This window comes from Panthera onca, chromosome D4 (assembly GCF_046562875.1).
Source record: "Panthera onca isolate mPanOnc1 chromosome D4, mPanOnc1 haplotype 2, whole genome shotgun sequence".
NCBI classification, from domain to species: domain Eukaryota; kingdom Metazoa; phylum Chordata; class Mammalia; order Carnivora; family Felidae; genus Panthera; species Panthera onca.
Window position 1 is genome coordinate 13,185,471 of NC_138351.1, and position 113,924 is coordinate 13,299,394.

Sequence of the window (113,924 nt, forward strand, 5' to 3'; positions counted from 1 at the left end):
GCTCAAACTGGAATCAGTCAGGGCCTTTTCATCCTCAGACTTTTTAGCTGATTTGCTGAATGATTCCGCTCCTCCTTCTTCTCAGAAAATCTGAATATAAATGACATATTTTAGAGTTTGAGGGGTGGGTTCCCTTGCTCCCTTTTGGTTAAACTTTACATGTTTGTAAGTTGAAGGTGTGCTGGCAACAGATGATGGATGGTAAAAAAGAACTTCTGCAAGTACAGCAGGAGCAGACCTGCTCTGGGCTCAAGTCCCCTTAGCCCCTAACTGACCCACGGATCCCCCTTAACTCCACCGGCCACTCTGAGAAATAGGCTGGTGGGCGGGCGAAACTCCAGATCCCAGAATGCCGAGGACGTGCCTCCCAACCCCTCTGTAGCCGGTTCGCTCCTCATTGCGTTCCGGGAAATGTAGTTTCTTTCTAATCAGTAACCCACACTCTCTGGGAAACCAGGGCTGTTAGGTTTAAGGGATCCGCCCCTCCAATGGCCCCGCCCTCTCCATTGACCCCGCCCCAGGTTGCCCAGGAGATGAGAGACGCCGAATCTTGGTCCGTGCTGCTGGCTTGGGGAGCATGATAGGTGCAGAAAGAAATCCTCCTAGGTCTGAATGTGGAGGTCATCCATGGAGAGTTCTGACAGCTTCTGCCAGGACTATTGCAGCAGTAGGCAATACGGGTTTGAGCTCGGACCCACGGACTTGCTGGAGCGCAAGGGCTCCCTGACCCTCCGCTCCCATCACAAGAAGTACTCGAAGCCCGTGTTGGTGTATTCTTGGTGAGCGAGCTCTCTGCAGTCCCCGGTCGCTGGGCGAAGGGATGGGGGAGGAGAGGAAAGGACAGCAATAGAGGGCAAGGGTGGAGAGGCTGGAATAAACAGAGAAGAGAATAAAAGGGGGAAAAAGAAGAGAAGAGAAAGGAAAAGATGAGACAGGTGAAAAAACTGGGAGAGGTGACAAGGGAGACCAAAGAAAGGGAAACAGATCTTCGAAGTGGGGATGGGAGGAGGGCATTGGGAGTTGGGGCAGCAGGAGGAGATAGGAAAGCCTCCAAAAGCAGCTCCCCAGACACACTGAGACCTGCTGCAGCCAGCTCCTGTCTACCAGAGGTCGTAGATTGCCCACACGGAGGATGGAGGTGAGGCTGTTTGCGGAGGCCTGGAAATCACGTTTCTGAGATAACTACTTATAAAAGGAAGGGTCCATTAGGACACCAGGGGACAGCAGGAGGGAGATGGCTGTCCAGAGGATGGCCTCCAGGGCTGCCATTTCTTGGGGGCAGTGAAGCATACGGGGTGATTTGAAAGAGGTCCCTAGATATTCCCTAGGCCACTAAGACTCTACTGGCCAGAGATTACAAACTGGCATCTCCCAGTGGCTAAGGCCAATGGACATAGTTTTTGTTTTTGTTTTTGTTTTTGTTTTTTTTGCATGCACTGTATTTATTTTTTTTAATTAATTGCCCACATTTAAAATTAAGAAATAGTACATAAACCTTCAAGATTGTGTCTTCTCTTGAAAAGTTGAAGGGCCTGGCAGCAGAGGATTTATTCCTTCTTGCAGTTACTGGAACTGAGCACTGTCTACCGTATAAGATGGGAGTTCCTTCTCTGGGAATTTCACTCATAGAGGTTCTCACCTGACTCCAGGAGGCATTTGATTTACTTCATCTGCTTTGGGTTTGGGAATTCAAATTCACCTAGAGATTCTCTTGCTTTATTAAATATTGCAGTGACTAATAGCAAAACCATGACAACTGGGAAAAAATTAGACATTAGGGCATTTAGAACTTTGTCTTTTGGGTCATTTTCCTGTATTATTGACAATAATTACTTTCAGAGTATTTGGGATATTCTGAGGCAGAGGGTGGAGACAAGGGAAAAGATTGTCTCCCTTATACTTGTCTTTGAACAAAGATGACTGATTTGACTTGACTCTAGCCCTAAGGCTAAGCCCTCCTTGATCCCATTCATTCCTGTAATGTATGTGAGCCCTGCAGTTTGTGTCGTGCAAACTTTCTACAGCCTACCCACTTTTCTATAAGTCCACTCCCCTAATTTGACTTCTTATCCCTAAAACTGACTCTCTGCCTATTTTGAACTCAATGTTAGAAGCTGGATAGATTTGGAACCCAACGCTATATAGGGAAATAGAAAATCCTCTCTTAGCTTCATACTGGGCTTACCTCACAGACCTCAAGTAAAACACTTAGCTCTTGCGTGATTTTGTTACTCCGTGAAGATGAGGTCATAATATAAATCACTATTAGAAATGATTGTTAAAGAGAAAGAACTTTGTTAAAGACAAAGAAGAACTGCTTCTCTCTTATACACTACCATGACTTGTGGACATCATAGATATCAATAGCAGAACTACAGAAGAACATAAATGAGAAGGAGATGAGGAGTTTGGTGGGGGAGAAGTGTGGTGCGACATGGATGTCATCTGGTCACTACTGAAAACGTAGAGTTCTCATGCTGTTGGTTTTAGAAAGAACATTTGGGAGCAGAAGGAAATAAATTCAATTCAAGAAACATTCATGTGTCACGCACTTTGCTATGTGTTCGAGACACAGAGGTAAAGTAGATTCAATGAGTTAATTTGGCAAAAGCATTTAACACCATGCCTGGACATAGTAAGTGGTCAGTACTACATGGCAGCTAATACTAACTTTTTAAGATAATATAATAGTTAAACACTTGGACTCTAAGTTTCAATACCATTTCTGCAACATGTGATATGGCAAGTGACATGATTGCTCTGGGCCTCTGTTTCTAGCACTGTAAAATGGGGATGATAGGATTATTGTAAGATTAAACACAATATTGTATGTGAAGCACTTTTTAACATATGGCCTGGCACATCATAAGCACAGTAAAGCTTATATACATGTATTAGGACATGGTCATGGACCTCAATGAATTTCATAGATCAGTTAAGAAGAATACCAATAAATTCAGTGTAATTGATTTGTGCTAAATAGAGATGAGTATAAGAGGCAAATGTAACAGGAAGCGGAGGTTTGTGTGTGTGTGTGTGTGGCGTGGGGGAGGTGGGGGCGGGAGGGTGGTTCCTGAGCAGGGTTTAGAAGGAAGAATAGGAGTTCCATAGGTGCACAAAAGAAAAAAGGCAAGTGCAATGGAATAGTCAGAAGCAACATCATAGGGAAATAGAAATAATTCTCTACAGTGGGTAAGTATAGTGGATCCTCATTATTTGCAGATTCTGTATTTGTGAATTTTCCAGCTTGCTAAAATTTATTTATAACCCCAAATCAATACTAAAGGCATTTTCATGGTCATTTATGGACATGCACAGAGAGACAAAATTTTTGAGTCACTCTTCCTCCCCTCTCCCGCACTCCCTCAATGGTCCCAGGTGAGATCAGACAAAGTGGACATTCTGCATTCTTATTTCAGCTATCGACTGTAAACAAGTGGGTTTTTTTCCCCACCACGGTCTATTGAGCATTTTTGTGCTTTTTATGGGTGATTTCATTGTTAATATGGCCCCCATATTACTGAAGTGCTGTCTAGTGTTCTTAAGTGCAAAAAGGCTGTGATGTGCAGGATGCAGAAAATATGTGTTAAATAAACTTCATTCAGTCATGAGTTGTAGTGCAGTTGGCAGTGAGTTCAATGTTAATGAGTCAGCAAAATATATTAAATAAAGTATATTTAAACAGAAACATACATAAAACCAGGTTATATATTGATTGGTTGATGAAAATGTGACCAGAGGCTCACAGGAACCTACTCCTTTATTTCCCCTAGGAGCAATGGTTCACTATTTGCTGATTATTTGTGACAACTTTATGAAACATAGCATCCTCAAATAATGAGAACTGATCATAAAATGTGAGAAACATTTACATTTCTCTGTCTGGGCTGTGCCGCTGGCATCCCTATTTTCCTTCTGTAGCCAACTAGTCACCAAGATCTGTCTTAAAAAAAAACAAAACTGTGTAAAGTTCAAATTGTATCAACTTCCAAATGCATAATCTAATCAACCATTATCTTTTTATGCATTCCAGTCATAATTGTTTGCTTTCTATTAACTTGTTATATATTAAAACTTTTATTAAATTTTAATCTTTTATGAAGGACTTTAATTGATGAATACTTACTATCTATGATATACCATTTGGATGGCCTCTCGACTGAGTATTTGATCAGTTAAGTTACTGTACCTCTAGGCTTCCAAAGTAGAATCTGTAACTGGGAAAAATTCTGCTTTACCTCTTATATAGCTTAAACATTTGCATGATTCCTGTGTTTCTGTTTTTTGTCGCTTGTAATACAAGTCTGTCTGAAAACCATCTGTATACACTAGACCTGGCGAAGTGATATACCCAGCATGGTTGTTAAAAGAATCTATGGTCCGTTACTAGAATAAGACATTGCCTCGGCACCGTATCCTCCTTGGAGCTGGAGTGATGGACACAGCATATCACCTGCATCACACTGATGCTTCTGTGTCACAGAGACCTTTCCTAGAAATTATTTTTCTCTATTCATTCATGTAGCATATGTGGAGCTGTATCATCAGATGGCTCCATGAGAATTCCGAGCTGAGGGGAAATCTTCTCTTGGGATATCTTCCCACTCATTGGAATGATGGAATACTAAGAGCCAGAACAACTAGATTTGCCCTTAATGAAAATTCTCTGGTGTGAGGCTGCTTCTTATATTGTTATGTATTTTAACCCATCTCTTCATTGCCCAAATCGACATCAGGTAATAAGTGATGATAATTTAAAGTCTAAAAAATCATTTGAGTCTCCATGGAGACAGTTCATGCTCTGGTCTCCATGGTGACACCTAGAGTTTTAAGACCTCAGGTTAATTTTATGTATATGTAATTTCAATTACTTTTCTCCCCTGCCTAAGCCCTAGGTAAAGAGCCTGTGCAGTTTACTCTTCCATTTCCTCACCTCCCTCCCCATAGTAGGAAGAAAACAGAAAGAGAAAGGAAAAGAAGGATGAAAAATAAAATGAAGTGATAATTGTGGGGTAGGGAACTTCATAGTTTTACAGATTTCTATGGAAAATCATTTGGATTGGGGAAAGAAAGAGCCTTCTGTGATGCTCTTCAGACTCACACTCTATTGTGTCGTCTGAACAGGGTACAGTTAAGGTACTCCACAATCAGGGGAGAACCTAGTTTCAAGGCAGCTAGATATCATTAGTGTCCTTCTGAAGAAAATAGAGCTGTTTTTTCTAATTTGCTGTATCATTCCACCTGTACTTAACCAGTGACTTTCTTAGGGACTAACCTGGAAGTATTTGGAGTTCTTCACATGACTCAGGGCCATGCTAGAGTTACACAGACCTCCTCTAGCCAGCATCCCCCTCCTCCCTCCAGCATAGACTTTGGAGAGAAGAGAGAAGAGCCTTTAGAGAGGCTTTTTTTTTTTTTTTTTTTTTTGGCCAATAATGAGAGGTGAGAAGAGCAAACCTCAGGACAAGGCGTAAAGACACCGCAGATGCTCAGTTAACATTCATCAAAGAAATGAACAAATGAGCGGGCAGAATGAACACACACAGAAACCCAAAAGGCACTGGGATGGGACCCTCTATTTTATGCTGTAAAAATGCCTGGAGGTAAACAGTCTACAGGATAGCACAAACTCATAATAAAGCCAGAATCCATTTTCACAGCCACGATCCTGATGTAATAGGATGACACTGAAGTATGTTTGGTCACCTCTATGTAAGTGAGCTTCGAGGGATATAATGTACTCCTCTTCTGATTTGAATGGTGAAGAATTTAAAATAGAGCTCAACTTGTACTCTTACTAGTTGCGGTGCTTAACTTATCAGGGACTGACAGGTACTAAGAAGAAATTGAGTTTATATAGAGACAAACGAATTCACACTTTAAAGAGATATTTTTATTTCTTAACTCCTGCTTAAAAAAACAATTCTAAATTATAATATCATGTGACCATTTGAGATGGCATTATAGTAGACCAATGACATGAAATATATTCACCATCAAGTAGATAGCAGAACTAGAAATTTGCACACAACTCAGATGCATATATAAAATTTATTTTCAAAAATTGATCCTGATGGCTTTTCAATTGTTAGTTACTAGGAAAAAATTCAAACTTGCCAACTAAAGAGCATCTCGGTCTCTTCAAGTTTAAACAGCTTGTTTTAAGTTAAAATTGTCTCTTTCAGAACAGTGCCCACCATTTCTGAGTCCTTCGTCCTCTCCTCTCCTTTCCCCAGTGGATCTGTGTGTGTGAGGGACTGAGATGGTGTGTTATTTTGGAGGTGGGGAGAGGGGCCCCCAGATCTATGTGTGGGTCCTTGTTGTTGCTCACATCCTCCTTTGTTCAACTTCTGACCCTGCTCCTGGTGAGTTTGTGGCCAATAGACTTTGTGGAGGACTGGATGTCTCTGCTTACAGTCTTAGTTCCACTTTGGCTCCTGCTGGCTCTACGGATCCCCCTGTCATGCTTCTCCTTCCCAAGCCCCTGACTTAGGCTGGTCACCCCATAGCCACTGTGCTAGGGGCATGTCATCCCTCAACATGGCTCCCCGCAGCTGGCGCTCTGACAGCTTCCGTCAAATGCCCCTTGGAGACGGTGTGTGCGTGCTGTGCTCTGCCCAGGAGAGTTTATTCCCATTGGCCTGAGAATTATTAAAAGTGTTTTTCTTCACTTTCTCAAATGATCTGCTTTAAAACCTAAATTAGAAGGTCACCCTATCTGAGCCATGTTTGGGAGCTCCTGGGTCATGTTAATAGAAGCTTGAGACATGTAGACCTTTTATTTCTCCACAGTGACTGACTTTCAAGAAAAATAATACCTCACTTATGACTCAAAAATTCCATTTGGTTATTCAGAAGTTAATCAGCATGCTTCATTTTCCTTCATATTCCTGCCAAAACAATCCTAAATCTTCCCAAGACAAATGTGGATGCCTTTAATTTATTAGAGCAAAGGTATTTTACAGAGGTAAACAAAGAAAAGTGAAAAGATGAATATTTGAAAATATAATCCCGCTATGAGTAAGTGAAAAAAAAACAGGATGTAATGAATTCCTTTGTTAAAAGTGTAGGTCTATATGCTTTGAAAAGAGATTGAAAGAACATTCACCATAGAACACAAAATACTTATTGCTGGATGGTAGGTACATTTATGGATTATTTGTCTTTTTCTTTTTTCCTCTTTGCCACTTCTACATTTCCCACAATGAACATGTATTATCTGCATAATAAGAATAAAGTAAAATTACTTTTAAAATTTTGATGTCATTTGCTGCAGCTTTTCCCTGAAGCAGACATTCTCTAAATGATCAGAATGTAGACACAGTGTTTCATCTCTTTTAGAGTCTGAGTCACTCTTCATGGTTTATTATGAGTCTTTTTAAAATATCTTTTTAATTGCTAGTTTTATGTTGGGTAAAAAGGATGATGTTATTCACATTCATTCGGTTTAACCAGCCTTTCATTCTTGTCTCTGTTCTATAATGGTAGCTCCTACGCCACAGTTATTTTTAATCTAGTCCTACATTCTTATTCCTCAACATACGCACATACCCACAAATGATCTTCAATGTAGTAGTTTTGGGGAGAAGCACCTTATTTTCTATTTTTAAGATGAAATCTAGGACACACTGTATCCTTTTGCCCTGACTGAATTTTTCTTTCAGTGCTGCTCTCTTTCATGAAATTCCAATCGAGTTCTCTTCCTGAACACCGGTGGTTGTAGGATTGTTGTGCCTTGACCTTTATGTGAGGTTTTGCTTAACTTAATTGGCGGCCAAAGTAAAATGTCTTGCAAGTTTTGCTTACAAGATGGATCCTTGTAAGGCAGAGTATGATGGAATGGGCATTTCCACATATGGGTGCACTTAGATTAGGAAAGATCATTGCTGTAGACAAGTCCCTCTGAACCAACCTTCTACTTACTCTCGGGACCATCTCCCACCTGGGCCACAGGAGCCACCAAAGGCCACTCTACATCATAATGCTGCTGAAGTCTTTCCTCTCACAGACAGTCACAAATACTTTTCCACTAAACTTTCTTTCTCTTACTGATGATCCCTTTCTAGGTAAGGGTGTGGGGAATGAGGGAGGAAGTAAGAAGAATTTGGGGTCCAGTAACATTTTGATAAGGTGAGATTCAGTCTATGGACACTGTGATACTCAGGCTCAGGGTTCAAGGTTTTTAACAGCACTAGAACTAGTATTATTAGATAAACTTCTCTGAGTTGGCCAGGGAAGTCACGTGTCAGTACTATTGTCTGTGTGTACTGCTTAGACTTCTTTTGGTTGCAAGTGACAAATACTCAGCTTGCGCTAGCCTAAGGAAGCAAGAGAATGAATCGGCTGGTTACAGTCATGAAATGGTTGATTACCAGGTAAGGAGGACAAGGGTGCAGCTCCACCTTAAGAACAACTGTAATAAAAGATGCAAATGCAACCAGGTCTCATTTAGTTTCTCCTCTCTCCTCCTCTTTGTGTACTTGCTTCATCTTATCATTGAAAACTATGGAAAACATGGCTGCCGCAGTTCTGGAATTTATATCTGATGTATCTTTATCCTACAATAAAAAGTTGATTTTAATGTGTTTTCAGTATTGAATACAAAAATGCCAGGTTAGATATCCTGTCTTGGACCACATATCTCTGTGGGGTCATCTGAATAGGCAAGGTTAGGTGGAAATATGGCAGCTCTCCAGTAACAATGGAACAAGATGAATATACTAGGAGAAAGGAGTGCTGAGCTGAAAATTCCATAAGTATCTACTATATCCCATTCTATCCTAAGATATCTACTGTATCTACTATATCCTATAGAGAGGTACTGTAGTGGAGAATGAATTCCATGTTCCAAACACCCCATTTTATAGCAAAAGTTTAGAAAATATGCACTAATATATTAGGGATTTCCTACATTAGCTGTTATTTTGACTTTAAACTTTCCACCACCCTACTCAACCAGCACCTACACAATACGCTTTTAAAAACTTGATCTTAGATGTAATGTGAAAAGATGTAATGTAAAAAGAAATATTGTGAAGACATTAGATAAATATATTTTTACAATGCTTTGAAAACTTTACTCTGAATAGATTTGAATATTATATTACTGGGTTTTTTTAGATACTAATATTTTCTACTGTTTTCTTTATTTAATTTTCAAATAAAATTACATTTTAATTATTAGTCACATATTACATTTCTTTATTTTGACTTAACTAAGTTTTGATGCATTAACCATTAATTGGCAGAAGAATTATAATATGTTTCTTTGGTAAGATGTTAGATCCCCAATCAGATTGTTCTAGGTTCAATCAAACGGAAGAATTAACATAATATCACTTACTTATTGCAAAGAATTTAGCTTTCTTTTATAGAAAGTGGTAGGAAGAAGATTTTGAAATTAAAATGTATGAATGACTTGTCAGAATTTTTTAAACATTTGGAAAAATACTGAGATGCTCAACCAGGAACCAGAAGCGTTAAATGAGCTTTTGAAAAAAAAAAAAAAATCACTTAAAAAATGTTTTTATTTCTAAATAGCTCTGTTTTTGTTTAAAATATCATTTGTTTTAAAAATATATTTATTAAACCACTGCTATGTTGCAGGCACTCTGCTGGGTCTGAGATTTGGCAGTTAGGTCAAGATTACTATGTGACAGGAGTGGGCAAGGCTGACCAGGCAAGTACTATGCACTGTGTTATGTGCTAGGAGTAGGGTAAGCAGAGTGTTCTGGGAACATTCGAGAGGAGCACTTAGGTCTTTTGGACCAGGTAGAGCTTTCTAGAGGAGGTCATCCTAACTCCTAGGGGCTCACATGGAAAACTAAAGGTGGCATGTTAGCTAGTTTTCAGTGGAGAGCATTACTACCCCTTCCACTAGAGTGTTTGGTAATAGGTGTGGACATTTTTTATTGTGTAATTATCAGTATCTAGTAATGTAAACTGTGTGATTACAAGAATTATGACTCTTAAATTTTTTTTAATGTTTATTTATTTTTGAATCAGAGACAGAGAAAGACAGAGTGTGAGCAGGGGAGGGACAAAGAGAGAGGGAGACACAAAATCCGAAGCAGGCTCCAGTCTCTGAGCTGTCAGCACAGAGCCTGACGTGGAGCTCAAACTCGTGAACTGTGAGATCATGACCTGAGCCGAAGTTGGACGCTCAACCGACAGAGCCACCCAGGTGCTCCAAGAATTGTGACTCTTAGTTTTAGGAATGGTCATAGCATCTTAATAGCATTTAACCATCTATTTATGTGATGCCTAAGTTACATATCCATACTTACAGCCAGATGAGTGGGGACAACAGAGCTAATATATATCTACGGCCAACACATTCAGGTCAGCTAATTTACATATGGCCATTCATAACAAGGGTATGAACAGAAAAACTCCATGGTGTGTGACCATCACAGAAAAGGAATCCTCTACTCATTACTGTCTAAGAATCCTGAACTTTCAGAACTTAGTGGCACCTACTCTCAGTGTAGAGGTGCATGCCAGCAAAGCAACCAAAATTTCATGCAGGCAATCTAGAGATGAACATATTGTGGCCTTCTATCTAGACCTCAATAGAAGTATATGTATTGTGTGATTTATTAGAGAGATCTAATGTGATCTAACCTAATATATTGCACGGGTTTTTTAAATTGTATTTGTGTGTGTTAAACCATCTTATAATAAGTATAAATAATTTGGAAAGGCTGCCTGTGGTTGTTTTACACTTATGTCAAAGTGAGTGTAGTGAATGTAAGTAGCATGATCCACTGTAGGTCCTATTGACCTTATCCATACCTTTGTACCTCTGACACTTGAGGACATCAAGGCAAGTCAAACATTCTTCTAGACATTAAGATACAGATAAGAAATTTCCTTCTATAATAAAATCATCCAAGCCTGGTCCTGTTTGGCAGACAACTCTTTTTTTCTTTGACAGCATTCTCTATTCTTTATTTGAGAATTGTCTATTTAGACTTTCTGTCTCTACTGAGGACAATTTTGGTAAATTGCTTTTCTTAGAAAGTTACGAGTGCTATCTAGCTTTCCAAATATATTTGCATAGAGTTATGGAAAGTAGTCTTTAATGCTTTAAAATTTTTTCTTCTATTTTGATGGCTATATCCTATTTTAACAACCTTATTAAGATATAACTCACACACTATACATATCAACCTTTTAAATTGTGTAATTCAGTGACCTTTAGTATATTCACCTAGTTGAACATCTATCAAAGCAATTGACTTGAGAACATTTTGATTAACATCAAAAGAAATCTTGTTCCTTTTATCTGTTACTCCTGAATCCACTCCCCCTGCCCTCACCAATCCTCAAGCCCTAGAAACCACTAATCTACTTTCTGTCTGTATAGATTTGCCAATTCTGAACATTTGATATGAATGGAATAAAATAATATACGGTTCTATGTGACTGGCTTTCTTTTTTTTTACTTGGCATAATGTTTTCAAGTTTTATCCATGTTGTAGCATGCATCAATACTCCATTTCTTTTTATTGCCTAATAATATTCCATAATGTGGATATTATATCACTCTATTTTGTTTATATCTCCCCTACCCTTTTTCTTGATTATTAGATGTTTGTCCATTTTGCTTACTTGTTTATTCTGTTTTCTAAAATATTTAATTCTGCTTTTATCTGCTTTTTTTATCTTGAATTATTGTACGTTCTGGTTTCTTTTGGCTTGCTTGTTCTATTTCTATGTTTTTGAATTAGATGTTTTACTTATATTCATTTCATTTTTCTTGATATAAGTACTTAAAGCTTAGAAATTTTTTCTGTCTACTGGTATAGCTATATCCTATGGCTTCTTGTAAGTGATATTTCAATTTATTGGTATTTTTTAGAAATTCAGCAATTTAAGTTTGTATTGATCTTTGATTCAAGAGTAGTTTGATAAAGTGTTTAAATATTTTCGGATTGAAGAAGGATCTCTTTTAAAATGTGTTACTCAGGGTCTTTTGTAATTCCATGCAAATTTTAGGATTGTTTGTTCTAGCTTTGAGAATAGCCAAAGTAATTTTGAAAAAGAAAACCAAAGCGGGAGGCATCACAATCCCAGACTTTAGCCTCTACTACAAAGCTGTAATCATCAAGACAGTATGGTATTGGCAGAAAAACAGACACATAGACCAGTGGGATAGAATGGAAAACCCAGAATTGGACACACAAATGTATGGCCAACTAATCTTTGACAAAGCAGGAAAGAATATCCAATGGAAAAAAGACAGTCTCTTTAGCAAATGGTGCTGGGAGAATTGGACAGCAACATGCAGAAGAATGAAACTAGACCACCTTCTTACACCATGCCAAAAATAAACTCAAAATGGATGAAAGACCTAAATGTGAGACAGGAAATTGAGGAGAAAACAGGCAACAACCTCTTTGCCTCAACCGAAGCAATTTCTTACTCAACACATCTCCAAAGTTAAGGGAATTAAAAGCAAAAATGAACTGTTGGGGCCTCACCAAGATAAAAAGTTTCTGCACTGCAAAGGAAACAATCAACAAAACTAAAAGGCAACCGATGGAATGGAAGAAGATACTTGCAAATAACATATCAGATAAAGTGTTAGTATCAAAAATCTGTAAAGGACTTATCAAACTCAACACCTGAAAAACATATAATCCAGTGAAGAAATGGGCAGAGGACATGAATAGACCCTTTTCCAAAGAAGACACCCAGATGGCCAACAGACATACGAAAAGATGCTCAACATCACTCATCATCAGGGAAATACAAATCAAAACCACACTGAGATACCACCTCACACCAATCAGAGTGGCTAAAATTAACAACTCAGGAAACAACAGATGCTGGTGTCGATGTGGAGAAATGGGAATCCACTTGCACTGTTGGTGGGAATGCAAACTGGTGCAGCCATTCTGGAAAACACTATGGAGGTTCCTTTTAAAAATTAAAAATAGAAATACCCTATGACCCAGCAATAGCGCTGCTAGGAATTTGTCCAAAGGATACAGGAGTGCTGATTCATAGGGACACATGTACCCTAATGTTTATAGCAGCCCTTTCAACAATAGCCAAATTGTGGAAAGAGCCTAAATGTCTATCAGCTGATGAATGGATAAAGAAGATGTGGTTTATATATACAATGGAATACTACTTGGCAATGAGAAAGAATGAAATCATGCCATTTGCAGCAACGTGGATGGAACTGGAGAGTGTTATGCTAAGTGAAATAAGTCATACGGAGAAAGACGATACCATATGTTTTCACTTATATGTGGATCTTGGGAAACTTAACAGAAGACCATGGGGGAGGGGAAGGAAAAAAAAAAGTTAGAGAGGGAGAGAGCCAAACCATAAGAGACTTTTAGAAACTGAGAATAAACTGAGGGTTGATGGGGGGTGGGAGGGAGGGGAGGGTGGGTGATGGGTATTGAGGAGGGCACCTGTTGGGATGAGCACTGGGTGTTGTATGTAAGCGATGAATCACGGGAATCTACCCCCAAAACCAAGAGCATGCTGTACACACTGTGTGTTTTATTGCATTGTCATTTATATCTTTCAAACATAAAAATATTTGTTCTTGATTTTTGTAAAAGTTACATGTGTTGTGTTCAGGCAGGACACCAAAAATTGGCTTCACTCTTTCCATATACAGTATTCAGTTATTTATGCAAGGATAATGACCCAAACTCTACCCAGTTGCAGGTCAAAAGTTCAAGATCTCCACATGTTATGCTATTGTCTCTCCATGAAATCTAGCTGTAGCTCTACTTGCTTCAAAAACCTATAAAGCAAAAAGACAAATTTTTTCTCCCAATACATAATGGCAGGACATGGACAGATAACTGGAATAAGCACTCTTGGTCAGAAAGAGGAAGGACAGAAGTGACAGAAATGTCATTTGTCCACAGTCATTCTTAAATCCTGTCAGGTACGCATTGTTTGAGAGCCCATTGGTGCCAGGAATGTTCTTTGTTAGATTCTGATTCTGTTAGATCCAATTCTGCTTTCTGAAAGCAGGTTCCCTTTCCCATTGTTCTCTGTGGTCTTTGGCTGTGCTCAGTGTGTGATCTTTTCTATTATTCTCCTTGACCGCACCTGCAATGGATGTTGTAAACTATGCTCTTCTGTGAGCTGTTTGCCTTTCTCCGTTCATTTCCTATTTCCAAAAGTTTGGGAGCCTAAGGATATTTTAAAGGATTTTAAGTGCAGACTCCTGGCTTATTTGGAAGAACAATTTTTAAGAACTTCACCAGTATTTTTGTTTGAATCCAGATAGTTCCAACTGCTAATAACCTCACAATTCTTTCTAGTCAGAATTCTGCTATATTTCCGTATTTTTTCTCCTCATAATATCTCGATTATCACTTTGAGACTGCTGTAGTTACAGAAATCAGAAGCCCTGGGAATTTCTGCATGGCTATCTCCTTAGGCAGATGTTTGTTTAAATACAACTTAATTCATTGGGAGTGTCTAACAATGGGGTGAACATTGCTGTGAAACTCAGCTTTGATAGAACTTTGTCTCGAAAAGATCTTTCTCAGTTTTCTCTCTTACTGTTTGAAATCTAAAAGTTGCTGACTCTTCCAACTTTTCAGGTCCCAAATTTTGGGAATCTCTCATTTCCCTTATCTTCTTGTAAATCAGCCAACTTTCTGAATTTACCTCTCTCTCTTTTATAAATACCTTGGCAAAAAGCAATCACAGTTCACACACAGAATTAACAAACTTTATCCCAATCTCTTTCTCTGGCTGTTCTAGGTACATGAGTTGACTCTTTATCTACTGGGGCTTTGAATTGTTTTGCCTTTCCAGCCTGCAATATCAGTTACCTATTGTCTTTGCCTGGCTTTTCCAATGCCATATATTTTAGATTTTTGTTACAATAACACCCACCCACTTTTGGTACTGATTTCTGTGTTAGAATAGGCTAAACTTAATCCGTGATAACAGCCCTGCAAATCTCAGTAGCTTAAGCACATAAAGGTTTACTTCTTGCTCTCACAAAGTTGACTGTAGGTTGTTGGTGGGGAGTAGGCGCTCCTCCACATAGATACTCTGCAATTCAGGATGATTTAGGCTCTATCATCTAGGAAGTCATGGACTGCTCCGGCAGGGGAAGAAAGAGTTGAGAATTGTTAAAAGAGCCTTCACTGTCAAAGAAATGACATCTGTTACTTCAGCTAAAATTTATTTTATTATCCAGTACTAATCAAATGGCGCCACTAACTGCAAGAGAGCTGAGAATTTTAACCTCTTGTGTTCCCAGGAAAGAAAGAGAAATTATACTAGCAAGCACAATGTCTATCACATATGAAAGACTTTCTTATAAAACTCCCCTCCTAGGTGGGCTCTAGGGCCAGAGTTTTGTCCTTCCAAACCTGAGATTGTTGCTCATGTGCAGTGTTGGCAAACACCTCAAGGGCATCAGCAGATTTAGTGTTTTGAAATTCTACTTAACCCTTTGGTTACAGGCTTTCATCCAAAAATTGGCCTGGAAATTCCCCCACTGGATTTTCAGCTCTTAAATCCGTTTAATGTGTTGAAATTTAAAAACTATGTATTTTATCTAGCATTTGCCATTGTTTCCATTGTGAATTTGTTTGCATAACTATGGAAATATCATTTGGCTGTCACTCCAAGAGTTCCCACCTCTGGCCAATCTCATTACTGAGATTTCTCACTACAGTCTCTTGTCTCTACTTCTTCCACTTGTCTTTGACACATTCTTTGCTTCCACTTGTCTTTGACTGGATCTTGGCTGCTTATGAGAGTCCTTGCACACAATGTGATCTGGGGATTATAACTTCTGACTTTGCCAAAAATTTAGTTTGCTTTTAATTTTTCCACTTCCTTGGCTGCTTTTGAATGATTTCTGGGAAGACATGGGGAAAATGCTTATTTGTATAACTATGTTCATAATGGAAGAATAAACTTTAGATTCTATTTATGAAGAAAGGCTTATTCATTTGTTTCTCATGTAAATGAAATGAATTGCTTTGAAACCAAAGAACCTTGTAATACCAAGGCAATATGCCTTGCTCATGGGTTCACAGAAGTGTGCATTAAAATGGGCTGTAAGCTCACATAATATAACCTTTTGATGTTATTCTAGAACAGTTAACTCAAATTATTTAAACCAGCAATATTAAGACTGTAGGGAAGGAGCTTACACAGGTGATCAGGTGTTTGCTTTTTGTTTTGCAGGGAAGCAAACTGGTCTTCATGCCATTCGTGTAAGATATATAGTCAAGGTTCTCTTTGGACTATTGTAATTACCAGTCTATAGTACACTTGAAAAACTCTGTCTCTCTTTAGTCTTACTCTTCCACCTTCCAGAGTGTCTTTATTCAGTCAATATAAGTTGATTCTGGAGGTCAGGATCAAAGAAACCCCGAAAAGCATCCTAGGATTTGAAGATCATTGAGATCTGATTGTCGAAACATGGAGTAATGGAATGTCCTGATCCTGGTTTGACCGGGAAAGACCTGGTTTCCACCCCTCCCTGTGGACTTAGTACCTCATTTCCCTCTGAAAGTGTTCCAGGTGGGATCATCAATTACAGTGTCACTCTGTCTACTACATGTCCTTTCATCTGTTTTCAAAGTCATTGTTTGGCAGTTAGTCAGACTGACAACATTTATTTAACATTTAAACTGTTTAGACACAGGCTCCCACTACTAGACTCCTTTTTGTTTCCTCTCAATATTCTCCATAGGGCCTCCTGTTTCTGAAGATTTTATGAAAGAAAATTCATAATAATGAAGGGTCTTATTTACATGCCACTCAATATATGTCGAGTGAAGAAAATGACTTCACTTATCTGCCTTTATCAAGTCATTGTCTTTTGAGTGCAGTTTAGGCTTCAAATTCTGGTTTCAGGTTATAGATGCACAAATCACATATGGCATGAGACACACTGAAAACCAGAATCCCTCTTCATAAGTTTGAAATGTCATCATTTCTCCCAAGGACACAAGATTTCCTTTATGACTCTGCAGATATATCTAAAAGTCTTCATTTGTCAGTTTGATGAGTGTGCTACCAAATAACACTACCTTGGCACGTAAATCATTTTCCCATGAAATCTTTAAAGAGCATTGTCAAATGTTTCTTTGTAGCCTTTGATTCTGCTGGTTTTACGCTTTTAAGGTGTCAGGAAATATAGCTGACTCTCTGGGGTAATTTTCTTTTAAAGTTCTAGATAGCAGATGTTTATAAAACCTAATAGAAAAGGTCTTTCTCTTCTCTTGTGGGTTAGATTTAAATCAGAAAATACAATAACTGACAGCATAGTTGTGAACTACATTAATAATTCTAAAATTTAAAATTAATATATTCTACCATCTGGAGTCTTAACTAAACATTTTTAACATCTTTGAAATTCACAAAGAAAAGGTGTCTCTTGTCAAGTAACGAGAAGCTAGAACAGCTAGGACTTTCATTGTTCTCAGGTCAGATATCGCTTAGATTCACACCCCCATTGCAATCAGAGTTATGCATATGTATGTTGAGAGCTTTCCCATTCAGCAAGGAGATTTATAATTCCTCTAGAGACAAGTTTTTGTTGCAAAGGACTAGCATCTCTATATGCATAATCACTCCTTTCTGTGTGCTTTTGCAGAGTGAGCCAGGATGCTCTTTATTTTTATGGACACATTTGAAAGCCTCTGCTTTCAACATTTATATTAAGGTGACAGTAGCACAATGTAAGAACATTCAATCAATCAATCATGTAAGATTTAATGAGCATTTATAATGTATTAGACTATGCTAGGTACTGAGATTATGAAAATGAACAAAGAATAATCCCTGCCATTTAAAATACTCTTAGTGTAATGAGAAGGCAGATTCATTAATGAACAGTTATAAAGAAAAAATGCGAAAGGTGGAGCAGTGATAAAGGTTTTATTGCATACCCCACATAGACATGGGACCCCAGAAAGTGAGAGTAAACTTCAGTATAACTTGAATGTCATTTGGTCCACTAGAGTATGGGTTGGTTTCCTTTCCTGCATGGAGAATCCTATGGCCTAACCCCACCCTGTCCTCCACTGGGAGCTGAACCACTCTGGCTTGGAGCAGCCTGAGAACTGCAGGTCCTTGCCTGAGTGTTCTCCGACTTGAGTCTTTTCTACAACTCACGGGAGGAGTTGTATGTGTTTACTCAGGGGACGCTAACAGATCTGATTTGATGTGGAATCATGCAACTTTTGTGGTAGGAAACCCAAGCTCCCAAAGGACCCCAGAAGCAGACCCGGAAAGTTCTTTTGACAAGGCATTACTTGGGACCACGTTAGGCCAGAGAAGATAGAAAGTTCAGGATCTAGAGGGCTCCAGTGATTGTAGGATTGGTGGTAGGAAGTTATGTACCAACTGGATATGTTGGGCATTTGTCCATAACAGGACCTGCTCGTGCTAGCTTTGACTTACTAGATTCCATTGACCTTAATCCCCTCTGAATCAGTTCTGGCATTTTTGACAACAGGGTCATGGTTCCAAGCTCCTTTTCATACAGTTGGCAACTCTGATCCTGTCCTGTCAGTTCTTTCTCCATTCCCAATTCTATTCATATTCATGCTATCTCTCCCACAACAAGGTAGAGAATGCAAGTTTCATCTCTTATTATTAAGGATATCTTACATAAAGATTACTCATGTAACGAAATAGCCATAGCACTCAGCTCTGGGCTTGATGGAGCAGGGTCCTAAGCAGAAGGAAGGCTGCTTGTCAAGGAAGATGTTGGCAGAGAGCCCTGTGGACCAGCAAGAATGTCAGCAGTATTTGCGTGCTTGGCATGGAAGACACAGCTCTTCCTTCAGTCAGCAGCATGGAGTATCTGTATTCAAGCAGCTTTGACCTTGAACTGACTGCTGACCAGCTGCTGTCAAATTCATGTCTGGACAAATTAATGTCTGGAGAAGCCAGTCAGTAGACTAGACCTTATTACCAATCCAAGGTGATAATACAAACTGTAAAGACAATGTAGCAAGTTTTGCATATAGCTAACAGTATTTGGTTTAAAGGAATCTGAGATGGTTTTTACGTATCTTTAGTGTTAGGAGTCTTCCTATTAAAGGCAATAGATGGCTATTTTATTTTATTTTATTTTATTTTATTAAAAAACTTTTTTAAACATTTATTTTTGAGAGACAGAGAGGGGCAGAGAGAGAGGAAGGCACAGAATCCGAAGCAGGCTCCAGGCCCCAAGCTGTCAGCACAGAGCCTGATGCGGGCTCGAACTCACAAACCGCGAAATCATGATCTGAGCCGAAATCGGACGCTTAACCGACTGAGCCACCCAGGCGCCCCAATGGCTATTTTATTTTCTGTCAAAATAATGTTTCTGTCAAAACAAAAGTTGGGGGGCGCCTGGGTGGCGCAGTCGGTTAAGCATCCGACTTCAGCCAGGTCACGATCTCGCGGTCCGTGAGTTCGGTCCGTGAGTTCGAGCCCCGCGTCAGGCTCTGGGCTGATGGCTCGGAGCCTGGAGCCTGTTTCCGATTCTGTGTCTCCTTCTCTCTCTGCCCCTCCCCCGTTCATGCTCTGTCTCTCTCTGTCCCAAAAAAATAAATAAAAAACGTTGAAAAAAAAACAAAAAAAAAAAAACAAAAACAAAAGTTGGCAGTTTTATGTTGGTTCTACAGATTTTAGGGGATTGTTTTGTTATTTCTTCCATGAAACATTCAGGTTTTGGGAACCACTGATATAAGAGTCTGGTATACAACTGTTCCCTAAAGCTTTCTTAACCCTGACACTTTTGGCATTTTGAGCCAGGTAATTCCTTGTTGGACAGGGAGTTGTTCTGTGCAGGGTAGGATGTTTTCCAGCATCATGGCCTCTAGCCACTCGACGCCAGTAACAACCCTCCACATCTGGACATAGCAACTAAAAATGCCTTCAGGCATTAAGTGGGTTGGGGTGGGTTGAGTGGGGCTGTGCTCAAAAAGTTTGAAAGGTACTACTCCAGAGACATTGTAAATTTTATTTTATTGTTATTTGTTTATTTTATTATTTTCTCTTAAAGAATTTCTGTTGCAATAAACAACATGTTATGGTCACTTGTATGGTGACCATTAATAAATGCAGGTAGCAAGGAGAACAAAGCTATTAAAATACAGTAAAGTCTTCATTTGAGAGCACAGTTTGTTCCGGAAACATACTTGTAATCCAAAGCACTTGTATGTCAAAGCCAATTTCCCCATAAGAAATAATGGGAACTCAGATGATTCGTTCACAACCTAAAAATATGCATATAAAAATGATTACAATATTGTAATATAATACAACATAATAAAGAAAATACAAAATATAAAGACAAATAAACAAATTAACCTGCACTTGCTTTTGAAAACCTTTGTGGCCGGTGTGAGGGAGACAAGAGAGAGGAGGGTTGTTATGTAGGACGACTTTCACTGTCACTAATGGAATCACTGCTATCTGTTGGCTCAATGGAGTCTTTTGCTTTTCATGCAACTTTAACAAGGAACCTATCCAATGACACTTTTTTTTGCCTCCTTTTGAGGATTTCACGGAAATGTGACATAGTGTTGTTGTTAAACAGATTCATCATTCACTCTGCTACAGCCTTGTTTGGGTGGTGATTTTCTACAAAACTTTGTGGTGTTTCCCATATTTTACACATCTTCCTGATCTCATTTGAAGTGAGGGATTTCTCCACCTTTTTCTCCTCTTCCTCTGCAGACGAGCTCACCTCCATAATCTCTTGCTATTGCTTGAGATCAAACAGTTTGATGCAATAGTCAGATGCCAGTTGTGGGCACCTTCCAATGTTCTGAAAAAATCACTGATTTCTGTCCAACACCACAGCCTGAGACCAAGCATCTGAGCATGGGAGATGACCCACAATTGTGCAGAGAGAGAGACAGCGAGAGAGAGAGAGAGAGAGAGAGAGAGAAGAACCATTGGTTCATTTGTGATTATGTGACATTCTACCTCATGTACTACTCATATTGCAAGACATTGCTCGTTTATCAAGTTAAAGTTTGTTAGAAATGTTTGCTCATCTTTTGGAACACTTGCAGAACAAGTTACTCACAATCCAGGATTTTAACGTGTGTGTGTGTGTGTGTGTGTATTCCTTTATTATCTATTATACCTTGACATATGTCTCATAAAGATGCTGTAAGGCTTAGTTGGCATTAACAAAGTATTGAAAACTCTCAACTAAAGCATAGTGTAGAAAGACAAAGTATTATTACATATAATAGTATTTTGCATTGACATGTCACTTTTCACTTAAGACTCTCAATCTATTGGTTCAGTTGTTTCCTCAGTGTATTATTCTCAGTTCATGTCAGAGAAACTGAGGCACAAGCCAATATTCACCTGACAAAATAATCAGGGAATTAATTAAGTCTCTCATTTCCTTTATAATACCCTAATCACTTTTACTGTATATATTTTATAGTATGGTATAATACCATACTGTATATACTATAGTATATAGTATATATAGTATATAGTACATATAGTATAGTATTATATATATTATATAATATATTTAGTATGTAGTAAATATATATTTTATATTTATATTCTATTCTATATTCTTTATAATTTTTAAACACCCATATTTCTCTTCGCTCGGCTGGCAGCCTCTGAGAAGTAGGGGCAGGTCTTCTTTAGTTGTCTATCTCTCATAACTTACGGGGGGGCTGTGGGTACCACATTCACGGGCAGCTGGCAGACCCTAGGAAATGCCAGTTGCATTAGCGCAGTCCTCCCCAGAAACATTTTCATTATAGATTCGTGTTTTCAGTGCTGGACTTTTAGTACTGAGATTGCTGTTAAGTAAACGTATCTGCATCTTTTGTAATAATCTAGTTATAATACAACTTAAAATATATGGTGGTATAATCAGGATTGCATTCTAATTTTCATGGACATTAACTATCTTTGCCTTCATGGGCTCCTTTCCTCCATTTAAAAAAAAAGTTAAAAATGATAGTTTATGATTACATTGGTAGAAAGATGGCTACAATCTAAGATGGATTATATTCTTATTTTATGATTAAAAAATTATTAAAACACTCTTGTGGGACCCTAAAGGTACCGTGTACCCTGGGCACTGTGCCTGTGGTAACCAGTAAAGAAGTGAGCACTGAGGGTCACACAATGAAATGTTAACTATCTTTTTCCCCTTCATTCTCATGCTCCCCGGCAAATAGTCTGGTTTTATTGCCTCAGGGAAGAAAGACATGGAAAGCAATAAAAACACCAAGTTCTTGGCTTCTGGGTTCAAAAGCATGGGTTTTAAGATGGGTTTTAGGATGATGCCCTAGATTTGGAAGAGGAGATGAAGGGCCGGGGTGCCCCGTCCCTTGGGAGATGAAGAGTTCATGGACTGAAGATGGAGGGCACCAGAGAAGCCGAGAGCATGTGGGTTTCTCTGGGACCCCCAAATTGGAATTAAGACCTTATAGAAATCCCTGAGCAGGTGGGCCCTGTCACTGCCTAGCCCTCTATTCCCAGGTAATGATTTTGGAGGTGTTGAACTGTGGGGCTTCTGTGTGCCTCCCAAGCCCAGTGTGGTGGGACCATGAAACCTTGATGGGCCAGGCAAACAGCTTAGGGATGGCATTTGGCTTCCAGGAACCCTGGGTGGAAAGGGACACAAGAAGGTTCTTGGTGGCCTAAAAATGGCATGCTTGTGGCAGAGTGCCAGTCTACACAGAGTCCATGTGGCAGGACCAGGAGGGCAGAGCAGAGATCTGTGTGGATCCATACTAGAAGACCACAGGAGAATGAGGAGGTTTCCACGGATGTCAGCAGGGAGAGATGATGACAACAGAAATGGATTCTTGGCATTGCAGCATCACACAAGCTCTTGAGAGTTAGAAGGGATCCATAATTGACCAAGATTAAGGTTTTTCCATCTTGGCAATATGAGCATTTGGAAAAGAAATTAAGTACAATTATGGAAAAACTAAAGTTGCAATTCTTGTACACCAAAAATTTGGTGGATTAGTATTCACTATACATAGGTGTTTATGGTGCTTGACAGTAATAAAGGATCTTCTGCTTTTATTTTTTTCATTTTGCAAAAATCTCATGGGTATTACGTCTGTCCTCATTTTACACTGTGGAAATGAAAGCACAGAAACATTAAGTGACTTGCCCAACGTCACACAGCTAGGACCTGAGCAATGACTCAAACCCATGGCCCCATTCATTCTCTCACTCCTGGTTTTTGATGTTCAATATTCCCCCCTAAGGATTTAAGTGAGAGTTTCCTGTGAGGCTCTCTAAAAATGCTGATATGGTACCAAAATGCTTTTAGTGTTTTGCAATTTAATGCTCAGATGTTAGGAGGGCAGAGAGTTCACATGCCTGAGCTCTGCTGCTCTACCCTGGGCTCTCTCTCTGCTGTGTTCTATGCAGTTCTCTGCTCTCCTCTCAGAGGTGGGGAAGCAAGGGTATAGTTTGAATGCAGTGTAGGGGCCCAGTCCCAAAACAGTGGGATGAGGTGGGCCTAGGGCCTCCTGACTTGGATTCTCGGTGCCCCATCCAGGTGAGTGGATGCTGTTCTGCTTCCACAACCCTGTGCCCATTGTAGAATTTTCTTGTTTGTCTGTGTTTCTTGCTTGGCTGTAAGCAACTGAAGGCAAGGACTGCATTAGGGTTGTTTCCCATGGCATCCCCTCCTGGCATGTAGTAGGTACTTAAAATATTTCCTGAATGAATAGACAATTGAATGGATGGATGGGTGGATGGGTGGATGGATGGATGGATGGATGAATGGATGAATTCTTGAGTACCTCAGTGTCCCTTACATAATCTTAGCCCTGTATTCCCTCAATAACAAGGCCTCTTCTGAGGGATGTTTGGGTTCAGCTTCCTTTATGTCACCTAAGAAAGCTTTGCAAAAATAGATACTTCTTCTGTAGGCCATTTCACTTCCTTTTTCCTTTCCTATTCCCCAATCCCTCCATTATTATTATTTCTATCCACCCTTGTAGTCAAGATGTTTGGAATATTTTTCCCTCTTCCATCCACATGTTTTTTCAGCTTATGTTTGTCAGCCTTCTTTAAACTCTCTTTAAAAGCCAGAAGCACATGTTATGAATCCATATAACAGATACTTTGCTCTTTCTCATTTTGAAAAAAAGAAATTGATGGTAGAAAAAATTTCTAATGTGACAAATTGCCTTTTTAATTTATTACTATGTCTTATTTTTTAATTTACTTTTGGTAAATAATTACATTATTGAATAAGTTTCAGTTCATTGGAGTCACTGAGTAATTGCTGTGTTGGATAAGTATTGTGCTTGTGATATTATTAGTTTTATCATATGTGCTAAGTTGTTTTTAGAAAATAGCCTCAGCATTACTTGAAAAGAGGTGAAAAATACTTTATATATCCCACATCTAGTGAATTTGTAATTAAAGCAATATCATAAATATGGTAAATTTGCATTGGATCATTAAAAAATTCTTTTAAAGCAATACATGATAAATAAGATTTATCTCTTAACAGATTCTAATTTATTTTCTCAGGCACCATGACAGAGAAGCCTATCCCAAAGATTATGATATAGAAGGTCCGGAGGAAATAAAAAAACTGTGTAATTCAACATATTGGCGACTTGGAACCAATGAACCCCCAGTAAGTAATTGCTACTGATTTCTTCTATTTAAAAATTTTTTTTAAATGTTTATTTATTTATTTTGAGAGAGAAAGAGAGAGCACGAGCAGGGGAAGGGCAGAGACAGAGGGAGAGAGAATCCCAAGTAGTCTTTGTGCTGCCAGCACAGAACCCAATGTGGGGCTCCAACTCACAAACTGTGAGATCATGACCTGAGTCTAAGTCAAGAGTCTGACGCTTAACCGACTGAGCCACCCAGGTGCCCCTGATTTCCTTTAAGTGGAATCTTCTTCCAGGTGAAACATGGAAAAGTAAAGGTGCAAGCACTTTGTGCCACCCTCCTAAGCTATGTTGGTTACTTAGGCAGGTGACTTAGTCACTGTGTGCTTCAGTGACCTTACCTGTAAATGTGCACAGTTCATAAAGTTATTATTGGGAAAATTCAATGAGATAAAGCAAATAAAGTGCTTATCTCAGTACCTAGCATATAGTGAGCACTCAAGAAATTATTAGTGCTCTTATGATGCTGTTGCTGTAGCCACAGCATTTTGTTCAATGTCTCCTTTAACCTTCACAATAACCCTGTGCAGTAGGTATTATTGTTTCTATTTTGTGGATGGGGAGAAACTCCTAGAAGTTAAGGGACTTACTCAAAGTCAAACGGCTGGGAGTGGCAGAGTGAGAGTTTGAATCCAGTTCTTTGATTTCAAGTCTTTTGTATTTGTCTTAAGGTGGTGGAGTTGTGACTTATTAAAACATGCTGGTATTATTCTCCTAACGTTTGTATGATCCAATTCCTAAAGGAATATTCACTGCAAAAGTACTTCCTATTTGAATTGCCGTGAGTGGCTTACTCCTTGGCTATTTTGGTGCCTGCCCAATCAGTGTAAGGCAGGAGCTCACCTCTCCAGAGACTCCCAAATTGTGTCCTACCATGTTAAGAGCTTTAGGACTGCCTAAAGACTCAATTCAGGCTTATAGGATGGCTTTGGGGCCTGAAGAGCTGGTAATTTGACTAGGACACATGTGACTGTGTTCAGAAGACTGGGTTTGCATCACATTCTGCCCCCAAAGTCAGGGCTAGCTTGAAATAAGGCAAGCCCAGTAAGATGAGTAATTCCATATTGGAAATGGAGCTAGAAGATTCTCAGTTCTCCAGGGTCATGGGAACGAATTAGCCTATCAGGGCCCATGCTTGTTACCTTCTTGCCTTTTATACTTGCAATGGACAGAGAATGATAAGGACAGCCTGAAAAATGGGGACTTACTACAAAGATGCAGGTATCTGGCTATGGAATCAAGGACAGTCACAGGAACAAAGACAGGTCTAAAGCAAGACATCCTCCCCCTCCCCTTTCACACACGCACACACACACACACACACACACACACACTGTCTCATTGGCATCCTTATTTTGTTTTGCTGCTCATTGCCTTCTTGCCCCTATAGCTCCAATCTCAAGGGCATTCTGATAGTTTCCTCAGTTCCCACATTGCCCTTCTACCTTGCACCAAGCCGCCTTTTGGTCACTAGCCAGTACATGGAGGGGTTCCCAAGTTTGATGCTCAACTCTGTCAATAGCCACTCTGCCCTGTTCCACCGGAGCCAGCTTTGCCTTGCTTTCTTGAGCACGGGGCTACATGGTCAGGACAAGAGCAAGTTGGGCAAAGCAGGCATTACCTGGCGTGCATTTAGCATCTTTGACTCTTTTTTTTTTTTTTTTTTTTGAGAGGGTGGGGTGGGGCATGAGCAGAGGAGGGGCAGAGAGAGAGAGGGAGACACAGAATCCGAAGCAGGCTCCAGGCTCTGAGCTGTCAGCACAGAGCCCGACACAGGGCTCGAACTCATGAACTGCAAGACCGTGACCTGAGCCGAAGTCGGATGCTTAACCTACTGAGTCACCTAGGCGCCCCTAGCATGTTTGACTCTTAAAAACCATTTATTTTTGATTTCTCAATGAAAATGTTCTTGGCCTCTGGGTTGTGGGAGGATGTGAGATGAGGTGAACTATGAGATGTGGGAACCTCAAACATTCATTCTGTTCCATCTACACATCATAGCAATCAAGACTCAGGTTTACTAGAGGATGTATAAATTAGATAATATTTTATTTTGTTCATGGTCATTGAAACTGTGTGCTTCTTCTTCCAGGTTTATAGGTATATTGATAGGAATGAAAATAGATCAATGGGTCAACTATTTCTGATGCTATTCTCATATCTTAATAGTAAGGTACATTTTTGTGTATTTTTGTGTATAAAGCACTGGTTCATCCATCTTGTTTCTTGCTCTTCTCAACAAAGTTATAAAGTGGACAAGAAAGATATTATTATTCCAGTTCTAAACCTAGACTCCCTGATATTCAGTGATTCCCCCCAAGGTCCCAGGTGTAAAAAGGAGACGGATACAGGCACAGAACCTTCGTATTTTCATATGTCGGGTGTGATGCTGGATATAGCAGGAGTATGGAGGAGTTCTTCCTCTTGCCACAGAGTTTTGATAGAGGCCTAAACACTAGGATACTCTCAATAGTTGGTGAAAACCACACATCCTAAAGCAGGATCCTAGACCATCTAGGCACCTGCTAAGATATTCTAAACCAGGTTAGGCCAGTATGAGTGATTATGTCCTTGAAGACTAGAGTCTAGAGTTCAGGAAGGATTTATTTAGTTGTGGGTTGCATGCCCTTTCTTCCTCAATTGAGAGGTTTTCCTTCCTCAGTTTTCAAGGGAATGAGACAGATTAATATTTGTGTCCTGGAATTTAGATGACTTGGGTTCCAGGTATATGACACATGTGAAACAGCAAGGCCCACCTGCTGCAGGATTCTACGTCTAAAGCACCCCCCAGTTGGAAAAGTGAGAAGTTTAAATCTAATACAGTTAGAAGTTTTGATTATGTCACCGGACTGGAAAATTTCATAACTAAAATGAGATCCTTCTTGAGATTGAGGGACCTAGAAGCGTTATGGGACTTGCTTAAAATTTCCATTAAGCGAAAGGAAAGAACTAGCCATCCATGGGGGCTGGAAGAGGCAGTATGATTAAAATGAAGTTGCTTCATGAATTGCATCCTACTGATGCAACAGGATCAATTCAATTCAACAGGATCAATTCAACAGGATCAATTCAGACTTTATCTCAGAGTCTGGACCAATCTTCAGGTTGGCCCTCTGAGTGGCCCACGTTGTATAAATGAGAAGACTGAGGTCAAGTGAAGCTAAATGACTTGTTCAAAGTCAAACAGCTATAAAGTTGTATTAAAATTTAAAATCTATTTTTCCCCTCTGATTACAGAATCTAAGATCTTAAATACTTCTCCAACTGCCTCTTGGAGCACTAAGTTGTTCCACCCCTAGCCCAGTGGTCTTTTTAACCCCCAACACTGCATCCTCCCTGCAGAAAATGAACCTGATTGGCTTTCGTCCTCTGACTTGGGCATTATGTACATCTCACTGCATATGTGTTGGGGCATCGGTTTCTTACATCTTATCTATAACCTCTATCCTGTTTGCTGAATTACGTCTACACACATGCCAGCTAGCCCTATTCCCATATGTCTCTTTTCCTAAATGTCTTCTTAGCAGTTTTGGATTTTTGCAGTATTGCTGCTGAGTGGTTGCTTTTTATGTCCACCAGCGTCTCTCTTCTGCTGCATGAAGTTCTCCTTGCCCATATATGCTGTAGCTGGGGCTATTGTGAGCATTGTTTGTTTGTACTGGGCTTTTAAATTAGCCTTTCTTTGGGGCGCCTGGGTGGCTCAGTCGGTTAAGCCGCCGACTTCGGCTCAGGTCATGATCTCGCGGTCCGTGAGTTCGAGCCCCGCGTCGGGTCGGGCTCTGTGCTGACAGCTCAGAGCCTGGAGCCTGTTTCAGATTCTGTGTCTCCCTCTCTCTCTGCCCCTCCCCTGTTCATGCTCTGTCTCTCTCTGTCTCAAAAATAAATAAACGTTAAAAAAAAATTTAAATTAGCCTTTCTTTGTGTCTACATTTTGGCTGAAACTCCAAAAGGCCACAAACAAAAACATAGTCCCATGTGCCAAAGTGAAATATTAGGCCACTTGAGTGGGGCCCCCGAAGATGGTGCCCTTAGGCCAGCACTCACATGAAGGATATAAGAGGATTGAAATCCAAGAAGCCAAAAGTAGAGTTTGAGAGAAGAAACAGGGTTTTGGAAAAGGTGTACTGTGAGTCTCATCTGCCTGTGAAGTTACAGATACGAGGTTCGGGTGATCTGTCTGAAACAGCAGAGCAGAAAGAGAGGAACTAGCTACCTGTACATTATTGGTGGGACAAAGATAAATGAGTACTTAGGCCCAGAGGTGGCTTTTGGGGATCAGATGTGGGCCATGTAGAAGAGAAAGATGACAGGGAGTCATCTCAGAACCTGCCCAAGAGCCCCTCATGCAGGGATTTAAGGGACATTGCCTGGGTTCCCAGGGGCTGAGGAAGGACAGTTAAGTCCAGACAGTGGCAGCCTGTGTCATGGAACATAACCACTGAATATTTCCAGAAGGGATCTTAATATCCAACAGAATATCTCAAGGAGGTCTGTTTCGAACATCAGTCAATGCTGGAGAGGGTCAGACTTCAGACATGCCCAGAGGAAAATGAAACAAGATGATACTTCCATTTTTCTTGCATTTACCTCTCTCTTCCTCATATCCCCACTCACTCATCTTAAACCCTCCAGAAGCCAGAGGGAGTTGAGGAGTAGGAAAGAAGTTTAAGGGGGACAATTGAGAAGAAGCTAAATGTGCCCCCTTTTCCTACTGAGTTATGCCAAGCTAAAGCTGACCCAAGGTACAGGAATTTTAAATGAAACTTTCATTTTAAATGGAGTTTTGGCCAGTACTTGGGACTGGGTATTTTACTTACCTCAATTAGATTCCTCCTGGGACAGAAGGAGCCAGAAGATGTTTATATTAGCTGAGAGTGACCATAAAGTGGTGGCAACTGTTCTATATTTCATCAAGGAGCATAAGAAAGAATCCACCTCTCCAAAGGACTATGGATGAGCAGTGAGGGAGGAAGAATAGATTTGTTTATTGATTGTACCTACTTACAAGTCCCACCTACTCAGTGAACTAGTTGTCCATTTGTGTATAAAAGAGCAGGCCACATCACCCCTCTCTATCCCCTTCCCTTCTTTTAGTTTTCTTCGTGGAATTTAAATTACTTGACTAGAACACATGCTCCATAAGAGAAAAGACTGGTCTGTTTTGTTCTCTGCTGTATCTCCAGTTCCTAGAATGGTGCCTGGTATAGAGTGGGTGCTTAATAAACATCTGTGGAAGGAAGGAATGAAGGAAGAAAAGAAGGAAAAAGGCAAAAGAAGAAGAAGAAGGAGGAGGAAGAGGAGGAGGAAGGCAAGAAGGAATGAAGGGAAGAAAAAAGGGAAGGAGGGAGGGAGGGAGGAACGAAGATATTCCACAAATATGTATTAAGGCCCTATTATTTTGCTAAGTGCTGGGGTAAGAAACATAATTCGGAACAAGGTCACTGTACATCGGGAATTCACAGGCTTGTGAGACGATGCAGGTTTACAACCACAGTGGCTAAGTGTACGACGGATGCTATGATAGGGAGAAGATCAGGATGTTGACAGGGACACCTGAACTGAAATGGGCTGAGGGGAGGATCATGGATGGCTTCCTAGTGGAGGAGGCCACAGTGAAGCTCTTGAACTGAATCTAAAGAACCATTTGTTGGTGAAATCTGGAAACATGCCAGTCAGGTTTCAGTGGTGGCATAATCAAATTCCTACCGTGGTGGTCCTTCAGGCTTGGGGAGACTCAGTGGGGCCATGGGGCTGCAGATTCACAGGGGAGCAGTCATTCGAGCCACTGGAGTTTCTCTGATTATTTTACTCGTCTAAGAAATTATGGGAAATTGTATTTTAAACTGTAGTGTTTTGTCTTGGTATTTTATTTAAACTTTATTCAGGTGCTGCTTAGCTGCACCAGAATGAGTGCATGAGTGCATGAGACTCACCAGAGTGAGTCCCATGTAAACTAAAATGCTCAGGAGTCCTTCTATCATTGCTTCTTCACTTGCAAAGCCCCTCACCTAAGGATTCTCACACCACTTCTAAAGGCTGTGTCACAATCGGTATGTAAGACTGCTTCTGAGGAAGTAAACTCAGAAGAATTAAGTACAACATACATTTGATGCTGTGTCATAGAGCTGAGAACTTATCAGACATAAAAGAACAAGGAAAACCATGAGTGATTTTACTAAACAGATTTTCTTATACAGCTAATGGATCAATGCCAAGGCATTTTTGGAACTAAAAGGACAACATGGATGAGCAAATTAAGCTAATATTACTATTAATAGCATTACAGTCATTTTGGACTTTAAAATGGAAAATAAGTGAATAGTACAAAAGTGTGCTATCATTCATTTTATGAAGTGATAGAGAACAGCCAAGTAGGTCTCAAATATGAACTGTTTTAGTGGATGGAAGTATGACATTTAAAAACTGATGACCTAAAAGGGATATAAAGGCATATAATTCTACCAGATCTGAGAAAATCAATTATAATTTACTTAATTGGTTCAGGTATTTTTTTTCTTGCTTGACATAGTAGAATAGTGTTTTGGCCTCTATAGTCTTACAGATGTTTCTTGCACTCAGCTCTAAGTACCTGAAAGAGGCATATGGATCAAATTTTTGTAAATGGAATAATTTTAAATACCATTGGAGGAGAACCACTTAAACCAGGAAAAAGGAAGATGTTTGGGGATAGCGGGCTGTGGAGTGAGGGCGTCCTCCTGCTTCATGTTTCCATAATCTTTGGGCTTAGAGCTGATGCCACCAGTTCCAGCGTCCTCTCGAGGGTCTACTCTGGAGTGTCTTTTCCAATATCAGCACATGATATTGTGGGCCTATTTATTCTAGCATATATCTTCTCCGCCATTTCTAGGGATTTGGGACAAAATGAACATAGGCGTCTGCCATTTTGATCCATCACTCTCCTGCACGATTCTTTTTCAGTATCAACAATCATGCCTAATTTAACTTTTAGAGAAACTAGATTTTACTTTTTCAGTATATTAGTTTGCTTAAGCACATGCCACTGTTATGTTGAACAAATGGGACTCAAAAAATGCAATCACAACCCCCCCCCCCCCCACACACACATATTCTTTGTCCCCACTGTCTATTCACCCTACTTTGTGGAGTTACTTCTTTCTGGTGTCCCAGGATAAAATGTTGTACATATTTTATAATTTTTGTGCTCACTCTCAGATTATAGAAAGTCTATTGGTCACATTTCAGTAATTAAAGTATCTCATCAAAATGATAAATTTCATTGAAGGCAAAAGATTTTCTCCTCCTCCAGTTAGAGTGTGCTCCAGGCCAGGGAAGTCCATAGAGGGAAGTGTGTCCACATGGGGAGGTTTGGCTGATTTTCTATTTCTTCACTTGCTCTGTTTTTTCCTTCCCTCAGACAACAACTAAAATGCCCTCTTGTGATTATTCTACTAATATTAATTACTTAACTGAGACTGTTTTTGTTAAAAGAAACAGTTTTGTTATCTGACAGTGATCATAAGAAAAGATTGAACAAGTAGTGGAAAAAAAGAGTGAAATCATTTTTCTGATTGTACCCCATGAGTCCCAGTTGTTCAAAATAATGATGGGAAGGGGGCCTCTCTGCTTCTCTCGAGATCCTTTAAATAATCTGTATGTGGAGCTGCTGAGTTCTCCTAGACATGAAAACAGAGCCAGAATTTACAAGAGCAAAACTACTGCTGAGAAATAAGAATCATCCTTTTTTTTAAGATAAAGACTTTTTAAAAGTTAATTTATTAATTTTCGAGAGAGGGAGAGTGCACACGAGTGGGGCAGAGAGAGAGGGAGACAGAGAATCCCAAGCATCCTCTTCTGAGCCACCCAGGTACCCGTAAAGGTAAAGACTTTTAACAAAGTCTCAATATTATTTGTTGATGATAATGATTTTTTGGCAATAGTACAAGAAAGCTACAGTTGACAGGGGAAGTGCTGTTTTACAGGGTAAAACTAAACTCTTCAGTTATGACTGAAGATCTGTGATAATAGATGCCAACTTAAATATTCCAGAGTGAGGTGCCAAATCTGTCACATAGAACATGCGAAGCATTTGGGGGCAATAACTGGTTTTGAGCCTCTTGGTCCCTTATCCACCTTGAAGATTAAAAAAAGAAAGAAAGAAAAGGCTGAAATTAAAGAGACCTGGCTGAGAGTATTTGGAATTTGGAGAGAATTTCTGTGCTGAGTTCGACCCCTCCTATCCCCATAGGATAAGCTACTTCATTCTGGGCAGGGAATTTGATTAAGTATTACCCTGAAGCTGGGAAACTTGGTTGACTGAGGTCTGACTTATTCCCAAAGCAGCCTGTGACATCAGAGAGGGAACTTGACTTGAAAAGTATCTGCAGGGGCACCTGGGTGTTTGTTGGTTAAGTGTCTGACTCTGGCTCAGGTCGTGATCTCACGGTTCACGAGTTCGAGACCTGCGTCAGGCTTTGTGTTGACAGCTCAAAGCCTGGAGCCTGCTTCTGATTCTGTGTCTCCCTCTTTCTCTGCCCCTCCCCTGATCATGCTCTGTCTCTCTCTCAAAAATAAATAAACATTTAAAAATTTTTTATAAAAAAGGAAAATATCTGCATTTCCTTCAGTATGAGTCAGAGGAGTCTGCTTTCTGGGGACCCGATAAGCAACATAAGAAAGAAATGTCAATTAGTGATCATCTAAAATGAATCTTCCCAAGAGAGATTCTTCTGTAAGTAAGTCATCCACAGCAGAAAGAGTCTGTTTACCCTCAAATGTGGAACTTGAGGGGCAGTCATAAATGACTTTCTCTTTCCCTGTACCCAGTTAGTTACCCAGGTTACATGTCTACTGGGATTTCTTAAATGCTGTACATACAGGAAGAGTTCATCTTAGAAGATTACAAGTTGGGACTTCAAGAAAAATTGATAGGAAAATGGGGAATAAGAATAACGTTATGAAGCAAACTTCCTATACACACATTAGATATTTTTTAGATTATCATTTGACTCAAGCTAGATTTTATTATGCAAATTTAATGGAAATTTTAGTGATTATCCTGTGAGTTTGTGCTCTGTTAACTTAGCTATCTCACACACCAAATTGCCAATCTCCAGTTTGTGATATATATATGTATATAGAGAGCCCAAAAGACTTTTAAACATATGGTAGTGCTTTTATAAATTATGCACCCTTATGTCAGGTTATGAACATTTCTAGGCCAAAGTGATTTTTCACATTAAAATGGTGTAGGATCGGGTTTGCCCACATGCAACAGAAACCACAGATCAACAGTGGCTGTTCACATAAGGTTTTATTCTTTCCCGTAAAGAGTCTGGAGGATAGCAGGTCAGGACTGGCGTGGAAGTCGTGCAGATTGTCAGAGACCTCTTCCTTCCAGCTTTCTACTCTGCCATCCTTTGTGCAGAGTCCAACATGGTGGCTAGAAGCCTGTCATTATGTCCACATTTCAGACAGCAGGAAGAGAAAAACAGAAGCAGGACCTTTCCTGGAGGTTGTAGAAATTACTTCCATTTATGTCTCGTTGTTCAGAACCAGTCACTAGTTCTATTTACGTATAAAGGAGACTAGAAGTTTACGTGTTACGTTGAGCACCAGGTGTCGTATGGATGTGTTAAATCACTATATTGTACACCTGAAGCTAATATGACACTGTAAGTTAGCTAACTGGAATTTAAATTAAAACTTTAAAAACTTTTTTTTTTTTAAATAAAGGACACTAGAAAATGTAGTTTGAAACACCATATGCCCACCTAAAATTTTGATGTTCTATTACTGATGAAATTGGGGGACAACATTTGCCCCTGATACAGGAAACAAAGGTTCGCACTGGGCTCTGGAGGCAGATGGCTTCTCTTGGACCTTTGGCTCCACCACTTACTAGGTTGTAACTTTGATCAAGAGTCTAAAACTTTTCGTGTCTTTATTTTTTCCAGTGTAAAGTGGGGATATTAGAGTTTTCATGAACACTTAACGTGAAGACATTTAGAATAGCGTCTGACATGTGCTGTTGTTATTACCATTATCCCCAGGCTTTACTGCAACTCACTAAGCTACAGTCAGTAGAGACTCTGGAGTTAGTTTACTATTCTAGCCTGGAATTTCATAGATATGGATTGATCAATGAATGAGTCAGATTGGATGTTTTGAATTGTGTAACTTCTACCTTCTCACTGGTTTACCTAGGTGTTACTTAATCTGTTTCAGCCTCAGTTTTCCCTTCCCTAAAATGAAGAAAAACTATGCCAAGTGTTCTTCTTTTCTCCCTTCAGATCTACTTTCCACCCTTCTCAACCTTGCTCTGTGCCCAGAAGCTGACCTTTATGGTTGGCTTTGATGAGCTTCCTTGTCCTCTGGCTTTCTGTTCAGATTAGCCTGTGGAAGGCACTCACAGATGATCAGAGGTGGTGGGCGAGTTAGCTTGGACCTTTATTCTGTGATTTTCTCCCTGCAGGGCCATGGTTTGGCAGTGGCTGTGTGCTATAGACTGAATGTTTATGTGCCCTCAAAACTCAAATGTTGAAATCCTAACGCCCAGGGTGATGAAATTAGGAGGTAGGTCCTTGGGAGATGATCAGGTCATGAGGATGGAATCAGAAATGGGATTAGTGCCCTAATAAAAGAGACCCCAGAGAGTTCCTTCCCTCCTTCTGCTGTGTGAGGGTACGGTGAAAAGATGGCTGTCCATCAACCAGGAAGTAGGCTCTCACCAGACACTGCTGGTGCCTTGATCTTGGAGTTCCCAGCCTCCAGAACTGTGAGAAATAAATTTCTGTTGTTTATAAGTCACTCAATTTATGGCATTTATAAGGGCAATCCAAATGGACTAAGATACCGTATGTCTGTTCTGAAACCCACAAGTACCAAGTGACCTCCTCTTTACAGCTATAGGCCTTACTAGTTTCCAGTAACTGCTCTACCCTATGGCTCTCCACAATTGCTACCCTCAGGGTGCTTCAACATTTTCTGAATGCTGGCCACACTTTTATAAACTGATCTTCCATTAAACTCTACTCAGTTACCCATTTGATTGTTCTTTTCTTTCTGTGACTATGATTGATACACAAGACTCATAGGATTGCTTTCAGTATTTAATGAAATCATGCCTATGAAGTGCTTACTATTCAGTCAATAAACTTAAATCCACTAATGCTATCATCTGTTTTTCTTTTAACTCCTCATTATTTCATGTTTGCAAATATCTTCATTTCATATAATTTTCAAAGGTGTTGATTGATTGAAAATGTTGAAATATTTTACTGCTGAATATGACCAGAGCATTATCTAAGGTTAATTTTTGGGCCAACCTTACTCATTAAAACAAAATTGTGCATAGTAATTTTTTTCCCAAAGTAAATGTCTTATTTTTTTGTTCAAGTATATAATATGAAGCTCAATAATACAGTGTCTTTTACCATGGACTTGTGAACCTGGGAATCTATGAGGAAGAGTAGTTGAGCAAAGGGTATAAGGAGTCAGAGCTGAGAAATTGGGCTGGGTGGCTGGTGATTCAGGAGGTTGAGGCCTTAGAGAACATTGGTCAGAGAAGCCAAGGATCTATAGAGCTTTGGAGTAGACCAGGGAACCAGGACCAGAGACTATAAAACTGCTTTGAGTAGGGTAGGCTCCCAGTTACAGCAGAACCTTATTCTACTGACCCAAAGTGGGCCATGGGTATTTGACTATAGCTAAGATACTCTTGCAGTTGAAGTCTCCAAATATCTAAACAGAGATTTTTCTCTCTCTTTAAAAAAAAAAAAAAAAAAAAAAAAAATATATATATATATATATATATATATATATATTTATAGATGTAGATAGATCTAGATCTATATATATATATAGATATAGATTATATTTTATAATATATATATATAGATGTGTGTATATATATATGTGTATATATACATTATATATATGGGATTAATGTGATCTAGGACTTCATTGGATGTCTTAGGGAGGTTAGTCTTCAGGTTTGGGGAAAGTAATGGGTTCTCTTGGTTGTGGTGAGTTCTGCTTCTCTGCTGTGAACCTCCACATTCATGATCTTCTAGAGTTTGGAATGGAAGAAATATTGAATACTCAATGCCAATTTTTGTTCGTAAGATCCCCTAGATGTTACCCCTGATGCTTCTTCAATTGGTTTGAGGACATCTTACAATTTGCAGGTTTTTCTCATAGGAGTAATTGCTTGATAGCTTGTTGAGTCATCCTTGATAGAGAATGGATGATGATGGTGCTGCTGCTGCTGGTGCTCATTGCTGGTGCTGGTATCTGAAGTCCCATGTGATTTACAAAGCAATTGCCACAAACATTTTCTTACTTAGAGAAATTAACATATATGATCCTTGAGAAGAAAGGAGAAAGCAGTATTTAGTTGAAGGCATTTCATAGAAACAACCAATTTGATTTTTTTATTTTCCAGTAACATAGTAAGGAATTGGCATTTTCACATATTTACAATGAAATCGTTGACTGCTAAGAGGTATTTGCTTAAGTTTTTTTTATTTTTAAGAGAGAGAGACAGAGACAGAGACAGAGTGTGCACAAGTGGGGAAGGGGTAGAGAGAGGGCGAGAGAGAGAATCCCAAGCAGACTCCAGACTCTGAGCTGTCTGTGCAGAGCCTGGCTTGGGGCTCAAATCCACAAACTGTGAGATCATGACCTGAGCTGAAGCTGGACACTTAACCAACTAAGCCACCCAGGCGCCCAAAGATATTACTTATTTTTTAATGTCAACAGCGTCAACAATTACAATCAATATATACTTTGGGGCACCTGGGTGGCTCAGTCAGTTAAGCATCTGACTCTTCATTTCAACTCACGTCATGATCCCAGAGTTGTTGGGTCAAGCCCCAAGTGGGGCTCCTCACTGAGTATGGAGCCTGCTTGAGATTCTCTCTCTCCCCCTTTCCTTGTACCCCTCCTCCTGCTCACACACACGCGCACTCCCTTTCTGTCTCTCTCTCTCTTAAAAAAAAATCAGTAATGTGCTTCAACAAAAATATTTTAGTAACTGACCATTTTTGGCAATGTATTTACTTTTCTCATATGTAGCTTCTATTTTTCCAGATTTGGATATCAGAAACACATGAACAAATGGCACAGGTTTATTTAAACAGAGAATTGGCTACAATAAAGAGAAAGGCTTTACTGAATGAAGAAACAATGAGCTCTGGGATTATTGAAAGGTATTCTTAATACTTTCCTTCACTTACAGAACATATATGTGCAGGAAAGGGTCTGGATGAGCAGTGAGGAGGTGCAGTGGCCCTGGCTACCCATTACAGGAACACATCAAGCACAGTGAACACATCTCAATCTCCTGTGCTTTCCGTTCATGCTGTTCCCCCTGTCTAGAATTCCCTTTCCTTCAAGTGTTTGCCAATCAGCATTACCCATTCTGGGTCCTCTTTACACATTTTTTTTTTCTGGTCAGTGTCCTGACTATTTAGGTTTGAACACCAGCTCCACCATTTACTTGTGAAAGTAAACAGTATCTATAATCATCAGTTTTTCAACCTGTAAAATGGGAATTAAAATCAGTATCTACTTCATAAGGTTGTTGGGAAGTTTAGGTGTAAAGAAGTATGAAATGTTCATAGAAATATTGCCTGACAAGCAGTAAAAATTAGGTGAGCTGTCGATCAGGATTAATTGCTCTTATATTCTTGCCCTCTGAGCATTTTGTTAATGCTCTACATAACAGTTGGACTTACATTCTACTTATTTATATGTATGTGTGTTTCCCTTGAAATCGTTCCTTGAAAGTAGGAACTATTTCTTTTTTTAAAATTTTTTTAACGTTTATTTATTTTTGAGAGAGACAGAGTGTGAGCAGGGGAGGGGCAGAGAGAGAAGGAGAGAGAGGGAAAGAATCCCAAGCAGGGGTGCTGCCAGCACAGAGCCTGATGTGGGGCTCGAACTCACAAACTGTGAGATCATGACTTGAGCTGAAGTCAGGAGTTGGACACTTAACCAACTGGGCCACCCAGGCACCCCACAGAACTGTTTCTTATCTGTTCATATCTGTAGTCCTGAAACTTGGTATAGTGCCTTTCCATGGAAAACTCTATCCATAGACTTTGTCTTATCTTGTAACTATTGGAAAATGCAGTGAAACAATGACAAAATGCTGAATTTTTAATTTACTTGTTGGGACATTTTATTTTGCAAAGTGCATGAAAGGTGCAGACATGAAAATCTTTTAAAAATCTATCATAAAAATTCCTCCCCAGCTATACCACCCATGCATTTGTAATAATTTTCTTCAGGGTTATACAAGTTATAATTGAAAGGAGGATTCAGAAACTGACCAGTCCCATTAATAACTGGAGCTCCTGATAGAGTATTTTCTCAGGTAAAAATTTTGTCTACTGCCCCCATCACTGTGTCCCTTGCTCACAAAATCAATAGTTGAAGCAGGTACTGGAGCAAGTTGCACTGTGTGCCCACCTCCAGCCAGCTGGTAATCCTGTTCATCCAGGAGCTTCTGTTGACCTAACTATCCTTTCCCTACATTTAACAAGTATATCCCAAATTATAGGTTCTATCAATTTTATTACTATAATTAATACAAAACCACAAGCCTTATCTCAATACCAAGCACCCTTATTTGCTTGATCAGGCCTACTTACAGCCATACTTTTACTACTATCACTCTCCATTTTTTTTAATTTCAATACGTTTTATTTAACGTAACACGTACCAAATATTATCATTTCAGCATGTAATCAATACACACATTATTTTTTTTAATATATGAAATTTATTGTCAAATTGGTTTCCATACAACACCCAGTGCTCATCCCAAAACATGCCCTCTTCAATGCCCTCACCTACCCTTCCCTCCTTCCCTCTCCCCCATCAACCCTCAGTTTGTTCTCAGTTTTTAAGAGTCTCTGATGCTTTGGCTCTCTCCCACTCTAACCTCATTTTTTTTTCCTTTCCCTCCCCCATGGGTTTCTGTTAAGTTTCTCAGGATCCACATAAGAGTGAAAACATATGGTATCTGTCTTTCTCTGTATGGCTTATTTCACTTAGCATCACACTCTCCAGTTCCATCCATGTTGCTACAAAGGGCCATATTTCATTCTTTCTCATTGCCACGTAGTACTCCATTGTGTGTATAAACCACAATTTCTTTATCCATTCATCAGTTGATGGACATTTAGGCTTTTTCCACAATTTGGCTATTGTTGTATCACTCTCCATTTTAGCAGCTTGAATAACTAGATTATTAGCCAACTGCAATCAAAATACTACTTTCTTTGTATGGAACTGTGGGATCACTATATTGACTCCTGACTCTAACGTGACACTGTATGTTAACTACACTAGAATTAAAATAAAAAATAAAAAGGATTTAAAAAATCCAGCCCCAAATAAGTTTTGTATAGCTCTGAAAGTTTATAAAAGTTTATAAATGTCAGTCTGACATATTCTCTAAAAATTATTGTTTTGTTTCCAGGGACACTGGATTGCCTGCTACTGGCTTTGGAGCTCTCTTTACTAGACACCCACCAGATCATCGCAAAATGTTAGTAGTCCCTAAACCTGCTGCAGATTGCACAAAATACTTCTTAATTAATCAGGAGGTTTGTTTGCGGAGGTGAGGGGATGAGGAGTCTACATAGTCAACAAAATACCCTTTACATAGCATTTCACAGACTCCTTTAACAAAAGTATTGTTTTCCCATCAATATGCAAGCACTAGTAATAATAATAATATAGTCAATCCTCATTATTTGCAGATTCTGTATTTGCAAATTCTCCTACTTGCTATAATTTATTCGTAACCCCCAAATCAATCAATGCTCAGGGTGCTGTTGCAGTCATTCACGGATCTGCACAGAAAGGCAAAAAAAAATTGAGCCAACCAGTGTGCACGTTCCCAGCTGACCTGGAGGAAAGTAGAACTGTATCTTCCCATTTTGGCTCTTGTACTGTACCCGAGTGTCCTTCTCACAGTCTTTTACTGCAGTTACTTTTGCCTTTTTGCGTGTGCCTTTTGTTGGTGATTTTGCTATTTGAAATGGCTTGCAAGTGCAATGTTAAAGTGCTGTCTTGTGTTCCAAGCACAAGAGGACTGTGATGTGACTTATGGAGAAAACATGTGCATTAGGTAAGTTTCCTTCAGGCATGAGTTATGGTGCTGTTGGCCATGTTCAATGTTAATGAATTAACAGTGCATATTAAATAAAGTGACTTTAAATAGAAACACAGATAAAACCAGGACATGTACTAATTGGGTGATGAAAATATTGTGGCCAGAGGCTCTCAGGAACCTAACCCTGTGTTTCCCCTAGAGCAACAGTTCAGGGTTTGCTAATTCAGTGTTTGCGGTGACTTTATAGAACATTACTATGAGTTATGAGCTTGGACTATAGAGCAAGAGACTGCTAATTTTTACTGATAAAAGAAATATATTTATTTTGGGGAGGCATGACTTGTTACTACAGAAAATGAATTTATCTTCCACTCATCTTTGTAAACAAGACAAACTTTCATAATTTCTGTAATGACGTATAGATAAGTGATACGGAAATATAGGTACTTACAAGCTCTATAAAATTCTAAGTATTGAATTGTGCGCTGTGTGGACATGGGGACATGTCATCATTACCAGCAATTTAGATGTTTTTGCTTCCTGTGACAACTGTCTGGCATTAGAACTAAGCTACTTTGCAGTCTGTCTGGGCTTGAGGTGGGAAATGTCCTAAATGACAATGCCCCACACCCCATTTCACAGTCACTTGAAATTCTGGCCAGGTGTTCTACCATGCAGGTTCTAACCTTGATTGCTGCAGTGGGGCTGGCCTGGCCTGTGTCTCCCACAGGCTGCTGTAGCATATCTAAGTGAGCTGGAAGGCCCACAGGGAGTATTTCCAAATGATCCCTGAGGAGGGTGGACTTCTGGCTTCCATGACGATGATGAGCTAAAAAAAAAAATCCCACTGGCTCCCTTCCTTGCACTGAAATCTGGAAATTCTAGCAACAACATGGAAAGGCAGAATGAATCCAGAGGCAGACTTTGACAACTGTATCAAAACGTTGAGAAACTCTAAAGAAAATGATGGGTTAGAGGAAGAGAGGGCTGGGAGATGGAGTAGGGGAGGAGGAGAAGAGAGAAGGCAAAGGCTGAAGTCTCTAGATGGAGTCTTGAGCCAGACCAGGATGCAAGCAGTGTTCTCGGTGGGCCAGGCTTATGCAGGAGCTCAAAGAGTCTTGTCTATTGTGTTTGCAAACCTGGAGTATAAGCTCAAAGTTGGATTTTTCTGCACTGGCTTTGTCTACTATTTTTAGTCCAGGACAGAAAAGGAGACACCAGGGCTCTACATACTAGATGATTTGATACCAACAATCTACCTCCCTGAAATCACTCTGATCTCAGCATTGAAATCTGTAATTCCAGCCACAGATGGCCAGTAGACCCCTGAGTTGTCTCCTCCAACTCCAGTTCGAGAAAGCAATCTTGGATATGGAGGAACGAGGCAGTGCATGTAAAGGAGGAAGAAATGCCAGGGAGAAAAAGCACCGTTAAGCCCAGAGAGCGGTAGCAGTGGTGCTCAACCCACATCACCCTCACTCACAGTGAAGACACGAGCTAGGCCTCCCTTTTCAATGGGCCACCTTTGTGGTCATCAAAGCAGAGGCATCTGGTAGTCTCAGGAATAATACAGACAAAGTTCTAGTTAAAAAATATCATGACACATCTAAAGAATAAAAAGCATCATGAAGAATGACAAGACATAGGTGACTTATACCAGAGGAAGCAGACCTGGTGGAACAAATGGAACGGGAATTTAAAGCTTTATTACTTGGGGAAATAAACAGTTGCAAACATAAGACAAAATAATAAAAATCAATTTGACGTTAACTTTCCAACAGCAACACTGGATGCAAACCCATAACATTGAAATGTTGAAGGAAAAGAATTTTGAACCTAGAACTATTTTTTTTTTATTTTTCATTTTTTTTAACGTTTATTTATTTTTGAGACAGAGAGAGACAGAGCATGAACGGGGGAGGGGCAGAGAGAGAGGGAGACACAGAATTGGAAACAGGCTCCAGGCTCTGAGCCATCTGCCCAGAGCCTGACGCGGGGCTCGAACTCACAGACCACGAGATCGTGACCTGAGCCGAAGTCGGACGCTTAACCGACTGAGCCACCCAGGCACCCCGAACCTAGAACTATTTAAATGGGAGGGTCAGACAAAGATATCTTCAGACACAAGGACTGGTTGCAGACTTACCATCCTGCCATGAGTAACTATAGAACCGGGCAAAATATAGTAGGCAACTGTCATCAAGTGTTGGGTAGCAACTGTGTGTCTCTGTGCTCCTTGAGATGGGGGTGAGGGCGTCTCATTCTCCCTGACTTACTCTCTGAGGACATGTCTTCCAGCTGTGATGCAGGCAGGTGAGCCCAACTGCAGAGCAATATTCCTGTTGAGTTAGGAAGCAGGAATAGGATTTTAGAGCTTCTGAATGTGACTCAAATTTGTAGGACCAGGGTGTCAGAGAGAAGGAAGTTGTGTGTGGAGGTGGGAACAGGAGTCCACATCGGGTTCCCTTGGGTCTCAGTCAAGTATGCGGCCCTGCACGCACTATGGAAATAATAGACACCCCTGGTGTTAAAAAATCAAATAGAACTGTCTGTAGTGTATTCTGAAATTTTACAGTGATGCTTCATCCTACCTGGTAATCTCATGCAGCGGGTTCCACCGCTACATCACCTGCCTTCAAATCTTGGCCCTGCCCACTTACTAGCTGTGTGATCTTGGGCAAGTTGCTTAGCTATTTCAGTTTCTTCATTTGTAAAATGAGGATGATAATTATAAAGGTGTCCATGTTCTAGGGTTGCAGTGATGATTAAACAAGTTAATATACATAAGATAATTAGAAAAGTAATTGATGTGTATGTGGTAAGTGCTGTGCAAGTCTGCTGGGCTAGACACGCAGCAACCTGAGTCTAGAAACTCTATCAATTCAGGGAAATGTTCTTAATTTATTTCATTGATGATTTATACCTTCCATTTTCTCTGTTCTTTCTTTTTGGAAATCCTTTATTTGGGTGTTGAATTGCTTGGCCTGGTCCTCTACTTTTCTTGTCTTTCTGTTTTATTTTTTTCTTTACTATCTTCTCTCTGTTTCTTCGACCCTACTATTGAGTTGTTTTTTGTTTGTTTGTTTAAATCCTTCTGTTTTTATTGGATCCTTTTTTTTTTATTTCATGACTATAATATCTTATCTATCTGGGGATGTTAATGATATAGTTTGTTTTTCTTAAATTTTCTTCTCCATGCATAGTCTCTATTTCATGTAAAATGCTTTTTTTGTTTCTGTTTGGGTTTTGTTTGTATGGTATCTATCTATGCTGGAGGCTTTCTTGAGGGGTCTGGTAATCAATCCTTGCTTTTCTGCTCATGATTAAGAGCCTGTGAGTGAAACTTACTGTCTTGGAGTTTTACTGGAAGGATCTAGGTGGGTCTTCCCTCCCCCCCACCCCCCAGAAGCCCTGGTGTCAGTATTTTAGTCTTTCCTCTTGGGCTGGTCAGATTCCCAGAGAAATCTCCCTTATTTGACCCTCTGAAGGGTGAAGGGTTGGCACCTGTGTTCTTGGAGTGAGCAGAGCGTTTTGCTGGGACATCAATATTAATCCTTCATTATGTATGGTCACTGAACCATGTTGTTGATCAATGACTTTCTCTTTCACCCTTTAAAAATGTATTTTTTTAATCTTTATTCACCTTTGAGAGAGAGAGAGAGAGAGAGAGAGAGAGAGAGAGAGAGAGAGAGACAGACAGACAGACAGCACAAGCAGGGGAGGGGCAGAGAGAGAGGGAGACACAGAATCCGAAGCAGACTCCAGGTTCCGAGCTGTCAGCACAGAGCTGATCACGGGACTCGAATCCATGAACCGTGAGATCATGACCTGAGCCTGAAGTCGGACGCTGAACTGACCAAGGCCCCCAGGCATCCCTCTTTTACCTTTTCTAGTGAATAAATTTCTAGTTCCTGCTGGAAGAGAGAAGGGGCAGTACCCAGCAGTGGAGAGTGACAGAGACCTGCGGCTCTAGCTGCTTCTCCAGCAGCTCCAGCCCAATTGTCCTTTGCTGCTTCGGGACTTACTCAGCTTTCTGTTAAGTCACACACCACTTGTTTGTTCCTCTTCTCCAAGCTTCCAAAACTTGTTTCTCAGGTCCTTTTTCCTGTTCTTCATATCCTTGTGGGTTTATTTTTTTTAAAGTCTCTTTCATATGATTTTAGTGCAGCTTTTTGGAGAAGCAAAATGCAATGTGTACAGTTAATCTTAACTCTGAAGTTGTAAAGTCTCATCTGAAATGTCACCTCCTCCAAAGGACCCTCCCTTCCTACTGTCACCCCAGCCCCCACGACTTGGTAGGTCCCTTGTGGGTGTCCATGGCACTGTGTGCTGCTTTTATCCTAACACTATACTCATCTTAGTTGCAATTACTTGCATCCCTGTTTGTCTTTCTTGCTAAACTTGCTCTAAAGGGCAAGACCATGACAACTCCATCCCCCGTGGCTACCAGAGAGCTTGACCTATAGCAGCTGCATAGTAATCATTTCTTGAATGAATAGATTATTTCTGGTGTTGAACAGAAAATTCTTACAGAGGAGAGGTATTGCTCTTTCCTATCTTATTTGATTTAGGGCTTCAAGGCTTGTAGAACCAAAAGTTCTCAGTTCTATTTTGGTAAATGCATTGGAAGACATAGTCTTTTAGAAAAATCGGTCCTTCTTAGTTGGAATTGCTGAATTACTTGTTTGTCTTATTTGATTATCAGCAAGGAAATAAATACATGAGTACCTTCAACTGTCCTTCACTAATTCCATATGTAATTCCTTCTATCGGTTAATGTACGCTAATTATACGATATTCCATACCATAGGATGCTGTGGTTTTTTAGAGTCTGCTTTCTTTAATATTAAATATTCTTTTGCTTCTTACCAACTGTACAGCTGTGGAAGTTAAATGTCAACTTTAAAAGGCAATGAATAAGAATGAGTTTGCTCAATGGACCAAAGTAATGTGCTTCAACTTATAAAAGAAAGGCTGTAATCATAATGTAAATTTAAACTTCCAGTTACCTCTTAACAAAAATCAGAATGTAGGTATAGTTTTGTTGTTAAGGGGACATTAGCTAGATGCATTTATTTTAATTTTTAGATAACATTCATTATATTTTGATGGCACTTGACAGTCCTTTCTTTTCTTAAAAAATGTTGGGGTGCCTGGGTGGCTCAGTCAGTTAAGCATCCGACTTCAGCTCAGGTCATAATCTCACAGTCCGTGAGTTCAAGCCCCGCGTCGGGCTCTGTGCTGACAGCTCAGAGCCTGGAGCCTGCTTCTGATTCTGTGTCTCCCTCTCTCTCTGCCCTTCTCCTGCTCATGCTCTGTCTCTCTCTGTCTCAAAAATAAATAAAAACATTAAAAAAAATTAAAAAAATGTTTATTTATTTATTTTGAGCGAGAGAGAGAGAGAGAGAGAGAGAGAGAAGGCATGTGCACGGGGCTGGGGGGGTACAGGCAGAGAGAGAGAGAGAGAGAGAGAGAGAGAGAATCCCAAGCAGGCTCCCCACTGTAGCAAAGAGCCTGGTGTGGGGCTCAATCCCACGTATGGTGAGATCATGACCTGAGGGAGACCAAGAGTCAAACACTTAACTGACTGGGCCACCTGGGCACCCAACAGTCTGTTTCTTTTCTCACAACTCAACTGATAGCCAACCTACTTTATTTTGGACTAATATCAAGAAGACACAACACTTTTCCTCCTTAAACTGGCAGCAAACATCTCTGGAACATATTGGAAATCAGAAGGACTACAGTGTTTGGACACCACTTATCACTCCTGGCCTTACCTAGAGAAAAGGACTCTGTGGATAACTCCTCCCACATATGTCACAGACTGAGATAAATTTTTAAAAATTATAATGTAGGGGGAAGTAAGGTTGAGACTAAAAGCAATATCAATGACTTAACTTTAAAAGTGAGGATTTATATACATTGAGGCTGGATTGAGCTTGTCTAGAAGTAGAGTTATTGTTTCTCTTGAAAGCTGGTTACATTTCTATCAGTGAGTTTCCAAGGAATTCACCCTGACCAGTAACAGCAGGGGTGAGAGTCAGGGAGGCCCAAAGACCACAGCCACCGACAGTGCTCTTCTGATCTCAGATGGGCACAGTTGCATGGCTAGGAGGTCTCTGACACATACTCCTTTTACTACATGGGTAGAGACATTAAAGGCATAGCAAAGTAATGAGAGACACATTTCCTTCAAGGCAGATAGGAAAAGTGGATAAGAACCTGAATATAATTAGTAAACTAAGATATTCTTTGCCCTCCCATCTTGTTCTCACGAATTCAAGTTCTCGAGAACTTATACGTAATTTGGAAGCTCTTCATGAGGCATGGAAAGCTAGTTCACTGATTATCAGAAGGCCCTTAGATATGTGATGATCTATACAAAATCATTTTATTATTTGTCTGTTGTAACAGATAGTTGTAGCTGACTCATTCTAAGAAGTAAGGTTTTCCATGTATAATATTTGGACGGCATCTGTGACCAGTAAGCAAGCAACCAACCAGAAACCAAAACAACAGAACAAATGAAACAAACAACAACAAAAGCTGTATCAAGCAGATTCAATTTTGCAAATGAGATTTAGTATAAATATAGTTTTAAGATCTTTTTCTCAGAAGCCCTTAACTTAAATATGCATATTAACCATGCATGGTCCTGGGATAATGGTTCACAGGAGGAGCTAATTTTTTTTGACAGTGAAAGCCAACTCTGGCATAGAATATGCACTGGGTGAGAAGCATACGCATGGGAGCCTGTGTCAGTTTGAGGGCAGCCCAGAAGTACTGACTATCTGCTGGAGGATGGAGAAGTATGAAAGGTAGACCTCTTACAAGGACAGCAGTTACTACTGCATCCTGCCATTTTTACCAAATTTCATTGTATCCCGGTGCTAGTGATTAGTGTATATTGTCAAAATTTTATAATAAATGTGTCTTGTTTCCAGAAGTCATCCAAACACTATGTGATCCACATGACTGGAGAAGAAAGAAATTAATAATGTTTTGGATCACTGGGTAGCTTTTTGGAGATAGTTGTTTTTCAGAAAAGGCATGGTATGGAGAGATAGGAGACATGGTTCTACTTCTGGGCCTGCACTAAACCTGCTGTATGACCTTGTGCTGGCTAATAAGCCTCTCTGGGTTCCAGTTGTTTCCATCTATAAAATGAAGAGATTGAACCAAATGATCTGTAAAGTCCTTTCCTGTTCTAAAATTTTATGGTTCTAAGGAGAAAGGCATCTGTAGTCTCATAAATGGACAAGTTAAATCAGGCCAAAAAGTAGTTCAGGCAGTTAAGTGCTCATTGTTGGCATAGAGCACTTATCCATATGTGTGTGGAGCGATTACTTCCCAGTAACCATAGTGAGCTTAGGCCGCAGCTTAAACTCTTTCAATTTATTTCTCTCACTGGGGCATTTAGCATCTGTAAAACCTTTGGCACTCTTCAGAAGAAAGGGACTGAATATGAATAGTAAGAGGTGTTATTTTGTTTCTTCCTTTTCTCAAACTCCAAGGCAAGGCATTTGCTTTTTTTTTCCTACTCAGGCATTTATGTGGTGGCTTGTCTCTTGGTAAAATGCCACCCAGTTGGTGAACATTTTTCCAGAAGGAAAAAAAGTTTTAAAAAATGCCTGTGATGAAGGTGATGAGGGTAACAACAAAAAATGTGAAGAGGAGAATGATGTTGTGGAATGACCATACAGTAGGAGTGAGACAGACCAGAATCCCATTCTTGATTCCCCATCTTACTCATTGGAGGACCTTTTGCTTCCCATGCAATGTAATGTGGCCAGGCTGTGTGCTAATGGGGTGATTTTCCTCCCTGCTCCCACCTCCCTCAAGCCCATGTGTTGGTCATATGACCCGTATGGCCAATCAGAAAGCATTCTAGGATTATAATTGAAGTTTTGGGCAAGATGCCCTAACATTTTCCAGGTAGCAAGTTACAGAGGGCATCTTGCTGTGGGGCGAGCATCTCTCTGTAAATGAAGCTAAGCAGAGGTGTGGAAAAAGACTGTTCTGATGGTATTCTTTTTATATGTGCTGGTATTTTCCTTCTTTTTTTTTTTTTCTTGAGTTTGAGCTAGGTTTCTATAACTTATAACTTTAAGTAATACAACTGATAGCAAATACTTATATGGTATGTATTATGTGTCAGGCACCATTCTGATGTTGCTAACTCATTTACTTCCTACAAAACTCATACGACTTGGTTCCATCTACATTATCTGCATTCTATGGTGGGAAAAACAAAAGCAAAGAGAAGTCAAGTAACATGTTCAAACTTTCAGAGCAATCAAGTGATGAGTCAGGATTTGGACTGAGATTGTCTAAGGCCAAAGCTCATGGTCTTAGCCACTCTTCTCTTCTGCCTCTTTGAATGCTAGGCCAACTAAGAGAACTCTGAACATGGAGATGTTATTTGCTCCACTTAGGCAAGGCCCAGGTCTTGAGCACCAAGCCATTTAAAGGAAATACTGGTGAAAGGTTCTTTATCTCTTGAAATTTCTAGATTCAGTTTTTTCATTTTTCAAATAATATGGCTACTGGTTCCTAAGACATACCTTGGATTTGGTTTGGAAGTTTCCCCCTGTGAAGCAGAAACCTGCCTGAGCTCATCTCACTCACCTGGGATGCCTGGAATGGTGGCTTGGCTAGTGCTGAATGGTAATGGCTTTTATAGTTGGTCAAATTTGCTGAAATGATTTCAGAGTCAACCTAAATGCTATTGCTCTTTGTGCTACTCCTGCATATAGGGTATCTGCCGTTACCTGACATACATTGAAACCAAACAGCTAAGTAGGTGGGACACTTCCCCATTTGTTAATATTTGGGGGTATGGCTCAGGTCCTGACGTGGCTTGTGTGCCTTGGCACAGGAGTGTTTTAATGGTGGATAGCAATGACCTACTTTATTGCTATCCTTTCAGGGTAATTCATAAAATTTGATAAGAAAATTTATGTGAAAGCACCCGGTATAGTGCTTGTTAGATCCAAAGTTTTGGCATCATAGTGGATTCATGGCTGACTCAGACCATACCTGTCTGTATTGTATCTAACTTCATTAGAATAGCCATTTACACTACACTACACCTACCAAATTAAAGTTCAAGTTTATTTGCATACCCAGGTGTGCTCAGTGAGGCCCTCAAGATAAAATTATGAAGACAGCTTTATTCAATTTACTTATTTGGTCTCTAGTCCCCAGAAACAATCCCTTCCCTCTCTGTGCATGCATGCCACAGCTCCCATCAAGAGACAGAGGTCATTTTCCTGTCTTATGAATCTGGGCTGGCCTTGTGACTCATTTTGATCAATGGAATGTAGCAGAAGTGATGCTCTGGGACATCAAAGAGCAGACCTTATGAGACTGGTAGTTTCTACTTTCTGATTCTTGGCCTCTAGCCAACATGCTGTGAGAAGCCCAAGACACATGGAAGAGAACCAAGGCATCTGTTGACAGCTCCAACTAAGCTCCCAGACAACAGACAAAACCAACTGCCAGGCATGAGAATGAGCTATCTTGGATCTTTCCATCCATTCAAGTACCTGGATGACTGTAGGTCTCATTAACATCACATGGACCAAAACACTACACAGCTGAGCCCAGTCATCCCACAGAATAATCAGAGATAATAAAATAGTTGTTATTTTAAGCCGCTAACTTATATGCCATAGTAGTAGATAACTGAAGTAAGCTTCATGTCTCTAACTACCATGATTATATGGCTGCTTCTACCTTTATTTGGCCTACAGGTGAATTTGTGCCATTGCTAGTCCATTGGGAATACAAGCAGTTCAAATTTTGGGATTGATGAGGTCATGAAACAAATGAGTGGCAAAGATTTTCAAAATGTTAATATTATGGAATTTATATTTAATCCTGACATTTCCTTTTATTCCACATAATGGTGAGACTGCATTACTAGTATTTCTCTTTATAATATTGGAAATTTATGTGGTTGTCATAATGCTATAATTACTTGAAGTCTTCAGTGAGTCTCAGTGGATAGTACTATACTATGCATCTTTGAGCCATAGAAGTGGTTTCATAGGAACAAGAATTTTACAGCATTATGGAAATCTTTGCTGCTATCTGTGTTTAATTTGATTCTATATTTAGCACTTTCATAGTTAAATTATTACCTTAATAGATAAGGCTTACATTGCCCTTCAAAATGGCTTGCAAAAATTATTAGTCCTGAGGAAATTATGTTTGTTCCACATATCTGAATTCATCCTTTCGACATAATGAGTGGCTACCATGAATTAGGAACAATTAGGTATTAGGAATATAGAGACAAAAGACACCCATTCCTGAAGTAGCTCACTGTCTAATACATGAGACAGAAAAATCACCAATCAGTACTCATGTATCAGTAAGGAATACCCTTGGCTGAAAGTAACAGAAAACCTCACTAGTATTAACTTGAATAATTAAGGAATTTGGCCATGAAATATAAGGGAGTTAAGACTGGAATGTCACCGGGGCACCTGGGTGGCTCAGTCGGTTAAGCATGGTCTCACAGTTTGTGGGATCGAGCCCCACGATGGGCTGAGCATGGAGTCTGCTTGGAATTTTCTCTCTGCCTCTCCCCCACATGCATGCTCTCTCTGTCCCTCCCTCTCTCTCGAAAATAAATTAACTTAAAAGAAAAGACTGGTATAGCAGCTACATGATGTCATCAATGATGCAGGGCATTTTTGTCTTTCTTCTCTACAAGTTTTGCAGGAAGCTTTCATCCTCATAGTATCAGGAGGGTTGCTGTGCCTCCCAACATCATCAATCTGTTCTAGAAAGGAAGAAATGGGAAAGTGAAGAGGTAAAGGGAAACCCCCTCAGAGCCATCATTCTTCATCTACTAGATGGCCACCCTTGGCTACAAGAGTCTTCTAAGTAGGGAAAGACACACAAGAAGGGAGGCTGGAATAATTGTTGAATAACCAACCTACACATTGCAACATGCTAGGGTGAACAGACAATGCAAGAGGAGAACATAACTCAGATTTGGAAGGTTAGAAAAGGCTTCCAGGTAGATGTGAAACCTAAGCTGAGTCATGAAGTTTGAGCTAGAGTCAGCCAGATCAACAGGAGAGAAGGGCACCCTAGACAGGGATTTAGGGCAGGGGATAATGGTACCTGTGATGGGCATGTCTTGGTTCATAGAGTACAAGTTTTCAGTGATAGCATCCAAAGTTGGAGAAAGATGTTGGGGACAAAGTAGGTAGGGCCTGAAAGCTATGTTAAAGAATTTGAACTTTGGGGCGCCTGGGTGGCTCGGTCGGTTAAGCGTCCGACTTTGGCTCGGGTCATGATCTCACAGTCCGTGAGTTCGAGCCCCACGTCGGGCTCTGTGCTGACAGCTCAGAGCCTGGAGCCTGTTTCAGTTCTGTGTCTCCCTCTCTCTCTGCCCCTCTCCTGTTCATGCTCTGTCTCTCTCTGTCTCAAAAATAAATAAACATTTAAAAAAATTTTAAAAAAAGAATTTGAACTTTATCATGAAGGCAAGAGTGAAAGGTTTTCAAGTATGGGTAGAAATGATCAGATTTGTGTTTAAAAAGCAGAAGACAGATTGTAGGTGACTGGACTGCATTGAGAAGGCTATTGAACTAACCAAGGCAAAAGATGATAAGGTCCTGACCTCTAGTAATAGTGGTGTGGAGGATAAGATTTCATATTTTAGATATATTAAGAGAGAGGAATAGACATTTACTTGGTAACTGATTAGTTATAAGGGTAGAGAAGACTCAAGGTTGATTCCCAGGCTTCTGGCTTAGGCACCTGGGGGTTAATGGGGCCATTCACTGAGGCAGTGAAGGTAAGAGGAAGAGAAAATGCCAGATAGCAGGTGGATAGTTGACACTGGAGCATGATCGAGGTCAGTGACCCAGATTCAGTTGCAAATATAAGTGTCCTAACTAGTTCCTCTGCCTCCAGTCTTGTCCCTTTCAATCCATTCAGCAGCTTGAATATTTCAAATAAAATGCAAAGAGAACCATGTTCTTCCACTCTCTAATTAGTATCCTTGCAGTATCGCTTTTTCTTCTTGTGTCAATGAGCACATATTGTGTGTCTGGCACTGAGCTGAGGGCTTTATATGCCTTATTTCATTTAATTCTCATTATTTGAGATAGACACTGCAGCTATCTCCATTAAAAAAGGGGCTCAGAGAGGTAAAATAACTTCCCCAAATTTCCTTAACCTAGGAAGCACCAGAGCTGGGTTTTAAACTCAGGTCTGGTCTGTCTGACTGCAGAGTTTGTGTCCTTAACCACTATAGTACATTGCTTTTCATGCTTAATTGTGTAGAGTGCTCCATTTCCTTCAAAGTATTTCACATGCATTATCCACTGCTAACATTTATACAAGGTCATATGAGTCTGTATTTTCTTAATTGTATAAACAAGGAAATCAAAGCACAGAGATAATCAAAGAATCCAATTTTCCATTAATTAATCTATCTGTCTAGTCTCTAAGTATTTATGGAAGAGATACTAATGGGGGTAAATAAGATGTAGAGGGTTTAAATGGCTTGCTCAAGACCCCAAGACCACTTGATAGTCAAGAAGACACTAGAATCTCTGGGTTTATAAGTCTGTGTTCTTGACAGAAGGAGAGAACTGCTTCCAAACTGCTAGGAAACTTAGCAAGGGCTTGGCTTGGATCAGGAATAAAAGCAGATTCAAATTGTCTGCCATTTCATCTGTTCTTTCCACCTCTTGCCCTCTAGCTTCTTTGAGATTGATTTGTAGGATGGACCTAGAGAGTATAATGCTAAGTGAAGTAAGTCAGAGAAGGACAAATATGGTATGATTTCATTCATAGGTGGAATTTAAGAAACAAAACAAATGAATAAACAAAGAAAAAAGAGACTAACAAAAAAACCCAGCTCTTAAATACAAAGAACTAACGAGTGGTTGCCATAGGGGAGGTGGGTGGGAGGATGAGTGAAATAGATAAACAGGATTAAGAGCACACTTACCTTGATGAGCACTGAGTAATGTATGGAATCGTTGAATCATTATATCGGACACCTGAAACTAACATAACACTATGCTAATGATTTAAAAAAAGAGGGAGTAAACAAAGGTAGAAAAAGATAAGGGCCCCCTAAAATAGAAAATCCTTCAATGAGAGCAGAGGCAGTTATCTCCAGGACTAAGGCTCGCCAATGAGCCAGCTGTGTCACAGGTTGGGCGAAGAATCTCCTGAGACCAGAGCAGAACAGAAGTCTCCAAGAGAAATTTTTGCAAGAAGTAAAATTAACTGAACATATTGAGATGAGAATTACACAGCTGGGGAAGTTTGAGAGTAAATAAGTGGTAGATTAAAAAAGGGGGAGGGCAGCATTCAGCAGATGTGGAAGAACTATCAGATTTGCTCTGTGTAGCTTCACTCCTTAGGTAGATCCGAGATTAAAAAAGAATGATGATTTCTGTTAAGAATGAGACAGAACTTCCCAGAGTGGTTGTAACCTCCCCTTCCATCCTAGCACATGGAGTCTAGTAGAATCCATTGCCATGGGCCTCTCCTTGTCCTAAATAACAGATGCTGCTTCTAATGCTGCCGGAAATGGGATTAATTCCAAATTAATTCTCTGCTTTTTTGAGTCACTTACTCAGATTCAGACTCTTAGGTGGGACTGTCTGATTTGCTGAGTAGATAGATGTCACATGCTCTTGTTCTGGTTGCTGGGAAGCTGGGTAAAATATCTGCTTGTCCTCCAGACAAAACAGAAAAGAAGTGGTTGACCTTTAAATTTCTTCCAGGTTTAAGAAATTGTGATTCCCTGGGTTTTGGTATTTCATCTTGTCAGATTTACACATGTTACCATAGAGGTTGGTGTAGTTGTAGGCATTTTAACTAATATCATGGCTTTAATAAAAACTTCAATATCAGACTTCTTTTCCTTTTTCATCTTGCAGAACACCTTTAGCAGTTCTCTACCTTACAACCATTAAAGGTTGAAGAGGGCTTGTGTGGCAAACTGTGGGTGGTGCTGGGTGAAAGCCAGCTGTCCACTTTCCAAACGTTCTTACAGCATGGCATTATGTTGGTAAATTTATCAGCATCTTGTCTTCAGTTTTACATGTCCAGAAAGACAATTTTATCTGTGCTTCAGAATTTATCTGACTCATGAAGATTGACTTATGCTCATTAAACTCACAAGAAAAGCCATTATTCTAATTAGTTAATTTATAATGGGAAATAAAATGTTCAAGCATACCAGTCATGTCAGCCTTAACAAAAGGATTCTCTTGGAAAAAAAAAAAGATAGGAAGGCAACGTATAATCAGAGTGTTGTTCAGAGTGTGTGAGTTATAAGATTACAATAATCAATGGCCTCAGATTCTGACTACCGGATTATAGTGGGACTCTTTCAGTTGTAAGTAAAAATTGCACAACTAAAATGACCTTGAGTCAAAAGGAGAGTTTATTATAGGAGTTTGAATTACCAGATGGAACTCTGGGAAAGTCCTTGGAAGAGTTGGGCTTCCAAGACTACTGGAATTAGAACCAGGATTCTCTCCCTGTTGGCTTCCTTTTCTCCTTCTGAGGGGAGGTACTTTACATCCCATGGTTCTTATCACAGAAGAGGGACTGACTCTTTCCCATTCATCTCTAGTAAGAAATTCCATGGCAGAGCCCTGATGGAATCTGAACTAGGAGCTGATGTTTAGACCTATCAGTTGTGGGTAGTTATGGAGTGGTAGAGCAGGGACATGTGGCACAAGGCTGGCTTGAGGTGATTCCAGACAATGAGCTAAAGTCACTGTTAGCTGTCATAATCAGACTGGAACACTGACATTAATGTATTGCAGCTCTGCTCCCAGAACCTTCCAGAGAGGTCTATTTATGAGCCAGGACACCTCTTCCTTGTGCCCAGAACACATGCCTCCCTTAGTTTCCTCATCTCTTGCTTTCTTGAGTTTCTCTGAAGACCATTTCTCTTCTAAGGGATTTATTCTTTCATTATATTCTTTATTTGGCTATAGCCTTCAGCTGATATCGAAGAGGAAGATCTATGGTTTTATTTTCAAACGACCATCTTGTTTCAAATTGGACAAAATATATCACTTCAAGATTGTTGCCCTGTTTTTCAGATTGAAATGCTTGGGGGAGGTGGGTGATCACAAAGAGTTTATAGCTGACTGACTGAAATTCATCATTCACTATTATAAAAGTTTCCATTTTGTTGAGCCACATTGCATTTTCAAAAGATAACTGAATATTTTAACCCTCCACCTTTATTTACTTTGAGTTTTGTAGTAAATCTCTATCTTTTTATATTCTAATTTTATTTTAATTGCTTTATTCATTTAATTCATATTTCTCAGTGCCTACCTTGTATCAGACTCTGTGCTGGGAGGTGATAATAAAGAAAGAGAGAAGGACCTGAGCTTGGTAGAATGGGTTTCTGCCCATTAAGTGCTTTAAGTGGGTTGAGAGATGCGCAAAGCTGCTTTGCGAGGTTGGCCTGCCCAAAGCATCACTCTATTTGACTGATAATTGTATCATTTGAGTTGTAACTTTGGATGAGGATGGGGTAGAGAAATAAGTTCACCATCATCTATTAACACTTAAACATTTTAAGATTATGTAATATTTCCATTTAAATACTCTTCAGACATCCATCTACTTATTTCCTAGTTATAATGTAAGTTGATATCTTTGCCATGTTTGCTTCTTATTTTTTTAAAAAAGACCATTTATCATGACTTATAGAGTAACTCAATATATTCACCATATTGATGGACATTAGCTTCCAGTTTTTCACTGTTACAAATAAGGCTGCATTGAATATTATGTATGTCTTCTTGAGTATATGTGCAAGGATTTCTTAATACTTAGAAATATAATTGCTAGTTAAGATATATGCACCTTCATTTCTGTAAGATATTGCCACTAGTAATGTATGAACATGCTCGTACTTTCATATCCTTACAAACAATGTAGAGATTTTTTAATTTTTACCAAATGGATATTAAATGGTAACTTACTGTTTTACTTTGCATTTCACTGCTGAATTTAAGACTGAATATTAAGCCTGAATTTGTTTTCAAATATTAATAGCCATTTTGTTTTCCTCTACTGTGAAGAATTTATAGTCTTAGTCCATTTTTCTATAGGATACTGTCTTTTATTGATTTCTAAGATTTTTTTATTTATTCTGGATATTGATATTATTTGAGTTAATTTTTCAGTAAATATCTTCTTGTCTATGAATTCTCTTGTAACACTGTTTATGGTGTCTTTTGAGTGATAGAAAATTCAAATTATAATTTAATCAAGAATTATATATAAAATGTCAGATTGTAAACCTTTTAGAAATTATACATACACACATATGTATATGTAACATATATTGAATAGTCACCTATAAATAAAGGGGTTGTTTTATGTCCTTCAGCAGATTTAAAAATTTTTGTCATAAATGTTTTTTAAATCTGTTAGATGCATTCCTATAGGAAAATTAGAGATTTTATTGCAGTTATAAATGAGATATTTCGACTTTAATTATGCTTTCTAATTTCTTGTTGTTGGTGTATGGGTATGCTATTTTTGTATATTGATCTTGTATCCAACAACCTCCCTGAAACTTGCCTGTTGTTATGATTTGTAGATTCTCTTGGATTTTTAAAATGTACATAATCTTATATGTGGAAAATAAGAATTTTGTTTCTTTTATTCCAGTTATTATACTCACACTTCTTTTCCTTGCTTTGCTGTGTTTTCTAGAATCTCCAATTCATAGAATAGAATCCAGAATTTGTGCCTATTTGGGAATGTTTATAGAAAAGGGTTTCATCGGCTTAGTCTTTATTTTGATTTACTGTTTTCTTCTCATAGTGATGTTGCACTACTCTGTTTATCATATGTTGAATTTTCCTGGAAGATCAGCAATCGGGTAATTCTAAGGAGGAGTGAGAAGGCTGGGCAGTTTTCTTAATCTCTTAGTTCAAGAGTGCCCTCTACTGTTGGAATAGTGAAGTGATCTATATTTTATTGAAGCCATCTTTTTTGAAAGTGGTGATTCTAGGACCTTTCATTTCTGAGCTTGAATTCTTGTTTTTCTTTACCTTGCTAGTTGCTTCCCAATTTCCCAGAGGCAGGTCCTTCCCAAGACTGCCACTGTGGTCTTAAATACTTTCCAAGCCTCTTTCTTGGAAAGCCAATCTTCAGATCCTCTAGTCACAGACTTGTTCTCAGTATTTCCCATCAGTGAAGGATGCTTTCTTTTCTGGGGGTGATGTCTTCTGTGTTCCATCCCCATTAGGTACTTGCCACTCTCTCCTCTCTTCCATGTAATACCCACCTGATATTGCTCCAGTATGGGCTTTGGATATGGCTCTACTGATTTTGGATTTTTCTCCCACATACACATGCACTGAAGTTTGTAGTTTTCTCTAGCCACTGTTATGCACTAGGCATGGGTGATTGTGTGATTTTATTTGCTTTTGCAGATCGGGGTTGGGACACACTTGTTTGTATTCCTAGCAGGTTTCCGGGTAATGCAAATACTACTACTCTGGAAACCACACCATGAAAGCCCTGAAGAAACTGGTGGTTATCACCAGATTTTGGAGGATATATGTAGATATTTGGGTTTAAGGAAACAAAGAATCTAGGAATGTGTAACAATCTTGTCCTGACTGTGGATTGGTCATTTTATCTTTGTGATTCTGTCATTTTTTGACTTACACATTCTGTGTTGTTAGGTTTCTTGACTTAGGATCTTCCTGGTGTTTGTTCCTTTAATCAGTATGTAATGATCTTTATTACTAATAACTTTTGACTCAAAGTCGATTACATGTGATATTAATATAAGAATACTAACTTGGTTTTGGTTAATATTTTCTGGATATACCTTTTTATATCCTTTTATTTTCAAACTTCCTTTGAAAATAATTTATTCTAGGTATAGACACATAGAGTTGTACTATATAATACAACATGATGTTCAGTTTAAGTCTAAGAGAATATTTTCACTGATGAGTTTAACCCTTTTACTTTCATTGTATTTGCAAAGGCATTTAATTTTATTTTTATGATTTTAATTTGTCTTATAAGCAAAAATGATTTTCATTTCTTCCTTTTATTCTTTTCTTCTTATTAGATTGGTCTTTAAAAAAATTACTTGCAACAGTATGGAGGTTCCTCAAAAAATTAAAAATTGAACTACCCTACAACCCAGCAATCACACTACTAAGTATTTATCCAAAGGATGCAAAAATGCTGACTCAAAAGGGCACATGCACCCCAATGGTTATACCAGCACTATCAACAATAGCCAAAGTATGGAAAGAGCCCAAATGTCCATTGACTGATAAATGGATATAGAAGATGTGTTATTATACACAATGAATCTTACTCAGTGATCAAAAAGAATGAAATCTTGCCATTTGCAACAACATGGATGGAACTAGAGTGTATTATGCTAAGTGAAATAAGTCAGTCAGAGAAAAATAAATATCATATGATTTCACTCATTATGTGGAATTTAAAAAACAAAACAGATGAACATAGCGGAAGGGAAGGAAAAATAAGATAAAAATAGAGAAAGAGGCAAACCATAAGAGACTCTTAAATACAGGGAACAAACTAAGGGTTGATGAAGGAGTGTTGGGTGGGAGGATGGGCAAAGTGGATAATAGTAAGGAGGGCACTTGTTGGGATGAGCACCGGGTGTTATATGTAAGTGATGAATCACTAAATTCTACTCCTGGAACCATTACTACACTATATGTTAACTAACTTAGATTTAAAAAAATAATAAAAATTTAAAAATTTACTTGCTAGTTTGAAAATTACATTTCTAATATTTGTTCTTTTAACTGCCAGTATTCAAACTTGAGTGTGCGTCAGCATCAGTTAGAGGGCTTGTTAACACAGGCCACAGGGCCCTACCCCCAGCTTTCTAACTCAGCAGATTGGGGTTGGGACCCACTTGTTTGTATTCCTAGCAGGTTTCTGGGTAATGCTAATACTACTACTCTGGAAACCACACCATGAAAGCCCTGAAGGAACTGGTGGTTATCACCAAGTAAAATATTAGCACCTGTACCCAATAACCATTCTGAGTTTGACTTCCTTGTTATTTTGGAATTCTTTTACTTACTGAATTCTCTTTCTCACCAGCATAGCCAAGCATTAAAATGTTTAAATTTCCTTGTGCCCAATATTTTTAGGTGTGCAATTCTCAGAAGAGTTTCTTTGACTGTCTAGTCCCATAATACTGCCAGAAACAGAAGTAGGGCTTTATTTATTTATTTTATTTTATTTTATTTTATTTTATTTTATTTTATTTTATTTTATTTTATTTTATTTTATTTTATTATATCTCATTGGAGAATAATTTTTGTCCCACGCTGAGTTCTAAACAGAGAAGCTTTCTTGCAAGTTTCCCTAAACTGGTGGCTGGAATTTCTTTGATTTCTTTTATTTGAGGTTACAGATTTTACAGACTCCTGGCTGTGAGTAGGACAGCCTTCTGTGCCTTCTGTGACCCCAAAGCCATGTCTCCGGCCCTTCATATGCAGCCCACACTCTACCTTCTAGTCTTGGGATATCATCTTACGGCTTGCCATTCTAGTGAGCACCGTCCTCATTTCGGGCACCTCAGGGTTTCCCCTTGGAGCTTGGCTGTGCTTGTAGACTTGGGGAAGGGAGGATATATTTATTCAGCATTGCTCTGTGTTTAATTGGGTGGAGGTTAGGGAAGCTATATAATCTCGGTCCACCTGGTTGTCTTCTATTATCTCTTTCAGCTGTCATCTAGCAGCGAACATGGGGCATAGAGTCAAAAGAGTTTGAGATGCAGAAAGCAGATGGTAAAGAGAATCCCAAAAGTCTGGAATGTACCTAAGCTCAGGGACTTGGGCTTGATAGCATATCATTAGTACAGGAGAGTAGTAAGTGGTACTGAATTGGAAGTAATTGAAGGAAGAGCATCCTATAGTGGTAGATAATGCTATAAACAAGGTCTGGGATAGTTGTAGGGTTTTTTTTTTTTAATGTTTAGTTTTGAGAGAGGGAGACAGAGAGAGAAAGAGCACAAGCGGAAGAGGGGCAGAGAGAGAGAGGGAGACAGAGACTCACAAGCAGGCTCCCTGCTGTCAGCACAAAGCCTGATGTGGGGCTGGAACCCACAAACCGTGAGTTCATGACCTGAGCCAAAGTCGGAAGCTCAACCAACTGAGCCACCCAGGTGCTCCAGTTGTAGGTTTTAACATTTTTATTAGGACCAATCCTCCTTGAAATGTTTTTATTTCATGTAAAGCAGATAGCACTAAACATCTTAAATATCATTCTTTTTGGGGTTGTTCTTTTCTCACGTATTGACTTATCCCTCTTAGGTGTGCATTGACAACATATGCTGAAGACTATGCTCCACCATATGATTATCAGCCATTTGTGAGTATAAGATGGCTGAAAAGCCCTATTCTAATACTTATTTATTTATGTACTTAAAATGATTCTTTATTTCTAGTATAAATAGTCAAGCTTGGGAAGAAAGGACAAATTGCAGAAATTTATGATGTTTTATATTTATTTAGAGATATTAGCTATTTGTGGGAGTCAATGGAATGTTTTATGGCTATGATTTCTTTTTGGAAGTTTATAGATATCAGGAAGAAAATATTGCAGTGTCCAAAATATATTAGTTGTTTTCTTCCTCATCTTGTTTTATTGGCCCCTTCCCTGAATTCAATTTATGTGAAATAAAAACCTACCTTTCTATTCATTTGTATTGCATTGACACATAAAAATAAGTAGTTTAATTTAGCTCTGGGAGATGTGTATGTTGATAAAATATGTCCAGTGTATAACTTCAATATACTTGTACTTAAAAAATTATGCAACAGAAACCAAACAAGGATGCCTCCAATTAGTCTTGTTATGAAAGTCGTGACTGGTACAATAGATAGTATTTAACTATTGAAAAAGAGAAAAAAGACATCTTTATTTTCAGAGAGTATGATTATCTTCTTAGGAGAACTAAAATATTAAACTGAGGAGTAATTAGAATAAATAAGACCATCTAGTAAGGCAATTGAATACAAAATAAGTATATCAAAAAACAAGATCTGTCCTTCATATCAGTCCTAACTGCTTAGTAAACTATGAGAAAAAAATGTACAAATTACTATAGCAACACAAATTTCAAATACTTTTGTGAAGAAAATTCTAGACCAAATAAAGATCAATAAAGAAAGTGTGGTTGGTAGTTTGTCTCCAAAGGTGGACTTTGCACAGGCCACTTCTCCAGGACAAGGTGAATGATACTCCACCTTCTGAATCGAAGCTGTCAGGTAACAGATTTGATCAATAGAACATGGCAAGTGACACTATGCCAGATCTGGACTAGCCTGAAGAAGACTGCCTCCAACTCTTGGAGCTCGGTGTTACCATGTAAGAAATCGAGGTACTTTGCTGGAAGGAGGGGCCATGAGGAGGAACACTGATGAGCTTGACTGATGAGTGAGGAAGCCATATTGGACATACAGCCCCATTGAGTCTGGACGGCAGCTCCAGATGCCATCTGACTGCAGCCCATGAAAGATTCCAAGAAGATAATAATAAATTGTTGTTTGAAGCCATTAAGTTTATTTAAAAAAAAATACATCCAAAGATAAGTGAGACAGAAATCTTGAATACAAGGGAATAAGAACCATTTTAGGAGAGTGGAAAGCTAAGTTATTTATGAATTAAATTCATACATTTAATTATATTGAAAATCCCAATGGATTTTGTTTTCTGTTAGAACTGTAAGATTGTAAGAATTTTTTGAAAGAATAAACAGATGAGAATAATCAAAAGTTTTTGAAACAGTGATATAGCCAATTTAGGGAAGTACAGGATTCATGATACTAACTTTATTATATGTCGTATTCTCATTTATTTTTTCTCATTAAAAAAGAGCATTCAAACCATAAAAAAATAAAATATGATATCTATGGATTAATGCCTAATACATAAAGAACTTATACATATTGGAAGGAAAAATGTTGAGAACCTAGAAGAATGACTAACGGACATATATAGACAATTTACAAAGCAGGAAATATAAGCAACTAGCTAATAAATGTAGCTATTTGTAAATATATTATTTACAAATAATAAAAGATCTGAAATAAAGAATAAAAATATTTGCTAATAAAATTGGCAATATTTTTAGAAATAATAATACTTAATGGGCTGAAGATGGGGTAAAATGGATACTTTTATCTGTTACCAGGAAGTTGTTTTAATCTTACTGGAAAAGAATTTGGCAATATATATCAAGATACTATTTGATCTAATAATTTTCCTTCTAAGAAACTTCCTCAGATAAAAATAACTCAACTAGGGATAAAACTCATATCCAAGGAACTCATCACTGAATTATTTGTAATGACAAAACTTGAAAAGTACCTAATATCTTAGTATTAGGAGTATTACTAATTAAATATGTTATAATCATATGAGGAGATATTTTGCAGCCTATATAATGTCCATAGATGGTTCTTAGTGTCTTGATAAATCTTGATTTAAGGTTAAGAGAAACATTAACATACAAAATTGTACACATATTACAGTTTATTATATGGATATAGTGTATTCATATAAACACTATGTAAAAATATCGAGGACAAAAAACCCTGAAGGAACTGTCAAAATGCTAGTAAATTTGGACATTGGATGGTGAGATTCTAGGTGATTTCTTCATCTTTACACATTTTAGAATTTTCCAATGCAACAAGCATGGTGGCTTTTCTGATTAGAAAAACCACAAGGCAATAAATATATTATTTAAAAATGCAGTTCAGGTCCATTTCCTTATATACATGGGATCTGACTGCATCTCTAAACAAAAGGCAGTCGCAAGACACATAATTAAAAACTCACAAAATTCAAAGGACTAATTTCTCCATAGGCATAAATATTAAGAATGTGAGCTGTATTCTTGGGGTGCATAAATCTTTAGCCATTGTGTTGTATGTTTGTGCTTTTAATATTTCAGCATTATTTCTAATGTTTCTCATGTTGCTTGTGTCCACATTAACAGTGTGCCATGGCAGTTCCGTGGTTTTATTTAGAATTTTGTTCATTCCCTTCTAAGTTCCATGCCAAAGTAATTGACGTGGAGGCATATTTTTAGCACTGCTCCCAGCGCCCCCATTTAATGAATGCTTACCTTGTTACATTGTTATAGGATATAAAAATATTTTTTAATAGTAATGACAGCAAATGGTTAAATAACAGTAAAATAGTGACTAAACTCTGACATAGAAGTTACTGTGCATATAAACAAGTGTATGATTCATAAAATACTGACAAAAGAAAGGGAATATTTTTTCTTGCTAGAGTCTAAACCATGCGGACCTAGCATAAACACAGCACACCATTCTCAGGCTATTGCCTTTGCAATTATGCAATTCCTGAAGAAATCTTAAAATATTTGGATTCATGTTTCAAATTTTGTGCATGAACTGAGCCTTAATTTTTATATTATCATTTTTTTATATTTGTTTAATTGATATTTGCATAAAGTGGGATAGCATTATAGGAGTTCTACAGTGAAGCAAATTATCATCCTATAGCTCTAGGTATGAGTAAATTAACACAGAATATTAGGAAGCTATGAAATCATTTTTAAGGAGAGAAATGGAAGAAAATTGGAAAGTACTTCCTCAAAACTCCACCTTTTATGTTAGGTATTCATTATGGCTATTATGGCTCATCCCAATTTCAATGAAAGATACTTTCTCTTAAAAGCTTCCCCCTCCTTCTCCCAAAGAACCAAAATAGAGGAAAACTTACAGAGAAGGTACATTAGAGGATTGGTCCAAGACTGGCTGTTTATGGGGTACATGAGCTTTTAGGATAAAGGACAAGTGAGCTAAGTATAATGATGGAGAGTTTACTGAACACACTCAGAATGAGTAAGGAAAAGAATTAGTCCAGGCAGAGAGAAAACTCAGAAAGTTGAAGGGTCAAAGGAATGAGAATGTTGAGAACAAAAACCAATCATGGCAGTAGTGAAGAAGTGAAAGAGCTGGAAGAATTGGAGGTAATGAGCAAAGGGGGATATACTGGAATTTATTGGAATTTCACATTGTACTTTCACACTGTTATTAGATTTATCTTGAAAACGCTGATTTTAAAAGGAATGGCAACATTTTTGTGAGCCTCCAAAAGATGTAGAACAATTCTCAGGAATGACAGAGCCCAGTATGTGGCCATGGGGCTGAGTTTCTATAATGGAATCCAAACCATTGACTTGAGAGGGTGAAAAAATGGTAAGCCAGAGTGTTGGCTAGATTCTAAATATGGGTGTTGGAAATCAACCTACAGGACAGCAGGAAAGAAAGGTAGTGCCAATGACTAAGTCAAATGACCAAACCCTCAGTGGGAGCTCTTTGGAGGTTAACAGCTCCTCCCAGGCATGCAGCTGCCATTTGGGTGCATCTAGTTGGTCATTATCAAGTGTGAAGTACCATTTTGTTTTCCTAAATAGAGCTGCCTATTGAATTATCTTTCCAGGCATATGTGTATCTTGAACCCCCGAAATGTTGAATATCCCTGCCATGGTGCACAGTAGGTATAAAAAGAGACTGCATCGGTTTAGCATTATTCCCGACAACAGCAGGATTGACCTGTTCTACCACTGGGGCTTTATGCACTGGCACAGATATCTCATTGTTAAAATATTGACATTTCTGTGCTGATTAGAAATTTGCTGTCACCTTGAATTCCCCACAACCTTGCCCTGTGAGTAGCTCCAGCCCTTTCCCTAGACTCCCAGGACCCAGGACTGCATTATGGACCCTTTCCTGGACCCTAGGACTTTGGCTGTCATGGGTTCCTTCTTCCATTAAAAATTTTAAACAATATATATTGTATAACTGCATTGGTATAAAGACAAATATAATCCAAGTTGGATCATATTCACTTTTGGTGGGGGGCAGGATTTAAAAGCTTATTAAAGAAATACGTTTCTTACGCTATATTTCTTATTGGCGTTTTGTAAAGATTACGCATCTTATCCCCCTTATACTGTCTTCATGCCTATTTATGACTATATTATTGTATTTTATGGCCATGTTATATGACCATGTTATTGTTAACCCTCTTGAAGTTATTACCAATGTACCAGTGGGTGTTATTACACAAAACTAAAGCGTACAATACTTATTTTTTTTTTCTGAGAAGTACTCTTGTACCCTATTTTAAACAAAACTTTGTGTATAATAGCTATCATCAGTTTCTACCCTAAAATGTTTATGAATATTAAATGGCCAGCAACATTTCCTGGCTTAGCTAAGAGTTTCTACCATTTAATACAGTTAGTTTTGCAAAATGGCATCTGCATTTTTTATTGTGGTAAAATATATGTAATATAAAATTTACTATATGACCCTTGTTTAATGTAGAATTAGTGGCACTAAGTACCTTCACATTGTTACTAGATTCATCTTAAAAATTCTGATTTTAAAATAAATGACAACATTTTTGTGAGTCCCCAAAAGTACTGTGGGCTCTAGGTACTGGGCTTCCTGTGCTTCATGGTTGAGTGGGCCCAGCCTGGACCTTCTGGAAGTTTAATACTTGTCTTACCAGGGGCCTCTAGGACATGCTCAGTCTGAGTGATTGTATAGATTGATAAATACTCTGAGTATCATCCCAGATCAAAATGTACCTTGGCTAGCAGTCAGAGGTGGACAGCATCATTAAGAGCCCTCTGTTGTTCAGTTGGGATTATTCACATGCAAGAAACTCCCCAAAGGCTAGACTTACCTTTAGTTTTCTGCCTCTCAGGAAGGGATGCCTACCAGGGCCCTTAAAAAGAAGAGGAGGGAAAGAATGATCTGCAGAAAATACCAAAAGCTGAGACAGAAAATGAATCTAGAACAGGTTAGGAGTGCTATAGGAAGCATCTGAAGGAAATTAGCTTTGGTTCTCACTTCTTTTTAAAACCCTCTCTTTGTATTTTTGTTCCATTCTGTACTCCCATGATCTTCCATAATTTCGTTTCAGCATATAGTCCTTTTCTTTTTCTGTTTCTCTTTTAAAAACATATAGTTTGCAAAGTTGTACCATTGAATTGGCCACATTGAAAAATCATGTATAAGCCTTATACTCCAGAATGAAGTGTAGTTTTTAACTAGGTAATGTTCCAGGTTCCATGATGTGTTTTCATGACTTTTATTTTAGTACTACTTTTCTTTGCCTTGAATCTTAATATATCTACTATTTAATTTTCTCTTTTGTGTCCTGTTAATGTTCTAATTCAATATTTACTGACAAAAGAATAATGGGCATTTGCTGCATATCCTTGTTTTTCTTATTACATTGACTATTGACTAAAATGAAAAAGAGTTTTAGATTCATCTGCAAATGAGATAGGGTTGGAAGGTGAAATTGGAGAAGAGGGAAGGGGTCATGTGGTTGTACCTATTATCTTTTGATTGACGTCAAGGTTTTCCAAAATACTGCTGTTAGCTAACCACAGGAACGACCCTCTATTACTTGGGTTCAGAAGGAAATGGTAGCCTTCCTCAGTCTAAAACAATGCCTGAAAGATCTCATTGTGTGTTACACGTTTGTGCTAAGATTATATGTATACACATATATGTATATGCATAGATATGTATACACATGATTTTGTACTTTGAGGCAAATGGTTCTAGTTCTGAGTCTCATGGGATTCTGACAGCATTAAGGGACCACATTTCCTAGACCCCAGTTTCAACTTTAGGATCTGCTGGCATTTGTTCACATAGCTCATTCCACAGCCTCCCCATTGGAATACAAAAAGATTTGACTTGTTGGGGGGAATATATAGTTGCTAATAGGTGAGAAGAAGGAAGGAAGGAAGGAAGGAAGGAAGGAAGGAAGGAAGGAAGGAAGGATCTCTCATTATATATATACACAGCTGACCCTTAAATAATGTGGGAGTTAGGGGCACTGACACCGCCCCCCAACCACAAATCATTTTTGACTGATGCACAAATCCACAAATAATTTTTGACTCACCAAAAACTTAACTGCTAATAGCCTACTGTTGACCAGAAGCCTTACTGATAACATAAACAACATAAATAGTTGATTGATACACATTATGTATGTTATGTGTATTATATACTGTATTATTACAATAAAGTAAGCTAGAGAAAAAAATATTAAGAAAATCATAAGGAAGAGAAAGTGAATTTATAGTACTGCACTATATTTATTTTTAAAAATCTGTGTATAAATGGACCTGCACATTTCAAACCCATATTGTTCAAGGGTCACCTTTTGTCCCATACATATAGAAGAAATAGAAGATAGATATGGTGGATAGATAAGTAGACATTTTTCCTTTCTATGTATGTATGTATGTATGTATGTATGTATCTATCTATCTATCTATCTATCTATCTATCTATCTTCTATTGTTTCTATTTCTCTGGAGGACTTTCACTAACGTATATAGCTCTCGGGCTCTCAAATTTTACTATTTATGTATTCGAGATGATATGATTCTCTCTCATTGATCCTGTCCCATCCTAATAGTATTTATTTATGACCAAGTAATCTTTTTGATGAGGACCTTGGCAAACATTTAATTCAAGTCTACTTAAAAATTAGGAAGTTAATATTTTAACTCATTCTCATCTCGTGTATCACCAACAGTTGAGAAATTGTGGTCTTAATTTTCAGGAAACTCAGATTTTTCAAGCAGTTTTTGTGTTGTCTCTTTTTAGAGGAAAGAACCCTGTGTTCTCTAAAACTACACCTTCACTTTATATTGCCTTTTGAAGTGACGTAGCTATGATCTTCTTTTGTTTCTGGGTTAAGTCAGAAGAGTTTAGTTCTAATTTCTTTCTTTTAATTATGTTTAACTTCTACATTGAACATATTTGACTTTTGTAAAGGAAGAAAAAAAATTTTAATTGAAAACACTGGGCCTCAAATTTATAACTAACCATGCCATTATAAGTATAAAATAGTGGCAGGTGTCCTCACATAATACAGACTGAGGAATAAAAAAAAATTATATTTATTTTTTCTATGATAGGACCAATCAAAGTTTGTGCATTAAAAATGTATCAATAGCTGGGGCGCCTGGGTGGCTTGGTTGGTTGAGCGTCTGACTTCGGCTCAGGTCATGATCTCACGGTCCGTGAGTTCGAGCCCCACGTCGGGCTCTGTGCTGACAGCTCAGAGCCTGGAGCCTGTTTCCAATTCTGTGTCTCCCTCTCTCTCTGCCCCTCCCCTGTTCATGCTCTGTCTCTCTCTGTCTCAAAAATAAATAAACGTTAAAAAAAATTTTTTTTTTAAATAAAAATGTATCAATAGCTAAGGTTTAATGTGGCATTGCTTAGTTTTTGATGCTAGACATTACTAAAGTTTATGATATTGTTTAAAGTCAGCTTATTTTGTAAAGTGATTATTCATGCAGGTCTCCATATTTTTCTTCGTGATGATCAGACTCTTTAATGATATTAATATTTATATTTATATGCATAGCCTAAGCTTCCTTGTGCCTCCCATGACTATTTTCCTTTAGATGCATCACTCTATTGGTTATAAGTGTTTTTCGTTTGTAAAATTTTATCAAATAAAAAGAGTAGTAAATGTTTGTCAAATATATAACAAAAATATATCCAATTAGTAACATGTTTGTTGTAGCTGTATTTGCCAATTACTCTTGTGTCTGTGATACAATCACTGGGAGAAGAAAATATCCAATAGCAATGAAGTCATTTTTAAAGCAGTGAGGAAATGGATGAAGGAGTCTGTCTGGGATGCCTATCCTCCATCATCCCTAGGGTTGATAAAGTAGACTTGGCTGTGTGGAAATTGTTCTTTTGCTCTCGCATCACTCCGCATGTGTATACAGAAGACAATCTTATTAGAGGACGACAGGTCTTCAGTCAAGTGCGTATAACAGCTAAGGAATTTTATACATTATGTATATTGAAAGTAATGAAACAAAATATCACGGTAATCTACCTGTATATTTACTTTCACTCCATCCACTGTGATATTCACATAAATAAGCTTGCTGCCTCAAATGCCTTTTTAAGAGTAAAGGGAGTACCCCAAATGACCATACTTACAGGCATGCTAGGGAAGAATGGTCTTTGCTGTATGAGTGCCAGGTGGCTAATAGCTATCTGTAATGGTGGACACAAGGTTAGTTCACAGTGACTGATTTGGTCAGGAAACATAACACATTATGCATTTTTATGGATGATCTGGATGAAGGAATTGAGACTATGCTTTCAAATTATTGTATAATATTAAATTAGGCAGAGTTACTCATGTTCCAGAAGATAGTCTTCCAACTGAAAATGACCTTGAAAAATTAAGCTATGAAAAATAAAAGATCCTAAAGAAAAAAGGTGAAGTCAAATACGACTAAGTACAGCCAGAACTTGGTCAAGACTGAGTGCACAGCGACCAAGAAATGGTAAGGTCATTTTATTCTAAAGAAGGTTCAGGAGATAATGGTGTTCAGAGTAAGAATATAGCACCCAAGGGTCAGTGGAGATGAGGGTGGTGAGGGATTGGGGATCTGAGCAGGATACCTGTCACTTAAAGATACTGATACATTTTATTGACATAGGTGGTAAAACTATATTGTTTCCTTCACAATGAGAGAATGTCAAGTGGGGGGGCCCCTCACCCAGAGGACCGTCCTGTAACATCCTAACCTGTCTTTCCAAGATTTGTTTCAAAGGAGGAAGAGAACGAGAAGAAAAGGAAGAAAGCTTTCTTAACCTTAAGGCAGATTCTCCCCATAGTGATTCTGTTGCTGCATCTTTAGTGCTTCCTCTTTCTATGGCCTGTTTGTCCTGGCCATAGATGTATCTTTCTCTGGCACTCTTTCTTTTCCACCTTTTATCAGGAAGGCCACCATGCTCACCACTATACCACCAATGCCTGCTTCCACCTCTGATCAGGATGTTTCATTAGACTTCCTCTCTGTTTCTCTGTAACAGCACTGTTGGTTATATTTTGTCAGGTCTTGCTCTCTATGATGTTTCTTTGGGAGTGAGCACCTGTTGGCTCCCACTGCATTCTTCCACCTCCCTCTACCTTCAGAGCTGATGACCCTGCAGCACTTCATACCTCTCCTCCTTTGTCCTTCATGGCTTCTTTATGGACCCAACCATGAGTGTCCATAAGACTTGGGATCCAGAACTCTGTGCTTCTCGTTTTATGCAATCTCAGAGAATTCATCCACACCCAAGGCTTCCAACCATTACTTTTTTTGGGGGGGTGAGATAATATATTTTATACAATTACAAACTTATAGGAAAGTTGCAAGAATGGCACAGGGAACTCCCATATAATCTTTACCCCAAGTGACCAATTGTTTACTATTTGAGGGTAGGCTGTGCCCCTTTACCTATAAATAGTTCCATGTGATTTTCCTAAGAACAAGGACACATATCTATGGTAATATTTTTAAACTTAGGAATAATTGATGCAGTGTAATTATGTAATTCACAGCCTGTATTCAAATATCGTCCATGGTTCCAATACTGTTCTTTATTTTTCCCCAGCCAATATCTACTACTGTGCACAGGGCACTGACCTCTTTCCCAGCCGTCTATCCCACAGCACCACATTTCAAATAAAGATTTTGTATTGATGTCATCTCACATTGAAAATGTCTTAAAATGTGACTCATCATTTAGCTCCTAAAACAATTCCTCCCTCCATCTCCATGTCTTTCATATTCCTTTTACTGGTTTTAGAACTCTCCCACCATCCAGATTTGACGCTATAGTTCATCTTTGATTCTTTAGCCCCATTGGCCTGGTGAGTCCTCTAAATTCTTGCCGTGAAATGTGTCTTCTAGTCTGGCTCTGCGTAAGCCATTGTGCACCGATACCCATTCAGTCCACACCCCACACAAATTTTACCAGAGATCCTCATCTACCTTAAGGGCCCAGTAAAAGCTTGTGGTGATTATCCTATCTTAAGTAAACGTTGTCAGAACTCAGGGTCGGTGTAGCACTAGAACAGTGAACGGCCAACAATGTGTGGTGATTCGCACCTCTGTTTTTATATGCAATTTCTAAACATTTCTTCCCAGTCCCACTAAATAAATGTTGAACATGTACATATTTAAATATTATGTTAGGGTGTGGAAATATAACAACTGTTTACAACTCACATATGCAGAGGAAAAGTGTCTAATGGATAACTGGCCTTCTTCCTGAGCCCACCACCAGTGGGAAAACACTCACTCTTCAATCCATTTACAGCTTAGTCTGATTCTGTAATTTAAATAGTTCCTACAGGATGTGTTTGATTTCCCTTTAAAAAAAACTCTCACTTTCTCAGAGATCTCCTCCCATCCTTTGTTTGCAGAAAAGAGCTAACAGCAGAACTGAGACTGTTCTCTCTTAAAAAGCCTGCTTGCAAGGTTGGCCCTTGTCTGGCATCTAGAAACTTGACTTTTGGGACTAGAACTCCCTAATGAGAGTGGTTCACTGCACCTAAACAGTTTGTGCAAACAATATGGTTCATGTTGAACACCTGCTTTCCTTCTGGGAGTCTGGAATTTTGCTAGGCAAAGAGCGCGCCTGTGACCAGCCCCTGAGAAAAACCTTGGCTACTGAGGCTCTAATGAGCTTCCCCAGTAAACAGTATTTCACAGTCCGTTGCTGAGGAAATTAAGTGCATCCTGTGTGACTCACTGGGAGAGGACTCTTGGAGGTTTGCACCTGGTTTCCTCTGGATTTCAGCCTGTGTGCCTTTTCGCTGATTTTGCTCTGTATCCATTTGCTGTAGTAAATCATAACTACAAATACAACTACATGTTGAGTCCTGTGGTTCCTCCTAGAAATCACTGAATCCAGGGATAGTCTTGAGAACCCCAACACATCCTACTTTTTCTCCATGTGGCAGATTGTCATTCTCCCCAAATGGTGCAATACATGTGGTCATCCCACATGCCCTTACAATGTGATTTGGATACTCCTTCCATTGAAAGGCAGAGTCCTTATCACCTCCCCTAGGACTGGGTGAACCGTGACTATGGTAGAAGTGATGCTATGTGACTTTGGAGGCCAGGTGATAAAAAGCAATGCAGTTTCCTCCTGGTTCTCTCAGTGCCACTGCCATTCTCAGAACCCAGGCACCATGTCGAAGGCCCAAGCAGGCATGCGCGGAGGACCTGCATCATTGTTTCAGTCAACAGCCCTAGCTGAGGTCCCAGCGGGCAGCCAGCATCAACCACCAACTGGAGTGAGGGATGTTTGTAACCCCAGCCCTCAAGTCACTCCCAGGTTTCAAGTCTTCTCTGTTGAGGCCTCAGATATTGTGGAGCAGAGAGATGCTGTCTTTATTATACCTTTTCCAAATTCCTAACCCAAAGATTCTGGAAATGGGTATTGTTTTGTACTGTTCGACGTGGGTTGACCTGTTTGTTACACAGTAATGGTAACTAGGACCCTCCCTAAGATGGTATCCAGGTATATGGAGAGGGGGATGTGCCTTAGCATCCTGATGCCAGAGGGCAAGAGTAGGATTTTTGTGTGTGCTGTTTTCTGCCTGTTCTGGTCTCTGGGATGATGTCCCTAGTCCACCTGGCCGCACTTTTCCTTGCTGGCATTGGTGGCTCAAGTCTGTGGACATTGAACTGTCCGTCTTTTTCTATTTTTCACTCTTTCTCTCTGGGCTAGCTTAGATCCCAGATGGCTTGCTTGGGATAACTCAGCCTCGTTTCTACTCCCATAAATACTGTGGACCCCACAGAAGACTTCTGTGATTCCCATTCAGCCCCAGCTCCAGTGTTCAGCTCTGCAGCTCCTGTTAGTAACCCCCTCTGCAGACTCCGCACAGGATGCCAAAGTGACTCAGAGTCTCCCTCTGCATAAGTATGATGCCCCACCAGCGTGGGTGTGGTGGCCTCCAGGCAGATGAAAGGGCAGCCTGAGATGGTCAGTTTCAAGAGTTCTCATGAGGGATGGGGGCCCCTCTTATGCCTTTCCATCATTACTCTCATTTGTCTCATGTACTTCCCTCTGTCCAGGTCAGAGGGACTCTGCTGGCTTAAAGTCTGGGAAAGGGAAAATTGGGAAATACATTGGCTGTCTCTACCATCCTGCTTTTCCCTTTTCTCTTGTTTTCTCATTCCTATAATTCCCCAGACTCTTCCCTATCTTCCGACTATTCATTCCAACCTTTGGTTAAGCCTTAACGAAAGGATATTTTTTTCTATACATTTGGAGAACTCTATAATGTGAAGTCTTCCAGGCCTGGACATTGGTATTCTAAAGTCCTCACAATTGTGAGTGGTTTGCAAGGCTATTATCTTGCTGATAAATCCTATTTTGCATATTAGAAGCTGATACTACTTTGTTCTTTGGTTAACATTTTATTCTGAAACAAATTTTGATCTCACCTTGGGCAAATGACTGGTTACACACAGAAAGGGCAAAACTACGCATCATTTTGAAATGATTACCCCCTGTATACTTGATTTGAGTGGCACACTAAATTACTTCTTGTTTAAGACTCCTACCATCTCAATTTGGCCTTGGGTCTAAGCTGCAGTCAGTATTAAGGTCCTTTAAGGTGGCTATTGGTACAGCTGTTGTATTCTAGTTTGTGCCTTTAGTATTAAACTTTGAAAAACCATTCTTGCTCTGCTTTCATATAATAGTTATACCTTCCTGGATCCCAGCAGTGTGTTCTTATTGTCCTGTTTTGTTTACCTATTCCATATTCACATTCTTCTAATTCTTGATTATATATTTAGTCACAAATTTATTGTTTGCCTTTATGCCTACTATAAATACATATTTGCCCTACTTCCTTGGTTTTGGCCATTTTTTTTTTTTTGCTCTGATTCTTAGTACTTCAGTGTTCCAACATTACCTATTATTCAGGTACACATTGGTTAGGATGTTTTTAGTAGGTTGTACAAAACCCAACTCAGGTCAGACAATAAAAGCAATTTATTGGTTTACGCTTTTTTTTGAAAAGTCATGTTTCAGTAAAGGATTGATACAGCAATGTCATCATGCTTCTTACTGACTCTCAAATATGCCTTTTATGGTGTTGGTTTCATGCTAAACTGATTGTAGGAGCAGTACCAATAGCAACCTGGGCTAGATGCTTCCTCATTTCCAGTAATGGAAAAAGAGTTTCTTTCCTCCAAACCACTGAACAAAAGTCTTGGGCTTTACTTTATTTGGACAAACTCAAAACACATGCCCAACACTGGATCAATCACTGAGATCATTGAGAGTGGACATGAGATTATTATAATTGTCATAGGCCAGTTAGATTCTGCCCCTAGAGCTTGCAGTAGGATTGATCTACCCAAATTGTGTGGCCGTCACACAATGGGGGGTGGGAGAAGTGGATTCAGGGTTAACTGGAGTCACTTCTTAAAGTTTTCATGAGCTAATTATACTCACGCCTTCCCAACCCAATATTTACTGACCTCACTTTGATAGCATGAAGTCGGCCATAGCGGGAGTATTTACAACACAGAATTTGGCAATTATCACAAATAAGTTGTGTGGGGTTTTTTTTCTGGTGGGGAACTCACTTACCAATATACCTCTGATGATAGAAGGGACTCAATTTCATGTGTGTACGAGTAGGCAGTAGTCTCTTAACTAGTTTTCCTAACTTTTGGATTGCTCACCCCTACTTATCCACTTTTAAAAAATAATAGCTTTGTTGAGATATAATTCACATGCCATAAAATCCACCCTGTAAAAGTATGTAAGTCAGTGATTTTTGTATATACATAGGGTCATACAATCATCAGTTTTGGAACATTTTCATCACCCCCAAAAGAAATTCCATATGCATTTTATTAGTCACGTTTCTCAACAGATAGATAACCACTAGGATAGACAGAAAGAGAGAGGAGAGGGAGACAGAGATTGATTTATTTTAAGGAATTGGCTAATGCAATATGGAGGATGAGAAGTCCCACAACGTGCTGGCTGCAAGTTGGAAACCTAGGGAAGCTGGTGGCTGTAATTCATTCCAAGTCTGAAGGCCCGAGAACCACATACCAAGAGCAGGATAAGATGAATGTCCCAGCTCAAGCTATCAGGCAGGAAGGGACTGAATTCTTTCTTCCACTGCCTTTTTCTTCTATTCAGGTCTTCAGTGGATTGGAAGATGCCCACCTACATTAGGGAGAGCAAATTGCTTTACTGAGTGTGCAGATTCAAATGCTGATCTCGTCTAGAAACACCCTCACAGATACAACTCACAAATAATGCTTAGCAAATGCCTGGGTGCCCCGTGATCTATTGGCCACTGCACCCATTAACAGTCTCTCCTCATTCTCCCCCTCCTCCAGCTCCTCACAAAGTTAATTTCTATCTCTGTGGACATTCTTTAGATGGAATCATACAATGTGTAGTTTTTTGGTTTAGTTTCCTTCACTTAGCATAATGTTTTCACAGTTCATCTATGCTACAGCATGTGTCAGTATTTTGTTCACTTTATTACCAAATAATGTTTTTTCACTGTATGAATAGATCACATTTTGTTTATCCATACATCAGTTAATGATATGTGAATTCTTATTGTCATTCTAATTCTAATTACTGTTCTGGAATCTGATCATTTCTACCTTCAGTCGTCAATACCTTCTTGCTGCCAGAATCCTTTTCTTAAAACATCACATTTAATCGTTTCACCTACCTGACCAAAATAAATCATCCTCTCTGCCTAGGGGATGCTAGAGAAACACATTGACCCTGAATTTGAAGTTCCCTTTAGTTTGACAGAAGCTGGTGTAGGAATGAGCAGACCCTGCCTCCCTTTGAGTAGGCAGGTTTGGCCAGTAATGCTCAAATTTCGTTGGAAGGGCCTCTACCAGACCAAAAACTAACATATGTGCCTCAGAGAAATTAGACACTGCCTCTGAAAAACAAAAGCCCAAACTATACAGAAAATAACATGGATATAATGTAGCTTTAGGATTTTGTGGTTTGTGTTTCTTTTCATCTCCTAATTATTAAGAATTTCATGAGGGTCCTGGAGGGATAATGAATGCATCTTACAGTCAGATAATTAGTTACAAGTCCTGGCTGAATTACTTAATATTAGCATTCCTTAAAATCTCTTTTTCTTGAGATTTTAAGCAATATCTTTTCCTATATGTAAAGTGGGAGTAATAATTCCTATGTCAGAGTCCTGCTATGGATTAAAAGACATAAACACTCAACTACTGTGCCCAACCCATGATAGACACTCCGTAAATACATTGACCCCATACTTATTGTTATGGTTGAATAAATGGTTACATTTTCCAATTATTTTCAATAAAGCCAATCTAAGATTAGAACTATTTTGATGTTCTTTCATTGTTTTATAGTTCTGGTGATTTAATTTCAATATTGTGTTAGTGCTTTAAAATTAGCACCAATTTGAAGCAGAAATTAGATAATGAGTTCAAGGGCTTTATGTCCCTTGTCTACCATTATCCTTGATGTAATCTGAGAGAATCAATATTCCCTTTTGGAAATGGTCAATGACAGTGTCTCATTTTATTACAACAGAAGTTTCTATGAAGTGTTTTAGGGATAAGTACCTTAAACATTATACTGGGTTATCCTGAGGTAAATTTCTCAGAGGAATGAACCCTTGAGTTTGGCATTTACTGGCAAGTCACTTGATAGCGACTATGAAAGATACAACCCAAGATAATATTCTTTGGAATAATTATAACTTATATTCAGTTTAAAAAGATGTTGAATGATAGGTAAATTGTAATTGTTTTGGTCTTACGTAGATGATCATGAAATTTAAACTGTTCTTTGTGCCATATATTTATGGTTTAGAAAAATTTTACATGTATAACAATTCATCTTTTTAGCTTTATAAATAAAAGAACTAGATTCTTCTTTCAGAATTAAAGTATTTGTAAATGAAACAATAGCCATATTTTCATTGAAGCATTTGTAACTTGAGATATTAAATTGTGTGAAAATTAAACTTGGATCTTAATAAGATCAACTTTTAGAAATCACTCGTTTTTACGTATTTCGGTCATTCAATATTATTTCTCTTTCTCCCCCTCTCCCCCATAGGATTATCCTTGTCAAGATGATTATTCAATAGTCCACAGAAAATGCCGTTCTCAGTTCACAGATCTAGATGGTTCCAAAAGATTTGGCATCAACACTTGGCATGATGAAAGTGGGATTTATGCTAATTCATATATAAAACAAAAACTCTACCCATTAACTGGTGGTCCTATTGTCCCCTTTTTAAAATAATATATGGAATCAGATTCTCTAACTAATGAAAGAATGATGGATATAACAGTTGATTTGCTATCCTAATAAATGCAATGGAAATGGTGTTACTATAGTAGATTCCTTTAAAAACAATATCTTAAATATTCTAGGCCATCATGTATCTATCCTTCTTCTCATAAAGCTACTCTGGTATTTCCCAAAGTTTAATGTGTATACCAGGGAAGGTGTACAACACAATTCTAGATGGTAATTGCTGGAATTTTCTTTTATTTATGGACTATGTATTTATTTTAAATTTTATTAGAAAAAATGTATAAAGCTAGCACAGTCAAGCTTATGATTGCTTAGAATGGATAAATTTTTTAAAAAGTAACCCAACTTAAATTCCACTTTTAAGGGAATAAAAACATACATGGTACTCAGATTTGACATGAAAGTCAAATGGCTGAAGTTTGGGCAACACGAGAGAGAGAGAAAGAGAGAGAGAGAGAGAGAGTTGCAGTGGAGGTGGGTGTGTATCTATTATAGACTTTGGTTTATCTATGCTGGCTAACTGCAGTGTGGATTGTTTATTCAGCATAGTGCTTTTCCTTATTTAAGACAATACTTTTTGAGCATATGGAATAGGAGAGATGTAGCCAGAATCTTAGTGAAACTTTAGGGTTTGATGGGAAAACTTTAGGGTTTGATGTCTGCATCTAATATTATATTTAGAAGAAATCTTAGCAGTTGTTTTGACTTAACATCCCATTTTACAGATGAGCAAACAGAAGCTCACAGAGATTTAAACAGGTTGCCCAGAGGTACATAGATAGCAGATTCTAATTGATTTTTGAAGTACCTTTGACCTTTTCTTTCTTTGGAGGGTGAGTTTAACTATTTGGTCAGCCTAGGATTAATTTGCTGTCATTATTTTCTTTAAAAAGTAAATTCATGGGCGCCTGGATGGCGCAGTCGGTTGAGCGTCCGACTTCAGCCAGGTCACGATCTTGCGGTCCGTGAGTTCGAGCCCCGCGTCGGGCTCTGGGCTGATGGCTCGGAGCCTGGAGCCTGTTTCCGATTCTGTGTCTCCCTCTCTCTCTGCCCCTCCCCCGTTCATGCTCTGTCTCTCTCTGTCCCAAAAATAAATAATAAAAAAAAAAAAAAAAAAAAAAAAAAATTGAAAAAGTAAATTCATGAAATAGCACTTATGATAAATGCTAATTTAGCATTGCCTCCAACTCTTTTTTTTTTTTTTTTTTTTAATTTTATTTATTTTTGGGACAGAGAGAGACAGAGCATGAACGGGGGAGGGGCAGAGAGAGAGGGAGACACAGAATCGGAAACAGGCTCCAGGCTCCGAGCCATCAGCCCAGAGCCTGACGCGGGGCTCGAACTCACGGAGCGCGAGATCGTGACCTGGCTGAAGTCGGACGCTTAACCGACTGCGCCACCCAGGCGCCCCATGCCTCCAACTCTTGATCAGCAAATTATGGTGGAGACCATAAGCCTTGTGAGTGGAAAAATGATAACTAATAAAGAAAAAGAAAATGTGGATATGCCTGGTAATCATTCATCAGCAGAATTTGACTATAATAATCTGCATGTACACACAATACACATGTATATATTATACATAAATATGTATATTATAAGCATAATGTTAATTCTTATTTTTAATTGAAGTATAGTTGATATACACTATTATATTAATTTCAGGTGTACAACTTAGTGATCTGACAATTATATACATTACAATACGCTCACTATGGTAAGTGTAGTTGCCATCTGTCACCATAAAGAGTTACTATAATATTTCTGGCTATATTCCCTATGTTATACTTGTCATCCTCTTAGCTTATTTATTTTAGGACTAGAAGTTTTACCTCTTTTATTTTTGAGAGAGAGAAAGAGAAAGCGCATGCACAAGTTGGGGAGGGGTAGAGAGAGAGAGGGAGACAGAATCCAAAGCAGGCTGCAGGCTCCGAGCTGTCAGCTCAGAGCCTGACGTGGGGCTCGAACCCACAAACCCTGAGATCATGACCTGAGCCAGAGTCAGAAGCTTAGCCAACTGAGCCACCCATGCGCCCCTGGAAGCTTGTACCTTTTAATCTCCTTCACCTATTTCACCTATTCTTCACCACTACCCTTCCCTCTGGCAACTACCAGTTTGTTCTCTGTATTTATGAGTCTTTTTCTGTTTGTTCATTTGTTTTGTTTTAGTTTCCACATGTAAGTTAAAATCGTATAGTATTTGCCTTTCTCTGTCCGACTTATTTAACTTAACGTAATACCCTCTAGGTCCATCCATGCTGTTATGAATGGCAAGATCTCATTTTTTTTTCATCGCTAAGTAAAAAAAGCCACTGAAAAAGAAAGGTGTACCACATCTTTATCTGTGCATCTATCAGTGGACGCTTAGGTTGGCTATTATAAATGATGCTGCAATAAACACAGGGGTGCATATATCTTTTTGAATTGGTGCTTTCATTTTCTTTAGATAAATACCCAGAAGGACAATTACTGGGTTAATAGTATTTCCAGTATTTGCATTTTTAATTTTTTGAGGAACCTGCATACTGTTTTCTATTGTAGCTGCACCAATTTACATTTCTACCAACAGTACAAAAGGGTTCCCTTTTCTCCATATCCTCACCAACACTTGTTATTTCTTATCTTTCTGATACTAGCCATTCTCACAGGTATGAGGTAATATTTCATTGTGATTTTGCTTTGCATTTCCTTGAGAATTAGTGATAGTCTTCTTCAGAAAAAGACATGCCCCTCTGCCCATTTTTCAATCAGATTATGTGTTTTTTATGTTGAGTGGTAGAAGTTCTTTATATATTTTGGATACTAACCCCTTATTGGATATATCATTTGCAAATATCCTCTCTTATGCACTTGGTTGCTTTTTGTTTTGTTGATGGTTTCACTGTGCAAAAGTGAAACTTTTTTAGTTTCATGTAATCCCAAATGTTTATTTTTGCTTTTGTTTCCCTGACCTGAGGAGACAGATCCAGAAAAACATTACTAAGACTAATGTTTAAGAGTTTACATATGCCTATGTTTTCTCTTGGCAGTTTTTGTTTTCAGGTCTTACATGTAGGTCCTTAATCCATTTCGAGTTTATTTTTGTGTATGGTGTAAGAAAGTGACCCAGTTTCTTAATCTGTTGCATTATAATGTTAATTCTTTATATATTGCCTATTGTAGTGGCTACCTGCCTAGGATTACCTTTCCTTCCACCAACTATAAATTCAAGTTTAATCACCCCTAACACTCAATAACATATCTAGGGTAGACAGCTGTTTGAAGTATGCGAATACAAATGAATAGCTACTCATCATTTGGTTTTGTTCCCTTTCTGTAAGGAAAAAGTCTTAATGGCCATATCATTATCTTTGAACAATGCCTGGTACCTAGAAAATAAAATTAATCTGCTTTAGCAGAAATTCTGTATTATCGGAATGACTAACATCACAGTTTGCATAATTGGCCTACGTGTACCATGAGGGATCCACGTAGAAATCCGCTTTGGGAGGAGCCTGGGTGGCTCAGTCAGTTAAGCGTCCAACTTCGGACTCAGGTCACAGTCTCGCCATTCATGAGTTCGAGCCCTGCATTGGGCTCTGTGCTGACAGCTCGGAGCCTGGAGTCTGCTTCAGATTCTGTGTCTCCCTCTCTCTCTGTCCCTTCAGCACTCGCGGTCTGCCTCTGTCTCTGTTTCTCTCAAAAATAAACATTAAAAAAAATCCACTTTGGTTTGGTTTAGAAGGAGAATAAGAGATTATATTTGAGCTAGTGAAGTAAAATGGCACACTGAAATAAAGAATACAGCAGAGATTTGCTCCATTCCAAATATTCACTTGCCATCCATTAGTGAATGAGTGAATGAGTGAATGTTGGACTGAATGAACTTTACAATATTACTCTGAAACCCAGGTCTTATAGGTGCAAGTATTTTGTATTGCTTTGGATTTCGTTAGATAACTGCTTCAGTGGTTTATCTTGTTAGTATCAAAGACCATTTGAAACAAGAAAAATTGGAGCTTTGATTTGATCATTGGAAATTTCTTCTTTAGAAAGTAACTACAGAGTCTATTTATTTCCACATGCATACTTTATAGGATTTCACCCAAGGCACCAAAATAACTATCTCTTGTGTGTTGTATATATTTATAGTGTGTGTGTGTATCTATCTATCTATCTATCTATCTACACACACACACACACACACACACACACACACACACACAAATTTGTTCCATAGCTTCCTTTTGGGCCTTGTGTCTGTTCTGTCAGACCTGTTGGTGTGAGCCCACCATGGCAGATGCAGACTGCTGTGGGGAGTGTGGGAGATTGGTTGGGCAAATCCTAAGTAGATCTACTGCAGTGGTGGTTCTTTTTTTTTTTTTAATTGTCAATTTACCTAACATACGGTGTAGTCTTGCCTTTAGGAGTAGATTGCCATGATTCATCACTTACATACAATACCCTTTGCTCATCCCAACAAGCGCCCTCCTCAATACCCATCACCCACCACCCCCATTAACCCTCAGTTTGATAAAGAGTCTCTTATGGTTTGCCTCCCTCTCTGTAACTTATTTTTCTTTTCCTTCTCCTATGGTGTTCTGTTAAGTTTCTTAAATTCCCCATATGAATGAAACCATATGATATCTGTCTTTCTCTGACCGAGTGACTTCATCTAGCATAATACCCTCCAGTTCCATCCACATTGCTGCAAATGGTAAGATTTCATTCTTTTTTATTTCTGAGTAGTATTCTAGTGTGTGTGTGTGTGTGTGTGTATACACACACACACACACACACACACACACACACACACACACACATATATATATATATATACACACACACACACCACATCTCCACATCTTCTTTACCATTCATCAGTTGATGGACATTTGGGCTCTTACCATAAATTGGCTATTGTTGATAGTGCTGCTATAAACATTGGGGTACCTGTACCCCTTCGAATCACCACTCCTGTATCCTTTGGATAAATTCCCATAATGGTGGTTCTTGAGTTAAATTTGGCTTACAGGTAAGTTTTATATGGTCTTCATGATGTTTTTTTTTCATTAATTAAAAGAAATCAAGCCAAATTATATAAATTAGGACATTTTACTTAAATGTCTGGATTTTCATGCCCTTGACAAATTGGCAGATCTGGCAGCAGAAGGCCTCATTTTAATACAGCAACAATCAGCAGGGGGGAAAGCATTCCTTTGATGGGGGCTAAGATCATCATTTTGCTGCAGTTCTTACCTGGTACACTTCATTCATTTATGGAGGCCTTGTGACCCTTTACCTAAGGAGAGGCAGGACAAACATGAAATAATTAAGTTGTGTAGTGGAGGGGAATGGATGGCAGAAAAATGGCAAAACTGGCAGCTTCTTGGTTACTAAGGCTAGGTTAGTAAAGGTAGAGACTGAATCCTAGTAGAAGGGACATAGCAAATCTGGTTGAGTTCGAGTAGGAGTTAAGATCCCAGAGTATGTGATGAAGAAAATAGAGATGGGGAGTCGGCCAGGGGCTTCACTTTAGAAGTACAGAGGAACCTCAAATCCACTGGATTATACTAGAAATCCATTTGGCAGTGAGGGAGGAAGTAAGCATACTAGACCCAACCCCTGGGATATGGAGGTGGCAGATGAAGATAAGCAGGGCCTGGCCAGCTTACTGGTTTACTTAGAAAGGAAAGCCCTGGATAACAGTGTTCCAGAAGTATAGGGAAACTCCATATTCATAAGACCCCAGGCAGGAATGGGAAGATTCTTTCTCAAAGCTGTGTTGTCCAGCAGCTGACTTAATTTCAGCGACAGTGGTGGGCAATTTGCCAAGAACTGGAAGCCCACTCCCAAATAGCTGAGATGGGACAAACATGAAGCAGCCATTATATGTCAAAGTGGAAAACCCAAAATCTCACACAGTAAATTAGTGTTCCCAATTAAGATCATAAGCTTTATAACATTTTCGTAAGCTTTTATTGAGGTATGATTCTGAACCATCAACTTCACCCTTTTAAAGTGTATGATTCAATGCTTTTTGGTATTTTCACAGAGTTGTGCTCCCATCACCACAATCAATTTTAGAACATTTTCATCACACCTAAAAGAAATTCCATATCCATTAGCTGTCATTCCCCATTCCCTCCCAATCTCTCAGTCCTAAGCAACCACTACTCTACTTTCTTTCTCTATAGATTTGCCTATTCTGAATATTTTATATAAGTGAAATCATACACTGTGTGGTCTTTGTGTCTAACTGGTTTCTTTCACTTAGCATAATGTTTTCAAGCTTCATCTATGTTGAATGAAGTTGTCAGTACTCATATAGATATACTACAATGTATCCATTCATCAGTTGATAGACGTTGGGTTACTTCTACCTTTTAGCTGTTATGAATAATGGTGCTGTGAATATTCGTGTATGAGTTTTTGGGTGAATGTATGTTTCCATTTCTCTTAGGTATATACCCAGGAGGGGAACTGCTGTGTTGTATGGGAACTCTGTTTAATCTTTTGAGGAACTGCCAAATTATTTCCTAATGTAGCTTTACCATTTTACATTTTCACTAGCAGTGCATAAGGGCTCCAATTTTTCCATATCCTTACCAACATCTATTGTTTCCCACTGTTTTGATCATAGCCATTCTAGTTGGGGAGAAGTGGGGTCTCATTGCAGTTTTCCTTTGTATTCCCCTAATGCCCAATGCTGTTGAACATCTTTCCATGTGCTTATTGGCTATTTGTATATCTTCTTTGGAGAAATCTTAATTCATATCCATTTTCCATTTTTAATTGTGTTATTTATCTTTCAAGATCATAATCTTTTGTAACAATAATTTTTAAAAAAATGGTACACATAATCTAAAAAAAAAAAAGATTTTTGTTCTGAACTTGAGAAGCAGCCTGGAAGATTTCATTTAGAATCAAATATTGGAATTTCTGTTACAAAGTGACAGTATTTGAAAATGAAGAGAATCCTGGAAAATTTTGGAGGCAGGCACTGTCGTGTGAAGATTTGGAATGCACGGGTGGGTGTTTAACCAGTGTTTTTGATAATGTTGATACAGAAAGTCAAAGTAATACTGAGATTATTTACGAAATGCTATGGAAATGTATTCTTTTTTTTTATTAAACATTTTTTTAAATATAATTTATTGTCAAGTTAGCTAACATACAGTGTATACAGTGTGCTCTTGGCTTTGGGAGTAGATTCCCATGATTCATCGCTTACATACAACGCACAGTGCTCATCCCAACAAGTGTCCTCCTCAATGCCCATTACCCATTTTCCCCGCTCTCCACCCTTTCCACCCTCAGTTTGTATTTAAGAGTCTTTTATGGTTTGCCTCCCTCTCTGTAACTATATATTTTTTTTCTTTCCCTTCCCCCATGGTCATCTGTTAAGTTTCTCAACTTCCACATATGAGTGAAAACATATGATATCTGTCTTTCTCTGACTGACTTACTTCACTTAGCCTAATACCCTCCAGTTCCATCCACGTCACTGCAAATGGCAGGATTTCATTCTTTCTCATTGCCAAGTAGTATTCCATTGTATATATAAACCACATCTTCTTCATCCATTTATCAGTTGATGGACATTTGGGCTCTTTCCATAATTTGGCTATTGTTGGTAGTGCTGCTATAAACATTGGGGCACATGTACCCCTATGAATCAGCACGCCTGTATCCTTTGGATAAATTCCTAATAGTTCTATTGCTAGGTCATAGGGTAATTCTATTTTCAATCTTTTGAGAGACCTCAACACTGTTTTCCAGAGTGACTGCACCAGTTTGCATTCCCACCAACAATTCTCTTTTTCCATGTTGTCGCCAACATCTGTTGTTTCCTGAGTTGTTAATTTTCACTACTCTGATTGGTGTGAGGTGGTATCTTAATGTAGTCTTGATTTGTATTTTGTAGAAATGTATTCTTTAATTTTTTTATTACATATTTCTACTTTTCACCTATCAGGATAGTAACTTAGGCTTGCTGTCTAGGAATCAAACTCATCTCATTTTCCAACACTCTTCCCTCATACTAAAATCTCCCCTCTAAGTGTTCATGAGCACCTTTGACAGTCTAAAGAAATCCAGACCTTTTACCCTGTAAAAGTTACAAATATTCCTGTGAAGAGAACATTGGGAAACACTCTGACATCATAAGTAATGAAGCTTTCCTCTGGAAGATGATGAAATAAATTGTGAGTGTTTAGCAAGCTACTATTAAGGTCTGTGTGTCCATCTCTAGAAGACAAAGTATACATGTATGTACACACACACAATGTATTTTTGTAGGGCAACCACAAAAGAGAATATGTAATTTTATCAACTAGCATTTGCTAACCATGTGGTCTCCTGGGTGGTCTCTCTAGTCTGGGTGGCAACAACTGGGGCTGGATGGTCTGGGATGGTCTCACTCACCTGGCTGGCTCTTGGCTCAGAGTGAGCTGGAGGTCAGGGATGCCCTTGCTGGGGGTCATTCATCATGAGGCAGAGAGGCTGAGCAGCAGACTGGGCTTGTTCACATGGTGATGGCGAAGTCCCCAAAAGCAGCGTGTGGGGAAGCCTCTGTACACAAGGCTTTTCAAACATCTGCCTGTGTCATATTTACTACAGCCCGGCTGGAGCACGTCCTGGGGCCATCCCAGAGTCATAGGTGGGTTCTCCCAAAGAGTGTGGATAAGAGGGGGTAGTTTGGTCCCTTTGTACAGTCTACCAGAGTACTGTTGTACTCTTGTGAGAAGTCCTTTTCTGTACAGAAATTGTGCCTCTTCCCTTTAGTATTTCTTTTTTTTTTTAATTTTTAATGTTTATTTATTATTGAGAGAGAGAGAAAGACAGGGTGTGAGCCCAGGGGAGGGGCAGAGAGAGGGAGACACAGAATCCAAAGCAGGATCCAGGCCCTGAGCTGTCAGCACAGAGCCCGACGCGGAGCTTGAACCCACAAACTCTGAGATCATGACCTGAGCTGAAGTCAGATACTTAACCAACTGAGCCACCTAGGCTATCTCCCCCTTTGGTACTTCTATTAGAGAAACAGAGAGACCTTTTCCATTTGTCTTAAGTTGGTAACATAATTTGGTGGCTTTTTTTTTGTTGGTTTTTATGTTTTTGTTTTTGTTTTTTTGTCACTTCAGACCCTTGCTCCTGTCATTGACAGTCCTCACAATGCTTAGTTATGGGTTGGGATAACTCTTCCAGGCCCACTCCTAAGACAAAGTGAATGCTCCAGTCAGGGTTCACTGGATAGCTGAGATAGCTAGCTGAGAACTGTGAAGTTCCTTCTTTGGTAGACAGCTGGAAATAGCAAGTAGAGAATAAAGGAACACGAAAAATAACCTGTTGACTTCTATCTCCTACTGTCCTAGAACTATCTCATTGCAACGAAAGGATCAAAGCAGTTGGCACATTGTAGGATAGCGTCATCCACCCAAAATACTTCATACCTTTCCAGGAGCTTTATGGATACCCCGAAACCCAGTCATCCAGGGTTGGAAGTTGGAGAAGGCAACAGTTACATGGGAGAGGAACATGACCTGAGTTTTCTAGAGGTTAAGGTCAGGGGCCAGACGTAGTATAGAATTTCCAGGTCTAGAGTCAGCTAACAGGGTTGAGAACCAACATGTGCCAGTGCTTTTAGTATATTTACATGATTCCATCATCACAACAACTTAATGGATATTGTATACGTGTGTGTACATGAATGTGTGTGTGTGTATGTATGAATGTGTGTGTGTATGATTATCATTACTTCTGTTTGGCATTTAAGCTTCCAATTGGTGAAGTGACTTTTGGAACTAGAACCAAGAACCCTAAAAATAAGCCCAGAACTTTCTTTAGATGCTCACTGTTAAGACAAATGTGATTCAACTCATAGTGATTAAGGAAATACTGTTCATTTAGCCTGTGACTTTTCAGTGGCCCATATTCTGGGCAGTTTGCCAAGTGGTCACACAATCCATGTCCCACCGATTCTCCCAACAGAAAATCAGCTCTGTACTTCCGTAGCCTGACCACTTTCTATCTGGTATTGTATGGATGTGCAGCCTTGTTTTCCCATATTATTCATTGGCCATTGTTTTTATGAATCAGAGTTAAAGTGTGAGAGAAGTAAGCATGCTATGGACTCAGAGAGGCTCAAAACATAAAATTGTGACTTTTTTTTTTTTTTTACTGTTTTGAAAAATATGCTTATCCCCAGTGAAATAGTCCCTAATTCTCTCCCCAAGTCTGGAATCGGTTGCTTCCTCCACCATTTGTGACTTTTGTATGAGTCTCTCATGGCACTCACCTGATTATCTTATGGCCATTTCACAGGGGTTCTTGAAGAGTAGGGATCATTTCTACTCATCTGGGGGCCACGTGTTTCTAAAGCACAGTGGGCACTCAGAAGTGCTGAAGGAATTCGCATAAAGACCCCTGTCATAATCCTATGCCGTTAGGAATGAGTGCATGGGTAACTGATAATTGCAATCCATGGAATCGGAACGGCTTTGGCTAGAAGGATTCAGATAATTAGCATGTTTGTATTACCAAGGGCTTCAGTGGTAATCTTGGGAAATGGGAGGAGTTGGCAAAATTGGCCTAAGAAAGTTTCATGCACTGAGGGCAAGACAGTTTGCCAGAGCTTCCATCAGTCCGACTGCAATCATTCTTGCAGTAAAACACTGTTCGTTTGTAAGCCAGAGCACCAATCAGAACAAACACCGCTCCTGTGGCAGGTAAGAGTTGAATGCTATCATGTGATAGGCATGATACAGGCAGCTGCTGAGCCTGAGGGCTGAAAAGATGGTGTGGAAGAGGGGCTGAGAGGAAAATTGTTTTAAGGAAATGCTGCACCAAAGAAAAAGCAGTGTGCACACCGCCTTTCTGTGGTCCACAACCACTGTACACATTCAGTTATCTAAAGTGTAACTGCCCACAGAAGCTATAAACTTGGAGGACAGTGGTGCTGAATTGGATGTTTGAGACTTAATGTTTAAAGCGGTATAATTAGCCTCTTTGTGTTTGCCTCAAGCCTCCTCACTTAAATTTCTTAGTACGGAAAATGAAATTGTTCTGTAAGTTCGCTAAAGGTTACTGGCGACAACTCATTATATCCCTGCTCATGGTGCCTTGTCTTTATTTTATGGGCTTGAAAAATATTTATGAATAAGTGACAGAGTTTTGTCATTTTTGTATTCCCCTGAACACAAACACCACGTGGTTCTTACAAGTCACTTTCCTATCACAGACTGGGAACGGACAGCAGCCGTCTCAGAGAAGTAAAACAAGCTCTCTCCCCCCCAAGAAACCTGCAATATATAATCAAAATGAGGTATGGGAATGACAGTCAAGTTTGACTTCTTCACAGTGTACCTATTTACAGCACATGGATGACCAAGAATTAACCATGGAATAGGTATTCTATTGAGCTGCCATTCAAAGAAAAAAATTACACAGGGGGCGCCTGGGTGGCTCCATGGGTTGAGCATCTGACCTCTGGCTCAGGTCATGATCTCATGGTTGGTGAGTTCGAGCCCCTGTGGAGTTTGCTGCTGTCAGCACAGAGCCTGCTTTGGATCCTCTGTCCCCCCTCTCTGCCCCTCCCCTACTCATGTGCGGACTCTCACTCTCTCAAAAATAAATAAAACATTAAAAAAAGAAAAAAAATGCTAATGATAGGTGCCAATTCCCATCTTCCAGGTAAAACTGTTATTTTAAAACTCATATTCTCTTTCTGAAAGCTTAATTTATATTACCAGTACTCAGATCTTAGAAAATATAGAAGCTGGCCAAATAGTGAAATTTGAAACAGAAAAGGTATGTAGTCTGCAGTCTTGGTGTACAGCAATGAGATGTATTTGTAGAAAAAAAATGCTCTCCTACCTGGGAAACTTTTTCAGAATGTAATTAGAGTGATGTTATTATAGGCATACATTAGTTCACATACTTTTGCCTGCAAGAAACAAAATTATTAAACTGATTTAAACAATAAGCACATTTATGATCTCACCTAACAAGAAGTCCAAGGGTAGGGCAGGTCCCTAGTCTGCTAACATCCAGCCTCTGCACGAATCTTGTCTCTGCCTTCCTCACACTGGCTGCATTGTGGTTGAAGCTGTTGTAGCCGTCATGTCCAGACATGAGGATGTCCAGAGGAAAAAGAATGATTGTCTCTCCTTGAGTGCATTTCTCAGGAGTTGGGAAAGCTTCCCCAGACGTCTCTATCATGCAATCTCAGTGGCCAGAATTGGGTTACATGTACATTCCTGAAACCCAGCAAGGGGAATGCCATGATTAGGTTAGACAAACCAGAATCTTCTCCTGAGCTGCATGCAAATGGGGATAACTTCTTCTGGATTCCGTTGCTTGGTTACATCAGCCAAAGCAAGGTCCTTTCAGGAAGACAGAAGGAGGGAAACAGATGTTGGGCAGGTAGCCAACAGAGTCTGCCCAAGGGGTCACCTGGACCCTGGCTATCCCTTTTCTTTTCTTACAAATAGATGCTGTCATGGTACTCTGCCCAAGAAAAATGAGTTTCTCTTAAAAAGTCAAACTACCTTGAGCAAATTGTGTTTTGCTTATTTCCGTTACGGGGGCATGAGGATGCATTATATCATGCAGCATGTGACACTCTACTTGAAAATCTCCATTCACTGTCTCTGCCCTCACACCTCTTCCTCTCCCCCCTTCTCTTGTGTCATCCATTCACCCAAACTCTCACAAGTCTCTCCCCCTTTCTGTCTCAGGAATTGAACTCACCCTCACATGTGGGGAAGGTCTGCCTACTATTATTGATTTGAGGACCTGGAAGCCCAGCCTCCACCCTCATATTTATTAAAGTATTCATTTACTCACTAATTGTGGAGAAAATAAATTTTCTTCATAACATTACATACAGAAAAGTCTTTAATACTCTCTATTCTCTTTGGAAGTGTAAATCACTTGAAAACTTGGTATTTTAACTAATATTAGGCAAAGGTTACTTGTGACCTATCTCATGAGTGATTGTAATGGATCGGAGTGCTGAGACTGTATAGTGGAGGACTTTTGATCAATAATCATCAATAACTCCAGCCCTGACCTCTCTCCTGAGCTTGACTCTCACATATACTGTTCATCTGTACCAGAGAGTAACGGAGCCTCACTATTGTTCAAAATGAAATAATTTTCCATTGCAAACTTGTCCCTCCTGTTTCCTGCTGCTATTAACAGCACCATCCTCCTCCTCCCAACACTTGTCTGAAGTTTCTTCCTCTCTTGTTCTTCATATTAGTCTAGCATTTCCCAAAACTGATCTGGGAGTATTGGCATTCCTTGAAGAAAGTATTACAATCAACAGCAGCAACACGTTGAGAAGCAGGCTTATAAATACAAAGAACAAACTGGTGATTGCTAAAGGGGAGGAAGGATGGGCGAAATGGGTGAAGGGGACTAAGAGGTCCAAAATGTCATTATGAAATAAATAAGTCACAAGGGTGGAAAGTACAACATAGGATATATAGTCAATAACATTGCAATCATGTATGGTGACAGATGGTGACCGTATACTTACCTTGGTGAGCACTGAGTAATGTATAGAATCATCAAATTAGGGGCGCCTCAATCAGTTGAGCCTCCGACTCTGGATTTCAGCTCAGGTCATGATCTCATGGTTCATGGGTTTGAGCCCCGTGTTGGGCTCTGTGCTGACAGTGCAGAGCCTGCTTGGGGTTCTTGCTCTCTTTCTATTTCTCTTGCTCCCTCTCTCTCAAAATAAATACACATTTAAAAAAAGGAATTGTCAAATCAATATGTTGTATACCTGAAACTAATATAGCATTGTATGTCAACTATACTTCAATAATAAATAAATAAATTAATTAATTAATTAATTAAAAATAAATTAAAAAAAGAAATGTTCCATACTCAGATGTCTTCGGGGAATGCCGTATACCATATCCCTATCTTAGAGCATTATGATGCACATTAAAGACCCTGAAAACTTCTGTAGAACAGAAGGCAATTAAACCCTGTTTCATCTGGCATTTCCCAGATTTACTTCATCACACAATCATTTTTTTCAGGGAATATCTGTTCATAGCTCATAGGATCTTAGTATTTCTTGGAAAACAGGAGGGAAAACATTGATCTAAGCAATTTTTAAATCAAGATGAGGGACAAATTTAATATTTACTTAGTATTTAGTAAGTACCATATACTTTATAGGTGAAGTTGATCTTCTGTTAAATCTCAATGCTAGTAACAACGGGGGAAGCCCAAGTACTTCTGTTAGTAGGCAGATATAGACAGAAATCCAACTTCATGATGACGACATAAAGTACAGATGTACCTTAAATGTTATAGTAACTGGCATGTACGTGTTCTACACTTTCTCCCTTATTTTTCTAGACAAAGGGTGATGGCTAACTCCTTTGTTGGTTCATAACCCTCCAGGAGCTTCCTTGGTGTAATCTAAAATGGGCCCCGCATAAGCAGAGGGCAAAGAGGGCAGGGTGAGACAGAAGAAAGAAGCAGACCATCCAGGTTGGTAGGTGACAGTCTTAATAACAGAAAAGGGAACCTACATACAGGCTTGTCTTTGGCAAACAAGCCTAATGCATCCCCACGCCCACCCTCCAAATCTTAAAAGTTTATAGAGGCCCTAACTGGGCTCAGTCATGGATACCATGCAGGTGCTCTCCACACCACATCACCACCTTAGGGCTGTGTCCCTGGAGCAGCCTCTGGGAGAGGGGAAAGGCAAGCAGAACCCACATTTCAAGGACAGGAGACCGGGTGAGAAGCCTCTGAGTGCTTGAGTCCAGTTTACAGGTCAATCTGCAGTCACGTCTTTCTGTTGACTTTCCCCAAAGTCCTTCTGCTTTGTAGTCTCAAAACTATGCCACATTTCACCTATTTCCATTAAACACCAATAGAACTTTTGGGTTTTGGTTTCAACAATCATTTTAATAAAGGTAAAATTGAGTATTTGTAGATAATAATTCTTTTAGTCTATGTTGTACCACCAGACTAAGGACTTAAGGAGCCTTTTACCTTAACAATTCATATAAGTGCCTACTAAGTGTTCATTTATGAGAAGGTAAGATTCTATAGATTCTTAGCCTACCCTCAAAAACTACCAGAAACAAATCTGCATTTAATTAAATTTAAGACAATACAAGTGAGTAAAATCCCCAAGTAGGAAAACAGATGAGTCTAATCTGAAACAAATTTGGCAGTGTTTGGGAAAGGAGAAATTCAAGTTATAAATTTGGAGAGAGAAAGAATGGACTAATGGTAGAGTATTTTTCAATATTGTATGTTTTAATGCATTTAATTCCCCTTTTCATTAAAAATTTATACAAACTTCCAGTAGATTGAATTCAGGTAGTATACTGACTGATAAGATAGTTGATATGATACTGGCAAAGAGTTGATTGAGCTTTAAAAAAACAAACTGCACAGTGCATGTGGTGGCATTTTAAAAATTGAAGTACATCAAGCAAAGAAATATTTCTAAAATGCTCCAGCAAATACAGGAATCAGAAAATGCTTTTCTGTTCAAGCCAGCTGAAGAAAAGAACATAGGAAAATCGTAAAGAGCATTTCTTTTCAGGATGCCTCTTTCTCATAAGTAAAGTCCAGTGAAGTGTTCTAAAATCTCTTTCACATAATGCAAGAAAATAGAAAAAGAAGCCTTTGGCGTTTCTAATTTTATTGAATAACTGCAAAACAGTGGCTTTGAAAGAGAAGAAAAAAACTCAAGAAAATGGGTAGTCGTGCGGCATGATAAGACAACAACAAAAAAAAGCAGATGAAATGAGTGTGGAGGCAAATGTAATGCCTCTCACTTCAGAGAAATCAGGCAGAGAAAATTATCTCAGGAGATTGCCAAACAGATGGCATGCTAAAGAATCTTGGATCTCTGTGAAGATAGTTGGCCTCAGTCAAAGTCCTGGTGTAGGGGAAGGAGGTTTTTTGAGGAGAGGATAAATCTTAGCTCTCAAATGCTGCTAATGCAAAGGGGAGGTGGTGATTGTTCATGGAAAAATATCAATGGTGAAATTTTTAAACATTTCTAGACTTTTAGGGCTGAATGGTAGAAAATGTACATTTGTTACTTAGCTTGAGGTGATGTTGGACTTAAAAGTGTGGCATGAGGACTCCTGGGAGTAATAGTTGATTTCTTAGGTGCTGCAAGGAATATACCAAATAAGGCTAGAGCATTTTGAAGGTCTAGAAAAGTAAGAAAGTGTTAAGCACAGACACATGCACATGCACATGCACACACACATACCAACACACACAATGATAAAGATATGTCAAAGGGACACAAGAGTCAACTGAAAGAACTCCAAATGATCATAGATGGCACATCATTTAAGCAAAAAAAAAAAAAAAAGTAAAACTGTATTGGATTATAACCTAAATAAATAAATAAATAAATAAGAATAGAGAATGCTCCCTCCCAGAAGAATACCAAACAACTTATGTAGATATTCCACCCTTGAAGTCATGAGCATAACCTCCAACTTGTTAAGTGTGGGCTGCACATAGTGACTTTCCACCACATTATACCATATGGAAATGGGGGAATATGAATAATTATAGTGGAGAATCATGATAAAACCACCTCGCCAGACCAATGTCAACATCAGCAGTGATAAGCGATGTTGATAGTATGTACCCTCAACTGATGTGGTGAAAATGGTACTTGACCTCTGTGATCTTCCTCTAACCCCCCATAACTCTAGTCTAATAGTGAGAAAAGCATCAGATAAATCCCAAATGAAGGACATTCTACAAAATATCTAACCAGTAGCCATCAAAATTTTCATGGTCATCACAGTTAAGGAAGGCCTGAGAAACTGAGAACTAAGGACAGATGATTTACTAAATGTCGTGTGACATCCTGCATGGGATCCTGGAGCAGAACAAAAGGACAATAGGTTGAAAACTAAAGAGATTTGAATAAAATATGGACGTTAGTTAACAAGAATGTATCCACATTGATTCACTGTGACAAATATATCGTACTAATGCTAATAATAGGGGAACTGAGTCAGATTTATATAAGAACTCTGTACTATATTCACAACTTTTCTGTAACTCTAAAACTATTCTAAAATGAAAATTTTATTTAAACATTTAAAAAAGTATTTGTGATGAATGCTGCCACCTGAAAATGTTGGCTAAGAAATTGTTATAGGATTGTGATTTTTGATATTTGATAGCCAAACCTTGTAATGTTAAACTTGTTTTTTCCATAGGTTGATTTGCTTGGATGAATACCTTATTTTTTAAGTGGTTAAAACACTTCTATACCAAGTCAGCAAAACTAGTTCCAAAAAATTTGGTAGGCAAAAAAACAAAACTAAAAGGTAAAAAGTAAACAAAAGGTAATTGGATCCACCAATACAAAAATGCACTACATACTTTATTTATTAAAACTTCAGAATATATAATTAAGGGAAAGTTCTTCTTGAATGTTAAAAGTTGAAATGGTGACTATCTTGGGGGGTATGACTAGAAGGGACATTAAGGCTACTTCAAGGAGCAAATGTTCCTTTTCTTGATTTAGGTAGTAGTTACTGCACAATATTTACATTGTGAAAGTTTTTGTATGTTTATTTTCAATAAGTATATTTCAACAAAAATGTTCTGAAGGAAAAACAGTTGAACTTGAGAAATTTACCAACTTGCTTTTTGACATCCATTTGCAAACAAACTGTAGGGGCGCCTGCGTGGCTCAGTCGGTTAAGTGTTCAACTCTTGATTTTGGCTCAGGTTATGACCTCATGGTTTGTGAACTTGAGCCGCATCGGGCTCCACACAGACAGTACGGAGCCTTCTTGGGATTCTATCTCTCCCTCTTTCTCTGCCCCTTCCCGACTTGGGCTCATGCTCTCTCTCTCTCTCTCTCTCAAATAAAACAAAACAAAAAAAAAAAATCAAAAGAGAAACTGTGCTTTTCAAAGTGGAGGACCTAATAGTGCTGTGTTGTTGTTAGAAATGTCTGTTGTCCACTTATTTATTCACTCAGTCCACACATATTTATTAAACACCAGAACTGTCTTGTCTCTAAAACCATAGATTATATGGAAAGTAGACCTATAAACAGAAAGTAATATGTTATGATAATTGCTATAATGGATATGTGTACAAAGGTAATGGGTTTCCAGAGATGTTCTTTGGTCCATCAAGGGAAGTCAGAGATGCTTCACAATAGGGAGGGGCATGTGAGTCGATACATGATGAAAGAGCACACATTTGCCTGAAAAGAAGTGGGTGTCATTACGTGGAACAAGGTGAGATGAAGAGAGAATTCTAGATGGACATAATGCTAGGGAAAAGTCACAGAGGCAAGATGAATCTTGGCAAATGTCTATAGTTTTGGGGAATGGCAGGAAGTGGCAGCAGCTGACTGTTATGGACTGAATGTGTGTATCCTCCTAAAATTTATAAGTTGAAGTCCTAACCCCCAATGTGGTGGTATTAGGAGGTGTGGCCTTTGGGAGGTGATTAGATTTAGATGAGATCATGAAGATGGGGTCCTTTTGATGCAGTTAGTGCCCTATTAAGAAGAGACCAAAGAGCTTGCCTTTTCCCTCCATCGTGTGAGGACAGTAAGAAGATGGCTGCCTGTAAGCCAGGAAGCACACTCTCACCAGACACCTAATCTATCTGCACCTTGATCCTGGATTTCCCAGCCTCCAGAACTATGAGAAATAAATGTTTATTGTTGAAGCCCCCAGTCTGGGGTATTTTGTTATAGCAGCCAGAACTAAGACATTGAAGCAATGGAGGAAGATGGGAATCAGATCACAAAAAGCCATATATGTCACGCAGAAAAAAAGATTTTATCCAGGAAGTGATGAACTTTAAATGGTGAGTAATATGATAACAAATATTATTAGAAAGATAACTCACAGGCAGTGTTGAGGAATGCTTGGAGGACAATAGCTGGAAGCAGAGAGTTCAGTAACGAAGTTTCCACAAGAGAGATGATGTCAGTGGGAACAGAGAGCAGTAGAGAGGGAAGTTGAAAATCTAGAGTTGGCAGGATGGGGAGGGGGACATGGTGTCCAAGATGACGTCAGCAGTGCCACTAACAAAGATAGAGAACAAAGCGAAAGTGAGAATGTGGAGAAAGAGAAGTTCTGTCTGAGATAGGTTCAACTTGGGACACGCAGGTACAGACATCTAGCATGTAGTTGTATATAATGGGAATGGGGTGCAGAGGAATTATTTGGAGTTATGAGAATTTTCTGTAGTGGACATATAGTTGGTAATTGAAACTAAGGGAGGTCCGAGTTCATTTATGAAGAGTAAGTAAGTAAGCAAATCATCCCAGATGAGGGTGTGAAGGTAGGAGGTGAGCTGTTAGAGTCTGTGAATGCTCCACCAGGCATGGGTCTAAACTCCTTAAGAAGGAAAGTGTGGTCAGGTGTAGGTATATGGGATGGGCAGGAGACTAGAGGTCTAAAGAGGTGGAATTGTTTGGGATTTACAGTAGTGAGGGGATGGATGAGAACATTAGGAGGGTGTGAACTCATGGTTAAGAGAGCACATTACCAGAGTTTAAAATTTTCAGGCTGGGATAGTTGTGAGGTATAAGTAGAATGTCAGTTCCATGAGGACAGGAGCATTTCACTGTATCCCCAGTAGATGGGGCAGAATATGGCTTGCGATGGGTGCTCAATAATATGTTTTGAATAAATGAACAAATGAATGGAGCAATCCTGAAGTGGACAGAATGGGAAGTTAATGAATGGAATGAAGTCAAGGAAGTCTGTTGAAATCCTTAGGAAACTTGAATAGATTGTCTTTGATTTTTGTTTAGGAGGGCATGTCTCATACCTTCCATTGTGGAAAGCAAATTAATAGACATAGTCAGAAGGTTTCTATTTCCTAGGATATGACCATATCCCCAGAAAAGATCCTTTATTACTCCCTGATTTAGAGAAAATGAATTTCTGTAATGTATAAATGTCTATATTATAGTCAAAGCAACACATTCTTCTTTGAGGATTTCATCAGATTAGCATTTAAAAATGTTTGATATAAAATAGGTAATAGCACCTATGGTGTAATCTAGTTAAATCTTTAACTTAAATATATGAAACTTTTAGTTTTCTTTTAGTTTATAAGAAATTCAAAGGCTAGAAGATAGGACACTGTAGGACTATTAGCCCAGTTTATTCATCAAGTCAGTGAGATTTAAGATTTTAAAAAAGAGGGGACTCTGTCATATTGAAGAGGAAGCCTGGATTGGATTATTGTTTACACTGAGCAAGTTGTAAAATCATTTAGTGATAATTGAGGGTGTTAGACTATGGACAGGGCATGAGAAAAACAAAAGTTTACTGATGTGGAAACTTGTGGCTCATTAGTGACTAAGGTGAAATATAAAGCATCATGTGCAGTATCATGTAATTTAGGTGAAAATTTCATCAATGTTTATAAATGTATATAAAAATATCTGGAAGGATATATAACAAGCTCTTAGCAAGGGTAATGTCTGGTTTGTGGGAATGTGATATTTTAATTTTCTTGTTCTATTTATCTATATGTCTGTACTGAGTTTATATTTCTTTGCAATATTAAAAAGTTATGTTTTGTTTTAAAAGTTAAAATGAAAAGAAAACAGATAGTTTAGAAAGAATACTTTTATTCTAAACACTACAAGAGAATAGAGTAACTTCCTGTATTAGTTTACTAAAATTGCTGTAGCAAAGTACCACAAACAGAGAAGCTTAAACAACAAAAACTGTTCTCGAAGTCCAAGATCAAGATGCCAGCAGGATTGGTTCCTTTGGAGGGCTGTGAGGAAGAATCTATCCTGTTCCTCTCCTTTTAGCTTCTGATGGTTTATTGCTATCACCCCAATCTCCACCTTCATGTCCACATGGCAGTCTTCCTGTGTGCATCGCTATGTCCAAATTTCCCTTTTTATAAGGATACTGGTGATATTGGATTAGGGGCCCAGCCTGCTCGGTATGACCTCATTTAACTAATTATATCTGCAGTGACCCTATTTCCAAATATAGCCATATTTTGAGGTACCAAGGATTGGAACTTCAACATATGAATTTTGGAGGGGCACGATAACCCATAACAATTCTCAGGAGAGGAGTCCTCATTATTTCAGAGTGGTTAAACTTCCCTACACAAGGGAATGAAGGTTGCGGTGTATAAGCTGTTTTCTCTTTCACAATCAAGCCAAAATACTATTCTTAATGATGAGTTTTCAGCCAAGAATATATAATGGAGAAAGGACGGTCTCTTCAATGAATGGTGTTGGGAAAATCAGACAGCCAACGCAAAAGAATGAAACTGGACTATTTTATGCCATATACAAAAATCAAGTCAAAATGGATAAAAGATGGAAACATAAAACTTGAAACCATAATAATCTTAGAAGGAAACGTAGGGGGTAAGCTCTTTGACATTAGTCTTGGCAGTGATTGCTTGGATTTGACGCCAAGAGCAGAGGAAACAAGCAAAAGTAAGTAAGTGTGATGACATCAAACTAAAAACTTCTGCACAATAAAAGAAACTATCCACAAAATTAAAAGGCAACTTACTAAAAGGGAGAGAATATTTGCAAATCATTTATCAGATAAGGGGCTAATGTCCAAAATATGTGAAGAACTCATGTAATTCAACAGCAAAATAAATAAACAAATAAAAATAATCTGATTGGGGCACTTGGGTGGCTCACTCAGTTAGGTGCTGGACTCTTGATTTTGGCTCAGGTCATGATCTTGTGGTTTGTGAGATCAAGCCCCATGTGGGGCTCTGCACTGATGGCATGGATCCTGCCTGGGATTCTCCCTCTCTCTCTTTCTCTCTCTCTGCCCCTCCCCTGCTTGCACACACACACACACACACTCTCTCTCTCTCTCTCAAAATAAGTACATAAATGTTAAAAAGATAATCTGATTATAAAATTGGTAGAGGAACTAAATAGACATTTTCCCAAAGAAGACATACAGATGGCCAACAGAAACATGAAAAGATGCTCAATCAACATCACTGATCATCAGGGAAATGCCAATCAAAACCACAATGAGATGTTACCTCACACCTATTAGAATGGCTATGGTCAAAAAGGCAAATAACAAGTGTTGAAGGTGTGGAGAATAGAGAACACTCGTGTACTGTTGGTGAGAATGTAAACTGGTGCATCCCCTATGGAAAACAATATGGAGGTTCCTCAAAACATAAAAAAGGAGCCGCCATATTATCCAGCAATCCCACTTCTGGGTATTTATGCAAAGGAAATGAAATCACTATCTCGGAGATATCTGTACCCCCGTGTTAATTCCAGAATTATTCATAATAGCCAAGATGTGGAAACACCATAAGTGCCTGTTGATGCATGAATGCATCAGGAGAATATGGTATGTATATATACAACGGAATATTCAGCCATACAAAAGGATATCCTACCATTTGTGACTACATGGGTAGACCTTAAGGACTTTACGCTAAGTGAAATAAGTCAGACAGAGAAAGGCAAATACTATATGATCTCGCATATAAGTGAGATCACAAAAAAAAGCTGAACTTGTAGAAACAGAGAGTAGAATGGTGGTTGCCAGGAACTGAGGGGTGAGGGTATAAGGAGATATTGTCAAAGGATACAAATTTCTAGTTATAAGATAAATAATTTCTGGGTTTCTAGTGTACAGCATAGGGACTCTAGTTAACAATTCTATTGTATATTTGAAAGTTGCTAAGAAAGTATATCTTGAAATTTCTCTTCGCAAGAAATGTAAATGTGTGAGGTGATGGATTTAACTAAACTTGTTGTGGTAACAATTTTGCAATATATCTGATATCAAATCCTTTCTGTATACTTAAAATTAATGCAGTGTTATAGTTCAATTATATTTCCATTAAAAAACTTTTCTCTTTACCTATAAACAAAAAAATCTCCACTTAAAGAAAATAACCAAACTATAGTGACTCCTTCATAGGTAAGTTTTATTTGAACTTGAACTCAGATATCCATAGGCTAAATAAATGTTGTTAAAAATTCTACCACCCCTGATGAAATTGATAGAGAAGGGTTTTTTTGTTTTTTTAAGAAGAAGCATGTATTATCAGGAAAAAATTTTGCCTTTTGGAAAACTGGTATTGGTCTCTGTGATACAGTTTTTAAAGTTAAATATAAGGCCCAGAAATGAAGATTTAGTATCAAAATACTTATTTTTTCTTTCTGTATCAGGCAAAAACAGTGCCATGGGATGAATTGTGGTCTAACGCTTAAAATCTGGCTCCCTCTGCTGGAGGATATGATACCTTTCCTCCCTTCCTTTTAATCTGCATCCAAGCAAATAAAGGATAGGAGTTCACACCTCAGAGTTTTTTGATTTTCATGCATATATGGAAATTGTCTCGTTGACCAACTTGTGGTTTGTAATGGAGAAAACTTGTAAATTTCCCTATTTGTGAATCAGCCACCATCTACTCCCACTCTGCTCTTTAAACAGTGCTGCTATTTAATTTAGGCCCTAAAGCAAATTAGAAAATGGCCGTGACATTTCAGTCTTCCCTTATTGGGTCCATTTAGGCTGCTGGTCTACTTTTAGGCCTTCAGAGCTGGAAGGAACCCAACAGACCCTCCAATCTAGCTATTCCTTTTCCTAATAGGAAAGTACAGGTGCAGAGAGATGAGGTGATTTCCCAAAATCACACAGCTCAAATGACTTCAAAGTGCATATATAGCAGTTTACATATGATGTACTTCTCTAACTTTTTACAATGATTAGTGCATCACATCAAGTTAATAAATATTTCTCAGTTGCCTACTATGTGTCAGACACCAAGAGATATGCAAAAATGATGAGACATCATTTTTGCTCCCAAAAGAACATGTAGTTAATTAAATTGTATAAATGATGATTCCAGGTTAGACACAGTTGCCGGGTTTGCAAATCCAAATGGCCAATTAAATGAAGTTTTTCACTTTAAGAAGCACCGATTCCTACAGATGATTGATAATTTCTTTGCATAGCCACTTAATTCCTTGATTAGGTGTTGGCTCCTATACAACTAGCTTTGGGGTTTGGCCTTCTGAACTGGGAATTAGGGATATTTGTGTTGGAGTGGAGTTAAAAATGTTTGTTTTTTGTTGTTAATGTAGAAAATGACATTAGATTATCCTAGAGAATGATCCAAAGTTGGTTTTGAACGGAAATGTCAGAATCTCCATAAGTTTATTGATTCCTTGGAAAGCATGTTTGCATATCCAGCTCTATTTGGCTATGTCACCTTGGAAAAACTACTTAAACTCTTTGTGCCCCACATTCTTCATGAGGTTGTTGTGATGATTAATGAGTTAATACACATGAAGCCATTAGAGCAGATCCTGGTACATAGTGAGCATGTGTATGTATTTTCTCACATTATTATTTGACTTATGTGCATGGAAAACTAACATGGTGTTGACAGATTCTAAGAAAGGACTCAAAAGCTGATTTACAAGATGAAACCCAACTGAATAAATACCATTTCATGATGGCTCTGGACACACAGATGTAGAGTAAGTTATTCTCTGGAGAGAGTGAATCTCTTCAGTAACCATGGGCCCCAAGATGAGATATCTCAGTTCCAACCTAATGAACTAAATGTCAGTCCCCTGCTGTTCCTATATTTTCTGCTTAGAAGATATAAAAGCATTGTGGAAATGACTTTTCAAGTCCATTAAGGGAGGAAAAAACTCTTAGAGGCAAAAGTCAAATATTATCTATTTGAGCACACCACATCTCTTTTCCTGCTGAGACATCTTTAGAAAACATGGGCTCTTCTATTTCAAATTCATTGGTAGTTCTTGGGTGCTAGGTGTTAGCATCAAAGGAAATGTGTAACTTCAATGAAAGGACTCTGTGTTCTTAATAGTCACAGTGTAACAGCAGGTGTCTTCTCAGCACCTCTCTGAAGACTTTAGACAATCTGAAATACTTTACAGAGAACCATTCTGAGGTTTAGTGGTACCTCGTTTTCATCAAGGTAGATGCTTTTCCAAGCATTCAGCTTTTAAGACTCAGATAAGATTTAATCAATTGTTTCCTGGTTTATGTCACTGACATGTCTTATTCTCTCTAGCCCAGAAATCAAGCTGAGCTTGAATTAAGATCCTGTTTTCCAGGCTGCTCATGAAAGATAAAAAGACTAATTGGTTTGCAGTTTCTTCAAAGCCCATACAACAGGTTGAGCTTCAGATGTTTTAATCATTTGTGTTACTGCTTAGCATTTATCCAATCACTGACAAACCCACATCTTCCATGAGCTATTTTCTCTTGGTGCCTGTGATCTCAGCAGAGCAAAGCGTGGTTCCCCATAAGTATCCGGTCACTATTAATTAGGGATCCCAAACCATGTCACTAGTTACTACAAACCTATCAGTAAGTGGACAGCGTATATACCATAACCATTCCTTTTTTTTTTTTTTTTTTCTGTTTTTTTTCCCCCCAGAGCCATTCTGCTGTAAGTTAGCATTAAAATGAAGGGTTGATGCACTTCCTGTGTTAGTGTAAGGAGTTCTGCTGAGTTGCTTCGCGGAGAAACTGGTGAAATTATTTTCCAAAAATTTAAAGCCCCTTGAAATGGTCCTAAGGGCAAACAGCAAATGAAGATACATCTATTCCAGAAAATTGACAAAAATTTGTTAAGATGAGAGTCTGTGGTATCTGAACAAAGACCACTCTCTCCTCTTCCAGCTCCCAGTGGGAGGGCTTTCTTCCCAGGAGGAGCAAGACTTCAGCATTGTCTCATCCCACTCCCAGCTGTCTGTTGTTGAGGCTAAACCCTGGGGGAATGCAATCTGTAAATAAGGGTGCCCTTCCCCTCAGCCCCACTCAAGGAATGGAGACTGTATGTTGGGCATGACTTGCTGAGAGTACTGGAGTACCCCAATTCATGAGGTCATGGCTCCCTGCTCAGGCTGCTGCCTCCCACCTCTACCTAAGCACTCAGCTCCTAGAGCACAGGGGTCACTCAGAGAGAAACTTGCCTTTGTCCCCATTCAACTGCAAAACCCTGGCTCAGAAACCACCTGGGGAGAAGCAGGCATAAACAGCACTCAATCTCTTCCCAAGGGAACTGACTTCATTGCAACAGACCTTGGAGAAGTGCAAGCCAAAGAACACTTCAAGATTAGTGGGGCTAGGGATGAAAGGAAATTGGGAGAAAAATGTGTGGATTTAATGAAGATAGAGCCTACACTGTAGGTTGACTACTTTGCAGGAGAGAACCAGAAAAATGCAGTTGGGAGGAGCCCTCCTGGGGTGAGAACAGGTATGCAACTCAGACCTGAGAAACCACTCTTTCAAAGGAGCCACAATCTGATTGGATTAGTTTGTAGAGCCATGTATGACCCAGGGGATTATTTTCAACAATAGAGTGTAATCAGCTAGTAGATAGTGGAGTTTAACAGCTGAGTGTGGTTGGGGGAAAAGAAAGAAAGAGAGCCCTACCAACAGCACCGTCATCTCAGGGTTACTGAGCACACACCCAAAGGGATGCTTTGCTGAGGAGTAACATTAGAAGGGGCACCTGGGGGGCTCAGCTGGTTGAGGGTCAACTTCAGCTTACGTTGTTCTCACGGTTTGTGAGAACATTTGTGAATAAACGAATGAATGAATATAGTTCAGATTGTATGTTTGACTTCTAAAGGTTTGCAGTTTGCACTTTTGAACTGATTTGATTTTATTTTCTTCCTTTCTATTTTTGAAATCACTATGGTGGTAGAAAGAATTTCACATCTGTCCTCCTTTCCTGGTCTACTTTGTCGTAAAAGGCAACATGATATAGTGGTTTAGCACAAAACTCTCTGGAGCCAGACTATATGGGTTCAAGTCCCAGCTTCACTGCCTAATTATCCCTGAAACCCTTAATTATATTTATCTTTATTTATAACAGTTTTTAAATGGCACGTATTTCATCAACTAGAATTTGAGGCTCTGTGTTTTGAAGGCCTCCCTGCTACAGATAATTCTCATGTTCTTTCTTAGCTTCATCCTGATCATTCCCTTACATCGTTATATTCAGTCAACATGTATTTTGTGTCAGTTGTTTGCAAGAAACTGTGTGGAGTCCTAAGGGAATTATTTAACAATGTGCCCATTGTAGGTGGATGTTGATAATCCTGTTTCTAATATTAATAGGAGATTTGATATATCTCGATTCTATGCAAGATGTGAACTTCTTGACAGCTGGGACTGTCTCATTCCGTCTAACATCCTCAGAACCTTACACAGTGACTGGCACATATAGATATGCAGCAAATATTTGATGAATGAGTAAAAAGTTACTATCCTGTAACAACAATCAGTTATATATGCAAAAGGCACACATTTGCCACTGGTTAAACATTCTGTTTAGAATATCTTTGCGCTTTGTGAGGGTGGCCTGCCTGGGTCTGGACTCCCTTTCAAACCAACAGAGTTTGCGTGGTTGAAGGACCAGGTGACCTGTAGCTTGGCAAAAGCCCAGAACATGCTTCTTCTCTATCTTGGATATCAGCCAGGGGCCCACTTCAGAGAGTAACTCCTTGCCTCCTTGGATGGGCTTTAAAACTCTCCTTTGTGAGCTGATTTTTCATTCCTGTATTTTGGTTGCATGTTCTTCTTAATTTTTTGGGGTGTGGGGTGGGGGTGGGGTGGAGGAGGTCCTGTTTCAAAAAGTAAAACAGTAGTAGGGGTTGTTAAGATGTCTCAGTCAAATAATAATTTATTAGCTGTGATATAATGATATCAGGAAATAGCAAGCTCTTTGGCTGTTTATTTCCCTCATTATGGATGGAAAGAATAAGTATGGAGATGTCTCAGTTGCTATGGATACCAAGTCTTTGAGATAATAGAATTCTTTTAACATAATCCAGTTCAGTTAGATTGGCTTTTCTCTCAAATACTATGTCTACCCAACACACTTTTTTTTTCCAATAAAAAAAAATTATATTCGTTTCTTCCAACATCAGGTAGTACGATTTTTTTTCCCAATTTTTCCCTGAAGTTTTTCTTTTTCCTGTATCTCTTTTTTCCTACACTAGAAAAGATGATATGGGGAGATAAACTGCATCTGCGTTTCCTGCTATCTAAGAGGAAAACTGATTTATGTGGTTCCACATAATCAAATTCAAATATCACAACATGATTGATCCAGGTGTGATGCTTAGATTTTTTGAAGTCAGTGTTCAAAAACCAGGTTAATTATAAAAAGGTATATAACCATCTCCTCAAAATTCCATTGTTTCATTGAGCCAGGATTCTTTAAAATAAAATCTCTCTAGGATGTATAACTTTGAACACAGTAAGTTAACTGATGGTCACAGAGGGAAAAAATCACTAAGTCTTCAAAATTAACTTGAAAAGTGGCAACTTGTCGTTCATGAGTCTGAGAAAAATCTATTCCCATGTGTAAAAGTAGCCAGACACCTTGCTAATAGCATACATTTATGAAAGTTTAAAACACCAGTTAAATTATTCATCTGTTTTTTAGAAGGAATTATTTCGGTGAATTTATAACAAAAACAGTGGTGCTTTGAACTCCCACTTTGGTCCCTCATTCCTCATTTTAACTTGCATTTTCTTTTAGAGGGAGATTGTGTTCATTATATAAATTTAAAACTCCATGCAATAAACATTTTTTCCTGACTGTTTTTGCTGGAGGCTGCCATGTTGGAGATGAAAAGGCCAGCAAATGAGTCATGAGGACTGGATTTTAGCCCCAACTCTGCTTGTAGTTGTGTGGCCTCAGATGAGTCATTTACCCTCTCAGGTCTTCATTTCCTCATGCAAAAATTAGAAGTCAGACTACATAATTTCCCAAAGCCCTCTTTACATCCTAAAATATCTACATTGCTTTGAAATGTATCCACATCTCCAACTGATATCCAGGACCAAGGTTAGAAACTGTTTTAAATGGGCTTACTGCGTTCAAAACCAAATAGAAAAGAGAAAGCTTTAGAAGTACAAGCCTGCTAGCAACTTTATTTCCATCCTGCGCTGCATTTAAAATAGTTTTGAATTTGCAGTGGAAACTAGGGATTAGACCACATTCAGGTGGATAATTTCAAGACCTTTATTGTTGATACTTTCTCCAGATGGAAGGTGAGTATGTAAAAGTAATACTGGCATTAATTGCTCCCTTAGCAAACACTTTGCTAAGTGCCTTGTACGGCTCATCTTGTCAGTCCTCACAGCAAGATTGCAAGGCAGGTATTGTGATGAAGTCTTTTGTCCTAGGTGGCTCAGCTAGTAAGTGGCAGAGCTAGGATTTGAATCTATGCTGACTTTGTATGTCATATAAACTCTATAACGCATAGACATTTAGGGTGTGTGTGTGTATGTGTGTGTGTGTGTGTGGCTTCTACATTCTTCATATGTCTCAAGACATATCATTATATCCTTTGCAATGGGTCTTTTATGTCTGCCTGATCTCAGTGAAAGGCACCACACCCATCAATTACACCAGACAGAAACTTGGGGATTATATGGAACCTTTTCCCTGATTTCCACTCCTTCCCATGCAACCCATCACCAGAGCCTACATAGTTTACTTATCGAATAGCTCTCAAAATGGATGTAAGAGTCAGGGTCCTTCCCAGAACAACCCTGGCACAGTTGAAGGGTTTAACCTAAGAGACTTTCACGAAGGGGCCATTTATATAGGCGTGAGAGAGCTCAAGATAACCTACAATAGGTGGTGGAGCAGCAGAGGACTAGCAACAATAGAATGCTGTTAGCATCTGTGATGGGTTGAATTGTGTCTCCCTCACAAAGAAAGATATATTGGAGTTCTAACCTCAGTGCCTCAACCTCATGGTTAAGACTTTAACAGACTCCTCATTGCTCTTAAGGTATGACACACATTTAAAGCTGGGCTGGAAGGGCATGTGGTATTTGACCTCTTGTCTGAGACCTCTGTGTGTGTGTATGTATGGTATGTCTCTAGCCTTACTGGCTTTCTCTCCTTATCTCTAATGCACTGTCCTCCCTCCAACCAGAGGACCTTGGTGCGCAGATGCGTTTCCTTCTGCCTAGGATATGGCCACCTCTCTTCCTATCATCTTAACCTGGGTTTTTTCAGCAGATGGAATAGTCCAGTCAGCAGCTCTAATTTTCAAGACATCTCGGGCTCCCAAGTGTGAGTGGATGAACTTTCAGACGGTTTTAGTCTCAGCATCAGTTCAGAGAGTCTTCCTTAAAAAAAAAAAAAAAAAAAAAAAAAAATATATATATATATATTTACTTTATGAGAGGGAGAGAGAGAGAGAGAGAGAGAGAGAATAGGGGAGGGGCATAGAGAGAGGGAGAGAGAATCCCAAGCAGGCTCCATATTGTCAGCGCAGAGCCTGACGTGGGGCTCAAACTCAGGAACAGTGAGATCATGAGCTGAGCCGAAGCCAAGAGTCAGACGATTCACTGACTGTGCCACCCGGGTGCCCCTAATGGGAGAGTCGTCCTAACTGTCCAGCTGAGCCCAAAGTGTTGTGAAGCTGGGCAAGTCGTCCTCATTATGCCCCAGGACTTCAGAGTCGTAGCCCATAGAATCCCTGAGCTTTAGTATATTTTTTATTACTAACTGATGCCTATATGCACGGGAGATGTTTTAAATGTAAATATTCAAAAATCTTAAGGAGGGTTTAGTTGGTGATTTGGAAGGGAGATGTTTACGTGTTCAAGGGCATATATTCTTTTCCAATAATATAAAGTAATAGAAGCTTTGCACATCGGAATGAACCAAGGGCTCTTTAGAGAAACTGATTTGGCTAAGGGAGCGGCATTGAAGTTGGAGGTGGGAGGAGTCCATGCAGCCTCAGGGCAAACCTTCCAGCAGAATCCTCACCTTCCCTTCCCTTCCCACTACCACCTTCAGTATTCTGGTTTGTGTCCACCAAATGTCACCCCAGAGAGACAAAGAGGAAGAAATGAGCCAGGAGGCTCTTCTGTTTGGGGGCTCTCCACAAGATGATCCTTTTTATTGTAGTCATGTCTGCAATAGCTGTTGCAACCACAAGCCAAAAATCTTTACACATGGCTGTTGAAAAGCTATGTATAGATTTAATGAGTGAGCTATCACCCCTGCCCTGTAAAAACACACAGTGAAAGAATGAGACCTTGCTGCTACTCCACTGGCTTTTGTCTTTGGAATTATACTACTGGTACTGAGAAATTAAACAGAACCTGAGCTGGGGGGCCCAGGTGGCTCAGTCAACTGAGCGACTGACTCGGTTTCGGCCCAGGTCATGATCTCACAGTTTCGTGAGTTCCAGCCCCACGTATGCCAGCACAGAGCCTGCTTGGGATTCCTTCTCTCCCTCTCTCTCTGTCACTCCCCTGCTCATGCTGTCTCCATCTGTCTCAAAACAAATGAATAAACTTAAAAAAAACAAACTTAAAAACAATAAAGAACCTGAGGTGGGAAGGAGCCTTGTATGTGCAGGCAACAAGGAAGACTAACAAGTCATGAGTAAGGGAAAGAGAGAGATTAAATCTAAGGGTTAAGCAGAGGGTAGAAAAGATAGGACATTTTAGGCTAAGATACAAAGTTTGGATTTTATTCTGATGCATAGATGACCATTGGAGGGTTGTAACCAGCAGAGTGATACGATATGATTTACGCTTGGAGCAGATCTCTCTGGGCACCATTTGCAGAATGTGAACAGAGGGACACCATTCAGGATGTTGTTGCAGTTGCCCCGGTGAAGGTTTATGGTGCCCCAGACTCAGGTTTTGGGAGGGAAAATGAAGAGAAGTGGTTGGATAAGAGATGTCCTTTGAGGGTAGTGCTGTCGAGACTTCCTGATGGGCCACATGTGGGGGTAGGAAAAGGGGAGAAGTCAAATGTGGCTTCCAGTTTCTGATTGGAGGAAACTGGTGGTACCATTTATTGAGATGGAGAGGATAAAGGGGGCAGTGTATTGGGTGGGGAAAACTGAAGAGCTCAGTCTTGGTGATCTTAGGTTTAAGAGGGTTGAGGCCATCCAAGTAGAAATGTTGTAATGGCTTTAGCAAGGCCCCCTGAATCCAGTCCCGGCTCCAATTCCCTCCCCTCCTCTAATTCCTTTCTCTTCTATAGCCGCTGCTCTATTCATCTTTCTGAAGCCTGGCTAGAATCATGCAAGGTCTTTGCTTTAAAATACTCAGTGTGCCCTTATTGCCCTCAGAATCAGATATAGGGATCTCAGTCTGGTTTCAACTCTTGAATTATTCTCTGGGCATCTCCTTCCAGCCTTATCTCTTGTTGTAACTGCCCTCTATCTCCTGTATTCTCTAGCCAAACTGGACCACTTTCTATTCCTCAAATGGACCTTGCACATTCTCGCTTCCAAATCCTTGCTTATATTTTCCCCTTTGCCTGGAATTTCCTCAAACCCAACAGTCATAATCCATTAGGACTCAAATGAATTATAAATTGCAAGAACATGACTCTAGACATTTATGGATATTGGTATAAACTGACACTGAGTTATTGCTTTAGTAATTCCTTTTAAGCGTGTCTATCATTTTTGTGGCATTTAAAATGAAATCATATAAAGTAATAGTTTCAAATGCTTATTAAACAGTTGTGCCTTGTACTCTGAGAAAAATAGTAAAGGCCAAAATACTTATAAATGAAAGGGTCATGTGGCTCCAAATGAATAGACTAGAACACATCTTTGAAGTTCCATTAATTTTTACTGAAAAGCCATGAGAACAAAAGCTCACCACTTAAATGCTAAAAAAAATTTTTTTTGAAAGGTTAAAAACCTAGCTTTAAGCTATGGAAAAATCCAGTGGAAACCTCGTTTTGTCAAGTAAAAGAAAGGGCATCAATATGATTAAAGGAAAGCAGGGTGAGAAAAGGATAATAATAATAACAATAATAATAACAATAATAATAATACCCTTGAAGAGCAACTTAAATGCCAGCACCAACATTCTCACTATTGTTGGTTTGTTAGTACTCCTCCTGCAGTGAGAGGCCCTGTGTTGTCTTTTGAAAAAGTTTGCAAAGCCCTGGCACCTTTAACAGAGATTTGTGCTCTATGGGTTCATGTCATGATATCCACCAGAAAAAACACCTGCTAACGAGCATGAAGAATTAGCACTTGGACATTTTGTAGTGGACATGGTGGCTGGGCACTTACCTGGAAATAGAAAAAGTCAGCTTGTGCTCATCAGAATTTCCATATTTGTATCTTGTTGGGGGAAAAAAAAAACGTGTCACAAGTATAATAACTCTAGGTTGTCCTTAGTAAATTTTGCCATCAATTATAAAATATCTTCAATCCAGTGTGATGGAGGGCACTTACGTAGTGTTGGAATAAACTGCCGGACCCAATATGGAGCCACTTCTTCAGAGGGTGCCATGCCAACAAACAGAAACTTAGGTAATTTTCATGTCCCTGTAAATGCTCTGCTTGACCAGAAACATGGCATATTCAGTCAACCAATCCTCAAACACCAAACCAATTTTGGGCCTTTCACCCCAAATGAGGTTGACAATGTGGCCGCAGCCAAATAGAAAAATCAGATATTTTCTATTTCTCTCTTCCTTGTTCTTTATTCTTTATCCAATGGAAGCTTGTTGCCTTCTGGACCATTTTGCAATTCTCTGAAAGGACTGTCCACTTCACGAAATGTTAAATGGAGTTTGTATCACCTAAATTGCCTCCTTTAGTTATTTTTTAACACTAGGCATTACAAATGCGTCTTTATTTTTTTGTAATTTATTTTGAGACAGAGCACACGTGCCCATGTGCAAGTGGGGAAGGGACAGAGAGAGAGGGAGAGGGAGAGAATCCCAGTCAGGGTCCTCTCTGTCAGCATAGAGCCCAACACGGGGCTTGATCTTATGAACCATGAGATCATGATCTGAGTCAAAATCCAGAGTCAGACGCTTAACCAGCTGAGCCACCCATATGCCCCTACAAATGTCTCTTTAAGTGAAGTACTTTTTTATCAATTGCCTCATATATGATTAAAATAATGATTATTTTTGAGTGTGGCTAAAGTGACACAGAATAAATTGTAGCTACTAATCATCAGATTGAATTCCATTAACATTCGTAGCTCACCACAGACACAGACATGTAGTAAGCACTGGATCCTCTTTTAGCCTGCAGTGTAGAATTCCAACCCCAGGCGTTTAAAAATTCCCCTTTGAATAGCTCTCTTATCCACCGGTGCTATTTTTGAGGCCTTAAAATTGCATTCCCCTGCTGAACATGTTAATTTAGTTCAGAACAGATGTGTGTGGCATCTGTGCACATATGTTCCCTGCAGAATTCTTGGGAGTGTAGGATCAGCCCTCCAACTTTGGAACAGACTCCTTATGATGAACATGCTTGAAAACACTATTTCTGGATCTGAGAAACTACACTTCCTCCTTATCTCTAAAACTATCTGTGTTTTATGTGGCAGGCAATTTAATGAGTTGCCTTTTTCTTCCTCCCAGATTTTTCCTCTAGCACATTCTACTTTTCCAGCTGGGGTCAGGCTTGGGACTCACTTCCTTTTGAGCCTGGAAGTCGGCCTGACAGGCTCAGTCCCAGAACTATGGCCTCCTTACAAAGACAGCTTTGTAAGGGGGTTCCTTGACTATGAAGAAACCCACCAGAGCATGAAGTCTCTTTCTTCAACTCCAGGGAGCTCTGACAAGTGTGCTGAGCATTTTCACCCAGGTGTTCTGACTTCCCAGTGACGTTTCTATGGCTCCATAGTCAACATTTTCCAATACTGACTTTGGAGCACTTAAGAGAGAGCTCTGAGAAATAATGTCAGCTTTTCATGGAAAAAAAACAAATAAACAAAAAACTTACTATTTCAGAAATGATTAGGAATGTCAGTTATATTTACGAATGGCACTGAAATGTCTCCTGCCATGGGCAACTTCTAGAGTGAAAGCCCCCTAGAGTTGATGGTTCATACTTACTGATGCAGATGGTCTGGGGGTAGGTGATACCACACCAGAGTCCACAGTCAAAGAGATCCTGCCATCTGTCAGATGATCATGGAAAGGTGGGTTTAGAAGACCAGAATATGCCACCTTAAATATACCTCTTTGGCAAAAGGATTACAGACACAGGAGAAGCTATGAAAACAAAGTAATTAGCCTTTTGTAAGGGATATTTACATTTATAAAGGAAATTACTGTTTGTAAGCTTGTCTCCTTCTCTGTACCAAGAAGAGAAAGATGTCTGTAAATCCTGAGACTTAGATCTGTATAACAAATCTTAAATCTGCATAAAAACCTAATCCTTATTTTACTTTTCCTGGTCATTTCCCCATAACTAGCCTCCCCTATGTCCTTTTTCCTTCATTTTCAATGAAGATAGTATTTAAGCTCAAGTTTTAGCCATCTTTTTGAGTTTACTCATCCCTGAGTTTCTCCCATGTATATGAGAGATAAACATGTTAATAAACTTTTTTTTTTTGCTAATCTGTCTTTCATAACAGGAGCCCCAGCCAGAAACTGGAACTGTAGAAGGAAGAGACTTTTCTCCTCCCAACATAGGAGTGTAACAAACCTGAGCTCATTGTCACCTGCACACTGGCCCTTTGTGTGTGTGTGTGTGTGTGTGTGTGTGTGTGTGTGTGTGTGTGTAGATATCACAACAATGGATATTTTTCTACTGCTCCAATCTGGGGAATCAATCAGGTTAAAAAAAAAATCTCCAAAAGAGATTCTGTCAAAATCCCGGTCCATAATCCTCTGCATCTGACCTAATCCTCTCCTACCATGTCCACCACAGCCCTGTGTGATTTATTGCAGAGACAGTGTGAATCTTGGAACCATTTATAAATCACTGGATTACACAGTTCAATGGCTATTGTTTTCTAATGATAGTTCAGCGCTCATTTATATGTAATTTGGATTTTTGTAATAACATTTAGAAGTTATGACAAATAGCTAAGATTATACATCAGGAATAGTTAAGAATGAGTG

At 39.0% G+C, this 113,924-nt stretch overlaps 1 protein-coding gene and 1 long non-coding RNA gene across 7 annotated transcripts; one reads left to right on the forward strand and one right to left on the reverse strand.

The window, feature by feature from the left end:
- The first annotated feature begins 528 nt into the window (after positions 1 to 528).
- Positions 529 to 79,127, forward strand: CFAP95 (cilia and flagella associated protein 95). 6 transcript variants are annotated; one of them, XM_078436035.2, is made up of 7 exons: positions 529 to 779; positions 24,508 to 24,616; positions 37,713 to 37,846; positions 40,126 to 40,194; positions 40,702 to 40,779; positions 61,125 to 61,182; positions 77,829 to 79,127. In XM_078436035.2, exons 1-7 carry the CDS (start codon positions 613 to 615, stop codon positions 78,015 to 78,017), a joined length of 804 nt encoding a protein of 267 aa, XP_078292161.1. In that variant the 5' UTR covers positions 529 to 612; the 3' UTR covers positions 78,018 to 79,127. The 6 variants fall into 6 exon arrangements, with proteins under 6 accessions (XP_078292161.1, XP_078292162.1, XP_060466078.1 ...); XM_078436036.2 differs by having other exon boundaries at positions 534 to 779; positions 37,728 to 37,846; XM_078436033.2 differs by lacking the exon at positions 529 to 779 and adding an exon at positions 794 to 1,138.
- LOC144613984 (uncharacterized) lies at positions 75,839 to 90,064 on the reverse strand. The gene is made up of 3 exons (XR_013551482.2): positions 90,013 to 90,064; positions 83,271 to 83,313; positions 75,839 to 75,914 (listed from the first exon to the last, which is right to left on the reverse strand). It is a non-coding gene; the product is annotated as an uncharacterized LOC144613984 (long non-coding RNA).
- Between the last annotated feature and the right edge of the window lie 23,860 nt (positions 90,065 to 113,924).

Bases quoted from the DNA above. Each gene is read 5' to 3' on its own strand.
- CFAP95 (XM_078436033.2), top strand. From the start codon at position 927: ATGAGACAGGTGAAAAAACTGGGAGAGGTGACAAGGGAGACCAAAGAA. The intron at 1,139-24,507 runs GTGAGGCTGTTT...TTATTTTCTCAG, and splicing joins TGCCCACACGGAGGATGGAG to GCACCATGACAGAGAAGCCT. The intron at 40,195-40,701 runs GTTAGTAGTCCC...ATGGCTTGCAAG, and splicing joins CCACCAGATCATCGCAAAAT to TGCAATGTTAAAGTGCTGTC.